Below are 122,007 nucleotides of genomic sequence, written 5' to 3'. Positions count from 1 at the left end.
TACCGTAGAATATGAAATATCCTTAAATGATGGCGCCGCTCGTCTCCTCTATTTTTACGTTTAATGCATAGCACTTTTCTTATTTTGAATTACTTAGAAGTCTTGCGATTTCAGTAGAAAATTCTGCAGTCTAGCCTTTAGCCAAGCTGTCTTTCGGAAATCGTACACTCTAGTAGAAACGAAAATGTACGAAAATACATTTAAATACTAAAATCTACAAGTTATTAATCAAATTAATGTAGTTTATATTTTTGTAAATATGTAGTTTAGGTAGGATATGTAGGTTTTTTAACCGACTTCCCAAAAAGGAGGAGGTTCTCAATTCGGCCGGTATGTTTTTTTTTTTTTTTTTTCTATGTATGTACATTGATTACTCCGAGGTTTATTGTCCGATTTACGTGATTCTTTTTTTGTTCGACGCGGAATAGCTGCCAGATGGTCCCATAGTCATCAGGTCAGGATCTGATGATGGAAACCCTGAGAAATCGAGAGCAACCTTCCAAAGTTGTAGGCAAACATAGGGTAAAAAGTTGACACTCAGATGTATGCCTGAAAGCACTATTCAACAGTGAAGGTTTATAATATTTGTATTGATGAGATCTTTGCAACAGTGAAGGTTTGGAGCTGACCTGATGATGAAGACCAGAGAAGGTCGAGGGAACTCGACAACTGAATATGTAAAATACCTCGTATTTGGGCTTAAAATATTTGTATTGATGAGAACTTTCTACTTATACGGATAGTGACAGTTATTTGTATCACTGAAAAGCTGTAAATATAAAACTTTTTTACAAAAAAAAATAACCGACTTCCCAAAACACTAAAAAGGCAAAAAATAACTAATTTTAGGTGCATCGGCCTAGAAGTCGGGGGCAAAATTAACTTTTAGGCACATCCTTGATTAGACACCGACTTCTAGGCCGATGCACCTAAAATTAGTTATTTTTTGCCTTTTTAGTGTTTTGGGAAGTCGGTTATTTTTTTTTGTAAAAAAGTTTTTTATTACTTGAATAGTTTTTAATTTTAATTGGAAAAATAATTAATGTAAAAGTGTAAATATTTAAATTAAATAAAAGATTTAGCACGATCACTTGAACAAACAAACAAAATCTACAATAGTTATTCTAACAGTTTATTTAATTTTTGATTTACTAGGATAGTTTAAATAAAACTACTTTTACGGATTTTATCGCGTTATATTAATATTATTTAATCCCGACGTTTCGGATCCTTTACAGCATCCATGGTCACGGGCAGACTAAGGTGTTGGTCGTCTTGATATATTAGTTACAAACAGCTACCCTACATTTTGTTGATTATTATTGACAATCCGATTCACGCAAAACGAGCTCACTGTATCCATAGGTCGAGCAGTTGTAGGCTTGGATTTTGATTTAATAGTTTCTATGATGGGATTCCAAGCAGGTGGTATGCACCAGCCATCTTCTCTATTAAAATTTGGATGTTTTTTAATTTCAATAGCCTCGCGAATCATCCTAGGTAGGAATCGGTTTTCTCTTGCAAGGACTTGTGGTTTATCAAATCTGATGTAATGCTGGGCCTTGTCTAGTGTGTGTTCACAAACTGCTGACTGTCTGGAACGGCGGTGTTTGACATCGGCGATGTGTTCTTTTACGCGGGTCCCTATGCAAACACCGCCGTTCCAGACAGTCAGCAGTTTGTGAACACACACTAGACAAGGCCCAGCAAATGTAGGGTAGCTGTTTGTAACTAATATATCAAGACGACCAACACCTTAGTCTGCCCGTGACCATGGATGCTGTAAAGGATCCGAAACGTCGGGATTAAATAATATTAATATAACGCGATAAAATCCGTAAAAGTAGTTTTATTTAAATGTCTAATATTCGCGTAAGTGTCAGAAATCAATTTACTAGGATAGTTTTTAATACGTATTACTAAACAAGATTTCTCTCACTCACTCACTCACTCTCAGCCATAGGACGTCCACTGCTGAACATAGGCCTCCCCCTTTGATCTCCACAGATACCTGTTGGAAGCGACCTTTATAAGATTTCTAACAACAATTTAATATTTGATTGAACACGTCATAACTAGACCAAAAAAAAAAAGATTTTTTTTAATTTTTCGTCGACAGTGTTATTATGCAACTTACTTGAATGGAATTCATCCGGCTTTTTTATTACTGTTAAATCCTAAAAATTGGGGTCAGATTTTTTAAATACGTTGTTAAAATAACTAAAATGCGGAGTTTTTTTTTTTTTTTGTAAAAAACAACGATAAGGTATTTTGTGTTTTCCGATAATGGTTGGAAAGCGTTAGTTTCATTAATAGAAAAAAACCTATCGGAAATCAGGATATGAATGAATATTTTTTCAGAAAAATAGTGCGATAAATTCAATTTTCTTTCACAGTTTAATTTTGACTTGAACAATGTTTTGTTAAATCCAATAATCACAAAATTTAATTACCTATGACCAAACAAAATAGTTTTTACCATATACCCAATAACGAGTAAAATAAAGAAATACGTAGGTATGTCTACCATCTGGTTTAAGACAATCTGAAACAAGTCCGATTTATGCAGCTTTTAAAACGTCCACGGAAAGTAAGGAGAATCGTACCAAGTACATAAAATACGAAGAAGAACGTATTCTGGCTTTGAGTGCAATTACTCAAAGCAGCTTCTAAAAAATTGCTTATCAATAGGTTTATAAAGAACACTGGTTTCCGACAGCGGGCAACCGGGTAAAATATCGTATAGCAACACTGAAATAAAATTTTGAATCGATACTGCAGTTCCTACGATTAGCGCATCCAACTCTTCAATTACAATAAAAAGTGAAAATAAAACTGTTACTACTTTTAAATAAAGAAGTTTATCGAATAAAAGCTTCAATATCATCATCATCATCATCTCAGCCATAGGACGTCCATTGCTGAACATAGGCCTCCCCCTTAGATCTCCACAAATACCTGTTGGAGGCGACCTGCATCCAGCGTCTTCCGGCGACCTTTAGAAGATCGTCTGTCCACCTTGTAGGTGGACGTCATAAAGTAAATAATATAGTCTTTGGTGGACGTCCTACGCTGCGCTTGCAATAGCTTCAATATACCTATCTTTATCCGCATTTAACACATACAAACATATGGCTTATTAAAGTTAGATTCAAAGCTCCTTCGAGAAACTTCCAAGCCAGCATTACATAAAATTCCTCCCAGTGCACTACAGGGACATTTGACTTGAACTTGATTATTAATTTCAACTGAATACCTCTGTGCAGTTTTCGAGAAAGAGGTCTTGAATTTTTGATACATGCACTAACTCTAGAAGGTTTTGTAAGAAGGTACGGTCTTGGTAAAGCGATTCAAAGTTTTCATTTTGAGTTTGTGCTCGTAGATTGATTTTAAGAATGTTTTCAAATTGAAAAACTTAAAAAGATACTAGTTTCTATCATAAAATAATGATTTATAAGCAAACTGAAACTGAAAACAAGAGCTAAAAAAACTTGGAAGTTTTAAACAAATTCTTTATTTAGGTACTTTTTAAATAGTTTTTTAGTATATGTCTCAATAGTAATATTTTAATTACAGAGTGCTAGAAACATTTTAGTGCCTTTTGCATTAAAAAATCTGACATCGTCAGCACCAAACTTTTCCTTTTAACTTCAGCTCAGAAAAGATTATTATGAAAAAAAACCGGTTGCTGAAACTCATCTTATTTATACTTTAACTTTGTTAGTCTCGCCTTGAAAGGAAGCAATAATCGTTACTTCTTTGTTAGAAGAAAGTTGAAAAAACTTGTAAGTGATTAAATAAAATAAGAAACTTCGGACTTCACTTGTAGGAAAGTTGCAAGCGCAAGTTTAAGGCTGCTTCACACAGGTGTGGTAATATTAATATTAATAGTCTCAGTTGGTTTAAAACAGCATTTACAACATTTAATCCTCACTCATTTGTACATCTTTGGCAATCATTAGCAGTAGTCATATGTCAAATAGTCTTCAATCAAGAGGTATTGGATTGGCTGCCACCTGAAACTCCGGTACTCAGCTGCATGCGAGTCTAGTAGAATTCTTCCTCAACATATATTTGGGAAAATATACATAGACGATATTTACGACATTTTGACGTCAACATTTATGTTATGTCTACCATGAGACCAATCAGTCCATAAGACATTGAAATAACAATATATCATGTTCTATACTTAGATAAATATCGCATTAAATATCTGAAATATGTCTTCACTCACATTGACTCTTTCAGAGCATAAGTAGGGTAGATGTTTAGGTAGGTATCAGAAATGCATGAAGTCCTAGATCGGAGCGGAAGCTCAAAGGAGCGCTTTTTTTGGTTATCTTTCTCTAGCTGAAAGCCGGTGTCGATGAATATCCTTGGAGATATAAACTGCTCTGAAAATTAAAATGTTCCGTATTTATTTATGTTCATATTCAAGGGTCTTCGTCCCCTCAAAAGCACATAGAAAGTGGTGAACGGTAGGCGTTTTGGGCATCATAGCATCAATTCCAATAGGACCGATAGACCACCTAATAATCGCAATAGAATTGAATCCCATGCCAAGACCTTAACTTATTCGCCAAAACTATGAAGCTTACCCAATACCAGAGCACTACCTATCAAACTTACATACATCAGCATCAGTCAAACCAAAACCCAACTTCAACAGAAAATCAAATTCCACATTCAACACAAAGCCATTACGACAATCTGTAATCCCCACTTAAAAATTAACAAGAATTCCAATTGTCTTTCAGACTTTTCGAGCAAAACCTCAACGTCTCGAGTCTCGAGCGAGTAATTGGCTAAAATACGTCTATACGAGTCACTACTTAATGCCTGTACGTAATCTCTCGTAAGGAAATGACAGACACAGGTGGCTCCGTCGCCAACTGCTAATAGCTTTTAGACAGCTAGATGGCTTAGGGTTGGGAAACGTGTCGATAGTTTTGTGGGAAATATTTCTCTTTTGGTGTGAAAAGTCTTAGGTAGTCACAGCCTTGAAACATCCACTACTGGATAAGTGACTCCCCTTACCTGAGGTTATTTCCTCATACTCACCGCTCTCAGCATGCGTGTTAGCTAGTTCTTAGGTAAGTAAGTGTTATACGTTGAGGTATATTCGTCGGATGTTTGACTGTATAAAAACGTAGTGTGGTAGAAAAGTATGTAAATAAAGCAATAATGTTGCTCCTACCTGTCAGTGGTAAAAAAGCCTATATAAAAACCTCACTAATCAATGATAACTGACAAATTTTTACCCGTACGATATATCTATGATAGCCAATCACCACAGGTCATACGCGTATTAATACACTTGTTTAACAGTTGCAAGTATTAGGTCACGTCCAGCGTAGGCTACTTCAAATATATTTGTAAATATTTTTGTCGATAAACATCAAAAAACATGTTTGCATCTTTTGTTCACGCTTCGCTTTGATGTTTGAAAGCATTATGTTGATAAGGCTTTTACTTTACTCTGTTCCTTCCTTAACAAAAAGTATTTGTCAGCATATTTTCCTGTTGATGTCAATACATTTTCCCCATCAAAACCACCTTGAAAAAAATTTTGCTTAACAAAGAAAATAAAGATTATATCGATGAATTTTATATTATCGATATTTTTATCGACATTTTCCCCTCACTAGCAGAGATGACATACAGTAATGGGCGCCTGCAACATCTGCTACCAACATTACAACGTGGTTGTCTTTATAGCAGAATTGGTACATGTGATATTTTAATTAGATCACGCGATTATGACTCCTATTCCTTAACGCGTAAGGCGTGAGTTGCGGTAAAGGTAATGCGCTTAAGTGCTCAACCTAAGTGGTGCAGGTGTACTATTTTTATAGTTTGTAGGAAGGATACATTAGTTTTTAGTAGGTTAAAAGGGCTAGATACAAGGTAGTTCCATTAAATATTGAAATTTTTAGAGTACCTTTCTTGGCTTTCGTGTTATAAGTCCATATATTTGGGGCTGGTAAGCATAATCTTATGTGGGAAAAAGTGGGAAAGAAAATGTGTGATGTTTTCATGTTTAGATGCTCTTTACTTTCAATCTATCGATATTGATATTTGATCCATGGATCGAGTTATTAAAAATTTCATGTAAGGTTCTATACGCAGGGTTAAGCTAGCTAAAATCGATGCCATGTTTATCAGACAGAGTTTCAAGTAAAAGGGTTTTGCGTTGCAGACTTTCATTTCCGGAACCCTGAAAAGTATGCATTTTGTGTTAAGTGCAGTCTAGCAATTAACGGTTTCATTTCATTCTGAAGCAGGAGTTCATTTATATTAGTTAGTGGTTTATTTTTAGGCTGAAAGTTTAATGGTGGTAAATTAAAAGACATTTAGTTACAGCTTAAATAGTTTTGCCGTTGTGAAGTTGGCTAATAGTAGCTGAGGAATGTGTGTGTGTGAAAAATATGTATATTAACAAAAGACAAAAAAATGCTGATTGTAGATCCGAATCAGGACAACATTTGATATATTGGCAATTATAATCATCGGCACCAATCTTGAGCGCTGACCTTTGCCTGCGCAGAAGTAATTTATTAGCAAAGAATCAATCCCGAGTGACGGCTATGACGCGATGCGCTGCGGGCCAATCACCGCTTTACCCCGCCCCCGCGTCTCACTTCATACCACAAAAGGGACCCAATAAATCACTTCTGCGCAGGTGAAGGTCAGCGCTCAAGATTCGTGCCGATGATTATACAACATGTAACGTAATTAACGCACACCCTCAAACACCCCAATTAGAATATTATGTTATAATCATAATACATACACTGAATTTTTAATTTAACATGTATATGCATTGTTATTTACTAAATTAGTTATACCAATTCTTGGATAACTTTTTGGTCATACTACTACGCACGCAAATATCGCGCCACGCGCCGCTCGACTCGACATAACAGAACGAAACTACGGAAAAAGCCGACAATACACGATGTCTTATTACTTTGAATTACGGTCTATTTGAATTTGTTTTGACTGTACAGGGTTAATATGACAATAATTTTCGTAGTTTTAATTATTTTTGGAAAAAAAATTACCTATATTAAAAATGTTATAAATCGATTCAGTAAACGATTCTGAACAAACTAATTTCAGGATGTGCGTTAATTAAGTTACATGTTGTATATTCCACAGTACGGTACCAAGCTCCTTTAAGCGTTCGTTTTCATGACAAAATGCTTTACACATGAGAGCTAGCAACAAAATATGATAATACCCACTTAGTGAGAGTCAGATTTAAGTAAAGACTATTGTTAGAATTTGATAAAACTTTACTAACAGTACTAAAATAGGACAGAAGGTTTAGACCAAACATTTGAAAAGTACAGCTTTCGTCAAATAACTTTTATCTGCCGTTTTATTTTGCCATTTTTGTGTACAGGCCTCTTCACATCATCATCATCATCATCTCAGGCTAGGATCTCCACAGATACCTGTTGGAGGCGACCTTCATCCAGCGTCTTCCTCTCCTCATACAAAGAAGGAATAATAATAATGTCGGGACACACGGTCGGTTAGCCCCATGGTAAGTTATTAATTAACTTGTGTTATGGGTGCTAACACAACTGATAAACTACCTAACTAATAATACTTTTTTTTAATACTAATACAATTAATACTAATACCTTATAACACCCAGACCACGGCCAACAAGCATGCTCATCACACAAATTCGAACGAACCGGGAATCGAACCCGGGGCCTCAGGCTCGGCAGTCCGGCAGGGTGACCATCGCACCATCGAGGTCATCAAAGGAATGAGCGTTAATCACCACGCTTACTCAAGGCAGATTGGCAGTTTCAGACTTTTTAAGTCTGTACCTATACATAAATACATTGATTTCACACTAAAAAAAATAAATTCAATTTTACTTTATTATACTTCTGACCATCCCTACATAGTGAACAACATACGGATCGAGAGTTATAAGATGATCTGAGCATTACCCAAGAGGGTACAAATATAGCATTGTTACAAGTACCCTCTAATACGCGTTGTTGATATGAAACCGAGTGGAAAGCGATGTGATTCCCAAACTGTATCTACTCATATGGGACCAAATACAATATTCTGTTGTTGCTGTTCATTTGTTGAAGTGATAGATAGACGGGGTTTCATTTGAACAGAGTTGGATTTATTAAATAAAGTAAATTATTTAATAATAGGATTTATTAAATAAAGTAAATTATTTAATAAATCCAGTAATAAGTCGCATTGGTTGATTCATCATAAGGTTAAGCAACGCTTGACGCGATCGGCCCGGATGGGTGACCATTTTTGTCGTGGGGTATTTTTCTGTATATCGATGCTGTGGCGAATAACAAATTGGGATAAGAACAGAAAAAATGGTGATGTTTTTATAAACATGAAACTTGAAATCTTTAATTTCATATTAGTAAAATCATAGTAGTATATTATACTATGGTTAAATGTTGCAAGAAAATTATGAATAGCTAGTGAAAGGAAAATGCATTTTACTTGTTACAGTCGGAAAACTAATCATAAGTGGTTTCCACAAAAACGATTTACTTAGCAAGTTTACTCTCATACTAATTTAAAATGATAATCGTATTAAAACCAGATTTCAGTAAAGAGCGAACGAAAATGAGTGAAGAAAACGCCTTCATGAAAATTGAAAATGAATTATTAATAAAAACTTGCCGCTTTGTTCTCAAGTTCGTGTCTGACTACCCTTTCTACATGTCTATTTGAAGCACAGAGTAAGGAAATGTAAATAGTGGAGATACCATACTGCAGGTAGGTCAGCCACTTCCTTTTAGGTCATCGGATCCGAGTGAACTTACAAGGCACTTGGGTACTTTTGACATATATGTAAAAACTTTTGGTATTACAAAAAATGGGCGGGTTACAAAGAAGGCGTATAAAGATGGAGAAAGTAACATTCCTGGTTCCATGAACACCCACATTTTGGGCTGCATACACTCTTAGAAGCTTTCTGTTATGGCATCTCCGTTAGTCATTTTGTTCTCCATGCTTTGCACGCGTTTACGCCTACTCATAATCATATACCCCACACAAATTAGTACCTACCCACACATATTCAACTACGCAATTTCCCAAACATTCTAAATTCAAATGTATTAAAACTATTGCTTCATCAAATTCAGCGAACGGGATGGAATAGGGTTGAACACCCCTTGGTTCTCCCGTCGTCCACAGTTTGCCGCGAAACTCGCTACTGGGCAGACGTGTAGCCCAGCCAGCTTAGAGAACCCGCGAACTTAACGACGACACTTTCGAAAAAAGAACACAATTTTTTTATTTCTCTGTGAAACCTTGTGCAAAATGAGTTAACGAAAATGGAACAGATTTTTTGTGTTTCGAATTTTGTAATTTGAGTTCTCTTGTTATTTTTTTAAGAACAGTGTTTTATTTCGAAAATGGATTTGAATTTTTGGAGGCGTTTTCTTTTGTCTTTTGTTGGTGAGTATTTTTTAAAATAGTTTAAAACCTTCTTGGTGTCTATAAAGCCATTTTAAGTTTATGACGGTATATGATTGGAGTATGATATTTCATTCACTGGTTTCCTTTCTGAATTTGTTCTGAAACTTTCTATCAGTTTACCGGAGCAGTGTAATTATATTATTTCCGTTGTTTCTCAGAATATCATATTTTCGGACTGGAAGGTTAGCAATATTTCGTACGAAGCGGTTTAATATTAATTAAGCGAAAATTCACGGAAACGTTTCGTGTTCGAAAGTTTTTGAAAAACTTTTTTAATATAAGAGCCCTGCGTTGTTGGTGGGAGTTATTTAATAAACTTTTATATTAAATGGGCTTTATGCCCCGACGTCATATGGATACAATTTGCTAAACTGGAGAAAATAACATCTGTCAAACTGACATTAGGATGGTGTTTCAAATATAACTGCAAGCAAAACGCATTATTTCATGGTTATAAGAAACGTGCATTTTAGTGGATTATAGATAAGTTCTGATTTCAATGCTGCTGAAAGACATCTAAGATACGCCCTAACAAACGTACTTACTAAAATAATTATACTATCCTAGTTTATCACTTAACTTCCTTGACACAGGCCACCAAGACAAAGCTCCCAATAAAACCCAATAACTTCAATCGAACCCATTACAAGAATAAATCCGTCGAACCTTTTCTAATCCTAAATTCAGCCGAAACCCTCCACAATACAAAGCAACATTCCGAAAAACAGTACTAAAAAAATACACGGAACGAAAAAACCATTTTTGTCGCATAAAACTCTTGAACAACACTTTACTATTTTTCACAAACGTTCGACGGACGTTGAAACGGAAAGTCCGATGAACTTGTGTGAATGGGAAAATACGGTTCGGTTCCGCATGTTAAAAGTTAAAAATACAGAATATGTGAATGTATGTTTTTTTATCTGACGTTCCAAAGGGTATTGGGTTGTCTAGGTGACTGGGCTGAAGAGGTCAGATAGGCAGTTGTTCCATGTTTTAATTACTGGTACTCGGCTGCATCTGGTTACACTGGAAGCCGACCTCAACATACTTGGGAATAGGCTAGCCAAATGATGGTAATGACGATGTTTTTATCAGTTGTGAGTCTTCAGTTGATAAGGTATTGGATTGTATTTTTCGTCATTTTTGCAAAGTTCAGTGTAACTTCACAATATGTTACGCTTTATAGGTGTTATAAGCCCATGTAAATACATTATTGTAGTTCAGCCATTTAGTTCCTGGGTAAGATCAGATAGTTTCAATGTACTTAGGTAAGAACACCACAGCTGAAACCGTGAGGAGATCATAGTCCTACACAGCCAATCACTTATTTACTATACCAATAAACAAGACAGAACTAACTCTGACATCCCACTTCATCTAATTACGCTCACCGATGTAGCCACGGCGCGTTTAGTGTACTTTAGCTATTTTCACTGCATCATGTCCTACGGAATTCTTATGTGGGGCAATGCTGCCGATATCGAGAATGTTTTCGTACTACAGAAGCGCGCTGTCCGTGCTATATACAAACTTGGTGCTAGAGTCTCCCTTAGGGAAAGGTTTAAGGATATTGGTATTCTGACTGTGGCGTCTCAATACATTTATGCCAATATAATATACGTAAGGCAAAACCTAGATTCATATAGTAAAAACAGCGACGTACATCATTTTAATACTAGAAATAAACACAAGTTAACCGCACCTAATTATCGTTTACATAAGGTACACGGTTCATTTGTGGGGCTTTGTGTACGCATTTATAACAGAATTCCGGTTCATCTGTTGGAATTAACGGACAGTTCTTTTAAAAATAAAATTAAAGAAATTCTTGTTAAAAAGGCATATTATAATGTTAATGATTATTTCACAGATAAACGCAGATGGCAGCTCTGAAGTGGAACAAAAGTGCTTTATTTTATTTTGTATTATTCGGTGTTTTAAATTAATAATAAATAAAATTGAATTGTATAACTGTAAAATAAATTAATAATAATTAAATTGTAATAGACAGCTGTGTTGCTGGGAAGTTTGTTCTTCACCGCTTCTTCTTTCCAGCCATAACACTAGGAAGTGGTGAAAGGGGGGCGTTTTGGGGGTGCTGTCATTCTTGTAAAATTTTGACGTTAAAAAGTGCTAATCGTATTAGCCTATTTTAATAAATGATTTTGACTTTGACTTTGAATTCACAAAGGACCCCTAAAAAATCCTTATCTAGGCCCTTGAAAAACGCAAAAAACTCACTACAAAAGTTTACTGTTATTGTGTACAATTCTCTGGTCGCTAGTAAGCGCTGAATGATACCCACGGCCCGCGGGAACGATTTGACTAAACATCGCTAAAACGTCTGTGCTGCTGAAAAATCTTTTGTTCAAAGCGATTTAAGTTGAATGGTGTGTTTTGAAGTTTTGTCGCCTGTTTTTAAGGTATTTTTGAAGTGCTTATGGCTAAATAGGTGTTGTTAATATTTGTCATCATTCATTTGATAAAGATAAACAATACTTTTTTTATCATCAAAGTGTGTAACATACAGCAGTCTAGAAGTAAAATAAGAAAAACTTTGCTACTGAAGATATAACATAAAATAAGTATAATACCTACTAAATTGAGTTGCGTCGATAGCCCATTTATTGTAGTGTGTAGTGTGTAGTATGTGCGATCGTCATCATCATCATCATCAGATATAGGCTTAATAATTTGGTACTTCATGACTAGAAGCGCAAAATCAAATCAAGAGTGCCTCATATAAGCATGCTCGGGCATTTTTTTTTAATATTCAGATGCATCTTAATCCAGTTACCCTGAAAACTCACTGACCCCACATCAAATGAGTCAAAAGTTTTACTTATTTTGCCAAACAACGGACCTTTTTGACAAAAACCGTTTTGAAACATGATGAACCATTAACATTTCCTTATTATTTTTAATCTGTGTTACTGTTTGAGATTCTACTCTTGTTTGTATATTACTTGAGGAAGCAATGGAAATTTTACATTAGGGGAAAATAGGGTAAATGGAGGGTTTTGGAAATATTTGGGAGAAAAAATATGAAATTGAGATTTTTGTAAAGCATTTGCTTTGCATTTTTTTATGGTTCGAATACTCATCATTATTATTTTATTATCCTCAGATCCACCTTTTAATAATATAAAAACGTCTATTAAAATCTGAAAAAAAGTTTTAAGTAAAAATGTCGCACCCATCCAGAAGGCTATTTGTTTTTCTAACCTTTGAGATAAGAAAATGGACAAAAAAAACAAGTACCACCCAAGGTCATTGATGTATGATAATTCTAATTGGCTCTCTGTCGACTATGACTTCCTTCTATTGTTTATTGTTTTTCTATTGTTTTTGGTTTTTGTTTAGCTGTAAGTTCTCCGTAGTGTACTATATAAATAAATAAATTGTAGTTCGAAAAAAAAAACAAAAATACAGTTTCCCTAAACAGAAATAATTTTGACAACAAAATTCATGAACACATATCAAGACGAAATTCAAACGTAAATGTTCGGAGACCCTGTTATTTGGCCTCAACACACAGTTTAGATACATTCTCTTGTAAACAGTTGTGAAGCTACATACTAACACACATAAAAATGTCACTCATCGCCACCTTTTATCGGCGCTGTCAGTACTGAGAGTCGTGCATCGAGCACATGCGTGTGTGAGTGACATTGTTACGAATGCTAATACGTAGCTTCACAACTGTTTACAAGAGTATATATTTAAACTGTGCCTCAAACGTCTAGCTTTTAAGAGTAGTGCTTCGCAGAGCACTTTTCAATGAGAAACCAAGAGATGTAACCTAGATAAGGGCATTCATAGAGGCCTTTGATACGTAAGCGCCTACCCACCTGAAGTTTGGATACAAAGAACTCTGTAAGTAGGCCGGTTTTCTCAAGAAGGCTTTAACTATATCTATACTAATATTATAAAGAGGAAAAAGGTTTGTGTTATGTGTATCTTATGGGAAGCTACACTATCCTAGGGTGTCATAGGTACACTATATTTAATCCGGTTACAGGAAGTTGTTTCTAAGGGCCGCGAGTGAAACTGCGGGATACGTATGTTTTTTTGAAGGACTGAAAGGAATATGAAAGGAAACTATTGGTGCAATGACAGGCTCTGAGCCTACAGAATTGTGCTAAAAATATTTTTTTGTTGATTCAAAAAAGCTAAAATTCCTTTGTAGGGTTCAAACACCTTCTCCAGTCCTCTTGCTAAATTATTTATTGTAACATTAATTTATCATTCGAAACCCACTGGAGTACAAAATTCTATTTTTATCATGGTCCAATTAGTTCTCTTAATTACTGAATTATCTTTGTCACTGTGACAAAGTCTTTTGAGCCCGTTTAATTTTCATTCTTCTTTAAATAAAACAATTTAGTTTTCCTTTCAAAGACTGGTCCTTTTGTGCAAGAAATTGGTCCTTGAAGACTTGTAAGTTTTATAATTGAAACTAGCTTTTAGTAATGGTTTCACCTGCGTCCCAAAGAAAATTTGCGCACCGGGATAACAGAACCTACCCTGTTCTACCTTCCTACCTTCAATGATTAATAGGCTTGTCTGCCTCGTTGGTCTAGTGGTCGCAAGCGCGGCTGCTGGGCTCGAGGTCTCGGGTTCGATTCCCGGGTCGGGCCGAAATCACTTTGTGGGTTTTCTTAAACTTTCACAAAGCAGCCCGTAGTCTGGAAGTTGGTGATTGATTCGCCCGTGCATCGGAGAGCACGAAAATGTCGGTCCTGCGCCTGATCTCTTTCCGGTCGTGTCGGATTGCCGTCCCATCGGGCTATGAGAGTGAAATAATAGGGAGTGCACCTGTGTCTGCGTAAATGCTCGTGCACTATAATATGTCCTACGGAGCTGGCTGATCTCCTTAAATGAGAACAGTCGCCGTGGCTGAAATCGGCCGTGGACGCCATTACTATTAATAGGCTAGTTTATACTGTAAGAATTTTTCAAATCGATCCAGTAGGTACTCTCTAATATTAGATGGTAAAATAACAAACTCTTTGGCATTATAACATTAAGAGTGCAAGTAGCTTGCGCATGTTGAGGCACATGGGTTGGTTACATGCATTTAAAAAACGTGCGGACCTAGCGATTCGTGCATGTACTAAAGCAAAATACTTACCCGCGTGCTCTTGTCACTTGCCCACTTGTCACCGTGTAGATAGACGCATCCTGAGTAAACAATTCAGAAAATCGTTAAAACGGGTGAAATAATATCAAAAACCGCACAGCTGGGTATTTTTTCTTTAGCCCTTTGTTAGACCATTGAGGTAATAACAGAGTAAGTATTTAGTCTATAGACATTGACAGCCGCGCCCTGGTTGTACCTAACTTTGAACCATAAATAAACCTATTATAATTTGAATAAAAACCTCTCAATGATGCCGCTCATAACTGATTATTCATGTCATTAAAACAACAAAGAGGATCAATTGAAACAGTATTTACTTCGTTGAGGGCAAACATTAATTTATTGGTATCATAATTATTTATTATACTTTTAACGGGTGAATTCGAACGGCCAATAATATTGTTTTACGTTTCAATGGGTCAATAATTGAATGTTTATGCAGTTTATATTTATTTATGTTTTACATAGTTTCTACAACTTTTTCGCATTCGAATAAAAAATAGCCTGTACTATGTTGTTGTGATTGAGTCATGCTAATCAACACTGTCATCTGATTTTCTTTGAAAAATAACACCAATGTCTTTATTTTTTTTTTTTTAAATCATTATGTATGTCGTGGTGGCCTTGTCGGTAAAGAACCAACCTTTCAAGTGCGCGGGTTCGATACCAGGTCAGGCAAGTACCATATCATCAGAATCCCTTTAGAAGGTTTTAAGTGAAATAGGAAGAAACATCCATACATACAATTGCTAAGCTAAAGGTTTAGTTTCAAAGATCTGCTAGAGCATTTTTGTTAGCCCTTGTATGTGACATATCTCAAACTTGTGAATGTAAACAGGCAAAAACAAAATAGGTAATACCAAATCATGACTAGTGACTTGTACAAATAGAAAAAGGTCCCTACACGTTCACTCTGTTTGCTTAAATAATCAAAAGACTTCCAAAAAGCTAGGTTTGGCAACATGTCAAGCCGAACCTAAAAAAAACCTTTCTACCTTACTCAATCTTAGTTTAACAGAATTCTGATTCAATCTTTTCAATCGAATCGATTGTTCAAGGAAACAAATCGATAAAAATAAAATCGAGTAAATGAACAGCTGACCTGTATGTATGTTTGTGTGCGATTATCTCACGTTAGGTTGAATTGATATTGATGCGGTTTTCAACACAGTATTTGTCAGTCTTAGGAAAAGGTTTTAGGTATGTGTATTAGCCGACAAAAAAATCTATAAATCAGAAACAGCTTTAACAAAATAATTAAATCGACATCAAAAATATATATAGGTATTTAGGTGCACCCCAGTCTAAAAGTCGGTGTCAAAATAAACATAGCTGCGTCCACTAGACACCGACTTCATGTTATATTGATTCAGTTTTTTAACGTAAACTTACCTTAATCAAAGTTAAAACTAAAAACAATCCGCTTCATTCTCTTCAATTGAATCGAGTATTCAAGGGAAACAAATCGATAGAAATAAAATCGAGTAAAGAGATAGTGCTGTATAAACAAGTACTTTGAACGATTCCGCAGCGAACTCGATATCCTGATGGTTCTCGATTTACAAAATAAACGAGTGCAGACGTTCTGCAACGTTCTAAAATGTCCCCTAAAGCATTTTGTGCTCGGTTTTTTCACTAAAATGGTTTAGTCGGGTAAAAAGCTAATGGTTTTTAGGGGCTAGCTTAAAGTTTATTTTGCGTAGTACAAAACTTAAGGGATATATGATGAAAATATATCGAAAGTCTCTGTATCAATAGATCTTTTACTCAGAACTCCTCATTATGTAATGACTCTTTACACTATTTGATGTTTTAGGAATGCCTATTTCACTTATTTACTTTATCTGGCTTCAAATTGATGTTCACATTAGTAAGGCATTCATAAATGTCAGTTTTCCTTAAACAACTGTTTATTATGATTTTTCACAAAAGTCTACCACAAAACAAAACAGCGCTACTCAATAATCTTTTGCATGGCACCTCGGATCTATAACCATTTGCCAAGATCTGTTCTCGAAACCTCACAGATCAACATGTTTAAGAGGAAAGGTAAAACATTGTTATTGTCAAAGGCGTATTATAGTGTAAGAGAATTTTTAGGAGATAAATTATAGAATTAGAATAATAATAAGAACTATATGATTTCCCTTTTTTCTGTTTTTTGTTTTGTTTAATAGTTTAATTTTGCAAGCCTTATATTGGTAGGATATGGTCAACGCTCCTTTTGTAAAATAAAATAAGATCAACATGTATGTACCCATATTCGCAAAATAAATAAATTTGAATTTGAATTCACTTCAATTTTCAAAGTAACATTTATATCAACCCTTTGCTTTACAAAGTCTCTCCAAATCCGAATTCAAATAACATATATCCGAATAAAAAGTAGACCATTCATTTGTAGTTTAACCCGCCATTTTCTTCGCGGTCAACCACGACACCGTCTGTCCGCGACAGTACTGTAACCTTAAAAAAACTGGGTTGCGAACATGGAGAACAAAATGACTAGCGGAGGTGCTATAACGGAAAATCGCCTAAGAAAGTAGCCAAGATGCAAGTATGCGGAGGACGAGGACTTCGAGAGTATTCGCCCTTACACGCCTTTATTGGAGCCGAACATCTTTTGTAATACCAAAAATCGTTGATAGATGTCTGAAAGAACCCGAACGCCTAGTTAGTTCTCTCGTAACTGATCGTTTTGGTCATGCCCACCGTACGAATTTGACGTAGAAGAAGGCGCCTGACCTACCTTCATTACGGCATCTCCATTCGTCTTTCCTTACTCCGTGGCAGCAAACCATCTGTTCCCTACCCAGTAAATTTCGAGTACATCCATCAACAAAAAACAATAAATATATTCACAATAGTTTCGTTATTAAATTCGCGAACAGCTTTTGTGCTCCACTGTACGTGATAGATGGCGCGATGACGTAATAACTGAGCTCGCATGTACCGGGTGCGGGTGACGTCATTAAAATACCGTCAATTATCATGAACCGTTGATATTGTAATGTTTGGGAATGAAATTGAACATTATGTTGAAGGATGGATATGGAATTTACGAATTTTCAGAGGTTCCCACAGTGAGCTTTTTGTGGCTACAAATCGCAATGCAAAATACCACTTTCGCGAAAGGCCTGATTTTTACTGTTGTTTAATGAGATACATGTCCCAGAAAGTCGGTAATGTCTTCAAAAAAAACTAAAAAGCTGTTTCTGCTGAGTTTCGATTATTCAATCGGCCAATCAACTATACAATAGTACAAGTATTTTCCTCATCATCAATATCAAGAGTGGTCAAGGTATGTTATACATCTTATGCTCACTCACTCGTCATCGCTTTTCCAGATTTGCTCGCCATTGTTTGTCACTCGGATAACTATCAAACTGATCGCGTAAGGGTGCGTCCACATCTGGCGAATGCGCCGCGAATGCGCAGCACGCGAGCCGATCGCGAGCTGTTCGCGAGCTGCGCGCGTGCATTTTTGTTCGTGCGCCGCTTCTCCGCCGCCCGCGCGCAGCTCGCGCGCGACCTAAGCGCCGCACGCGAGCGGCGCGCAGGCGGCGCGCGACGTCTGCCATCTTCGATAGTACTGAGCCAATATACGGAACTGTAAGGGCGAGAACTGATTGCGCGCAGATCGCGCGCCGCTCGCGCGCTCTATACGAGCCTTCCGTGAGTTGCGCTAAAGAGCTGCACCGAACTATTGCAGTGACTGCACGCGCGCAGCTCGCGGACAGCTCGCGATCGGCTCGCGTGCTGCGCATTCGCGGCGCATTCGCCAGATGTGGACGCACCCTAAGAAAAAACATCCGAATTGAGGACCTCCGCTGTTTTGAAGTCGGTTGTAAATGAAAATGGAGAGCCTCGGCTCGCCATATTTGTCACTGGGATAACTGTCAAACTGACACCAAAAAAAAAAACATCCGAATAGAAAATTCTTCTTTTGTGGAAGTCAGTAGAAAATGGAAAGCCTCGATGACAAGCACTATCGTAATAAGTAATAACTAAATCAAACTTCCATTAGCCACTCCATCCAAACTACATTACCTACAACTTATTTATATCAAGCTACCCTCCAGAGACAAAACTGAAGAACAGTAAGTTTTAAGATATATAATATTAGAGTTTTGCAACTAGTTACGATGTCTATTAGCGTCGGTTCAAGTCTGTTTCCAAGTGGATCACAATATTGTTAAAGTTTTAACGACTTCGTGTCTCGTACGCGTGGTATGAACTTTGTTACTGTTTTGCGTTCTTAAGATGTCTGTCTGCTTAGTTGATTTAAGTGGAAGGGGTTTTATTTTCTATTGTGTTCTTGGTTTTAGTTGAAGTAGATTAGCTACTTTCGATGGACGGGGTAGAAGAACACTGAACTACCCCGTGCAAGAGATAAGGCTCGAGCGAGGGCCAGCACTAGTGTGGGTTACGGAAGAATATGGATTCCCGCGGCCACACGTGCAAGGAGGACACAGAGGGGTTTTAGCCGGTAAGAGTCCGGCACGCTCCTCCGCTCCTCCCCAGACGGAGGAAGTCCATGAGGATTTCCCCAGAAAAAAAAGATTAGCTACTTATGTTATCTGTGGGTACGTAAAGCCGGTGTCCCCGAATGCTACTCAATAGCAGTCGTTATAACAATTCCACGTTAAAGGCTGTCAGGCGGATTTGAGAAAATTCTGACACTAGGGCTTGCTAGGTGATTTAACCTACAGCTAACTCGATAAGAAGTAGTTATCTTAGAGATGCGAAAGGTTAAGAAAGTTAACTCAAAGAAAAAAGAGGGGTGTCATTCATTTGAGTGGTATGTATCTCTGTTTTGTGTGTCTGTAGCACCGTCGCTCTGAAATGGATAAGTAGATTTGCATCCGGTTTTTTGAAGTTGAAAACTGGTTTATGGACTGCTCTATACCTGTTAGTGTGTCTGTGGCACCTAGCTCTTGAACGGAAGAAGTTTTTTTTTATGTTAAAATCTGATTCGTCATACTTAACTGGCAATTTAATTGTTATTAGTATAAATTTATGATTTAGTATAGCTGTGGTAATTTAGCAAAACTTATAGATTGGTAAATAAACGAGCTTTTTACGTAACTTCTCTTACATCCCAATTAATAGCGATCATTATTCCAATTACTCTTTCAACGCGCTCCAGTTTAAATTCATAACCCAGTTCAAAATTAAACTTGCAGAAACAAATCTAGAAGTTTGAAGTTTTGAGTGTTTTATTTACCGCTTTAATTCATTATATTTTGCTATTTTACTGGCAGAAATCAAAATAGGGGTTGCAAACATACAGCTATAGAATGACCTGTCGAACCAAACACATAGAAAGTAAAAGCAAATGAGAAAATATTTTTTGTATATCTTAAAGTAAACAAAACAACATTGTGGCGAGTGCATGAATCCATGGAGAAACAAAGATGAAAATTAGGTGGTAAAGTTATAAAACATTAAAATACATAGTACGTTAAAATGAAACCCTATATCCCTTGGTCACACCATCACACGTGAACGGCTTCACCAATTAAGCTGAAAATTAGAAAGGAGGTAGCTTGAACCCGTAGAAGCACATAGTATATAATAATATAGAGAGATATTGTGGTGGACACTTTACGTTACGCTGCGATTTGTTGTTGCTCCGCAAAATAATTAAGAAATCAGTGCATAAACCTACGCAAAGTGCTATTGAAAGTAATAGACTGTTAGAAGGTGATAACTGTTAAAGACAAGTGACAATAATACAGTGAATTAGTGCATAGTGTTAATAATATAGACCAAATCAACTCTCAATAATTATCCATCCTACCGTCAGTTACTATTATCCGAGCGCTGTGACCTAAACGCGTAAGCGCCCCGCATCGCACGGCGCTTGTGACGTTCTTCTCGCGAACTCAGCTCGGCCGATTTGCCTGGGCCTTTATTAGTGTGCACTTTTGTCGTAACAAAATAAATAAATTATATTTTTTGTTCGTAACTTTCGGGTGGGCCTTTATTACTCGACTGTTCTTCCTAAAACACTAAAGTAAGCGGATAGTGACACGAGGCAACATAATACAGTATTAATCAAAATAATGCCAAAAATGCTTCGCACTCCGCCAAAGGAAGGTGATTTCGGAATTCTTGTACGTGTGGAATCGGAGCCGAATATACGCGCAGCGCCTACCAGCACGCCAAATAAAAAATCTAAGACAGGCAGACCGAAACGCCCGCGCACTGACAGCTCCCCTGATACTGATTTCTACACAGATGTTCATCGATCACTCACAGACGAACAATTGCTGGTAACAATTCGCCAAGAAATACGATCAGCCATATCGTCGGAGATACCAGAGATCAGCAAAACCGACACTATTAACAACGAACTAAGGGAGATTAAGGAGTTGTGTCTTGGTTTGAAACACTCTGTTGAATTTATGAGTACTGAGTTTGACCGCATAAAGTCCGAGCTCGATGCATGCAAAAGTGACAACAAAACTCTTCAGAAGGAAAACGAAACTCTTAAGAGTACAGTAGCCGATCTGGCTCAACGGGTTAATCTTATAGAACAAAACTCCCGGCAACAAAATGTAGAAATTAACGGGATACCAGAACACAAGTCAGAAAACCTAATCAAGACAATTGTACAAATGGGGAAAGTCGTATCTAGCACGATAAAGGAAGAGGACATCTTGTCTGTTGTGCGTGTAAGGAAATCAGATCCGGAGACTAAGAATCCAAGGGCTGTTGTCGCCAAGCTACGGAGTACACTTTTGAGAGACACGCTATTAACATCTGTCTCACAGTTTAACAAAACTCACCCCAAGGAAAAACTGAACTCCCAACATTTGGGTTACGGCAACGCGGTCCAGCCGGTATTTGTTTCAGAACATTTGTCACCGTTGAATAAAAGAATCCACGCCGCTACCCGAAAAGCTGCACGTGAGAAGGGATATTTGTATGTATGGGTACGCGACGGAAAAGTTCTTGTTAGGAAAGCTGACGGCCATCAAGCTAAACACGTAAAAAGTTTGGAAGCCGTTATGTTACTCTAATTTCCCTTACCTGGTACCTATTCAAACCGTACATAAAGACTCAAATTCACTATCTATTATCAGAATTTTAGGGGCTTAAAAACCAAGACCAATTCTATTAGACTAGCCGCTCAACTATGCAATTACGATATTATAATTGGAGTGGAGACTTGGCTCGACGATAGTATAAAAGATGGGGAAATCTTCGACACCAGGTATCGAGTTTTCCGCAGAGACAGAGCCTCTACAACTCTGAGATCGAAAAGAGGTGGAGGCGTACTCATCGCCGTATTAAAATCCATTGATTCTGTGCGCATATCAAAATGGGAATCCGATGTCGAAGATCTGTGGGTTCGAGTTAAAACCACTAAAGGGAAAAGTACACATTATTTGGATATCTGCGCCGTCTACCTACCACCACCGATTCAACATGCGGTCCTAACTTCATTCTTGAACCGAGTATCTACATTGATGGAAGAAGCAGGAGAAGACATAATGATAGTGGGAGACTTCAATCTCGGTTTTATCAATTGGAAAGTAGACAATAGTCCAGATGGTTCTTCAAGTACAACTGCTTCAAATTATGCAAATAAATTAGGCTACGCCTTGGTAGATTTCATGTCAGAGAATAATTTAATGCAACTTAATGCCGTTAAAAATTGTTACAATAAGACCTTAGACTTAGTTCTTGTTAACTTTCACGGAGGAACTGTTAACGAATGCAATAGTCCAATCACAAAAGTAGATGTATATCACCCACCTCTTGATATAATAATAAAAAATATTTCACTAGCATCGCTAAAAACTAAAACCACTAAAAAATTTAATTTCAGAAGGGCTGACTACGAACTTATAAATAAAAGTATTAAGAATATAGATTGGACTAAATTGTTTTCTGAGCTGAGAGATGTAGATGACATGGTGCGGGTACTGTACACACATATTCGTAGCATTATTAATGAGTGCGTTCCACCTTCCAGGGTACCGAATAAAAGCTTTCCTGTCTGGTATTCTCGTCCTCTTATCCGACTTCTTAATGAGAAAGAAAAGTTAAGGATTCGTTTTAAAAAGTATAAAAACCCAAGAGACAACTTTGAATATAAAATCCTCGATAATCGCGCTAAAAAACTGATAAAAGAATGTTACAAAAAATATGTTATTAATATGGAAAAGGATATAGTACAAAATCCAAAACTCTTCTGGTCTTTCGTCAAAACCAAGAAAACAATATCCAGGGATATTCCTACCACCATGTTTCTTGATAACAATGTTGCAACGTCTGGCGAGGAGATCAGTGAACAATTTGCTGCATACTTTTCATCTACTTTCATGCCTTCTCAAAGCCATAATACTCCAAGTTCTAACACTGGTTTGCGTGATTACTTTCAACTCGCGTTGTGTGGGCTGAATTTTACCGAAAGAGAGGTGTTTAAAGCATTACACAAACTAGATTCGTGTAAGGGACCGGGACCTGATGGCTTACCCCCATTATTTATCAAGAAATGTGCAGCAACCTTATCTCTTCCACTAAAAATAATTTTTAATTATTCCATCAAATCTTCTAATTTCCCTACAGAATGGAAAGTAGCCAACGTAATTCCTATATTCAAGAAAGGAGAACCCAACGTCACTTCCAACTATCGTCCCATATCAATTCTTTCCATATTTGCCAAACTCTTCGAAGCCCTTGTTTGCCCTGTATTGACACGTCACATAAATTCACAGTTGGCTCCTCAACAGCATGGTTTCACAATTTCCAAATCCACTACAACGAATTTAGTTCATTACATTAACAACATTAGTAAATCTCTTGATTCGCGCACACAAGTAGACGCTATTTATACTGACTTCAGTAGTGCTTTCGATAAAGTCAGTCACAATTTACTTAAATTAAAGCTCGAACAGTTCGGGGTATGTGGCCGCCTTCTTAAGTGGTTCGAATCGTATCTATCTGAACGGCGACAAAGAGTGGTGGTTAGAGGGTACGAATCACAGTTCTATATTTCAACTTCGGGCGTACCACAGGGTTCCCACTTGGGACCGATACTCTTCCTAATTTTTGTTAATGACATTGTCTATTCAATAAAACACTGCGAGTGTTCAATGTTCGCTGATGATCTGAAACTGTACAAAGAAATTAAATCTGATTCAGATATATTACTTGTTCAGGCAGATTTGGATGCAATACATGAATGGTGTCAACTTAATTTGATGACCCTCAACGCTAATAAATGCTTCCACATCACTTTCACGCGTAACAAAAAAGTACGACCATCACTATATACCATAGATGGTGTTTGTCTGCAAAAAGTCGATACCATTCGAGACTTAGGTATCATACTGGACAGTAAACTGACGTTCATCAGTCACATCGACGCAATTGTTGCCAAGTCATCTAAAATGTTGGGTTTCGTGAAAAGAACTTGCACAGAGTTTCGGTCCTTATCGACACTTAAAATACTATATAATACTCTTGTCATGAGCATACTAGACTACGCTTCCCCAGTTTGGAACCCCTCCTACCGCGTACATGTTGATAGGATTGAACGAATACAAAGGAGCTTTACTAGATATTTACGATTCAGATGCCCTAGCTGTGCCAATGATGCAGACTATCCCGTTAGACTCAACCATTTCAATATGATCTCGCTCGAGGAACGCAGAAGATGGAACGATCAGTTGCTGTTCTACAAAGTTATCCATAATTTGGCCAACTTACCGGAGCTACTGTCAGTAATCAATATAACTGTGCCCAGACGGAGCATAATTAGATCCGCTCGTAAAACAAATACATTTACAATATTTTCCTCAAAAACTAACCTTGGACACTCTGCCCCAATGAATCGCTTAATGGATACCTATAATAAAATAAACGCTTGTGGTACCCTAGACATCTTTGCCGACACAATTTCCCAATTTCGGAGTAAACTCTTATTACTAGCTAAAAATGAAAATAACTGACTTAACTTATTACTTATACTTATAGACTTATATATTCCAAGCCAACTAATTGAAATTTTCATACCAATTACTATTGCACTCATTATCAGACCCTACCACTAAATATATATAGGTATATATTTTTTTAATAAATTAGATTAATTGTTAACTGTCCATTACCTTCAACATTCATGATTGAAAGTGTTCAAATTGTAGCTTTGTAAAATTTAGTATGTAAGTGCTGTGTACTTCTGTAAGTGACTTGTTCACCATGATGTGATGCATGTGAAACAACCTTCTATTAATTGTACAGTGGATAGGTCGTTGAAGTACCTAATTTATAAAATAAATAAATAAATAAAATAGCCTTTGTCACCATCCGGCTACGGGAAGAAGATGTCTTGGGACGCGGTTGAAACCGTGGTTGGAAGCCAGTACCTTCTTCCTCCTGCCCTGTTCCCAGTACCTATACCTAGTATATTTAATGGTTTCAATACATAAACAATAACTGCCTATCAATATAAATGCCAATATAAAAAGTATTGAACACAAACATTACCACAGTTCAGAACACACAGCATAAGTTGTTTGCACTAACAACCGCGCAGTGTAACTACAGACTTAATTGAGCAAGTTTTACCGACGGGAACGCGCGCTTGTGACGTCACGAGTATCGCGTCTTCGAGAGCCTAAGGTTTGGTGCAGAGTAGGCGTTCTTAAGTACGCTTACACTGTGAACGATAGTTTATTGTCTGGGGATAGTGTGCAGATGGCGTATGAAAAGAGAACGGTACGCTTTCATTAATTTTTGATACTGGAAATAATGGTATTGAAATAATGAAATAAATAGTAATTAATAATCTATTATCTTAGCACAATCAAGGTTTCACAACGATGTATTTTATATCCTTGTATGGCATTTTGCATATTGTTATTAATATATTAGATCACATCATGAAATCAAAATACCTAAATGACTTTGCATAGGTATAACTCCTTCTTGAAATCTTTTTTGAAACCATGTTGAGATAACATATTATTATTAGTAGTTGTCTAGCAAAAAAGCATACCATATTCGAGTAAATTGAAACGCGTAGTCTGTACCTAGCTTTACGTTTATAGTGCCGCTTAATGAAATTCTAGTTGAAAGTTAATTAGTGTTTAGGAAATAAATGTCTGGAAGAATTGATGTTGTTTACAGTAATTGAATGGCAATACTAATTGGTGGCCCAGCAAATACTCGTATTTAAGACATTTAATTAAAACACTTAAAATATCTTACCGTTTTCGACAACCGAATCTAAAATCTAGTATTCTGACAGCCATTTACTAAAGACTTCTTACGAAATGTGTTTAACACTATCCGGGCCATATTACGAAATATAGTCCAAGACATTGTATACAATGGTTCAATGCACAAACCGATAACACATGTATACATTTAATCCAGAAAATACATTTCAAAACGTAAGTAACATACTCCAACATCCTTCACTAAAAAATCACACCAATATTTGGCCAAACATTTTTTGCATTTCCCAAATAAGTCGGTAATTCCTAACTCAAGCCAATTTCCTTGTTCCAGTCGTGCTCCGCAGTACGGATGGTCTTCGATTTCCTGAAACTGAAAGGACTCGATCTAATGAAAGGTAAGAAACAATATTTCAGTTGCAAATAGACTGTGAGTAAATAGATTTTGTAAGCCTTTGGATTTAAATGTTAGATGGTTTTTGTTTGATGTCAAAGTTTATGAAGTACTAAGTATTGCAGTTTTTCTTCTAACCTACCTTGAGTGTTGTACGTCGTATGTCGATTAACTATATAATATATGTAGAGTAAATAATCTATGAATCCTTTACCAAGGTTAATGTCATCCTGAAACAAAATGTCATCGAAATCAGTAGTATCGAAGGCAAATGTACTCTGTAACTAGACCGTAGCTTTGAGTCTAGATCGTAATCGTCAAATGACGAAATGAAAAAAAAACTGTCATAATGGAATTTTACCCAAATTATTTTAATTTACCTTATTGATTTCTGACACTTACGCGAATATTAGACATTTAAATAAAACTACTTTTACGGATTTTATCGCGTTATATTAATATTATTTAATCCCGACGTTTCGGATCCTTTACAGCATCCATGGTCACGGGCAGACTAAGGTGTTGGTCGTCTTGATATATTAGTTACAAACAGCTACCCTACATTTTGTTGATTATTATTGACAATCCGATTCACGCAAAACGAGCTCACTGTATCCATAGGTCGAGCAGTTGTAGGCTTGGATTTTGATTTAATAGTTTCTATGATGGGATTCCAAGCAGGTGGTATGCACCAGCCATCTTCTCTATTGAAATTTGGATGTTTTTTAATTTCAATAGCCTCGCGAATCATCCTAGGTAGGAATCGGTTTTCTCTTGCAAGGACTTGTGGTTTATCAAATCTGATGTAATGCTGGGCCTTGTCTAGTGTGTGTTCACAAACTGCTGACTGTCTGGAACGGCGGTGTTTGACATCGGCGATGTGTTCTTTTACGCGGGTCCCTATGCTTCTTTTTGTTTGGCCTATGTAAGAGAGACCACAATCACATTCAAGCTTGTATACACCCGCATCTTGTAGAGGTATGTGACACTTGACAGGTGGTAAGAATTGACTGATCTTCTTCAGCGGCTTGAAGTAGGTTTTGATTGAAGCTCGCTTCAAGATGTAGCCAATCTTGTCTGTGACTCCTCTTATGTATGGAAGAACAGCAGGTAGACGCTCAACTGTGGCTGGTTTCACGCGGGTTCTGCGACGAGGGCGCGGTACTCGGAGCTTGTTGTCGTGCAGTACTTGCTTGACATGTTGAAGCTCAGCACCCAGGTGTTGTTCATCGCAGATCCCACGTGCTCTCTGAAACAATGATTTACCAACGGTAGATAACTGTGTTGGGTGGTGGTGGGACTCACCATGAAGGTATTTGTCTGTATGGGTTTTCTTCCGATACACAGTGTGACTCAAGGTGTTATTAGGGTTACGGATAACCAAAACATCTAAGAAAGCTAAGGAGTTGTTTGCCTCTGACTCCATAGTGAATTGAATTTTGGGGTTTATGGAGTTAAGATGATTTAAAAATGCTGTGACTTTGTCAGATGGTAGTATTGTGAAAGTATCATCTACGTACCGCTTGTAGAATTTGGGTGTTACGGGTGCAGATTGCAGGGCTCGCTCCTCAAAATCCTCCATGAAGATATCAGCAACAATGGGAGATACTGGGGAGCCCATTGCTACACCATCCACTTGCGTGTAGAAGTGATTATTCCACAGTAAATAGCCAGATGTTAGGCAATGTTTTAACAGTTCAGCATATTCAGTAGGCATGTTATTCTCTGCTAGTTTCTTAGACACAATCTTGATGCAGTCTTCAACAGGTAAGCATGTAAACAATGACTGAACATCAAAACTGACCATAGTTTCATTGTCAGCTAGTTGTAGGTGTTTTATTTCACTGACAAAATGGTACGAGTACAGAGTGTGTAGTAATGATATTAATATAACGCGATAAAATCCGTAAAAGTAGTTTTATTTAAATGTTTAATTTACCTTTTAGGAAAAACGTGATGGTTTATAACTTTATATTTTGTGTTATACCTACTTATTTTTACTACCGAAATATAGTACCCAATGCATCGAAAACTTCCGCGCTTTTTATGTCGGTCAAAAATATTCAACAGCGAAGTAATAAATAAAATAAAATGTAAAAAATGTTACTTACCCTGAAATTATCTCGAAAGTATTTCGAGTAAGTAATATAAATTTTTCGCGAACATTTTTTCCGAAGGTCTCCTCACGTCAGGTTGCAGGAAAAAATATATTTTTCCGCTTACATATTTAATTTGATTTTCTTAGAGAAGGGCGTTAGGTTACTTACTGATTCTGAGAAAAATATTATGTTGATTTTTTTTCGTGTCTGTTTTTTTGTGAGAGCAAAATACACCTAAATATATTATAGACACACGTTGTTTACAATGATAAATTGAGCTTTAATTTGCTTAATATCTACTTCGACAAATGTTGTTTCGTACTTAGAACTAAATATTTGACCAACACCGAAAATACCGTTCGTGTTTTACAGTTTTTTTTGTCAATCTACCTCATCGTTGAATTGAACGTACCTATATAAAATTCTAGGAATCTTACTAGTACCTATTATGAAAGAAACATCCAGCCATGTTTAACGTAGTGGCTTTCTAAGAAACATTACCTATTTTTTTGACAAAGTCGACTTGCCACAAACAAAATTGTCAAAATAAGAAGCGCCCAAATCTACTGAGTCCCTTTTCCCCCAATACAATTATTACGTACTTGGAATCTTCAAAAGTCCCCGAGTTGCTTTCAAATAAGCAAAAAATCTCAGCATTCCGTTACGTCACACATCAGATGGGTAATAAAGAGGATTTCTATGTGTATATGTTATGGACCAAGTGATAAATTGGGCAGTATACATAATGCCCGGTCATTATGAAAAATGCCCAATATGAGAGCGCAATTTGATAATAATTATTCAAATAATCAAATTGACCGGGCACTATACATATTGCCCGTGACCTTTTGGGCAAAGTAATACAAACATATTTAATTTCAATTTTTTTATTGTTATTGCCATTTAACTTAAAATAAACTAAATATTAAACCACTTAAATAATCAGCCTCATGATTTGGATTAATTATGAAGGACTTCTGCCTTTTTTCATCAAATGACCCCCCGCTGTGGGTTAGCAGCGGTGAGGGAGTGTCAGACTCTTACTGACTGACCGTCGTGTTCTGTCGTAGGCCTTTTATGTACCAGGGCCGCGGTCTTTCGAACAATCCCTCAGCCCCGGCAGACCTTGGCCCTGATGGGCCCCGCTGGGGTTGCTGACATCTCTTTGAGGAGCGCGTGGAACAACGCGCGCCACCGACACGGGTCTGTTGCCTAAAAATATACATGAGCGAGCCACCCGAACTCACCGCCCACAGACCCGCGCCTACGGTGGCCGGGAGTCATCTCGCGACACCCGGCGCCCGTGGTCTACCTGGTCCAGCGCGGCGGCCGGGATAAGAGGTGCGAACTCTCTGACGTTCCGCCTCCTCCTTCTCGAGCATGACCGCTTCGCAGAAGGAGGCGACGGCATCCCATTCCCTCTCGCCCCGGACCATGGCCTGAACCAGGGCCGGACGCGAGAGGTCGCCGCCGCCTAAAGCCTCGACTAGGACCCGGCGGTGCCCTTCCCACGCAGGGCACTCCTGGACTGTGTGGTCCACCGTGTCCTCGGGGCTGTCCACACAGTGTTGACTCCCGGGCGCCTCCTCACAAGGACTTCTGCCTTAAAAATCCTCAATTTTTTGCATATAAATGTTAAGGAAAGTCATATTAAAAATATAACATAAAATAAAATTAAGAATGGCTGTCTCTGATTGGTCAAAGCGTGTCACACCATGCGTACTTCCCTCCCCGCCCTCGCACCGCGTAATATATAGCTTTATTATCAAATTGCCCAACTGTCATGTAGCAATATAATAATGCCCGTGCAATGTGATAAATAATGAAGTTAAGATAGTTATTAATCATTTGGCCCGATAAAGCTAGACATTATTCATAATGCTCGGGCATTATTTATAATGCCCGAATTAATCACATGGTCCATAACATATACGTATAATATATAATGGTATATAACAAGTGGTAGGTGAGTGGGGAGCACTCTAAACATCAACGCGAAATCCCCTACTATGTGTCCCGATTGTATTTTGATTTGGTGAAATAAATCCGACGGTGGGTTTTCCTGGTGGTTTTTTGATGAAGGGTGGGCGTTTTTAGGGACGGGCTCATGTAATTATGACGTTTCGAAAGGTGCTGATTTTCAGCCTTCTTTGAATAAACACTTTTTGAATTTGTAGCACCTATAAATTTAGTTTTCATTCGATTTGATCTCACATATATAACACTATTGGGTGACCCGTCCGCGTTTGATAATCAGTGACCGAGTTTGTGTAGGAGAAAAATAGAAAGTAAGTACCTACAAAAAGTCTGACGTGAGTGGGCAGTCTAAGCTCAAGGTTTTTAATTCGAATATATTATTAATTATCTTGATAACCGCAACATGATACGTGGTTAGTGTGTGTCCGCCAAAAAAACGTTGAATTAGTATCCGTTTCAACTAGTTTATTTCATCGAAGCAATTAATAATGTAGGTATGTTAATACAAAATCCGATAAACAGTTTTTCCGAATCTTCTTTGTAACAGTTTAATAAAATTGCTTTTTCCCTGAAATCCAAATTGGTGTAGTTATTTTAAAGTGTTGTACTCAATATTTTGCTATAACACAATTTGAGTGAAAAACATCAATTTCATTAAGTACTATACATTTATTTTGCTTGTTTACAAATTGCTTGTTAATTTTTTGAAATGATTGAACTTACTTTGATTTATCATTAAAAAAAGCTGCAGTAAAACTATCATCTTATTTATATTTACTACAATAAGGTTCACATATCTACAACTTTTTTTTCTTCCGCTGTGGGTTAGCAGCGGTGAGGGAGTGTCAGACTCTTACTGACTAAAAACCGTCGTGTTCCGTCGTAGGCCTTTAAGGTTACACTAGTCGATATTTTTCCCATACAAAGTTCGGGGTGCTTTTACTCTACATTGTGACATAATACATTCAAAATTAAACTTGATATCGTTTTATATTGTTATTAAGTTTGTCTGTACGGATTTAAAAAAAAATAAAAAAATCCCATTAAAAAGTTATGAGCCAACAAAGTTCCGTTTTTCTAGACAATTTTAACGCAACTTTGAGTGTTAAAAAGTCCCATAAAAAATGTAAAATCTCCAAAACGAAGTCCGCTCCGACATAGCTCAATTACTAAAGAGTTCTATAAAATTTATTTCAAATTGATTTTCAGAAAACGCTTTTTTCTGAAGCACTCTTCGTCTTTTTTTACGTACTCGTTTTGCGATGAATTGTCGTGCATTTCACTCAATAGCATTCCCCCCGGCAGAAGCGCGGGGCGGAGCGGAGAAAGACGCTTATACACACATGCTTATTTCCACAATTTTTACGTTTTGCACGATATTTTGTCGTGCAACTGTGCAAATTTTAGTGCAACTATTTGTTTGTATTGTTTTGGGCTCAGTCTGCTGCTGCGGCCCACGTCTTTCGTATCGTATGTGTGTAGACTATTCTCCTAGCGCTTATCGTACGTAAACATTACACTGACCCCCGGCTAAAACTCTGGATTTCGATACTACCTTCTTTATCTGTTTGACTTGGCACTGAACTTTGGACTTAGTATTTGATATCACTTTGATCTAAGCCGCCTTTGTCGCATTTGCCGCAAACACCGCGGTCGGCGTTTTTGAGAATGTAAACAAACAGAAGAAAGCAACCTTATTTCTAAAGGAATAAAGTATTATTTTTTACACGCTTTTTATTAGCTTCACCTGTATGTTTGTAGGTTTGTAACCGACTTCTTTGGGCGCGATTTTGACCCACTTTAAACGGCCAGATTTCGCTCAAACTTTGTAGATTTATTGAGGACCGATGACAATACACTAATTTGATAAAATTATTCCATTTTTAACCGACTTCCCAAAAAGGAGTAGGTTACACATACACATCGATTACTCCGAGGTTTATAGACCGATTTACGTGATTCTTTTTTTGTTCGACTCGGAATAGCTGCCAGTTGGTCCCATAGTCATCAGGTCAGGATCTGATGATGGAAACCCTGAGAAATCGAGGGCAACCTTCAAAAGTTGTAGGCATACATAGGGTAAAAACTTGACACTCAGGTGTACGCCTAAAAGCACTATTCAACTGTGAAGATTTGGAGCTGACCTGATGATGGAGACCAGAGAGGGTCGAGGGAACTCGACAACTGAATATGTAAACTACCTCGTGTTTGGGCTTAAATTATTTCTATTGACCAGACCTTTGCAACAGTGAAGGTTTAGAGCTGACCTGATGATGGAGACCAGAGAAAGTCGAGGGAACTCGACAACTGAAAATGTAAACTACCTCGTTTGGACTTATATTCTTTGTATTGATGAGAACTTCCCACATGTATGGATAGTGACAACTATTCATATCACTGAAAAGCTTTAAATAAATAACCTTTTTACAAAAAAATTAAACCGACTTCCCAAAACACTAAAAAGCAAAAAAAAAAACTAATTTTAGGTGCATCGGCCTAGAAATCGGTGGCAAAATTAACTTAGTAACATCCATTAGACACCGACTTCTAGGCTTTTCAATTTGCAAAATATGATTTTTGTTAATTTATATAATTTTCATCTATAGTCGATAAGGTAAGAAAATTAATTAAAATTTTCTAGATTTTTTCTCTACAGTCGATAAGGCAGGACTCGATGTTAATTTTTATTTCCAATAATTATCTTTAGCCATTTTCTCTAATATTGACAAATTTTTGTATACTAAAAAGAATTTTAATTCTACAAAACAAATAATAGTTTTAAAACAAACTAAAAAGTAGAAAATAAATAATAGTTTAAAAAAACTAAAAAACACGCTTTTTATAGAAAAATAAACTAAAAAATAGTAAATAAATTTTAATGAATTTAAATTAAGAAAACAGTGTTAAAAATTTCAATGAATATAAATTAATAATAGTGTGAATACAAAAAAAAAAATATTAAAAAAAGCGTGGGGTGCTTTTTAAGATATTATCGAAATTAAAATCACTGTACTCATATCTGTCAATAAAATATTTATAACTATTGACACCATGCACCCCACGCTTTTTTTAAATATTTTTTTTTTGTATTCACACTATTATTAATTTATATTCATTGAAATTTTTAACACTGTTTTCTTAATTTAAATTCATTAAAATTTATTTACTATTTTTTAGTTTATTTTTCTATAAAAAGCGTGTTTTTTAGTTTTTTTTATATGTTTCTGTTCCGTTCTTTGGTAAAAGCCGCTTTGCCTATTTTATTGTTTTATCTTTCATATTCGTTACAAAAATTGTGATCGAGTTACAGGTCTCTACTGCTCTCTTCGTTCTTCGTATGTATAATGTCAACTAAAAAAAATGAGAAACGCTTTTCGACACGAAAATAACTGTGTTACTGCTTAAAAAAATCAAAATGTTCAATAAAATCAATAGAATTGATTTCTAAATACATGTAATACATATTATAGATAAATAACACCCATACAACATTTGTCCTGGGTGGGAATCGAACCCACGACCTACGGCATAGCAGTCAAGATCACTAAGTACTAGACCAACAGGCCAGTCAAACTGATTTTACATTGTGTTATCATAAAAAATGTTATTAGGTACCTACGCCTTGGGACAATTACTGAAATCCATGCGAGCATCACTAGTCGGTACCTCATAAAATAAGCAACTTCTATGAAATCTATACTAATATTATAAAGAGGAAAACTTTGTTTGTTTGGTTGTAATGGATAAACTCAAAAACTACTGGAACGATTTTAAATATTCTTTCACCATTAGAAAGCTATATTATCTGCGAGTAACATAGGCTATATTTTATCCCGGTGCGGGCAGTAGCTCCCACGGGACGCGGGTGAAACTGCGGGAAAACGGCTAGTATAAAATGATAACAGTATCTATTATTTTAGTACGAGTTAGTAAGCGCTTGCTGACTTTTCGGTAGCGAGCAGTACACAGCAGCATGTACGTATGTGTGTCTAAAGGCTGATTTACATTGAGTCAGTAACTGACGTCAGTGTAGGCGCCGAAAACTGACGCGTGCTATTTACACGAAGTCAGTGTAGTGTCAGTGTTTCGTCAGTAGTACTGTACTGACTTCAAATCAATTTACACGATGGCAGTGCCGGGTCAGCACTGACTTGTCAGTGGACTGACGTCAGTTACTGACTCAATGTAAATCAGCCATAATGTCGTTTTGATTCGTAACGGTGTTTGTATGCGTGTTTGTTTGCACGAAACGCATTGTGCAAATAGACTAGCGTCTAACTGCTCATCACTGGGGCTATCTCTGTCGCACACGATGTCAGATGAGACAGCGCGCTTTTTGGCCACGCCCCTGAGTGAGTTCGAGCCCGCGACTAGTTTAACCTTAAGGGACCAGGGCCGCGGTAACCATTCCGAACAGTCCCGCAGCCCCGGCAGGCCTTGGCCCTGCTGGGTCCCGCTGGATATATGTACAACTTAAAGATGACTTAGAAAAAATTAAGTTTAAAATACTCTAGGCTAGCTATTCTTTTTTTATTGATTAAGGTTTTCATCGTAAAATATTCGCATTAAAATTCTAATTTCCATAGTAAGAGACATAAGGAACCCGCCCGAGTTTCACAACAACAGTAAAACAACTGACGTACGTATTCATACGTACTCTCTGCTCACGAGATGAAACGAATGTTCTCACTTAGCTGTTTGTGGAAAATATCACTACAATACTAAATCATAATTTTCCAATAATTCATTTCAATATTGTCACTTTAACTTTGAACCTTTCAAAAAATTTCGTCACAGGGGTAAAGAGTCAAAAATATTTTCGAGACTGCCCGATCTTATATTATTGGCTTCAATAATGTTCACATATTTACTTTTGTCTAAAAGAAGATTTAGAGTAAGTATCCGCACACTACAAACTTTCGGTCGGCCGATAGTTTGTTTGGGTTTTTTTTTAACGATGTCAAAAATCATCAAATTTAATGACTCCTCCAACTGTGGGTTAGCACCGGTGAGGGAGTGTCAGACTCATACTGACTAAAAACCGTCGTGTTCCATCGTAGGCCTTTTATGTACCAGGGCCGCGGTAACTCTTTCTACCGTCCACATTTCTTAGACTTTTATTGTTTTATCTTACAATATTCGCATTAAAATTCTAATTTCCATAGTTAGAGATATAAGGAACCCGCCCGAGTTTTACAACAACAATAAAACAACTGACGTCCGTAGGTGCATACGTACTCTCTGCTCACGAGATAAAACTTATGTTCACACTTAGTTGTGTTGGGGTGCTTGATAAAGTAAACTCCTTTGTCGTATATGTAAACTATTTATTACAGTACAGCGTTTGTGTAGCAGAGGGTACTAAGTTATCGAGACAACTGACAAGTGACGACTGAGCTTTTTCTCAGCATTTCCCGCCTTAAATAACCTTGTCGATGACAGTTGGTATTCTGTACAAAAAAGATTTAAAGCGGGAAACGAGTAACTACCACAAAAGTGTTGCCAGTTACAAAAATATAAAAGCATATTGTGACGTTATTAATAAATCATTTTACAAGAACTATTTGTAAATTTAAAATAATATTTATAAATTTAGCCTAACAACTCGGCCATCCGACTAACATTAACGAGACCTCTCGTTATGTAAAGATATGCAATGAAAAGTAAGTAATTATAAAATAGTAATATTTGACATAACTAGATATGTCCGATAGCCAAGTTTACATCAAAGATAAGAATAAGGTTTACATAGTCTATATCGACAAGCAAATATTATAAAGTAGCTCGTGGATACATAATCAAATATGTTATGAAATAGTTACTTAGTACATTATTCACGAAATCTGATCAAACATGAATATATAGTTCCAACTTGATGTGAAATGTGATATAAACATTATTAAAGTTTACAATTGTGAATTAATAAAGTACTTCAGCCTCTTGAAAAGAGATACTATCATAATTAATTAATTTTTACATTTTTATATTAGAAATAAATATAATCATCTATAACACCGTGTTGTATAATCTACTTTTACTTATAATATTATAATTCTCTGGGAATTTAACAATCAAGCATTCACATTATGTTCCTGATCTAAAAGCTTTTGACCAACAGGGGCCATGACACTGCCACCTTTGACATGGTCGCGTGTTAATACCACATAGTACTTATAATTTGCCTTTTAATAATTGAACATGACTTTACATGATCTTCTCGTGAGAACATACAGGAGGTGACCATGACGCTATCGCTCCCTGCATGACCACACGGTGACCAAGATCTTAATAATCTCCAAGGGCGCGAGGCCGGCCATGACTTTGCCCAGGGACTGTCCATGACATTGCCAATCCCTGCCTTAGAGTGTAATAAATGATGCCTTGGTTTGATAGTATTTTAATTATCAATAGGAACCTTTTCATTTAACTTGACAAAAGGCTAGACTTGTGAGACTTACATTATTCGTTACATTGGACTTCGTCATCCTCATCGGTTGAGGACATGTCATCATAAGCACTACCGAAACTTAACCATGGAAACAGCTTGTCTAGTGCTACAATAGCTTCATAAGTTTTCCCTTTCTTTGTTAACGGGGTGTCTTCAATGACAAACCTATCGTTTGGGAGGATTTTCTTAATTCTATAGGGCCCGCGACATTTAGCTTCTAGTTTTCTGGATTGGCCATCTTGACTAGGAACATTCCTAAGAACCCTAACTAGGTCACCAACTACAAAATTATTTCCCTTTTTCCTATGTAAATCATAACGTGCCTTATCTTTGTCTTGTTGTACCTCTATCAAGGTCTTTGCAGTTTCACGTAAACTTTCTAAATTACTAACGTCGGCCCCTACATCTTCTATGATCTCGTTTAGGTTTCCTACAGAGGGGTGGGTAGCTCTATAGCCAAAGAGAAGTTCTGTAGGAGTTTTCTTTGTCGTGGAGTGTATGGTGGTATTTATTCCTAATTGAATGTCTGGTAAGTATTCGTCCCAGTTTCCCTTAGGTTTTTCGTGGGACATGGAGCCCAATGCGGCAAGGATGGTACGGTTATACCGCTCCACCTGGCCGTTAGCTCGGGGTGTAGCTACGGCATTAAATATATGTTTTATACCAAGCGATTTAACAAAGTCCTGAAATTTCTTTCCCGTAAAACTCGTACCCTGGTCAGTTATAAGTCGCGTTGGTGTACCGAAGTAGCTTATGTGTTCTTTAAGCACACGTATACTTGTCGTAGACTTCGTATTACGGACCGGTGTTATGTTAATGTATTTCGTGAAAGAGTCAATAATGACAAGTATATAGCAGTTACCTCTTTTGCTACGATTGAATGGGCCTAGATGATCCGCGTGGATAGTGTGAAACGGTATTTCAGTTTTTGGTATGGGATGAAGGAAGCCAGCTTTGCTTCCCGACGGGACTTTATGATGGGCACATTCAAGACATGCATTAACATATTTTTTTGTGAATTTACGTATTTTTGGGAACCAAAAGGTAGCCTTAATCCGTTCTAGCGTTTTTTCGAAGCCAAAGTGTCCGACTTCATCGTGATTCGCCCTGAGAATTTGCCAACGCACACCCTTTGGCACCACCCACCTAAGCACGCCTGGTTCAATGATACGATACAACTTATCATTTTTGATTTTATAATTCTTAATGATGTCTGCAGCGTTTTGGGATTGCGGATCAGTTAACACGTTTTTAATACGTTTAGTCTCATCATCGTTGTCTTGTACCGTTGCGATCCAGTCTTGGGAACCTACGTTTAGCACGTCTAACACACGCGTTTCACAGTCATTGTCGGGAATGGGACATCTACTAAGGGCATCAGCGTGTGCCATTCTTTCACCAGGTCTGTATTCAATGGAACAGTCATATTCTTGGAATTGAATCCACCATCTCGCTATTCGGGGTATTAAGTCCCGTTTCGTTAGGGTTGTACGCAAAGAGTTACAATCAGTCAAAATGGTGAATTTAATCCCAAGCAAATAGACGCGGAATTTATTTAGCGATGCTATTACAGCCAATGTTTCAAGTTCATACGAATGGAGCTTTTGCTCATCCGTGGTTGTCTGACGGCTGTAATAAGCAACTGGATGGAATACACCAGTTTCTCCCTTTTGCATTAGAATGCCGGCTATGCCTATTTTGCTGGCATCAGTATGCAGTTGGGTTTCTGCTCGAGGGTCGTACAAAGCAAGGATTGGCCTTTGGACCAAATTTTGCTTCAAGGTCTCAAAGGAATTCTGTTCAACCTCAGTCCAGCGCCATTTGGCATCCTTCTTCAGAAGTTCGGTCAATGGTCTCGCTATTGTTGCGAATCCCTTGACAAATCTCCTGAAGAAACTAGCCAAACCAATAAAACGGCGCACGTCATGTTGGTTCTGGGGTACGGAAAATTTTGAAACCGCATCAGTTTTTAAGGACCCCGGCCTAATCCCATCCGCACTGACTTCGAATCCCAAATATTCTATCTTATCGAAGCAGAATTTGCATTTCTCAAGTTTTAGAGTAAGCCCACTGCTTTTGAGAAGTAATAGAACCTCCTCAAGTAATTTTAGGCAATCTTCAAAAGAGCGTCCTGGGATCAAAACATCATCCATATATATAAGCACATGTTTGTTTCTAACCTTGGCTAACACTTTATTTATTGCCCTTTGGAATACGGAGGGAGCGTTTACCAGTCCGAACGGCATACGGTTGTATTCGTATTGGCCGTCGGGCGTAATAAAGGCAGTTCTTTCTCGGGATTCTTCAGCTATGGGAATTTGGTAATACCCTGATGCTAAATCGAGAGTAATAAACATGGTATTACCAGCCAAGAGATCCAATTGATCTTCTATGCGGGGGAGTGGAAAATGTTCCTTAACGGTCTTTCTGTTTAAAGCCCTATAATCAACACATAGGCGTTTTTCGCCAGATTTCTTTTGCACGAGGACTATAGGGCTTGCATACGGCGAAGAAGATTCCCGGATGATGCCACTCTCTAACATTTCTTGAATCATAGATTGTACTAGTTGTCTATCAGAATATGACAGGCGATAGGGCCGGTAGACCACGGGCTCAGAATCTTTTAACTTAATTTCCATCTCTACACTAGTTGTATAGCCCAGTTCATGCAAATTAGATGAGAAACATTTGCGATATTTCTCCAACAATTTCACAAGTTCAAATTTCTGCTGTTGTGTTATGTTACCGCATTTTAAAGCTTCGTCAGTTAATTGTATGTCCAAAATATTATAAGTGTTTGGTACGTCTAGAGTGCTCGCTACCCGAGCTCGTGTCACTAATGTATCTATAGGCATATTTATGTCTTTGTCACATATGTTTTGTATTATTAATGTCCCTAATCCTAGACTTAAGTCATATTCACCGGGAAGAAGAAAATATTCATAACCTGGGCGTCCTCTAATTGTCCCGTGTACGTAAATCCTGCCGCAAAAAATTGTATCTGACTTTACCTTTATAGCATTAGTGGTGTGTGGTTTTAGATTATTAGACTGAAAGGTCAGTAATATCAACTTGGAGTCATCGTGAACTTGGCAGCGCTTAACAATTATATCTGTATTAGTTTTTGTTATTTGTATCTGTGGACGTTCAGTGTACGTGTGTCCTAGTAATACCGGGTCATTAATCATATCGTCAGTCACAATCAAAATCTCAACATTTTCTTCAATTATGTCCTGTACATCTATATCAACGAACGCACGTCCTACTGGCCGGTAGGGAATATTACCTAATCCCCTCAAAATAGGCAGGGACTCAGTTTTCCATTGAATTCCTAGACTTATCGCGTCAGTCAGTCTAATAAGGGTACATTCGCTTCCAAGATCAATATGAGACAAAAGTGTTTTGCCATTAATTCTAATTGGAATTTTGTACTTAGCATTTATATTATCAGTCGAATGTACTTCCATTACAGACTGGGACTCTACATTGGCTTTATGAGCTTGGTTCGTTTTATTAGGGCAGTTATCTGCTAAATGACCTCTCAAATTGCAATTATTGCATCTAATTGTAGGTTTAGAACAACGGAAAAATGGATGACCAGTCTCGTTACAATTATAACATTTTAAACTTTGTGGCTTAGGCCTTTTATCATTATCCGATTTTTGAGCAGGTTTCTTTTCCTGTCGATCTGTATTTTTATTTTTAGGATCGTTACCAATCGGTTGATTAATTTTTACACTTTTAAAGAACTTAAGCAACTGTTCGGGTTCAGAGAATTGCGCCCCTTGAGCACCTAGGCGAACACCCCTATCGTCTATGCCGTATATTATGCAGTCGACTGCATCCTTACCATAGATTTTGCAACGGTTTAGCAGATTAATTTTAGTATAAAAATATTCCTCAAGAGATTCGCCAAACTTAGCTCTCTTATTCAACATTTGAGTAAGTGTCTCCGCATAGTTAGTTTGTGAAGGAAAAGACTCCGTTAACCTTAATTTCCATTCAGACCAGGAATGTAGCAGAGAGGGGAGACCCTGATACCAGGTTTTAGCAACGCCGCAGAGCTTGGGCATTGCATAATGGACTATTTGTTTATCAGACCATCCATAAATCTGAGCGCATTCTTCAACCTTATGTATCCAGGTCTCCACAGTCTGCTCACGGCACATTGGGTCGAAATCAGGTACAACATTTAAGACAGGGAATTTATCTACGTCAGTGGTATTTTTACTTGCTATAACGTTTAAAAGTTTTTCAACTATATCTAGATTACTTAAATTAGCACTTCTCTTCCTACGAGGCGACCTTTCCTCCGAACTTGACAGCGATGATTGACTTTGTACTCTACGTCTTTTAGATAAGCCTTTATGAGTAGTTCTTGAATTCTCTCCTACCTCGTGCACTGAAGGGCTCCGGAGCTGTCGTTGCTCACAAGATCGCTTACTCGCCCGCTTACTTCTCCTCGACCGTCGTTCACGTGACCTGCTACGACGCACGGCTGGAGTTCTGGACCTCGGCTGCGTCCTAGCATTCCTTTCCTGCTGCGAACTGTTTCTGTCCACATGCCTGGATTTTTGCCTGTGCTTCGGCATTATTCCCAATTGTATTGCCTGAAACTTACGATTGTGTGTATTAGATACTTCATAATTAACTTTACTAACTTACATCTGTAGGCGTATTTTGCATGACTTTTGGTATGTTCATGTGCGAGTATAACCTCCAGGGAGTAGCCCTGGCAAGGTTATGTGCATGTGTATGTGCGTACATGTGAGTATAACCTCCAGGGAGTAGCCCTGGCAAGGTTATGTGCATGTGTATGTGCGTACATGTGAGTATAACCTCCAGGGAGTAGCCCTGGCAAGGTTACGTGCATGTGTATGAGCGTACATGTGAGTATAACCTCCAGGGAGTAGCCCTGGCAAGGTTATGTGCATGTGTATGAGCGTACATGTGAGTATAACCTCCAGGGAGTAGCCCTGGCAAGGTTATGTGCATGTGTATGTGCGTACATGTGAGTATAACCTCCAGGGAGTAGCCCTGGCAAGGTTACGTGCATGTGTATGAGCGTACATGTGAGTATAACCTCCAGGGAGTAGCCCTGGCAAGGTTATGTGCATGTGTATGTGCGTACATGTGAGTATAACCTCCAGGGAGTAGCCCTGGCAAGGTTATGTGCATGTGTATGTGCGTACATGTGAGTATAACCTCCAGGGAGTAGCCCTGGCAAGGTTATGTGCATGTGTATGTGCGTACATGTGAGTATAACCTCCAGGGAGTAGCCCTGGCAAGGTTATGTGCATGTGTATGTGCGTACATGTGAGTATAACCTCCAGGGAGTAGCCCTGGCAAGGTTATGTGCATGTGTATGTGCGTACATGTGAGTATAACCTCCAGGGAGTAGCCCTGGCAAGGTTATGTGCATGTGTATGTGCGTACATGTAAGTCTTGATAACACTGTCGTGATAAAACGGAACGAACAAACCAATGAAACTCTGTTTACACTTGCATTTCATGAACATAAAATTATTTATAATACAACTACACTAGTTTAAACGATAATCTAGTTAGCTGTACAATGGGCAAAATCCTTCTTCACATTGCCAGTAGGTAGGCAGATTAGAAAAAAAACAAAAGTTTTACTTACGTTTTCACTTCTGTGGACGTGGTAAGTAGAACTTTTAGTTCTACTTTTATCCTGGCTTCTGATATGTTGGGGTGCTTGATAAAGTAAACTCCTTTGTCGTATATGTAAACTATTTATTACAGTACAGCGTTTGTGTAGCAGAGGGTACTAAGTTATCGAGACAACTGACAAGTGACGACTGAGCTTTTTCTCAGCATTTCCCGCCTTAAATAACCTTGTCGATGACAGTTGGTATTCTGTACAAAAAAGATTTAAAGCGGGAAACGAGTAACTACCACAAAAGTGTTGCCAGTTACAAAAATATAAAAGCATATTGTGACGTTATTAATAAATCATTTTACAAGAACTATTTGTAAATTTAAAATAATATTTATAAATTTAGCCTAACAGTTGTTTGTGCGACGGTTGTTTGAAAAACTTGTGTTTTATCTTCAGTTTAAATATACTGGATTCGTAGTTTGTTGTAGTAACTGAGGCCGCTGCCTCGAATTTTGTGGGCAGCGGGGCGGCAGCGGCGGCGGCGCGGGCGGTCACCGTTTGACTGGAGCTCACCGCTCGTTGCCCGCTCCCCGCGCCGCTGTATTCGAGGGCCGGTCCATTTGATTATACGTGTAAGATCCTGCCGCTCCCGCGCCGCCGCCGCTGCCGCCCCGCTGCCCGCAAAATTCGAGGCAGCGGCCTGACTGTGGAGGGCAAAGACCTTATTTATTTAATACCTTCCTAGTAGTTGTTTCTCGTGGTTTCACCCGTTGTCAAGTGAATAAGGTACTTCTCAAAGAAATAAAAGTTCCATTCGTGTTTTTTAGTAGGTTTTGCTTGAAAGAACCAAAAATACGTCCTCAAATACAAAACTTTTTTGGAAGATTTCATATTTTCTTATGTGGACAACCTTAAATCACCACTTATATTCAGTTTTGTAAAAAGTTTATTACTTCTATGGGCAATTTTTTTATGGTAACTTCAATATTGTCTCTAGATTTTCCTTACATGTACCTAACCGAATTGACCGACCAAGGTTCCTCAAAATACGATCCAATTAATAAATAACACAATACGTCTTTTGTTTCAATAAAAAAGACCCTTTAAAAGACGTTATTAAAAATTGGACCGAAAACAGTCCCTTGGGGCATTCCTAATAAAGTATTTTTTATGCATTTATAAGCATATTCATAACATCGCTATTATTTTTCGGAAGAAACATGAAACGATAATTTTATAAGATAAAAATGCTATTAAAATAAAAAGCCACTTACCATAAAGGGACCAAAATAGTCCCTTGTGGCTTTTTGAGAGCAAAACTCAGGAAAATAATGTGAATAATGCGAGAGTACCTAAGGTTATATAAATGGCTTAGAATAGAGAAGTAACGAGAAAATAACTTGTATGTTGTTCTGTGAAACATATTTATTGTATACAAGCTTCCGCTCGCGGCTTCGCCCGCGTGAGATGTTAATAAAAGGTAGCCTATGTGTTAATCCAAGTTATCATCTATCAACATACCGAATTTCAACTAAATCGGTGCAGCCGTTTTCGCGTGAAAGAATAACAAATTTACATCCATACATTCTCACAAAGAGAACCAAGGTCATCGACATAGCCCACCGAATCAGCAAGCTGAAGTGGCAGTGGGCTGGCCATATTAGCCGAAGAACCGATAACCGTTGGGGTAAACGAGTTCTAGAGTGGAGACCACGCCTCGGCAAACGTAGTGTAGGACGTCCTCAGGCACGGTGGAGTGATGACTTGCGCAAGACGGCTGGCAGGAGCTGGATGCGAGAAGCCGAAAATCGATCTCAGTGGCGTGCACTTGGAGAGGCCTATGTCCAGCAGTGGACTGCGATAGGCTGATGATGAATGTATATGTATATTACTACCTGTGGTTAGCATACAAATAAAAACGCTAACCACAAAATATAATTCTATAAATATCGAAAATCTACACACTTACCTTTACATTCTACTTTACCCGCACCATAGGCACTATAACCCAATAACTTAATTACACTGCTATCCCATAGCCTACCTTTACTCGCTCCAATTTACTGCACTTTAAAATGAAATTTCAAACGATGCTTTTACAGATTAAAAGCGCAGAGTTACAAAAACTAAAATCCGTAAAAGGAGAAGGGAAAACTGCGTCCCAAATGTGATTTTTTTTTCAACATTTTTGTCGAGTTATGTGGGTCAAAAGTTTTTGAGTGAGCTTGCTATGATCCGGGTGTTTCTGCTGGGATAGGATTTCACATTTGTTTCAAAACACAAGAAAACCATGCCTTCATAAATTCACACAAAAAACTATTACAAGACTTTTTAGAGAAATACAAACACAGTTATTATGTTCTTCAATTCATATCTTTCAGTTCCATCATCGGATCAGTTCGACATTACCATATTGTTGTACTGTCATCAGAACTACCTCTATAGACCAAAGAACAATGAAATATTGTATGCTGCTGCCAATTTTCATGACTCTACGATCCTTGGAAGATGGTTAAATTATTTACCTTAAATTCTAATACATAGTTTAAAACAAACATAGGTCGACCTAATAAAAGAGTGTTAATCATTTATTTTGCCATCATCGGTTAAAGTCAAGATTTATTTGTTGTACAAACACAGCTTAACTTCCCCTCAAATGCCGACAGCATCTTGTTGAATACCACAAAACTTACCGACCTCATAATAGCTAAGGATTATGAAGGTCATTGCACACGACGCTGATAATCGCAAGACCAGACCTTTCTGACCCCCCAGAACTTCAAAGGTCCACATCAAAGCCGATTAATATACGAAACAGATAGTTTGCCATACTATCCAAATATCTTGATATACACAGCCTTCTAAAATCGTCTTCAAAGACCAAGACTTCAAAGTGTATTGGATAGTAATAAGATTTTTCGACTCAGTGAGTTTCCAAATTATTTGTTAATCTTCAAAGCGAGTCAGGGCCTTATCAATGGTGTCTATAGATGTAACGATATCTGGCTTTAGTTGGCGCTTCCAGTTTGCAAGTTATCTTTGTTGAGTGACTTTGCTTGTTTTAAGGTCATGACTTGTAGATCAAAAGGGGATAGATGGAACTGTTACTTGGCGTACTAAATTATTGTAGAAAGTCGAAAAGTGCCTAAGCAAAAATATTAAGCATCCAGCTAGTTAAAAACCTGAGATTGCGAGATTCTAATCTACCTAATGGAAAAGCATTTTATTTCATTATATTATCCGTACTCCTTTTATTGACCTTGATTGTTTTTAATAAATAAATCAATAATACTTTAAAAGCATTTTAACCCGGAAAAATCAGTTTCAAGTGGATCAAAAAGCCAAATTGGAGGAAAATCAAAAATTTTAAAATGTTCGAACAAAAATAAAATAACCCAATACACCTTCGTTTATTAACAAAAATAAACCCTATTCATTAAAGCTAAAGTTTCATTTTACGGTTCATTAAAAATAATTGGTATCTTACCTTGATGTTTTTTTTTTCAGATCCGTTTACAGTATCGGAGATTATAAGATCGGAAAACAACGAGTTTTAAATAAAGGTAAGTAGGTCAAAAAGGGTCCGTTAAAAATTGTTGAAAAATGATTAAAAACACGGTGGACAAACCCATGTTAATTACCTATAAGATTTCTAATTTACTAAATTCCACCCGCGGTTTCACCAGCGTCACAACTACTTCCTGTGCATAGATAAAAATAGCCCATATAATTATTCTGATAACTAGGCTATATTACTGCCAAGTTTCATCAAAATCCGTTCAGAAGTTATTGAGTGAAAGAGGAATAAAGTATATACCATAGTATACCATATATATATACATACAATCTTTTTATATATCATAAATTTTAAATGTATTTTTTTATTTAATATTTAAAAATGTAAGAAATATGTTGAGTAAAAATGTAGGATAGCAATATATGCTAAAAACTTAATTGTGAAAACGAATAACAATTTTCATCTGTTTTCTTGCAGATTATTATGATGACCACTATCGGTACAGAAGAAGTTTACAAATGATCATATCACAGCACTTCAGTGAGACTACTGTTATGCCCGGTGTTGATGTAAGTATGTAGAAATGCTATGCTAGAGTTATGAGTTATGCTAGATAGATACCTATAGAATATTTTGAAAGTTGTCTTCAATGTGAGCTTCTATTCTGTAAGACAGGTCTGATATTATTGTCCTTACGTTTATGTTTACATAGCTGTTTTACCACGGTTTCACCCGCACCCCGTGGAAAATAATGCCATTACCGGGTTCAAATACAGCCTATGTTACTTGGGAAGAGTTAATCTTTCCAAAAGTGGAAGAATTTTTCAAATTTGTTCAGTAGTTTGGAGCCTTTACAAACAATAAAAAAGAAAATGCTATCTCTTTATTATCAGTATAGATAAGAACAAAGAACAGCCACCTAAAACCTTTTAAACATTAATTAACGGCTTATGTTTAACTGATCACCAGATATAGTAACAAATAGCAGACATAAATAGTAAATGATCACCAAAATGAAACTAGCATTTTAATGCAAAACTATAACCAAAGTTTTAACACTTTGCTATTATCCTATTTAAGTGAAATTACTCCAAAATAAATCATGCGAAAGCCAAAAATAGTAAATGATCACCAAAATTAGACCACCATTTTAAAGTAAGATTAATTTAAGCAAAATGAGTCGAAATAAATCATTGTTATCCCAAAAGTAGTAAATGATCACCAAAAAAAGTAAATGATCATCAAAATTATACCAGCGTTTTAATATAAAATGATAATCAAAGTTTTTACATCTTGCTATCCTGTTTTAGTACACTGACTCCAAAAAAATAAGTTCGGCCCTTTTCCTGCACTAGGGTGGAAAATTGTCTATTGCATGCCTCTAAACAGTACGATAAGAGTGTGTTGTCGAGGAAGTGTATTGAGAAACACATTCTTCTTCTTCTTTCTCCAGCCCTGTTCCCAATTTTACTTGGGGTCGGCGCAATATGTCATTTTCTTCCATTTTCCCCTGTCACTCGTCATACTGACACTCACGCATGCATTGCAAGCCGGACACATAACTTAATATGGCACCATAATACTTTATTTGGTAATAAGCCTACATTTTATGATGACTGTAGTGTATGCAGGTACATGTGCATCATTGTATAGGTTATGTCATTATTATGACGCCTCGTGCGCATACGTCACTCGGTTATAAATACCGGATCGAGCGGTGGGGAGTCAGTCGTTGTCAGACTGTCGACCTGTGTGGTGGTGCGTTGGCGAGTCGATTAACATAATAAAATGAGCGTACAATACATTGGCGACGAGGATAAAACCGTGAGTGTTTGGACCAACAGTTACCTATTATCTAATTTTTATAATTTTGAACTACCTATTAGTTCTGTGATCCAGAAAAATATTTGATATACAAGGTTATACTAAATAATTTGTCCTATTCATGCCTATACCAAATTAATGTATGCTAAATAAGCTTTGACAACAAGTAACCTCTGACCGATGTTAATATTCAATCATATTAAAAAGAGCAAAAGGAAAGAAGGAAGGGAAGAGAGTAGAATGACAAAGTATACATAACTTTTATGTTCATGTATGTATCACCCGAATTGCAAACAAATTTTAACCTTTTTACGTAATTCTTTGTTTAAGTTTACCTTGTTACAATTCTAATGGAAGTAGCAATATTTATTGCAGGTGTTAATATTTATCAAATGAGTAATTTATAATACAAAATCATTACTTGGTGATCAGTTTACTCATTCTTAAACCTGCATCAAAGTTTATTCAATAATAGGCATTTATTGGAAGCAATATAAAGTTGCTGGTTGTTGAATTGTCGTCAAGACGACTTTAGCAGTGGTGGGATTTCCTAGAGGATATAATACAATAACCTATTTGCCTTATAATCAATTGTGTTTAATAATTGTTGTGCTTGCATGCCAACAAGGCGGAATGTACACGGATCTTATTATGTTGTTTACAATCCTATTTTGTAAGTGCCTGCATTCTAAGCAAATAAAAACCTATTCTATTCCAAAAATCTGCTGGTCATTAAATTGACAGCTTGACGGTTAGCAGTAGTGTATATCTACTGGTCATTAGATTGACAGCTTGGCAGTTGGCAGTAGTGTGTATCTACTGGTCATTAAATTGACAGCCTGATTGTTGGCAGTAGTCTATATCTACTGGTCATTAAATTGACAGCTTGACGGTTAGCAGTAGTGTATATCTACTGGTCATTAGATTGACAGCTTGGCAGTTGGCAGTAGTGTGTATCTACTGGTCATTAAATTGACAGCCTGATTGTTGGCAGTAGTCTATATCTACTGGTCATTGAATTGACAGCTTGATGGTTGGCAGTAGTGTGTATCTACTGGTCATTAAGTTGACAGCCTGATTGTTGGCAGTAGTCTATATCTACTGGGCATTGAATTGACAGCTTGATGGTTGGCAGTAGTGTATATCTACTGGTCATTAAATTGACAGCTTGGCAGTTGGCAGTAGTCTATATCTACTGGTCATTAAATTGACAGCTTGACAGTTGGCAGTAGTCTATATCTACTGGTCATTAAATTGACAGCTTGACAGTTAACGGTAGTGAACGTCTACTGGTCATTCAATTGACTGTACACGCATAAATTATCTGGTGATAGTTGTCAACTACTGCAACAACTAAATAGTAAATCTTGATAATTTTTATATTTTCTGTGCCCGGTGATTTGGATCATAAAAAGCTTCCAAACTTAACTTCTCAGAGTCTAGTCAACAACTTATACCTGCTATATTGTTCTGGTACTTAACTAACTTAATTCAAGTGCTTGCAATATAGAGGATATTACAAGAACAAACTGGTGGGTTATATACTCAACGGTTCTACAAATGACAAACATGTGCTAGGTATCTAGTTAAACAAACAGCACATTGAGGGACCGTAGTAGGTTGGCCATGTATGTTGAAGAACTCGCCCAGCTATACTGGTATGTATTCACCTATGCACAACATCCAAGTCCATCAACACCTCTAGTGGGTTGCCTACCCATAATAGTGTTAATTATAACAGTTGCTCAGTCATCCTAGGTATAATTTCAATACTTTTACTTTATTTTGCTGTATTAAAGAGGTTGTTATACAACAGAGATATTCCAGAAGATACAGAACAGTAGAACAGCATACAAGCAGCAATACTAGCTGGAAAATGTGGATCAAAATTTTGGTATTCAATAGATAGAATCTTTGGTAAACATGCTAGCTCACAATTGTAATTTCAGTACTTTAGGTTGATATAAAACTCTTAGATCAAAAGAATATGGAACTAAGCATTGGAGCAATCTGTGATTTATTTGACAATGCTACTTTATCTACCCAACTGCCTCGTTGGTCTAGCTGTCGCAAGCGCGGCTGCTGAGCACGAGGTCTCGGGTTCGATTCCCGGGTCGGGCCTGGAAGTTGGTGATTGATACACCCGTGCATCGGAAAGCACGTAAATGTCGGTCCTGCGCCTGATCTCTTTCCGGTCGTGTCGGATTGCCGTCCCATCGGGTTATGAGAGTGAAGGAACAGTGAGTGCACCTGTGTCTGCGCAAATGCTTGTGCACTATAATATGTCCTGCGCAGTTGGCTAATCCCCTTACGTGAGTACAGCCGCCGTAGCCGATAATCGGCTAGGAGGACATCATCATCATTTACTGGGCCTTCTCATCTGTGACAAAAAATCTTTTAAGGATGATACCTGGAAGGAGTTCCAATGTAGATACTTACTCTGGGAACTGTCTAATGATGATTAGCTCATGGATGATTGTTGCAATCAAGTTCTCAAAAGTTGATGATTGCGTGTGCTTTTAAAACCTTCAAGACTCAGGCTTGAATGAATTTTAATTGGTATCTTAGCCTCTTTTTTATTGATTTACATTGGTGTTTACAAATAGTTTAACAAAGTGGCCCTCATTATAATATTGTTATTTGCAAATTATGTTTTACAGTATTGCAGTACCAATAAGCAGTATAAGTACATTGAGAGTTGTGGAAGAATATGCTTCCATAGGAGCGAATAACGTAACCATATATGAACATATATGAAATAGAATCCATTTATTGATCTCAAGTTAATAAATCATCACATTAATATATTCTTGAAGTGCACACCTACTTGTAATATAAAGTTGTGTAATTTCCTCAACCCATCCCATAAGATAAGATCCATATGGGTGGTGGGATGGATATCTATTAACAAAATAATGTCTTGTGTCCATAGCGTTAGGGTTAATAATAATTGATCTTAGAACACCAATCTTAGGTTACCGTAAGACAATTGGACTCGCATGAGAGGTAAAGAACTTTATCACTATTTACATTTATCGACATTTATTACTCTTTTGTGCTAATTAAACTACACAGTTGCGTCGACATTTGGTTAATAATAACTAAAATATTATTAAGTTCCTAAGTCCTACTGCAAAATATAATCTGAGTAAGTGTTCCTTAAAGTATAGGAAGTAAAATTGCCCTTAGTCACCAAATCGTTTAAAAATTTACTGGGGTGCTGTCCCTATAAAAGATAATAATATTTTTATATTCTGGTTGTCTAACTAAAACAACGTAGATAAAGTCAGCTGCAATAAAGGGTAAGCGCTTTTGAACGAAACTATAAACATACTTATGCAGCCAACTATACTTACATTAAAAAAAAATATATATTACGTTACCTATACGCGGTCATGAAATTGGAAAAGCGTAAAATATTAAAAATGGAAGCAGCACAAAGCTGATCATCAAATTGATGAGGTCAAGTATGACATGAGAGCAGCATAGCTGCTCATGAAATTGAGATATAGAATTAGAATCCCACATTTATCTATGTGTAGACAAATGTTTTAGAAAGTTTAGCGGTTATTTTGCAAAAGGAAAATTGCATCGACTAGAAAACTGTTTGTGAGCTGCTGTCACCTTGTTGAAAGGAAGAAGAGCATGAGTTGAGGGTCAGGGACTCTTCTATTTTATGGTGATGCAGAATGTCACAGCTTCAAAATATATAGTGCAAAGTTAGTGACACCTGTTAAAGTGCGTTCGTTACATAATATGGTTCTAATTAGTTAAAATCTGATTCGTAATGTTACTTTACACCTTCGTTATAATCAATATGTAACCATGACACTAAAAAGCTTACCATCAAAGCATAATAATTCTTTGACTACTTTAATTTTTGAAAACCACATTAATAAAAGCAAACAAACATTACAGAACGCAATGTCCGGTGATAATAGTGTTCTTGGATGCCTAACCGAAATATAAGTATTCCTATCGCACTATTATATCATCATCATCATCATCATCATCTCAGCCATAGGACGTCCACTGCTGAACATAGGCCTCCCCCTTTGATCTCCACAGATACCTTATAAAGACGACCTTATAAAGGTCACCGGAAGACGCTGGATGCAGGTCGCTTCCAACTATTATATGCAGTAAGGTATTCATATGTTGGGTGTTGAATGCTAAGAAGCTTACAGTTTCTTGACTAGATATTGGACATACATTGATGTAGGGTATTTAAAGCCTATATCAGAATTTCAGCGAGTGTACTAGCAGAAACGTGCAAAGTACTAGCGCTGATCAATAGGGTTGAAGACCAGATTGTTTGTTACATTGCTGAGATAATGATAGGCTTTGATATTCCACTCTCAAATTAAAAACTACATATTACCAAAATTAGTTGAGTTAGCATTCTCTTGCTTACAAGGCACACAAAGTACTTAACTCGTACATAGAACTACAATTTAAACCATTAAATTGGTGACAAAATATGTGGTCGCCATTAAATTGGAGACAAAGTATGTGGTCACCATTAAATGGGTGACAAAGTATGGAGTCACCATTAAATTGGAGACAAAGTATGTGGTCACCATTAAATGGGTGACAAAGTATAGAGTCACCATTAAATTGGAGACAAAGTATGTGGTCGCCATTAAATGGGTGACAAAGTATATGGTCATCATCAAATTGGAAACAGTCCATCTAGGTCACCATTCAATTGGGACGATCTTATGTGATTACTTTCCTCGTACGGCTCGTACGGTTTTGAATGAGTGAAAAGCATTGATGAGGTACCCTAATGCCGATCTTTTACCTTGGAACAATGCATTCTGTATCAGTTTTAAGTGAAGTCGAACCAAGCAAGATGAGTGCTCATTATCTGAAGGCACAGCAATATTTCAGACTTGCTTGATTTCACATGGACTGATTGGCGGGATGTCTGCCAAATGGACGGATCATCTCTAGTGTAGATATAATACAGGGCCGGAACAGCGGCTACAAAACCTGAAGTTAAACTTGCCGGCCTGATATCACTGCTACGAATTTGTCTTGTTGAGCCTGAAGCAGATGCTGGTATGTTACCGTCTGCAAAGGGACGGATTTTTATTTATGTTTATTTCACAAGGGAAGGGATGTAGTGTCCTGCAGTATCACCGATATCTGTCGTCTCCTTAAATGGAAAGGGAAATGAAATGGAAACGGAACAAAGTAAATCAGTTTGATGGCAGTGTGATCGGTGGACTGATCTGATAGCGTGGTTTTGTTGTGCTGCAGGTGTTTGATAGATCTTTAAGAAATTACCAAAATATTTATGAGTTTGATTGTTGGACTTTTTGAAACAAGGTTAAAATCAAAACAACAAGGGAGAGATGTAGTGTATGCAGGTACATGTGCATCATTGTATAGGTTATGTCATTATTATGACGCCTCGTGCGCATACGTCACTCGGTTATAAATACCGGATCGAGCGGTGGGGAGTCAGTCGTTGTCAGACTGTCGACCTGTGTGGTGGTGCGTTGGCGAGTCGATTAACATAATAAAATGAGCGTACAATACAATGACAATCACAGTGACTTATTTAGGCAAAAATAATACATTAATTTGGTCGTCAAGAGTTGGTGATCATTTACTAAATTTGGTGGTCGAATACAATTTAAAGTGAAGTCGTGACTAAAATAGCTGGTACTATTACATTTTTAGACTTTATTTTTCTGGTGTTCAGTAATTATTTCTGGTTACAAAACTAAGGGTATCAAAGCATTTTATGGTGGTCATTATATTTGTTCCCTTAATTAACACCTGGTTTTTCTACGTCAAAAATCATCTCAAAACTCCGAACAAGCATTAAAAACAACACAAACCTACTATTTCTCCTTTTTTAAACGTCGATGTAAAATACGATGTCATTTTGCCAATTCTTGGTTCGTAACAGAAAAATCCAATAACACATACTTGGGAATTCAGAAATTCTGTCTTTTTACTTCGGTGGTAACTGTCGCCTCATAAATTCAAAGTTATTTTCCTAGACTTTCATTTCATGAGTGCATTTGATTTAGACATTCGAGTTCAGAAAAGAAAATTATCTTCATATAATTCTACGGTTGGTATTTCTTGTATTTTTTAAACGGTTTTATTTTTATATATAAAACTGATTGTTCCGCGCGGTTTTACCCGTATTCCATTGGAACTACTATCCGTATCTGGATAAAGCATAGCCCATATTCAGCGCAGATGGTGTAGCTTCCTAACAGTGAAAGAATTATTCAAATCGATTCAGCAATTTCGAAGCCTTAAGGATACAAACAAACAAACAATCTTATCATACCTCTTTATACATTAGTAGGTATACATTTGTTTACCTACTCTATTAGTTATTCTCAGGTGTCACCTAATTTGAGGCCAAAGTTGATCTCAATTGATACAGTAATTATACAGTGAAAGCGTATCAAACTCACTATTTTATAAATATTCATAAGTATAGCTACATAGATGGTAAGGGTAGTACGAAACTTAATGTTCTGAAAATTCATAAGCGCGTAATTAAAACTTCTTTATTAAAATCTTTTTGAAGAGTTTATATTTAATAGCTGTAAGTTACCAAAAAGTACAGAAGTACAGATAAAGCTACAAAATGCAATAAAACATAATAAAAGTATTTTTCCTACTAATTCGCCATATATGATTTGAAACCAAAATAACCTACTTAATTCTCAGCGTCAAAGAAAAAATGTATGTAAATAAATCTACAAAATAAACAGGTGCCTACTACGTTATTATTCCGTAACTGCTGTTTCAGTAAAATAAACAAGTATATTTGCTTAATCAATTTAAAAATTACTTTATATTCCTACCCACGTTGACTGGAAATCTTAATGCTGTCTCCAGCTTAGAGCGCTTAACCAACTGGGACCGCCATCCACACAAATCTTTATCCGAAATCTGTGTTATTTACTCATACATTTTACATTTTTACATTTCATCGTTGATGTGCCATGGCGAAGTATTAGCGGCGCGGATCTTTCGACTATCCTAGGTCCACCGTACTTATTTCGGAAAACATTGTCATTTGAACATCCATGAGAGTTGTTACGGGAAGTTAAAAGTCAGAACGTATAACAACCAGTCTTACCAAGGGGTATAAGGTTACCTAGGTAACAGATAGTCAGACAGTAGAGAGAAAGATCCATGTAAAACACTGGTACACAGCTGCATCTAATGAGACATGAAGCCGACCCCAACATACTTGAGAAAAGCCCTAGGCAGATGGCAAGCATAAACTTGACACAGACATCATCTTTGTACACAAGTATGAGCGGTGCTAGCAAAGTGGAAGGAACTTCATTGGCGTCTTCAGTTAGTTAAGTGCTCTAAGATCCCGTCTCTAGGGAGCTGTAAGATTTTCCTGGGAAAAATTAGCATGTCTTCTTAGGCCCCTATAAATTTAATTATGTTGCTTTCCCTCGTTTAGACGTGATTGGGCAGCAAACAGCAGGGGTTTGCCATTTATTTGGGCTCTTATAATTTATGGATAAGTTACGGCTGAAGCTTGAAGTGCGGTTACACCTAGTTCTAGCCGGCTAGAGCTGGATTTAGCCGGGTACACTCCTTTTGTTTTCTCATTATATACTTCTCTATGTACTCCCTTATCTGTATAAGAGAGTCTACCATTCATTTCATCGTTCCTCTCCTGTCACGAAAGGGAAAATATCAAAATCTGTTGAACCATTTTTGAGGTCAATCAAAACAAATAGATCGTGTTAAAGGCATTTCTCTAAACATTACTACTAAGTGCTCGATGTTCAGTTGTAGCATTTTCACCAAATGAAAGGTTTAGCCTTTTATTATGCATCTGTACCAATAACGAGAAGTTATTTTATTAAACAATATAAAAGTCACCGGTTTCAATTGAAGTGCCATTTTAAATTCAACATTGTATTATATTCAACGGTTCTTTGTTTCTACGATTTTCAATTCTATTCTTCATACATCCAATTTTTGACTCTATATGTTAAGAGCTAAAGTTGATACTTGCTTGCAGGTTACCATATTATGTTCTGTGTACATTCAATTTTGCACTGTATGTGTTAGGAGTTAAGATTGATATTTGCTTGCAGGTTAGTCTGCAATGTACATTGAATGGGCCACATCCAGGCAGATTCGTGTGGGAAAGAGATGGGATTGTTATTTCGTCTAATACGGATTCGAGGTAAGTTTATTTTATTCATACTGCTTGTGTTGTTATTATTTTTCATATTTATAAGCTATTTCACATTATAGAGGCAAAAAACAGTCTTATACATAGTTTCTAGCATTTTCCCGTGGTTCCTCCCGAATCCCGAAAGAAGTACTTTCCGCAAATAATATAGTAGCCTAGTATTAAATAGTAGCCTTAACCCTTTCTCAGGCTTTAAGTTTCGTGTGCCTTTTACTTAAAAAATTGACAGATAAATAAAGTTACTTTTTCATTCATAATTATTTAAAAGCCATTTTTCCTTCTGCATACACTTTTGGAATACCATTTCAGTTCAAAATTGAATATGCAAGTCAGTTTGAGATACAAAATCGATAGCCTCCGCAAGTCTTTAAGTAAATCTAGGAAACGATACCGTTTCGTAATAGAATCTATTCCGGGAACGTGTGTCTGAAAATTACAAAAAAGACCAAAAAATATCACTGTAGAGACACGTGGATATGAAAACGTGTGGAACAAACAAACAGTTGATTATATCGCAAACAATGTCTGCATGTACAAATACGGATCAATTAAATGTACTTATGAAACATATTCCAGTTTTTTTGTTGCAATATCAAGTCAATTTCTTTAGTTACTGAAAGTTCTTGTTATGAGATGTTATTGTGATTGTGTATTTGTTTATAGCGTAGACATAACAATTTGGATTCGTGGTCGGATGTGCGTATGTTTGTTAACTTTTCATGTAGAATGTACTACACGACTTCTGATGAAACTTTTGAAGTAATATAGCTTATACACCACCATATGACAGGTATGGAAGCTACTAGACACTTGGGACGGTTCTTCTTCTTTTGCCTGCTCTATTCCCAATTACCTACAAGGATTTGGCATCGGCCCAATATGTTTCAGCATTCATTTGTTCTTCCATTCCTTCCCTCTTCATACTTTAACCTGCCCTTATTATCATCCTAGAGACTGTTACAAACCACTGCTCATCCAAGCACTTGAATTAATTCCCTAATTACAAAAGAACCTATTTCTAACATAAACTCTTCATTCCAGATACACCATAGGGCAGACCATGGCACCAGACAGCGGTGTGATAACGCAGCTGAACATCTCACATCTGAGAGTAGACGATGGAGGTCTGTTCTCCTGTGTGGCGCATCATGGTGATAATGTGGTGGTACACCATGACAGGGTCAATGTCTATGGTGAGTTTGAATTTCATTTGTTTTCTTTAGTGGCTACCTAGGTCAGGCCAACCCGAACCCGAGACCTTGTGCTCGGCAGCCGCGTTTACGACAGCTAGACCAGCGAGGCAGTTTTAAAAACTTTCACGAAGCAGCCCGGAGCCTGGAGTTGGTGATTGATACACCCGTGCATTGGAAAGCACGTAAATGTCGGTCCTGCGCCTGATCTCTCTCCGGTCATGTGGATTGCCGTCCCATCGGGATATGAGAGTGAAAGAATAGTGAGTGCACCTGTATCTGCGCAAATGCTTGTACACTATAATATTATGACCTACGCAGTTGGCTTATCCCCTTACATGAGAACTGCCGCTGTAGGCTATAGTCGGCTAGGAAGACATCATCATCAACCACTAGGTATATGAAATCAGTCGATATCCAAAACGATTTTATATGAATACATACAAACTATAGTTCGGCCATTCAGAGAATGCGTTCCTGACACGTCGCGATTGAACTGACGACGTAACTTTGCAATGGCGTTGCAGTTACGATAAAAATATTTTTGCTGGTTGTTTACCGTTTTAACAATTGAGGAGCATTAAAACAACATTATTATATCAATAATCAATGAATGTTATTACGTCGTCAGTTCAATCGCGACGTGTCAGGAACGCATTCTCTGAATGGCCGAACTATAGTAAGTAGTGAAGATGCATCACGTGCGGTAAGTAACAGTCGGCAGCTCGCAAACAAATAGTACGTTACTGCGTATTTCTATAACTTATCTATCCATTTTTTGCGATTAGGGGAATAGAAATCTGCTGTTATTTATATGGAGTCAGAATTCAATCTCTAATCGCAAATTAATGGAGAGAAGATCACCAAGAGATCATGTATGTTATTAACGGAGAGATGGAGTATAGAAGTCCACTAAGAGAGCACATTGTTATCTATTACGTAGTCGTCGTTGAAATTCCTCGTCATAGACCGTCAAGTGGGTTTATGAAAACTGACACTAGGCTTTGTTATGTGATCAAACCAGCAGCTCACTCGATAAGGCAACGAAGTGTGTCTCTGTTTCCATTGCTGAGGAAAATCAACTCTGTTGTCATTAATTTTTTTGACTTATAATGACCCTATATTTAAAGAGCCTCATAGAACGTAGAAGTAAATAGATCTGGACATACATCGATATGGTCATGTCTCAAACTAAAAAATCCTCATAAAAATACCTCCAATATTTATAGAAATAAAAACTTTTACTACCAAGAATTCTTTAAAATAGAAGAAAACACTTAGAAAAGCAAACAAGAAGTTTCTGGAACTCAGTATGTTGTTTGTTTCGTCAATGGAAAAGTTTCGTTTTATCGAATAGACAATCTTCGGTTCGCTTTTTACGATAACTGAGATAAGGAAATCGGGATATTTGTTTTACCACAAGAATAAACTTATTCCTCGTGCAAAATTATTTTTATTCATAAAATTAATTATTTACCTACCTTATATTACTTATCAAGGTAAAGGTGGGTATACCTGCGTTCCTATCGGATTTCAATTAATCTTTATGATTAAAAAAAATATTTCCTATGTAACCTTCAATAAGCAGTATTGATAAAAACATCCTAATTCCTGTAGTTTTATTAATTATGGCTCGTGTGTACAGGAGCTACAGCGCCACAGACAAACTTAAAGATTTAAATAAACACATTTCAATTGTACACTTTTCTTTAACTCTGAATAGTAGTTAAAAACAATTGTTATTTATTCTTTATCTAAAAAATTACAATAGAACGGTACTAGATTTTATTTTTCGAGCTTTCATTTTTATTAAAAGAAACGGTACAAAGAAAATATAGCAGCTTCTACAACTTATGTAAGAAACTTGAAGCTGAACTCTATTAAAATAAAAATAGAATAACAAACAGATAAGGGTAGTTTACAAAGTTTATCTTCTTCATAAAGTTTTCATATTGCGGGTTTGTTAGGGCGAGCACACACTTAAACTATCAAAAGTATCAGATGTTCATATACAAAAGAAAATATTAAAAATCATTAATAAGATTTCTTTTTGAGAAATATTTTTATCTCTCTGCAGATGTGGCCCAAAACTACACTTATAAGTATTTTAAGCTACCTAATACTCATGACCGTAAGTTTACTGCGTCCCATGGAGACTACTCCGTGCACTTAGATAAGAATAGCCTCTAGGCTATGGAGTCTGTAAACTTCCTTAAAATGGGCAATATAACACACAAAGAATTTTCCAATCTGGATCATTCGTTTCTGAGATTTTCGCGTTCTAACTAACAATTGCTTTCCGTCAGCTTTATAAATAGGTTGGGGGTCTTATCTAAAAACTTTCTTAACCTTTATTCGTGAATGCAATAGCTATCATCATTGCAAGTAGAAGTTTCACCTTCTTCATCTTCTTTGGTGTGGATGACATGTCTCATAGTGAGATTACACTTTGTCAGCCCAATATGCCGCCACAGCGAGAGCACTTCCGGATGCGCTCATTAGGTCCTCCCACGAGCAAGTTGAGTGATGAGGTGGGACATGGTCTGCACAGCAGCCCCGCACTCGCACCCAAGGTCCGCCCCGCCCGTGAAACTCCACCTGGACCGATTGTCTTTGCTTCGGCTGACCTGCGTTCGGAGTCTGTTTAAAGACTGCTAAACTCTTCTCGTTTCACCTTACGCTACGATAGTACGGAAATATAAGATTATTTCGGTCACATGACCCAGACTAGTTTGATGAATCAATATGAGATACGGACATTGACCCTGTGCTTGTTAGTACGAAAATTTCTATTAAACGAGCTTCTTAAGGTCCTTTTAAGTAACTTTTAGGTGTCTGTTTTCTGATAAATACACTGTCAAAAAAAAGCATCCATGAAACTATTTACCACAAAAAATATGTATATACAAGGTGTTGATTTGCATTTGTGCCATACGTCAGGAGGACTACATAAAATACGTATATATAATCGATTGGAATTACAGAAGACGGAAAATAGCTAATATACACTGCTTTTTTTGTCATTGTAATGTCGTAGTATTTCAGAAGTAATCCAATTTTATGAATGAAATTTATGAATAATCGTTGCGTATGCTTTGTGTGAGGGTACAGCACGGTTTTAAGGCCAGTAACACACGCGCCAAGTTTAAATACGGCTAGATGACAATGACAGAATTTCGAAAAAAAAAATAATAAAAAAACAAAATTACGTACCTACCAATTTTTTTGTTGATTTGGGTCGAGAATCGTAAGCATAATTACGTCCTTGAATATGGCACGGATGCAAATCAACAGCTTGTATAGCTTACTATACGAGCCTATCTTCTCTATTTCACCTACGTTTAAGGAGAATCACTTTCCGCAACAGGGTAAAAAGTAGTATGATTTGACGTGAAAGCAGACACAGTTACTGTTGCATTTAAAATATATGGATATTAAATATTGTAAAAATACATAGGTATATAAGTAAAGTGAAACAAAAGATACAAAAAAGATTTTATGAAACTCTACCTATATTTTCATTTCAATCTTTAACATTCCAGTCTTTGACATTCGTACGAGTATGTTAATCCCAAGTCAACTTAAAAAGAGGACCCAAACATTTCCCCTTCTTCCTCGTTAATTAATACAGGATTAAAACTAATTTGACTGGAAGGCTAATGGCTATACTTACGAGCCAAGGAGAACCAAATGACTAGTGGAGGTGCCATAACGGAAATCTGCTAATAATACGATTCTATTTGCGCCTTTGAAATAACAAAAGTCGTTGACAGATATCTCAAAACACCCGAACGCCTCGTTAGTTCACTGATCGTTTTGGTCATACCCACCTAGAAGACCGTACCCCTTTGACCTAGAAGAAGGCTCTTGACCTACCTGAATTATGGTATCTCCGCTCATCCCTTACTCCGTGGTGCTAGCAGACTGAAATAGCCAAATGAAGCTACCAGGCTAACGATCCAGCGGCTAATTGGGCTAAATTTGTCCCAAATAGTGCACGGCCGACGTTAAGTTAAGCAGGAAATTGAATTGAAGAGATTCCTATTTAGTGGAACGAAAATTTTAGCTGTAGGTAGGTACAATCGAATTGTCATTGTTTAGTCGTGATTTTGAATGGCTATGTGCAACTCATAGGCTGTATAACTCGATATTGCACTCTTGTACCGAGGGAACTTATTTCCGTTGCCGGACAAAATAATAATATAGCCATTACTTAGGGTTGCCTTCCGAACAGTGAAAGAATATATTTTTTAAATACGTAAAGATGTGAATAAATAAAGTACATAATAGCATACCATAGGTCTGTGCATTCTTTGTACGGAAGGTGTAAAAAAACTTTAATTGGTTAAAACCTGATTGAACTGTTTGAATTTCGAAACATACCTAACTATCGTTTTGTAGAATAACTGTCTGTGATTATCTATTTCAGTGAAGTCTTAAGAAGTAAGAAAAAAAATATATAAGTCAAGCCAGACATGATGATTTCAGTTCTTTAAACTAAAAAGCGTAAAATTAACCGTAAAAGCAAGAATATACTTTTTTCCACGTTATCTATACTTCATTTCCATCCAGTACTTGATGGTTACGAGTTTTAAAGCGAAAAGACTCAACCTATTTTCTTCAGAAGCCATAATATTTTATGTCCAATTGGAATATTTAATGCAATTCTCTTCGTACCTATAAAGCATGGTTATGTCGCTTGTGTTGTTTTAAAATCTACGAGAGAATTGGGGTTTTGAAAATTATAGGCAGATTGGCAATGCATTTTTTTAAAATTCATACATAGTAAAAAAACTAATAATATTCATTTTCATGTTTAAGAACATAAATAATAATAGCTTCTTTACATATAATGTTTAATAAACCTACCTATCGATGTTACTGCAGAATTTACTTTGAGAATAATTGATCTCACAAATAAACTCAATTTTCCGTCATTAACCTAAGACCTATAAAACGATTCCTTTACCTATTTTATTCTAAAATCAATACCTTATGCAACATAAACTTTAAAGCCAATTTCATCACCCTGTATAAAGCATTTGACACAAACTATATTGTTCTAGGTCCACCCTATATAAGAACGTTGCCGCCTTTCAAAGTGCAGAGCGGACAAAGTGTCACGCTGAAGTGCCCCTACTATGGATATCCAGTGAGGTAACGAAGATTTATTCATGTGCTTTAGGTAAAAGATAGAATAGACAAGTAAAATATTGTCCGTCGTACCACAAAAACTTATAAACGTCTGTTGATCACTTGTCTAAGAAAATGACAGATTATGACGTGGAAATAAGGTCCGTTTTGCAGCCACACTTTCTTTAGACAAGTATTCAACAGATGTTTAAGTTTTTGAAGTAAGGCTGTGTAGGTCCAGCTATTGATACAAACGTCATATTCGATCAGAACTCAGATATAAAAGTCTTTTTGCGCGCATCGAACAATGCAATTTGGAATTGGTATCTGAGACTTCTTCAGTCAAAAACGAATTATGTATTATAATTATTATTTTTCAAGGTGTGCCAAAAGTAATGAGAAGGCATATTGAGCAGCATTATTTAAACGTCAATGATATAAATTAATGTTAGGTACACATAACACAATGTGATGATGACGATGGTTCTTAAAATAGAACTGATTCAAAAAATAAATTAAGATTGAATTCTTCTTTAATAACAATTCTTAATTTTCAAAGACAAAATTAAAATCAATGAAACCCATCAAACTCAAGGTTCTTCCTTACAATGAGACCCACTGCCTTTGTCGTAACCAATATTATTTTATCTTTTGAAATAACGCTCCTTTTTATCTCAAAACCGTTACTTATAAACAATAATATTTCGGTACATTTATGAAGACCATCTTTAACATTTGATGTCTCTTTTATGACCTTGTCCCCAAGAAACTTACATCAAAAATTTTATATCAAATAAAGAGCGAACGTGTTCCAAAAAAGTCCTATATTTTTCCGATATAGTCTTTGTTTTTCGCATTTTTTTTTTGCTTTTGTTTATAAAACTAGGATATCGCTATACGGCTAATTGGGAAAAAGTTGAAAAGTTCCATCCAGTATCGGATTTTTGGAAACTTTTACGTAGTTATCCGCAACGGGGTACAAAGCTGAAATATCTGCATGCAAATCAAAACCCGATGAATAGTGTTATCTAAAAGTTGGTCTTTGGTAGAAAAACGAGTAGTTTTTCACAGTACCAAAGCTCTTTTATTTGTTCAAAAACAAATGTGAATACGATGGTTATAATTGCATCAACAGGGTTTTTTCCTTCATGTGATATTATTTCCAAAAGTAGAAGGAACTAGGAACTAGAACTATGAAAAAATAAAATACATAAGTTTGAATATTGTACATATTCTTAAAATCTGCTTATACATATTATGCATAAACAATATTATGTATTATTAATTCTAAAAGGAGCAATATAAATACAGTAATCATCATTAAAAATTCAAAACACATTTAAGGGCCCGAGCATAATATAATCTGTATCTAATGCGTCCCGTTCATAATGCTTACTTCGCAGAACCACTCAGCACATTTTCCTTCACACCAAATAATACAATATTATCCTGTATTCCAATATTTACCAAACAGCTGTTTTAACGCCTCTATTTACAGGGAAATTACTTGGGAATACAAAGGCAAAGAAATAAGCACGGATATGCCAACACAGAATAATAGGTACAAAAGAGATAGTAAGATGGGCAGTAAAGAGATATTTGGGAGGAAACCTAAGTTAAGAGAGAAGAGAGATGTCCCTTTAGTTACAAATGATGGTGTGTTGAATATACCTAAAGTCTCGAAGGCAGATAATGGAGCTTCATACTCGTGTATAGTGAGGAGTCCTTCAGGTGAGATGGCGAAGAGATCGTTTGAATTGCACGTAGTTGAGGCACCACAGTTGGAAGAAATATTGTTGCCGACGGATTTACAAGAAGGACAGATTGTGCAAATACATTGTAACCTTAAGAGCGGGGACTCGCCAGTTTATTACTCGTGGTTGAAGGATGGCAAGAAGATTCCGACGCATTTGAAGGTAATATTTGTCTTGTAGTTGAGATGTTTTGTTTTGGTGACAATGTAGGAAGATACGCTTGAATGAGTAAAGCAAGACGTTATTGTTGCGATGCAGAGTACAACTTTCTTTTGATGATTTGTAAGATTAAACTAGCATTTTTACATAGTGTTGAATATATTTGTGTAATTATGCTGACGAAGAGTAAATGTAATAATGACATTTCATTTTTCTAAATTAATATCACTTACGCTGACCGTCAAAAGTCCGAAAAACAATAGTATTTCTATCGAACTGATTTAGTTAAGTTTTTCTTTCCACTTAACTGGTTTACTTTTTCAACTTTTACATTATAATTTCTATCAAAATCTCTAACACTTTCATCTATTTTCAGATCGCAGAACGAAGCCTAGAAGTTTTCAGTGTCCTCATAATAAAGAACGTATCTTTAGATCATTGCGGCACTTATACATGTGTTGCTGCGAACCACGTTGCCAAAGTGAATCGGACTGTCAACCTCTACATTAAAGGTAATATACACAAACTATTGCATTGAAAAATGAAACTTATGTTCTAAAGAGTAGGGCCCTATTTGCAGTGGTTGATAATGGTGGTTGTTACCAATTGGTTTGCCGATGTCATTTGCTGTGCAAACCATTTTCATATAGTTTATCGTTTTTAGTAGTTCTGTACTGATGCTGAGTATCATTTCCAATGTGATATTTATGTAAAGTTCCGACTGATAAGTTTTGTTAATTGCTATTTCAAATTATATTTTAAGTAGGTATGTATAGCTATTATTATCTATATAAATATGTACGTTAAAGACAGCATATAAGATTCGAACTTTTTCCTCAACTAACGGCCAGTTTCTTCATCAAAAGTTAAAGTTAAAGTAATGTCTAAAGTAAAAGTAACGGTCAAATTCGTTTTTTCAAGGCTAAAGTGACAGCAAAACTAATAGAAAAATTTAATTTAACCGTTACTGTTACTTTAGACATTACTTTAGCCATAACTTTAACTTTAACTTTTGATGAAGAAACTGGCCGTAAATGTGAAGAAGTTATAGCTAAGTCCCATTTACCTACATATTTATTCGATTGAATGTTAATCAAAATATACTGAGAACCTCTCTTTTGATGTTTATTAACCTATTAAGTTCTTCTTTAAATAAAATTCATATCAATCTCATATTCTGATGAGTCCACTCAGCTTATATCAACTTCACATTCAAATAACTAAATTCAACGTCAGAAATATAGCCTTAATATACTTCCTCTAAAACATTTTAAGTAAACTAATATTCATATCACCTAAAACTACAATATTCAGTAGCACTAAGTTCCATTTGACCTAACCCCAACCCAGAAAAGAAAAGGCTACCTAGATACTTCATACCCAGCTTATTACGTTCTCATCTACCTACAGAATGACATCATAAAAACCTGTTAGTATGAAATAGCACAATTCTGCTTGAAAAACTCTGCAGTTTGCAATTTAATTTTTAATTGGTGTCAAGTTGTTTCCTTTCTGAAGCTTTGACTTTTATTTTTGACTTTATTATGTCAAAAAGGACGGCTTTTTCGTATAATTCTGAAATGTATATCTTTTGACTGTAATTGGTTATTTAAAGGTAGGAGCTTGACGCTAAGTAACAGTCGCACGGGTCGATTGATCATAAAGTTAAGCAACTTTTAGTTGGTCAATGGAATGACCATCTTGTCATGACGAGTTCCACTGTGTTTCGCAAATCTCTTCAGTGGCTGTCATTTCAACATTTTCGACAGTTTTTACAGGTAGATAGAAACCAAAAAGTCAAACAGCTAATCACACCAAGAGCTATTGGTTTGCCTGGATTAAACGACCAGACAGGCAGGCGTACCTTGAAATCGCTCCATGTCATTCATATAGGGACTTATCATGACACAGAAGGAACTATTCACGATCGACTTGTGTGGCTGTCACTTAGCCACGAGCCATCGTCAATCATCATCCTACGAGCCATTTTTCCAACTATGTTAGGATCGTCTTCCAGTATGTCTAACCGGATGTAGCTGAGTACCAGTGCTTTACAAGGAGCGACTGCCCTATCTGACCCCCTCAACCCAGTTACCCAGGCAACCCAATACCCCTTGGTTAGACTGGTGTCAGACTTACTTACGAGCCATCGTCAATATAATTGGAAAAAAACGGGCAGACGATTTGAGAACACCCTGCTGTTTATAAAAAGAAACACTCTGTAAAATTAATTCCATAATGAATATTTAATATCGAATTTCTCTCAGTACGGACGTGAATTGAGATTTTTATGATATTTTCCGATATTTATGATTTTACCTTTATTGAAATCGAAAGGTCTCGTAAAATATTTTATCGTCATTTTTACAATTCAAGATAATATTGAAAAGTCCTTTAAAACTGAATAATATTGTCTTTCAATATTGAAAAGATTTTCAATTTTGTTTTTGTCCTGTGTCGACTTTTATTACATTTTTACAAAGGACCAGTTTTTATCTGAATGAATTCATAACTTTTGTAGTAATGTAAAACTTAACTGAGATATAAGAAATAGTTTTAACAGTAGCAGACAGATATACATTCAGTAAGGTATATTCCACACTAAGTAATTGGCAAATATATCAGTAGTCCCGATTTTCGTTTTGAAATGCATTTAATTTTGCATGACATTGCCAGAATACGAGACATTACGTAAAAAATCGTAACAAAATACCTTTTTTACAAGAAATATTTTAACGAACGCTTTTTACAGCGAAAATCTGGCAATTATTGTATTAAAAATTCTCTTTATTCCCCAACAATAATGAGTTTCATTATTCGACGTACTAATTAAAATCTTCGCTACTGCTTTTAATAATAAACGGTTACAATATGTTTTCATTCACGATTATTTTGAGCCAAATTTTCATAAAAGTGGTATTTTCTTGATGATCTTACCTATATGTTTACATTATGACTTGATGAGAAAAGGGATGGCGTTAATTTTCTTCGAAAAGAATGCTTTTATTCTACTTATATAAACTATAAAGATTATGACATTCCACTAAAATATGTACGCACGAAGGTTGCAGTTTCGCGGACGTTTTAAAAATGTTCGCACGCAATTTGTTACTATTTGCTAGAATGAGAAGACCATCGAGAGAAGAGATTCTACCTATGTAAAATCTTGCCTTTATACTGTCAACTTGTTTTTGTTATAAGCAGGGTATAAATAAAAGAGTCAAGAAACACATTTTTTAATTAATTAAAAATACTTTTTAATTTTCCTATATTAACATGATAAAGATAAACTATATACTTAAATGGTTTATATTTCTCACAGTGGCCCCCAAATGGAGTGAAGAACCGCAGAACTCGTCCCTCCTCCTCGGCCGAGGAGGTCACATATCGTGCAGTGCTAATGGCTACCCGCAACCACAGACGCACTGGTTGAAGAAAGATAGTGAGTATTTTTAATTAATAAAAAACTACTCTAACTAAATATTTGAATTGAGAGGTAAAAAATGATGATAATGTAGAAAAATGCATGTTCTTTTTTTATTATTTTTTTATACTTAGTAGACAATTTTGTTCTTTCATTGAGTTTCGCAAGTTCTCATTTTGAATTAAAAAATAATCCACTGATGATACCCTATTGGATTATGACTACTGTTCTTCTAAATTTTTGCACCCAAGGAAGGCACAAAAATGAGTCTAGACGTCGAAAAATTACACAGTTATTTAGGCATTATCATAAACCATTGCTCAAAGACATTTGGTCTATACCAGAGACACAAGATTAAAACTAAAACTTTTCAAAAATAAAACAGAAATACCTCTTTTTAACACCACTGGTACAGTTATGGACGTACATAAAACAAAACCCAGTTTTTATTACGTCAAAATAATCTGCAAACTCGGTGAAAATACGGGATTCCCGTTGTCGCACTTCAGTCCAATATAAGTGAAAACTCAAACAAAAATCTTGAATTTTTGCCAAAAACTAGGAAAACTCTTGTATGACGGTCTCCTTTTAAAATGTTTGTTTTCCAGTACAATTCTTTTAGTTTTTCGTACTTCAGATTCTGCATGATCTGTTCAGAAAATAATGTTTATTTTAAAAGATAAAAAGCTTGTTTTGTTTTATTCGATAACTGTGAAAATGTGTGTTTGTTGTTTCGCGCCGAGATTGGTTTTAGGTTTTGTGTGACAATTGACGTTGGAAGCATTACCATATAGAAGGTGTAAGAGATGTTAATACTATTTATTACTAAGCTGACACATTCTTTGACTGAAGTTCTAACTGTAATTTTCAGAAATCATCAAAAACATATAAAAACCTCACCAGTTTCAAATGTTATTTTCTTGCATTTTTTGGCTTTTACGACATATCATCTGTTATAATGTGTGTTCAGATCAAAAACAATTTACAAACTATTCAAAAGTTTTCCTATATTATTGACCCCAAAATTGCTTGCTAAGACAAAAATAACCATATATCCGAATTGAAAACCTCATTCTATTTTTAAGTCAGTTAATGTTTGGGTCAATTATGGTAATCGTTTAAATTGTCCTAAAGTGTACAGGCCATATTTTTTTCATATTTATTTTTCTAAATATTGTTATAGTTGTATCAGACACATGGCGACCAGTACTAGAAGTGGCTGGTGGAGGGGTGCTCAGCCTATCGAACGGGTCCCTTATATTTGACTCCGTAGCATTGTCTGATGCTGGACTGTATACGTGTCACGTGGAAAATGGCGTCGGGGAAGCTCTCAGTAAGACTGTCTGGATCTCTGTTAATAGTAAGTGGAATTTTATATTACACGTGTTATTTTGTAATTAAATTTTGAAGAATGTAGGTTATTTACTTACATGAAATAATTTATTAAGCTTATTTAAGGTAATGTTACTTTAAGCCAAATTCTCTGTACCTGTAAGGTATTTTCATCATCATATTTGTAAGTTATTTCAGGTAGCAATCTACGGAAAATTACATTTTAGTGTCTGTCTATAGAATGTGGTCTTTTGATACAAACCTAAGGTATAAATAATTCCAGTTGCCGTATATTGAATTTACAATAATTGCAGTTACCGTGGTTATTATTTACATATTTTGCTAAAGGAAAAAAAAAACAAAATTCGTTACCACTTCTAAAATTACTTACTACCAAAAATTCCCTATGCAGAAGTAACAAAACCACCCAATTACCTCAAGATAAAGTTCCGATTCAAATTCATTGCTTACGTCATCCAATAGCAGCACCTCTTAATTAATTCTAACAAGTTACGAAGAAAGACGAAGTTTGTTTTTCTTCCTTTATTACTTGTAGCGAAGTGTTTCTAAGCTCTTCCTGAACTTAAGACAAATATACTTCGTAAACATGCAAATGTAAACAGTCATGTTTCCTGGTTGATACTGAGTTAAGGAATTTATGTGTCTTTGTTACTTTGTGACAAAAAGGATGATTTTAATTCGAAATCCGATTTAATATTTCTAAAGATTTATTTAACAATTATCAAATACTAGCTTTCGCCCGCGGTTTCACCCGCGTCCCGTGGCCGGATGGTGACAAAAAATATCCTAAAACCTTCTCCCGGGTCTAAGTTACCTCCCCTCTAATTTTCAGCAAAATCGGTCAAGCCGTTGTCATGTTATGTCGTGACAACGGAAAGCGGGTTTCATTTTTATATGTATATATAGATAGATATACACATTTACCTTTGCATAAATAAACAGCATCAAAAAATTGGTCCTCATTGCTGTCACTCGGTAATGTACCCAAATGTATGTAATGTTAGGATTAGATTTAGGATTATCCACAAATTCAGAATATTTTTGAATTGAAAAATAGAGTTATAATATACTTTTTTTGTTTATAGTCATCGCGTCATTGTCGTCTTTCGCTGAAAATCAGCGAAACAGATTATTAATATTAATGCTGTATTACGCTGAACAAAGGCCGTTTTGCGTGGTGAAGATGTACTTTTCAATTATTTCTTCTCTTATGTCAAATTATTGTTTTTCTATTACTTTGTTTCTATTTATATCTGTATCGATCTATATCAATTACAATTGACAGCAGTGTTTAGACTAGTGTAGTTTATATATTGTCACTAAGTGTACCTAATTGCTGTAGCTAGTTGACCTCTATATATTTTTTCCAATACGTCATTGTAATCATACCACCAGAGATTTATTGAAAGCTTGTATACTACAAAAAGTGTGCTAAGTATGAATGTGGAACGGATGAACGACGAACAGTGCATGAAGGAGAAGTATACTAATCACACTATTTATTTCAGAACCAGTAACATTCGACATTATATCAAGAAACATGACAGCGAAGCTTGGTCAGCACGTGACTATAGAGTGTCAGGCTAAGGGAGATGATCCTATAAGAATGATGTGGACGAGGAATGGGAAACCTATTAATCCTTTGACTCAGAGGTAAGATCTTTTAACATATCACTGAAATAAAATTAATTTCTGGAAATACGGGATAACTTAAAACATTTTTAGTCAGTTAATTTACAGCAATATGTAGAGCTATTTACAAGTTTTTACAAAAAAATATTATAAAAGAGCTATTTAGATACACTCAAACTAAAGAGCGTCATAAAACTTAGAACATAAAAGGGACAACATAATAAACAGTAACAGGAAGATAATGGATTCAACATTCAATTATTTTTAAGGTTCTTTATATAGGTAAGTTACTAGCTGTTTCGACCACGTCTCGGGAGAACCATTTCCTACAACAATTGTTCTCAGATTAAGGTAGCTTAAACATGTCAAACAACGAAGTGACTAGAATACTGCAGTTTCCTCTAGAAACTTTCCACTGCACTTCTCTGGATTGGCGATTTCAGAATTTAAAGTTCAGGTTTCCTCTTATTATTTTTAAGTATATCTTAGACATCACTGGCTGTGTTTCGGATGGCACGTTAAACGCTAGGTACCGGCTATCATTAAACATCCTTGGCAGTCGTTACGGGTAGTCAGAAGCTAGTAAGTCTGACACCAGTCTAACCAAGGGGTATCGGTTTGCCCGGGTAACTGGGTTGAGGAGGTCAGATAGGCAGTCGCTTCTTGTAAAGCTCTGGTACTCACCTGAATCCGGTTAGACTGGAAGCCGACCCCAACATGATTGGGAAAAAGGCTCGGAGGATGGTTTCTTCTTATTATTTTTCTTCCCGTTTAAAGGTCTAAGACAGACTTTGAAAGTACATATTATTACAAAGAAAACCTTGTATCGGACTTGCACACTCATAAATGAGAGGCAGGTGCTTTCATAAGCCACCACGACTAGATATTTAATAACCACGACTAGATATCTAATAGATAGGGAATACAGTTCATGGTAAAAACAATCTGGTAAACTCCAAATTCATGTCCGCATAACAAAATTGCACAGTAACCGATATAATAAGTATATAAGTAGGTATACACAAAACTGCAAGAAGATAATGAGTTCATTTCATTTAGTCTGTTTATTCTAGTCTCCGTACTGTATGTAGGTCAACTGTGTTTAAAGAAATTAGTGCGGAGCTCACTTCGCAAACTAAGTCTAGAAAGTTCTTTTTTCTCCTTGTTGGAAATGAACGATTGCATTTTAAAATGAGTTTATTGCTTATACGTTTTATTGTTGAGTGTATTTTTAGTTTAAATATACTTGCTTTATATACCTTGTTTCGGAGGGCATGATAAACTGTAGGTCTCGGCTGATATTTGAACATCATTGGCAGTCGTGACGGATAGTCAGAAGCCAGTAAGTCTGACACCACTCTAACCAAGGGGTATTGGGTTGCTCGGGTAACTGGTTTGAAAAGGTCAGATAGGCTGTCGCTTCTTGTAAAAAAAACTGATACTCAGCTGCATCCGGTTAGACTGGAAGCCGACCCCAACATATGTAGTTGGGAAAAGACTAGGCAAATGATGATGGAGTTGCTTTACTGGGAACTAGCTGTTTATCGAGTTTCACCCAGTTCTTAGGGGAACTTTAAATTATCTGTATAGGTTTACATACCTTTTGTTTCAATTGGTTGAGTAGTTTTAACAGAAAGACAGACAAAGTTACTTACTATATCCATATACTAATCCTAGGAAGAGGTAAGTTATTCCTCGAATAGGATAACATCAATAATGTTATTTTCATTTTCGAGATAATTGACATCTTGTTATCCCGTATCCAGAAAGTTTTACCATACTATTATAGTTTACCCTATTTTAGCATTTCTGCTGACTTAGAACTTAGATAACAAGCTATTCTAGATATTACTTGAGGAACATTTTGTAACCTTTTGAACATTTTAAGCTGTATTCAAAAAATACAAGATCTCTTAGCTACCACAAAATGTGAATGAAACTGCTGGCTAGAGCTAGTTCTTAATATTTTAAAATGTAATATAATTAAAAATACTCAAAGGGTAAAACGGGACCCTATTACTGAGACTTCGATGTCTGTCTGTCCGTCCGTACGTCTATTATCAGACAGTATCTCATCACACGATTTTTCTATATCAGCTTTAACAATAAATGGGTAGTAAAAACTGTAGTGGATTAGACTGAAGTAGTTTAGGGAGCTCCGAACAACAAACGTGATTTTTTGTACGGAACACTTCGTGCACGTCTACGACTGACATTTTACCGGTTTGTTAAATAAATAAACAATTAAAACCAGTTATTCTTCCAGAGTAAAAATATCCGAAGCGAAGACCGAAGATGGTATGACCAGCATACTGGAGTTACTTCAAACAGAAACAAGTGACGGCGCGCTATATGCTTGTCGCGCCGGCAATCCTTTCGGAGCTGATGTGTATAGTGTGCATCTTACTATACTAGGTAAGTAAGCATTGCTAACTGTTTTAAAACCATTTTTATGGCCACACATATGTATCTAAATTGAGCAGAACATAAAATGTTCCTGTTATACTAATGTTATGAAATGTTGTTTGGAAGCCCGTGTCTGAGAAACGGCTGGAGCGATTTGAAACATCTTTCAGTGTTAAATAGTTTATTTATTGAGGAATTTTAAAAGACTACTTTTTATTCTGGTAAGGAAAGTAGTTTCGCCGTTGAAATCGCTGGCAAAAGCCTTCTATGATGCCATGGGGCATGGGCAATCTTACACTGAAATATTTTTTGTCCGTCCAGTAGTCAGTTAGTGAATCAGTCCAGTAGTTCCTGAAATTACCCTTTCAAGCAAAAAAAATCTCAATTCAGATTTATAATATAAGTAATAATTTATTTATCAATACGCTTATTACTACTTAAAGATATCAGATGCAGCCTTCTCTTTTGGACGACGGATATGAATCCAATACATTAATAAAAAACAGTCACCCATCTATATTACCAACGCCGTTAACCAGCTTACTACCTAACCTATTTACCCGCACTACAATAACCCACAAGGTCCCCTCTGCTACCAAAGCTCGCCAAACCAGATAATTTAGTGCCCAAATACGTTCGAAACGTAAACAAACAAAGTCCCAGTAGAACATATTTCACGTAACATCATTAGGTACCATCCATACAGATTTATTGGACCAGTTTCTACGTAATCGGTTTGGGTTCCGCCGAAAAAGTAAAGCTGGTAATACACGAACTGGTTTAAGCAGTCATTATGGATTTCTAACTGCGACTGTTTAGTAGACTACAGTCTTTTAAGGGTGCACAAAGGTCAATAAATCGCAAAGTTAGCCGTTAAATTAATTAGCAACAATTAGCGCGAAAACCGTGGAGGCATTTAATTTTGCTATCACCTATCATACTCAAATATTGTATTCTATTCTACTAGATTTGACCCGCGTCCTGCCTGTGGGAGCCCGCCGCGTAATCGGATAAAAAGAAGCCTATAGCGTTCCTTCTAATCAGGCTCTAACACTGAAATGTGTTTTTAAATCAGTCCAATAGTTCTTGAGATTGAGATAAGCGCGTTCAAACAAATATACCTACTCTACAATATTAGTATAGATTGTGCTATAACGCAGTTGTTGTTGACTATGACTGCAAGTGCAGTATGTTGATTACTTGCTATTAAGTTTCGCAAATGGTCCATGCGTCGACCATTATGTTGAAAAAGTCGTGGTGGCCTAGTGGGTAAAGGACCAACCTCTCAAGTATGAGGGCGCGGGTTCGATCCCAGGTCAGGCAAGTACCAATGCAACTTTTCTAAGTTTGTATATACTTTCTAAGTATAACTTAGACACCATTGACCGTGTTTCGGATGGCACGTTAAACTGTAGGTCCCGGCTGTCATTGTCACATCCTTGGCAGTCGTTACAGGTAGTCAGAAGCCAGAAAGTCTGACACCAGTCTAACCAAAGGGTATTGGGTTGCCCGGGTAACTGGGTTGAGGAGGACAGATAGGCAGTCGCTTCTTGTAAAGCACTGGCAATCAGCTGACAACATGATTGGTAAAAGGCTCGGGGATGAAATGGTCCATGTGTATCCAGCCTTATTGCTATGAATATCAACATAATTATGTTTTGTCGATATCGGGTGCAATTCACGATATTATTAGAGTCGTGCATTCCTAAAGGGCTATTCTAGTAATTAATTTTGATTAGTTGGAAGTTTGATTGATTTGAGGTTTTAATTAATTTTGTGAATTAATTATTGGGCATTGTGATTTATAGGCTTTATTACTGTCAAAGTTTCATCGAAATCCATAGATTAGTTTTACCGTGAAAGCCATACGAACTCTTTATAATATTAGTAGGATTAGAGGAATTTCATATGCCTGCATTGTTATGACATCCCAACCTTTGAGATAGGTTTTAAAATGACTAAGCTGGTTCACGGTTGAAACCAATGAGGTATGCTCGTCGCAGATTGCATTAAAATTATCTTTATATTACCTTTACTGGAAAATTTAGTAACATTGCGTTTTTTTGATGAAATCTCATGTTATTTATCTACTTTCATAATCCTCGTTAAGTTCAATTTAAGTGCCTCCGTACACTGCAAACTTTTAGTCGGCCGATAATTTGTTTGAGCTCCTGTCCTGCGATTCTATAAAATTCGAACAACAACTCGCATTTCACTTCGATTCGAAATGTCATTTCATACTTTAGGGGAGGTAGGGGAGGGATGGGCACTTTTTCACATTTATTGCATAAAAAATCAGATATATATATGCGATCTCAGCCAAAGGAAGCTGTTTAACAATCCTCATGACAAACTGGCTCTGGGAGAATTGCACAGATTGAGAAACAATAAAGATTGACCTTTGTTGATCCAGGGTTATATACCATTCTAGGGTTTCATCCGCCACATCCCATTTCCAGCATTAGGTTCTCGTCAATTAGAAACATGAAGAAAACTAGTCAAGACAAATTAAACGAGCCCAAACTCGATGGGTTTACTAAAAGGCAGTTCAGGGTTACGTCTCCTATCTTCGTGTCCTAACAGCAGACCAGCTCAGTGGTTCCAGAAGACATTAGTATTTCAAATTTTAGATCCCACATATGCTTGCAAGTAAACTGAGCGTGTAACATTCCTATCACACCTAACAAACGAGCTGATGACCTTGAAGACCTGAACCGATTTCCACCAAACATAGCTAAGAACACTCCCGAATGACATTCCTTTTAAACAAAAAAAAACGCATTACAATCGGTTCATCCGTTTGGGAGCTACGATGCCACATACACACACACACACACACACAGACACGTCAAACTTATAACACCCCGTCGTTTTTGCGTCGGGGGTTAAAAAGAATGGTTTGCGACGGGAAATTCCTAAAGATTTAATATAACGAGCAATACGAGAGGTATCAAAAGGTTAAAAAATAAAATTAACAGCTGATAAATATGGACTCCCTAGATCAAGTTGGCAACGGTACCTGAAACAAGATTCTATAAAGGATTTTTAGCGCAGATTTATAACCTCACAAATTTTCACTGACGAAGAAGAACAATAAACAAATTATACATTACATGGTATGTCCAAGCCTCCCTACCATAGGGAGCATTGGACACTTTTGACTTAGTTTATAAAAAAAAAATCGGTAAAAAAACTTTTAAGTAAAACGGTTTTATCTTATGTGCACTGAAAACTAGAAAATAAAAAATAGTTACTTATCTGTCAACCTACGTAGGTGGTCCCGGTCATATTAGACTAAAATAAAAACGTGGGGCCCATAAACTATTGCTGTAGTACCTCTTCTAGAGGTATAATAGGTGTGGATTGCATCGTCTTACTATAATCGTAACTGGAGATTTTGACAATCAATCATTAATAATAGAAAATACACATACCTTTCATTAGTTTTCTCTTTATAACGATCCGAAACCGCAACAAAATATTTAAGTACTTTTACGAGTGTTTGTTCTTGACAACTCACAGAAATGACAGATAGTCTATGGATGAACACCGTTACCAGTCGGTAACGTAAACTACCCAATAAAAAAAAAACAAAACTATGATCAAATCAGAATAAAAGGGGGGTCCCTTTTATTCTGATTTGATCATGTCTCCCAACTGCCCATCTCTCCCCTACATCCCCTATAGATAGACAGATTTTGACAGATCTGTCAAAATCTCGAATTTAATTTAGTTCAACTTGTCAACACGCTCGAAAGAGTAGCGCTAGTGTAGTTTGACAATGTCAATCACGAAACTTTAAGGTAGAATTCCGTGGGTCGCGATTGTCGCAGCCGCGCGCGAAATTAGCAGCTTACGAAATTCGTCGGCCGCGCACGACTGTCACGGGCCTCGGCAACGGTGCCATACATTTTCATAGGTTGACTATTGTCGCGTCCACGGAATTCTACCTTTAGAACGAATGCGAAGTGAGAGTGATGTCGAAGTGAGTTGTGAGATTTTATAGAATCGACGTACTGAATCAGTATGGAGATAAATGGAAGTGTGCAAATTACAACGATCAGTTATTTAGACGGTATCGGACCTACTGAAAACTTTGATTGGAATCGAAATTTTCTTTAAAAAATTATTTACTACCATCGAGTCAACTATCGGTTGACTTAAAAGTGTGCAGTATGCCAGTACTCTAAAGAGTTAAAGCAAACCTTCAAACAAACTCAATATGCTGAAACCCATAAAGGTTATCAAATAATGTGTTTGAAAATACAACAATAAACGAGTTGAAGTTTATTTATAACTTTTCATAGCTTACGGCTAAAGGCACGTGTAAAAACTTGTACATTAACAATAATAAGGATTCTTTTAAAGTTCGAATCTTCTCGATATTTGTTCAATACTTCGGTACCTACATAAGTTAAGAGAGAAATAAACTATGGAAGTCTGGGTTTGATGTTATAATGAACGGGTAAAGAGTGTCTACATTAAGATACCTACCTACATGGCTAGATTTCATTAAAAAATTTCGAGGTTGTTGTCCTTTTTATCATTCAAATGAAGCGTACTTATGACGATCAAAATTGTCTGTTTCAAAATATAATTTACCCGGCTGATTAACTCTTATCGGTTTCAATCTGAATTCTCAGTCATGCGCTAAATTGATATGCAGTGATTTACCTATATCCTTCCTTCCAAACTCCGCTTCCGCGGAGCTTCCTTACAAACGCAAATTAAAGCAAAAAACATAACCGTTATAAGTTACCCCAATAAATCACAGCTTCCAGAAATAATCGCTAACCAAAGCGATTGAAATATTCGCGCAAATATAACAAACAAACAATTAATCACTAGAAGCCGATCAGCTGGCACTAGCCGAAACCAATTAACGTCCGAAACCACAATTAACGACTTTCTAAATTATACTATTACATATTAGCTTTAAATCTGAATTATGAGCTTGACCTGAAGTTTATTTTAGCTAACCAGCTAACTGAATATGATCAGGGGGTTAATTTCTCTTGATTTTGGCAAAAATATGCAGCAATGTTAACCATATACTCGTATTATATTAATGTCAAGGTATGGTTATCCAATTCGAAAGCAGGTGCTACCTTTAAGCGGCTCCTATCCAACCTGGGAGGCCCAAACGCCCCCTGCCGTAAACTCTACGCGGGAGTCTTGCGGTCCATGGCCGTTTTTGGGGCCCCGGCACTGACCTTCATATTTACACACTAGACCGGCTGTTCCGTACGTTTGAGAGCAATTTTTTTGTGCCCATTTGAAGCGCCAATATCGTCTAAGCGAGTGTCCACAGAACTAATTTTGACGTATAATTTCAAATGGCTGTGAGAGAAGTGTTTGTTCATTGGTTCACTGTAAAATAATTTTAGTACCACGGACACTCGCTACGTCTAACAGCGCCAAAATGGCGATTATCAAACGGGCACAAAAGCACGTTGACAACAGCCTGTCCAGTGGTAAATATAGAGATCAGTGGGCCCCGGTATGGGCACGAGTTACCGCGGCCCTGGTACATAAAAGGCCTACGACGGAACATGATGGATTTTTAGTCAGGAAAAGTCTGACACTCCCTCACCGCTGCTAACCCACAGGGGGAGGGAGACTATTTACTCCAGTTGGAGTATATAGTTTTCCTATATTGTGAATAATGAGTACTCCAGTTAGAATACTGTGTGCTCCAATTGGAATACTAGGAACTCCAAATAGAATACTAGGAACTCCGATAATCGCAGGGTGCGATAGTGATCGAGAGGATCCAGGATTTCTGTCAAGTGTTTTTAGCCTTTTGTGCCAAAAGACTTGTCCAGTGGTACCTACCAAGAAATACATTCCAATATTTAATAAAAATCTTCCTTTTATTGTTTGACAAAACTCAGTCTACAAACCGTTTCCAAGAATGCTAAATAAAAACGAGAAAATAAAATACAATTCTTAGTGAGAATGTAGTTGCAATCTGTTAGCTTTATGTAAACTACTAGTAGATGTTTCCAATTACAAATCAGTGACTTCAAACGACAATAAATATAAAAAAAACCTACTTAATTGAAACTGGATGCAGGTCGCCTCCAACAGGTATCTGTGGAGATCTAAGGGGGAGACCTGCGTTCAGCAGTCGATGTCATCTGGCTGAGATGATGACCTACTTAATAACTTTGAACCATTTCTTTTAGAACCACCAGCGCCACCATCAGACCTATCCGTGGACTCTATAAAGAGCAGATCAGTGAAGCTATCCTGGCGAGACATGACGAGATCTCTTGCACAGTTCTACAGCTTACAAATCAGTGGCAGTCAGAGGCTATCCTGGAATAACGCTAGAGTTATCAATATTACTAGGTAAGTTTATAAAAGATTATGGAAACCTAATGGTATGAATTGATCAAGTTCTCCAAGAGAGCCGGCTCGACCCCAAGGAAAGAGATACCGCGGCCCTGGCACATAAAAGGCCTACGACGTAACACGACGGTTTTAGTGAGTAAGAGTCTGACACTCCCTCGCCGCCGCTAACCCACAGCGGGAGGGATCATTTGATGATTTTTGACATCGTCGCAGCTGCGGAATTGTTCGAAACAGTTACAGAAGCCGTGGTGTACAAAGGGCTCCAGAAGGTACTCATACCTATAGGTTTTAGGCAGTGCAAGTCTGGCAGTCCCTCCCATTATGGATGCAGTCCATAGTAGTTTACCATCTAAAAAATTGTTGATCAGGTATTGGATTTTGATCCTAAATAAATAAGGTTCAAAATTGTTTGACTACAATGTACGTAACTCAAAATGATTAAAATGGTAGTTTTATCGTAAATCTACGTAACATTTCGGAATCTCATTAAACTTACCCCATGGGACAATTTAAAATTCCACAAAGTAAATTGACAAATAAATCTTGAAAATTGCGTTGAAGAAAATTCTTTGACGCCCACGTCAAGCGAGAGTACCCACGTAGCTTTATCCCCAGAAATTACTTTTTTATTGGTTATATCTCTTTTGCTTTGTAGGTTAGAAGAAATAAGACACAGTATAGAAGTAGAAGATCTTCTCCCAGCAACAAGTTACACCGCAAGAGTGGCTGGAGGAAACCAGGCGGATCTCAGCCATTTCTCCACTCCGGTCAGATTTACTACCACTGAAGAAGGTAATTTATATGATGTGCTAGTGATTAATTGAGTGGGTAGTTTTGGTGGCTCCCTTTAAGGTCTTCCTATGTAATAAGAGGGATTGCCAAAAAATATGTGACATTCAAGAAAAATAAAAATAAGTTTACACATATTTCTTTAGCCTATATATCTATGTTATTCGATAAGGGTGTATCTTATGGTCATGTCTTAATACTGGGTCACATAACGCGAACGCGCGTTTCGAAACTCGGCAACTTTTTAAATTTACGCCCGGACGATAGACTATAAATTATATCCCTTAGTACATATATGTATTTATTTTACACCCCCTAAAGCCAGCGCTTTCTTATCATATTCCTTATGAAATGTTTATGTTATTTGAAGTCAATATTTTGATACTTATATCTCTGCTATTAGGTCATTTGGCTCCAGTACATATTTCCCAATTTTCTCCCTAGCACCGTCATCACCCCCTCTGGGAGTACAATTGGAACAGACAGAGTCTCCCGGAGAACTGAGAGTGAGATGGCTGCCACCACCCGCAGATACCCACAACGGACTTATTATAGGATACCGGTTGAAGGCCGTTCCTCAGTTGACGGGGATTAAAGGTAAGGGTAATGTAATGTAAATGTTTTTTTTTTTTTCTGTTTGCTGTAATACTGGAAACAATAAACTTCTATTCTATTCTATTCTAAAAAGTATACTCACATTATTAAGCTGAAGAGTTTTGTCTGATTGGTAAATTGATTGAACACACATACTCAGGAAATCCCGTCGGATTTTGACAAATCTTTCAGTTATGGTTTTACAGTAAAACATTCGATGAAACTGTCCCCCAATTTTTAAAGTCAAATAGTATCGATTTTTGTAAATATATACTCATCATCATCATCAGCCTATCGCAGTCCACTGCTGGACATAGGCCTCTCCAAGTGCACGCCACTGAGATCTATTTATATACTCAAATTTGTAATTTATTGATTTTTCATTCATGGATACTTTGAAAATTCTTTAACTTCTCAAATACAAAAACTCAGAAATTGAACAATAATTATAAACTTGACATTGTAAATAAGACAGCAGATACATTGTATCGTTAATTTATTAACTTGATTTTAGAAACGGAAGAAACAAGTGATAAGACAATTAAAACTGCTTCATTATATGCCAAACAAGAAACTGTCGTTACCGGCCTACTCAAAGGAGTCAGGTAAATAATAACATTTTAATTTTAACCATCATTTTCCCGCCACGGCCGGGCTTGAAATCCATATATTAGGTACCTACGCCATTAACCATATAAAATCTTCACAAGTCAAAATAAATTAATTAAAGTAACTCATACTTACATACTTTCAATGCTTTAATTTAGTTAGTTACAACACATTTTTGTTGGAGGTATTATTTAGAAAAATGATTATTTTATATTTTAATCAGGTATGCCGTGTCAGTAGCTGCATTTAACAGTGCTGGTTCAGGACCATTTTCTGTGCCGCTATTTCAAGACACCAGGGAAGGAGGTAAGTTTTGTCGATTGCCTCTTCTTTTACTATTATTCTTCCATTAGTGGTACATGGTACTAACTGGATAGTCAACTCTTAATTGAAGAGAATCTTTCCACGAACGCACTTTTTTGACATTCGTTAGGCACATTATTTTTTAGACTTTAATAATTAGATGTCTACTTGAAAGTTTACTAGGTAGGTAGGCATACTACGGTAAACCGTCGTTTGATTCTAAGTTCCTTCAGGAGATTTTTTCTCAATCCTCCAGTTATTTCCTCATGAAATAACAGAGCGTAAATCCTCAATTAGTCGTGATCAGATAAGCTGACGTTCTCTCTTCACTTATCACATCGTTCGTTTCAAGAGGATTTTCTCTTTTATCGACTTAGAACATTGAACCAACCAGAGACACCATACGTATATAATCGCTATGCAGAAAATAATAATATAATTTACGAGCGTGGGGCGAGACAATGCAACAAATAAGTAGTAATAGCTTACTCGTGTATAATCGATAACATAGTAACGCAATACGCATGCTCTTGCACATGACAAATATGACCGTTTTTTTGGTGCAGTTGACAATTCTGTCAGTTAGTTAAAAATACTATTTTCCCTGGAAAATTGTCGGCTGTCAACTGCACAAAACATTAGGTACCACTCTGCATAGTTACGCATCAACGCATGCACACAAAAAAAAATCAAACACAAGCCTAAACTGAACGCACACAGTTACACACTCGTACAAATATGAGCGATTCCTTGGTACCTTTAGCAGAAAAGAAAGCACGGCAATGACGTCTCCGGTTGTTTCAATTATCCAAGTTTCATCGTCTATGTAAATCGGTAAAAGTTTCGAACTTCGGAACTCGTAAACCTTTATCTTGTTTATTAGCATTTTGGTAACTTTTACGTTGTTGTTGTTATAATTACTTTCTACTTCTTGCACCTTTGTTTTAAGAGGTTTTTGTTGTCATTTGTTTTTGTTTATTGTTGTGTGTTTTGTTACCGTCTGCGCGTCCTCAATATTGTTATTTAATTCTACATAACACAAGAGTGATACTTATATCTTTTTTTGGTGAGAAATCATCAGATGATACCTCCCGCTGTGGGTGCAGCATGATAAAGTATGTTGTTAAACCCACCATGTTCTTTCTTTTAAGTCCTTCATGTACCAGGACCGCGGTAATTCTTTCGAACAATCCCGCAGCCCCGGCAAGCTTTGGCCATAGTGGGTTCCACTGGAGAATGATACATCTCACTTGCCGATAATGATTTCAGATGTTCGCTTTCTTTTTGTCATTTTGCTTAGTCTTTCACGTTTACCAGCCCTGCTTTACTTAATTAACAAAAACTTAAGCTGCAAAATAAACCCTTTCAAAAATATTCCTTTTACAAACCAAAATAAAATAGCTGAAAACATCAGCCTTAGTGCTTGACAGAAAACTTCTAGAACAACTTTCTTTTTGTATAATACTTGAAAATTTCCTGCGCCCCTTTACCCAGACTTCTACTTTGTTTAAGGGGTAAAGTTCCAAACTGTTTTAGCCTACGTCTGCTCTGCTTATTCGTAAATTTGCTATTACTACCTGTTTTCCCGCGGTTTCACCCGCGTCCTTTGGGAAGTACTGGGATAAAATTAAACCTATGTTACTGGGGAAGAGTGTAGCTTTCCAACAATGAAATAATTTTTCAAATCGGTTTTGGCGTTTCGGAGCCTTTGGGGTACAAACAAACAAAATGTTTCCCCTTGATTATAAAGGTATACATAGATTTCCAGTTTTAAATGACAGCCATATTGGATTGAATTATAAATGGATATTGTGCTGTCAATATGATAACTTCCATATTTTAATATTGATAGTTCTGACTTAATTTGGGTTGCAAAAATAATTTGGATGCAATTTTATTTGGAAAATCATGAATAGATGGCATCCTATATTGACTGAAACTAAATAGAGTTGCATTCAAAATGTACCAAAACAAGTTTATAATTAACATGTAGTTCCTGTAGCTCTTTTGTCGTAGACTAGATATAAAAAAAATGGTACAAAAGTGGATGGCAAGAGAAGGAGAGGAAGACGGAACAAAATATGGATCGATTTTCGAAGACATGGCATGAATAAGAAGGGAGTGAGTAACAGTATGACGAGTGACAGAAAGGAATGGCAACGAAAAACATATTGAGCTAACCCAAAATAAAGTTGGGAACGGGGCAAGAAAAAAAAAGACATTCAACTGCTAACTAGACAACATTGCTACAGTATTTGCAGCCATTTCCAATTTAGACAAAGAGTTATTACAAACATGGAAAACAAAATGACTAGCGGAGTTGCCATAACGGAAAATCTCCTAAGAAAGAAGACCGTGGGGGACGAGGAACGTTATTTTACACGCCTTTACACGCTTCTTTTCACCCGACCATTTTCTGTAATATCAATATGACAGATGACTTAAAGAACCCAAACACCTCGTTCGTTCACTCGTACCTGATCGCTTTGGTGATGTCCACTGTACCTATTTGACCTAGAAGAAGGCGCCTGACCTACCTTATGGTATCTCCACTCATCTTTCCTTCCTCCGTGTTCACCAAACATTTGTCTTTAACTCCTTGCTTATTCCTCAAGTTTTGTCTAATTACTGCGACTGTGTTTTGTTTAACTGGCAAATAACGACTGTTGCATTATGTATGAGTTAAAGATTCGAATGTTTGTGTGTATGTGTGTTCTTAGTCTGTTCTGTTTGTTTGTTATTTATGTTTGTTTCTAGTTTCTGAATATCTGGATATTGTAATGTTAGCGGGTGGGTACTGTCTTTATTTTGGATTTGTATTGAAACTTCGCTGTGTTTTGGCATCATAGGCAGCCGAAGTTTCGTTTCGTATTGACACACGTTCAATTTTATAGATTAAACTTAACAGTGAATTGATATTGAGGATTGCCTTCCTATTTCTAGCTATAAATTAATGTGTATCGAGCATAGCAAAAATATGATAAATAATAATCATGGCGTCTATACCAATTACTATCGGTCACGATATGTCCTTTCTAAAAAGCAGCTACTTAGTACAGATGTAATGCACAAGCATCAGTGCAGACACAGGTGCACTCACTATTCCTTCACTCTCATAGCCTGATCGGACGGCAATCCGACATGATCGAAGAGAGATCAGGTTCAGGACCGACAGCGTTAACATGCTCTGCAATATACGATGTTCCAGGACCCGGCTGCTATAATATAATTAAACCCTCTTCTTTTCTCAACCAGCTCCTGAAGAAGGTCCATCGTCAGTAGAATGTGGGGGCGTAACGTCGACAGCGCTGCGCGTGAGTTGGCAGCCGATACCGCCGCACAAGCAAGCTGGCGCGCTCATTGGTTATACTGTGCTGTATGCTGCTCAGGGTGAGTGAAGCTTCTAGAATGTTCCATCGTCAGTAGAATGTGGGGGCGTGACGTCGACAGCGCTGCGCGTGAGTTGGCAGCCGATACCGCCGCACAAGCAAGCTGGCGCGCTCATTGGTTATACTGTGCTGTATGCTGCTCAGGGTGAGTGAAGCTTCTAGAATGCTTCAGAACTTTCTATGTTCCGAAAGAAATTTATAGGGGAGTTTTTTGCTAAGTAAACGAATTAAAGCTTTGAATTGATGCGATTTGTGGTCAAAGCAAAATTAGTTAATCAGTTCTTTTCTATGAATTATTATTCATATTTGTTTTGTCAGGTCTTTTTTTTGTGCAAATATTTTTTTAAAACTGTTTTATGACAAATAAATAAATAATACCTGTCGAAGATAATAACTTATATTTATAATATTTTATTGTAAAAGTACAGTGTAAAGATAAACTAGTAGTAACTATTCCATGAATTTCGATTGTATAATAAAGTTAGAAATTCGAACAAATGCCACAATAAACTTGTATAAACTAAATAATTCGGTGCAACGTCACGTGAATGTGCAGTGAGATGCGTTTAGTGTGACATGCAACATGGATTTACATATATTACATGTCCAACTGCATCTGTTTTGGCTTCTGAAGTTATTATTATTGAAATATGTACCTTTTGTGCATTTTAGAACAAAACATAATATGGCCTGGTATGGTTGGAAGATGTGTTGCAACAGTACCTATTACAAATATCGGTATTGTAGGCCGATAATTAGGTAGAGTTGTTGTCTGCCTATAACACTTTTAGAACTAAAAAAAACAATACACAAACGCCATTTTACAATTTACCCAAAAATATACAAAAAACTACTATTCTACCAATCTACCACGAGCCAGCTACAAACAAAACACCGACTCTATAAACAAAATTGCCAAAATAACACAGACCACATTGCTATTATTTCCAGTTCGTCACCTGCAAACAAAAACATAATACCTAACTCTACACAAAGCAGTCACCAGTGAACCACGCCGTCTCTATCATTATGTAAATCTACAGGTCGACAATGGATGAACTCTACCTCGCTAATAACACTATACAATAATGTGAAAACACTAAATACATAATGGTTAAGAAATGTGTTGAAAGGAAATAAAATATTTTAATATTAATAATTTTAGGACCACATTGAGAGATATGTCTCTATCATAATATTTTGGTAGCTTAAAAAAACAATTCATAAACAGCATTTCACAATTTACCAAAAAAAACTACTATCCTACCAATCTACCACGCCCCAGCTCTATAAACAAAACACCGACTCTATAAACAAAACTGCCAAAATAACACAGACCACATTGCTATTATTTCCAGTTCGTCACCCGCAAACAAAAACAGAGTACCAAACTCTACACAAAGCAATCACCAGTGAACCACGCCGTCTCTATCATTATGTAAATCTACAGGTCGACAATGGATGAACTCTACCTCACTGGTGACAGAACTACGACTACAGGGACTCTACAAATTTACTAACTACACGGTCAAAGTGGCTGGCTTCTCTAACTATGGATTGGGGCCTTTCTCGTTTCCTATTGTCTGCTCTACGTTGCAAGATGGTAAGTTTTTTAACTCTATGTAGAGTTTTTAGTAGAGTCGTTTTTTTTTTACAATTTTGAAGTTGGTTTTTTGATGAAGTGTTTTGTGGGGGCATAATTATCAGATTCTCGATGAGTAAGATCAGCCTGTAATGGATGATTATGTTATTTTATAGAAAATATTTTTTTCCTATTTACTGTTGGATATTTTTATCAATGTAATATTTACATTTGGGCTTTTATTGTTGCAAATTGGATAAACCCAAAAATATCGAATTCAAATAAAGGTGCTTCCACAAGGCAGATATTTTTCATGGAGCAACGTTTCCAAGAGTTAGTTGGTCAACAATGATATAGATAATCGCAAAAGAAGAAGAATATAATGTTCTTCAACTACCGAATTTTATCAGTATGATGCATTCGGTTGTTCCACAAAAAGTTACTGCATTGTGGATTATTATTAACATCTCAGGACCAACTACCCTGAATTCGCATTTTGCAATAACTACCTCTATACCAATAAGAAAAACAAAATTAACATCAATTTCTTTCTTAGTACCCGAAGCACCAGCAGAGATAAAACTCCTCGCACAATCTTCGACCACCCTCCTCGTGAGCTGGAAGCGGCCTCGACAGCCGAATGGCAGGCTCATGCATTATACTGTGTATTGCAAGCCTACTGCTAAGTATGCATTTTTCTTTATTTTAGGACTATCTTCTGCCCGTGGTTTAACCCAGGTCCCGTGGGAATTACTGCCTGTACCAAGATAAAATAATAATATAGCCTATGTTACTCGGGAAGTGTGTGTTTTTTTTTTTAATTGGTTCAGTAGTTTCGAAACCTTTTGGTTACAAACAAGCAAACAAAATGATCCCTTTCTAATATATCTTGTGTGCTCAGGGCTTAAACTTTGTCAAATGATGCCTAGGTTTCGTTCCGTTCAGATCAGTAGGTAATTTGAGTAATCATATCGCACTACTGGGAATTTGTAGATTTTTTATTATAAAATGTGGTAAAAATATCCAATTAAAATCTACTTTTTGTCGATAAGGCTAAGTAAAATTGAATTACTGAAAAATGAGTTAAAATTAACTTTAAATCACTTTTTGTCGTTTCGGGCAAAAAAATTAAAACTGTTTCAGAGAGCTAACTTTCGCCCACATAATTAATACTCTTCAAATTAATTACGAAGTACAGAAAGTGACTAATTTATTAAAGTTTCCAATTTTTGCTAACGTTGTACAATATTGAATTTGAATTTTGAATTTTCGACTTTAATTTCCAAAGTTGACGAGAATAAATGAAATATTTGAATCCAGTTTTTGTAACGCCTGACACATTTTTTGGGATAGGTTTCCAAGTATAGTTACGAACTGTAACGTTACGCAACTATGACGTTACGCGAGTTGGTGTTTTTTGATCTCCAGTTTCGTATTTGAAAAGTAAGTGTGAAAAAAGGCTTAGTGTAAATAAGAGAAAAAATACAAACGCGTTCGTTTCTAGTAAAACATTTGTTGGTACCATCAAAGTTACCCGAATCTACTAAACCGATGTGGAAAATTCTTTCAACGTTGGGAAACTACACTTAAGAATAAGAATAAGAATAATTTATTGTTTATAAATTACAAGCAATTGTTTTGATTCCTGAAACTTACACTAGGATTCCCTGTGTCGTAAGTTCCAGGCTCATTCGTTGTCACTTTTACAATTCATGTACAGATTTTGAGGTACTAAAGAGGAGACAGGATTTCATACTATACATTATTACACAAATCATATGCTCATCCGTTACAATAAATCACATATAAAGAAAAAACAGAAACAAAAACAGTAAGGGTTGCAGTTCGGTCTTGTAAGAATGTTGCTTATATATAGGTTAATACAAATTTTCCTCGTTGGTCTAGTTGTCGCAAGTGTGGCTGCTGAGCACGAGGTCTCGGGTTCGATTCCCGAGTCGGGCCGAAATCACTTTGTGGGTTTTAGAAGACTTTCACAAAGCAGCCCGAAGCCTGGAAGTTGGTGATTGATTCACCCGTGCATCGGAGAGCACGTAAATGTCGGTCCTGCGCCTGATCTCTTTCCGGTCGTGTCGGATTCCCGTCCCATCGGTCTATGAGAGTGAAGGAATAGGGAGTGCACCTGTGTCTGCGCAAATGCTTGTGCACTATAATATGTCCTGCGCAGTTGGCTAATCTCCTTACATGAGAACAGCCGCCGTAGCCGATAATCGGCTAGGAGGACATCATCATCATCATCAATACAAATTTTATAAATACATAAATATAGTGTAATTAATTTGTGCAATATGAATATGAATAATTGATGTATATATATCAAATAGTGTAACTATGTGCCTATAAAGTCTTCCGTCATCTATTATTCCGTCACTTATCCCGAGTGATTTAGACTATATTTTATCCGGGTGCGAAAAGTTGCTCCCACGAGATGTGGGAAACCGTTGAAAGCAGCTAGTCATAAATATTTTTTGTCATCTATTTATACTAACTTAAGACTATAATATCATTCTAATGCTAGGTCCATTCCACAAGATACAGACTATAAACGTCGTACCACAAAAAACTTAAACGTGTGTTGAACACTTGTCTAAACAAGTGTCAGATTATGACGGTGAAATAAGGTCCGTTTTGCAGCCACAAGTGTTCAACATATGTTTAAGTTTTGTAGTAAGACTGTGTCTACAAATATTGGTACGAAATTAATCTACCTTCTTTTGTCTACCAGTAACGACGGACCACAAGCCATAAGAGTAGACGTTCAAAGCACAGCAGAAGCATATGAGAAGTCTCAAACTCTAGAACTGAAAGGGTTAATCGAAGGTCGACAGTATGACGTGTGGGTGACAGCTAGCACCGCGGTGGGAGAAGGACCAGAAAGCCGAAGGGTTACGAATACCCCTTCGCAAAGAGGTATGTGGTATTGAAAGTTGGTTCTTTAGTACGTTATTGAATTTTAGCTTTGTTTTTTTTATTGATTTTGGTAGTTCGAGTTAAATGTATTATTTATTATAGGGTTGATTGCACCATTTAACTGTAACTATAACTATAACCATCTGATTGCCGCCCATTGGTCAAATACATGACTATGGAGTTTCTTGCCCGTTCTTCTCCATAGGAACATACTTTTGGATTGGGCAACTAGAATCAAGCGTATTTATATTTTGACATTCATAAGGCCAGAATGAAATACGTGACTTGACTTTGACTTTGAAATCGGCGATTTTTGTCGACGGGTTATGGTTTGGTTATCGTTATAGTTAAATGGTGTAACCCGCCCTTATTAATTATTTGCTCTGGAAATATGGTTTGTATTTATTACTACTAAACTAATATAATTAGCGGATTGCGGTCGCTTCCCAAGTGAATTCTATTTGTGGGATTCATCAGAAATCCGATTTATTATTATACTAGCTGTTGCCCGCAACTTCGTCTGCGTGGGCAATATAGAATAGTCAAAATACTACTTATCCCGTAGGTGCATTCTTTCACGTGACAGTATAATTAGGATTAGCACTTAGCAGTCGCATAGATTCATTGATCAAGGTTGTGTTGTGGATGTGACCATTTATCTAAACAAAAGAAGTAAAGTTTGTGACGTTGTGAATATCTCTGGATCTAGTCAGCCAATTTGGGAAATTATTACGTAAGGTGCGTAAGTAATTTTCACAGGAAACAGTTATAATCTATGTCTATATGCTTTGAGTCTGACAAAGCTGTCATTTGTACATTTTCTGCAGCTGCTGCGACTAATCAGAAGCCAGAAAGTCTGTCAGTCTTACCATGGATATCGTCTTGTGTAGTTGACTGGATTGAAGATAGGTAGATAGGTAGTCGCTCCAAGCAAAATATTGGTACTCAAACAGATTCGGTGACTGGAAGCTAACACCAACATAGTTGGGGAATAGCTGGATGGATGATAAAATGAGTCATTATCATCAACAGGCGCATAGGGTAGGATAGTTTCACTACTGGGGAGAAACACTTGTATGACGGGGATTTTCTGTGCACTTACTCACTATGGTAAGGCTGACCCCACATTAGGCGTGCGCGATCCTCGGGCGTGTGAGTAGCGCGGGCGTCGCGAGCGCGCTGCGTGAACGTCGCGTTTTGCTGCCCTGCGGCATGTGTGAAGAGTGCAAGCGACGCGCTCGCGGCGAGTTGCGTTCTTACCCCTTCGCCCGCTATCCCCGCCGCCCGCTAAACGCCTTAGCAGTTAAACGTCAAGGAGAGCGGCGCGTGCGCGCCGCGAGCGCGCTGCAAATGCCGCAGGGCAGCAAAACGCGACGCTCACGCAACGCGCTCGCGACGCACGCGCGGCGCCCGCGCTACTCACACGCCCGAGGATCGCTCACGCCTAATGTGGTGGCCTAAGCCGGGACTCCACCGAAATATTTGCATTAGTTCACGAATAGGCAAAATGAACGTATCTGTGCGAGTCCACTTCATGTGTTCGTACTTGAAACCTGCAGTTTTGCCAAGATTTTCAAAATGTACGCTCGCAATTTGCCATTTCTTGGTGGAGCCAGCAAATCAAAAGAAACATAAGTGTTGTATACTGTGCGTCACTACCGCACACCGGGAAAATTTCGCTATTGCGGAGGACGCTTATATACCATATTTTGTGTCACACGTAAACAGGACGACAGTAAGTATCCACCGAAACACTTTCAAACATCTGATGAACAAACAAATCAGACCTGACTTGGTCACCTGGGGCCAATCAGAGCTCTATGAAGCGATCATACGCTTTGGCTCCTACTGTTATTGTGGTTTCTGAAAATTTAATCACCTCATTCAACGATGAATGTAATTCTGATGGTACTATTAAGAACACTTGCTTAGCGCAGAAGCTGACGTTAGCAGGTCAAGTCTTTTGACTTCTCGAATAGGATACCATTGGTTTTTGTGCAATGCACACCTGCAATGCATTCTGGATTAGGATAGGATATAGGTGGATAGGATTTGTAACAGAATCAAACGTAGTTTTATATAAAAGGTGTTTTTTAGGGTTTTTAGACTTGGCTCGGGTCTTACTGAGACTGTTCGTAATCGTGAACAGTGTATTTGCGATCAGAAGTTGAAAGTTAACATGTCTCTGGTATGCGGCGCGTAATTTGTACGTTTTCAGACGCATAAAGCATTTTACGTGTGTATGGTATTAAATCGAGAAAGCTCCCATTTCTTATCTGCACTTTGTATCTGGGCTTGTTTTTAAAGCTACAGAAGCCTACATTACCTACCTCACGCTTAGCAGCGCTTGCGAGAGATAGATCCTCATTTCTTCTAGGATTAAGTTTACATATTTTGCATCAGAAAAAATAATTAAGGTCTATTTAATACTACTCACTCAAAGTAATTTGTTTTAAGGCCACCACATTAGTGGAAGATAAGCTAAACTATGTTTATGAAAAAATCCTGATATGAACTTCATCTGTAACTTTAAATGATAATTAATTGTTCCACTAAAGTCATCATTTTTGACATAATGTTCAAAAAATAATTTAGATGGCACCGTTTTAAATTTGGCCGAGAACTATTAATTTTCCTTTCATCAAGGTAATAATTATAGTTGGATTTTGATGTGGCACGGCAAACTGACAAACACTATTGAAATGTCTATCGAAAAATTACACTTCGTGTTAAAATATGGTGAATTACGGAAAATACACAACTCCATCTGTTGAAATAATAATCCTCTATAAAGAATGTATGGTAATATTGTCATTTACCACCTCGCTCCTTTGACATATTGATGATGTATTTTATTTACCACAGATGGAGCTACTTTAACCTTGGCTAAACAAAATTTTTTTTTTTTTTTCTTCCGAAGTTACTTATAAAGGTGTGATTTTCTGTGTAAAGATTAATAATAGGCCGATCAACTAATATAAGTACAACATTCAAATGTACAGTTTTGACAAATAGATTGCGTGTCGTAATATTTTACATCTTGAATTCACAAAATTAATCATATCTTTTGATAGAGTGAATCGATTTCGATGAAACAAAAACTAAGTAATACCCCAAGTTACGTAGAGTTTTTGTGTATAAGCATTGTCTGCATTTAATTCGTAGATTTTACGTGAATCGCGAACAAACAAACAGATAAACAGACAAACAGACAAAAATGACAAAAATGATGGAAATGGGTTCTCTTAGTTATCCTTTAACATGCTGGCTATTTTTTTTGTCAATTTCTTCAATGTACAAAAATTACTTTTCTACAGATTTATTATATGTATAGACGTACTTATATATTTTAGCGCTAATATCTAGCAGTAATGAAAAGAACAAAAAGCAATTTGTGTCACAAATCTTCCTGTATGCGATCCACTTTTAAAACAATTCAATTTCACAAAAGTACATTGAACAAACCCAACTTTACTCATACATTCCAACATTTACTTTCACACGAATGAAATTCTCCAACAGAACTATTCTCCAATCACGGAGAACAAAATGACTAGCGGAGATGCCATAACGGGAATTCTCCTAAGAAAGTAGCGCGCCAAAATGCGAGGGACGAGGAACGTTACTGTCTTCGCCCTTTAAGCCTTCTTCGCTCGGGTCCAAGAGCATTTCTTGTCACACCAAAATTCGCTGACAGATGTCTTAAAGAACCCAATCGCCGCGTTACTTTACTCGCAACTGATCATTTTGGTCATGTCCACCGTACGTAACTTGACCTACAAGAAAGCGTCTGACCTACCTGCATCTTCGTTCATCTTTCCTTACTCCATGCACAGAACTGTTCTCTAACATATTCTAAAACTTTGTTCCTAGTCGTGGCCGGAGTTGCTTCTCTGGGTGGAGCAATAACAGTGGCTGTGAGAAACTCCTTGCTTCTCGAATGTAGGAGTGTCGGTTCTCCACCACCAAGGACCGTTTGGTATCACAACCAGAATATTATCACGCACCATCCAAGGTTCACGAGAAATCGAGATGATAGTTTGCTGATTAAAAGTAAGTGGGATATTTTAACCTCAAGTTCTGTAGAAATTATGATGTTTTTGATGTTCTTTAAATTCTTTGTAGGTATTAAAAATATCCTTAATGTGTAATATCAGACTTGAAGATGGTTGGAGCCTCTATGTGCATCTCAGTTGATTTACGGGTAGGTTGCACTATGTAACGGCATATAACGATAACCAAACCATCACTCACAGTCGCAAATTGCCTTCAAATGTTCAAATCGGCGATTTAGCGGCTAGTTATCGATATAGTTACACGGTGCAACCCACCAAATATGAAACCAACCCACCATAAATTTAATGCTTATTGACAAAATAATACTTTTTAGTGTCTACAGCTAAAAACTAATATCCTAACATTGCATCCCTATAAATATTTTCAAATCATTTTCAATTCGAATGTTATTTTTTTTGTCTTTATTACTTGATTTTATCAGCATAATAAGCCCCTTTTTTCTTCTAGGTATAGACCAATCCCTAAGCGGGAACTACACGTGTTTAGCCAAAAACCTCTACGGTTCAGATTCAGTAGTGTTCACAGTTAAAGTCTTACCTCTACCGGACCCTCCGACGTTGAGAGCTACGCCTTATAAGGACTATATTGTGGTTGAGTGGGACGAAATACGGTCCTATGGGAATGATTCCTTCGGATTTGGTATCAGTGAGTATTTGTTTGATTTCTTGTTAATTATTGAGAGTGGTGTATTACTTGATTAAGTTATTTTGTTCTGTTATTTGTGGTAATTGAGGTGGTAAACGGTGTTTTTTGTATTGTTCACAAATTATGTAAATTATTATTGAAGAAATATATTCATATCAATTTAAGTAAACAACCACAATTAAGTATTTGTTATATCACATGACATATTTTTGTGTGCGTCGAATAAATAGGAATAAATATTTTCTGTAAGAATTGAATAAGGAAATAATGAATACCAGCTAAATAAATTGTTGAGTCAAAAGCAAAATCAGAATTACTCTCTATACTTCGTGCACATACTCGTAACTAAAGAATTTATTCCTTGCATAGGTTACAACCTCACATGGAGAGAAAACGACGGACTCTGGCAAGAAGCATGGCCGGTGTCGCGAGAGAACCGACTCCCTGGTGTACAGTCGCACACACTAGCCGGCCTCAAGTGTGGCACTAAGTACTCTATCCGAGTGACCGCCACCGACAGTGTCGGCACTTCTGCTCCGGCGCATATTGATGTCACTACATTAGGTGGAGGTAAGTTCAACAGTCACACTAGCCGGCCTCAAGTGTGGCTCTAAGTACTCTATCCGAGTGACCGCCACTGACAGCGTCGGTACTTCTGCTCCCGCGCATATTGATGTCACTACGTTGGGTGGAGGTGAGTACAAAAGTGATCTATTATAAAGACTCCCTGGAGTACAGTCGTACACACTAGCCGGCCTCAAGTGTGGCACTAGGTACTTTATCCGAGTGACCGCCACTGACAGCGTTGGCACTTCTGCTCCGGCGCATATTGATGTCACTACTTTGGGAGGAGGTTAGTAGAAATGAGCCTTTATTTTTTTTTTACATACCACATCAATGGCAATTCGGCACGTGATAGATCGGATGCAGGACCGACATTTATGTGCTTTCACGGGGGTATCACCACCAACTTCTAGACTTCGGGCTGGTTAATGAAAGTTACTTCAGATCTCAAAGTGATTTTGGCCCGATTCTGAAATCGAACCTGAAACCCCGGGCATAACAATCGTACTATGCAACTACTAGATCAACGAAGATATAACTGAATAAACCAAAATCATTGAATACATTTTAAATATTGGACCATACTGTCACATTTCCAAGTTCTCGAGCGAATTGAACCGTGAATTGAGATTATAACAAGCAAATACACAATAGAAAACCGTATTCGAAGTCTGCTCTCTAGATTTCTAAGCCCAATAAACACGACGTTACATAATGATACGTTATTATGGCACATAAACTAAAGTAAATAGCTATATAGAGGGTATCATCTTTGAGTAATATTCGTACGTGCTAATCGGCTGGTCAGAGAAATTAGGCCGGGCCTATGTACGGTCCTATATCAATATAATGTAAATACGTGATTTGGAACTGCGTGTGTGAGGACCAGTGTTTTTGGAGTTTTTTGTCAATGTGCTAGATCTGAGATTTTTTGTTTTAAAAATGAAAATCAATGTAATGCAAAATTTACTCTTTCATCGCAAAGATTTTTAGCGTCTTTTGAAATAATAATATTATAAAGCTGAAGAGTGATTGTGTGTTTGTTTCAACAACGAATCTCAGGAACTACTCGTCCGTTTAGAATAAATCTTTCACAAGCTTCTCGGTGAAAAGGGCTATAGTTTAGCCTAGCACGGAAATATTTTTTCCGGGACCTCGAGAAACAGCGACTTTTCAATATACTTGTACACAATAAATAAATAGTCGGAGTATTATTTATTCCTAAAGATACACTTCCATAACAAAGATTTTAGTGACAATAAAAAAGGCAATCATTCCTAAACAAAAGACCAACCGCGAAATTCATTCAATATGTTTTTATTAGTCACTAAATCTAATAGTAACCTTGGTATGTCTGCCAAAACATATACTCACAAAGTCCTTGACCGTACGACTATCTATCTATCTATCTAGTTTTATATATTCCTATCTCGTATGTTATCGTACCGCGGTTGATAGAAAGCCTTCCCAAAAGACTTTCAATATTGGACTTCAATATTTTATTTCCACATAAACTTTTGTTACGGCTGAACGCGGATCACAAGTTATATAAGTAGTCTATAGTAGCTTGGTCTTATTCGTTTTTGATATACTGATCAGTGTTCTTCCAAAGCAAGTTAATAATTAAGCTCTCTTGAATAAGATTTAACGCTAAAACTATTTCGCAAGTCATAGTGATTTAGTAGTTAATGCATTATATAGTCCCTCAAGTAAGAGTGTGTGGGTTCAATTCTGAGCCAGGCAAGTACCAATGAGTTTTAAATACTTTCCGAGTATATTGCCAATGACTTACCATCATCGTCATCGTTGGCAGCCTTATTAATGATCCCTTTGTAGGGCACAGGTCTCTTCTCATACGGAGAAAGAATTAACGTTAATTACGCTTGCTTTGAATGATTGGCGAATTATGACTTTTAAGTCCTTGTTTTATCTAAGATCCTCCAAGATATATTTACTTATAATGTAATTATTTAGAAAAAATACATTAGTACTTGCCTGACCTGGAACTGAACTCGCACACTGAAGATAGTGTTTTACCCACTAGGACACCAACACATACTTTACCCATTCGAAATTTATGCTTCCTTTAACATCTGGTCTTTCTCCACACAGCCCCCGTATCACCACCTTCGACGGACTGGCTATGGAGCAATGCGACTCATATCTACATACAACTCAGTGGATGGGATGACAGCGGCTGTGACGTCACCAGGTGGGAGGTCGACTATCGACTGCTGGGCTCCAATCTTTGGCAACGAGCGGAGAATAAGGCGGTGAGTTCTTTTGGGTTATGTTATCCTGGTAGCATTTTTTGGGCAACATACTTTTTACAAGTATATCTATCTACATACATATTTATTTATATTGGTCATGTAAAAACCACCAATAATTACATAGGTACATGGACTTTATTAATCCCTAATTAAAAATGTAAATTACCTTGAGATTCTGAGTTAAAAAATAATAGTTATTTTATACAAATGAAACCTGCAGTAGATTTTTTTCTTAGGCGCTAGCGGAGAACCCCTAAAAAAATGAAAACATAATGTAATATGCTTATGCTTCGAAAACTCCTATGTACTTAGCTGTCTTCAGAAAGTTATGCATATCTATGCATTTAATATGTGCAAAAAAACTCTTTATCTACTCACTTAGAATAAGCTCTGCTGATTCGTACATTTAATCTCCTTTAGAAAGAACTGCCTAATACTCTTCTTAATCGACTTCTTCTCTCCTAGCCCATGGATTTAAATCTCGGCTGGAGCTACATAGAAGGCCACTACCAGGCCCCACCACTTCGCTCCATGCCAACATCTTACGCAGTCGGATCTCTCGCTCCCGCAAACTGGTACCAGCTAAGAGTGACTGCGATCAACGATGCTGGCACTGCTTCTACTGTTTATACTTATGCCACCAAGACTTTGGATGGAGGTAAGTTCACCTTTCGTATATAATTTTTGTGCTTGAATTTTGTTACTTTTTATTATACATATTAGTGAAGGTTATCTGGCTTATAAAGTCTGACATTAGCCTTAATAAGGGGTGTCGGGTTGCCCGGGTGAATAGGTTGTGGAGATCAGATAGACAGTCACTCCATGTAAAACATTATTTCTTGGCTGCATACAGTTAGACTGGAAGCCGATCCCAACATAGGTGGAAAAAGGCTAAGCAGGTAAAGAATATTGGAGATTTAATATTTAAAAAGTATAAAGTGATAACTTTTTGTTTGACTCCATAAACCTAGATTATTTGCAATGCTCTTGGCGTTACGGGGTATACTAGGAAGCGAGGTAAAGCGAGGCAAAGTAAATAGCCCGCTCTGAGCTACATACCGCACTTCTGTAAACTAACGGACTTTAGATACAGCATTATACTACCTATACAATTGTTATGCCTGAAAGCCTAGCTCCAGCATTGTCGGGAAAAGGCTAGGCAGATGATGTTAACATGGCATACCTGGAGAAACGACAAAGTTCCAATAGCGTTCTAATCGGGACAACTCCATCATTAATCCCTCAGGACCAATAATAGCAAGTTTGCTCGTCTGCAATTAAAGACTTAGTAGTTGTGTAATCTGCGAACGCAAGCCATTCTGGTCTCCAAGCTTTAGAGTTACAAAGTCATATTACTAGAATATCGACATACAACGGTCATATTGTGCCTTCTTTGTTTGAAGTAACAAGATTTTAAGGATCAGTAATGTTTGATCCCATTAGTACGAAGTATTTGTGATGCTTGTATTTGTTTATGTAAGATGATTTTTTGTATTTGTAACATGTTGGTTTTGATAGTTTTGGATCTATAAGTTCCATCGTCATCATCATCATTCCCTGATCCTTATCCTAATTTGTTATTTGTGGTCGGCAGAGCATATCTTCTTCTTCCATATTTTCTTGTCTGCCGTCATCTCTAGTATACCAATGTCGGTAAATACGTAAGCTTACTCGTATTTAATAACTCCACACTCAAAGTTAGTTATATATATAAATGACTTTAGTAAATAAAGCCCCTAAAATAAACCAACAATATTTACTTACATATAAATATGAACTAAAATTCCACAAAACCCACGCTAGATTTAACTTATACATCAAATAGAGCTCTTTCAAAACTTGCTCCACAAAATAACTAGTCGAAAGCTCCACCTGTGTCTAGGACAAAGTTCAGTCTACCTAGACACATTAAGGTCTAAACTTAGACAACGTTGAAAGTGACTAGAACTCCATTAATATTAATTTCTAGCGAAACTAGTTCAAAGATATAACTGTGACTTTTCGAAACTGGAGCTTGGTAACGTCTGTTGCTTGAAAGGAGGCTCAAGTAGTGGTAGGTGTAGCTGTTTTCAATCTGTAGGCAACCAATCAGGGTGAGTAAAATCTTTATGTTAATAAAATCAAGAGAAAAACTGTTCCTTAAGCGGGATTAAATAGGATTAGTGATTAATTTCTTAATGGGGAAATCTAATTTCACTTTATACAAGAATCGATCGTAAAGTGATTGTCTTTGTAATCGCTAGATTACGGCCTAATTAGGTAAGATAGAAGGCAGAGTATAGAATATTCGTTTATAAGAGTATTGATTACAATAATAAATGAACGTTATAGCTTTTTGTAAATGTTTGTACCTATGTTTGTTACTGCTGCACGCATAAACTATGGAATGGATTTTCAAGGAATTTTGCAATAATGTAGATTATGTATAAAACGAATGAACAGGATACACTTTATCATGTGCGTCAAGTAGTTCCATTAGGAGGCAGGCGAAAGCGCGGACAGAAGCTGGTAATGGAATATAAGAAAGTAAAAGTTACAAAGCCACTTACGTATATGATTTAAAAGACATCAATTAGTATCGACCAGCAATTTTCTCTTACAATATCCTTGGTCCTTATAACAACAAGACAAGACCTCGTTTCGTAATATAACGAGCATGATAACATTACCAAGTTGCCTAAATGAATTATATCAAAGTTTGTAAGGAAAAGCGGTCAGCTTACATCTCGCTTATTGGCTTAATGTAAATAGTTTGTAAGCAATGATCGATCACCGGCTTATAGAACAAGGAAACTGTAGGGTTGTTACCACGGAGAAAGGAAAGATAGCGGAGATGCTATAAGGAAGGTCGGTCAGGTGCCTTCTTGTAGGTCAAGTTACTTACAGCAGACATGATTAATTGCTTCAACTCACAAGGCGTTCGGGTTCCCTATCAAATCAAATAAATCAATGATTAGTATTTGAGTTTATAATGAAAATAATGGGCCGGGTTCCAATTAAGATATGCAAGGGTGGAGCTAGTAACGTTCCTCGTCCCCCGAACACCCGCATTTTGGCACGCTACTTTCTTAGGATATTTTGCGTTATGACATCTCCGCTGGTAATTTTGTTTTCTATGGAACTGCGGAACTATAGGATTGTAACACACTGGGTGTATTGAAGCGAGTTTCTTGCTTCAAAAGTTTGTGATGTTATGAGGCTTTATTTTTGTGGGAAGTTAAATTGATGGGTAATAGTTCTCGTGTGTAAGTATTAAGTTTAAATGGTTTTATAATAACATGACGTAGTATAGGATGATATATGACAAGGCAATTTTAGTCAGCCAACTAAACAATTCCACGAACAGTGGGAGACAGGAAATTAGATCGAACTTAACATTTAATATGATGTCGTAAACATAAATGTGCTACGGTTTCGGGAAGTATTTTCAATACCAATTACCTATAATACGCTTTTCGATTAAAAAAATAAAGTAGTAATAACTTTTTTTATTCAGTGTTTTAAAAATTTCCTTAACACATCTTTTTGCTATTACACTAGCAATTTCACGTGCTCCTTTCAACTGTTTGCACGTGAAGAAGTAACGAACATAGGTACACTCACATTCACAAAATTTCGCCTATATAATATTAGTGTAATGATAATTTCGTCCTACATAAGACAAATTATCGCAAAACCTTCACAACACTCAAAAACTCTTACTCGCCATTAATCATTACCAACTTAGAAGCGTCTAAAACAATTGCGCGAAACCTCACTAACTCCTTATAGTTTGTCAAGACATAATTGTGAACAAATGACGAAAGTTTGATGTTGCCATCAAAAGTTGCCTTATCAACCGTGACAGGCTTGAGATGAAATTGTGTCATTGAACACAAATAAGGCAGAAGTTTTAGTACTAAGCGGAGCGGAAATTATTTTGTGAAGAGTAGCAGTACATATTTACCAATTTATGTAGGTATGGTTTGCGAAGACTTTGGTGTAACACAAACTATTAGCAACTAATTCCCGAATATAAGAAAGTGCGTGTAGCATATTATCACACGCCTAGCGCACCTCGCTTGTCCTGTGTATCTTAAAATAAAGTCATTAGATGGCGAGAACACCTATGGATGTTACTTGAACGTTAGTTCCTGTTATTTAAGTACCTACAGCTTTTCAGTTTTTGTAGTTTATGTAGACGTTTTATTGCCAGTTATCTAAAAATAATTTTGTTCCTCCTTAATAGAGAATTTTCACATTTTATGTTATTTTGGGTTGTGATGTTATTCCTTTAGTGTAAATTAATCAAAACTTTATTTTTCTATTATTAACAACAGTAACAAAATCGTCTAAAACAAAAAGTTATAAAACCATGTACAAATTAAAGTTTATAAATAGCAATGACAGGAATTCATGCAGGTATGGAATAGATTTTATCAACTCCAAATTAAAACAATGTCACGTTTTAATTAAACTTTGTCACATATTGTTTGCAGTATATTGTTAAAATTTTGTACCTAATTGAAATTAAAATGCGAACAGAAGCCTTATAAAATATCGTTCTTTTACTATTTGACGAGGGGTAACTTTTATCTTATATACGGTTATTAAAATTATACAGAAAATTCTCTAGCTTCCTGTGGTACTACTTACTTTCTAATTAAGTAGTCCGTATATTACTCTGATCTATAAACATATAGTTTGACTGCGAAGTTTCATCAGAGTCCGTTCCTGCTGTTGCGACTGAAGATGTAACAAACAAACACACATTTCCAGTACCTTTCATCTTTATAATATGATACCTACACCTACTTAATTACCTACACATTAGGTACGTATTTCGTTAGTGTAAAAATATATTTGAAAGGTTTTTATACCTCTAGCTTACCGAAATAGTAGATAGTAGACCTTACTCATAAATACACATGGCAACTTCATTATAAATTTTCACTTTACAATACACTAGTATTTTAGTATTGAAAATTAAAAGTTTGAAAGCTAAAATTGCACAAAGCACTTTATTTCAGACTGAAAACTGAAAATCAATGCTGAAACATTGACCCTTATATTCGACGTAACCTAGTTTTTCCCTTCGATATGTTACCGTAGTAAAACATAATTTACACCGCATGATTGTAACTGTTTTTTTAATAACGTATGACAGCCGGTAACGATATTTTTAACGCTGTATTTTTTCAGTGTGAAATTGTTGATTTTTATTCATATGATGCTGTGAAGTTGGTTTATTTTTTATATCATTTTGTTTTGTGTATTCATAGTATGATTTTTGTCACCACTAATTTGCAAATACATTTATTGGCGTTACATGGATTTAAAATTACTTTTTCTTTTGTTTTTAATTTGTAAATGTGTGGTTATTGCGTTTTGTTTTTAATAATTGTTTTTATGTGAAAAAATTGGTACCAAAAATATAAGATACAGTTGGACAAATAATAACCAGATCACAAATCGCAAAGGAGTAAATAGCAAATTCATAAACACGAAAGCAAGCTGATTGTATTTTTGTGGTCCTTAAAGGCAGACCGATATAGGTTACTTTTAATACGTACGTAAAAAATACTTTTTTCATTGCTACGGAAAGACGTAGTTTATTTAAAAACCGCCAATCGACCTTCCTAAACTCAAGCCTTTACTCAAGGCACTCCCGTTTACTTCGCAAAATGTTTTGACGCTCCAACCACAAATTATTTCGTCAAAATTTGCTCGTAAAGCTGATTACTGTGGGCCCGTTTAGGCCTGTACTTGGAGTGTTGAATCAATTGGATACGATATTGCCATGCCTTCCTACTGTCAAAAATATGATGCCGTATAACATGTATGACCCATTTTGTCTTAAAGACTACTTCCTTTACAATACATGCCGAATTTCGACCTTATTGTATACCAAAACTTGCGATTAGGAGGATTGTTCGCGCGAGTTACCGCGACCTTAGTACATAAAGGGCTTAAGAAGGAACATGTTGGGATCTGACACTGCCTCGCGGGTGCTGTGTGCAGCGTGAAGCATCATTTGATGATTTCCTATAAAAAAAGAAGGTCATACTTGTCCTTGTTCATAATACATGTGTGTGTCAAGCTTATGCTTATAATTTTATCATTTTTTTCGTGTGCATAACGATGTGATCAAAATGCATAAGTGAGCTATCACTATTGGTTGCGTTGCCTCGATCCCCGTGCGTAAATTGGCAGAATTTTTCACATAGAGATTTGCGCCCATGGCAGCTCCGGTTGGTTTAACGCTCTTAGAGCCTGTGATGTCAATTTCTATTGGAGTATATTTTAGGAAGGTTTTATGGGTCTTCGCTGTGCTTTTATTATAAAAGCTTTGGTTCTCTATTGTGGTTTATAAAGCTTTGTTGTATAAGCTATTTTATAGGTTTATTGAAGTATTTTGCTTTTGTTTATTTTTAACGTAGTTTTTGAATGTTTGGAGTTAATAAAGTCGTTATATTTTTGAATTGACTGAATAAGATAAGAGAAAAATTACTTTTGAGAAATTGCAGATTTATGAGATCTGTTTGGCTAAAGCCAGTATTTTACGTAAACCCATTAGTTTGGATAAAGAATTTTCCAATTAGACAATGAGATCGAAAATCGAAAAATCTGAAATATATTTACTTACATTGACTCTTAATATCTACCTATCTACTTGGCATATCATTCTGAATATCTACCACTTCATATCACATTTTCACTCGCATAAGACAGAAGCTAGCTTCATCAACTCGTTTTCAACCATATACTTACTTGTCTTGCTCAGAGTACAAATTACAGCACAAATTAGGATTCCATATACTGCAACACCAACATACATCTCAAAGATACTTAAACATCATTGATATACCGCTCCTTAGAGCATCTAACCAACAGTAAACGCGATTGCCGTCCATGCCTTAATATTCCTCTCATCCAAAGGTTCGAGAGTTATTGCATACTAACATGTAGGTATGCTTCAAGCGTGTGCTTGTGTTTGTAAATTTTAATCATGTGATCGAAAATGCTTGATATAGTTACCTATCACTATTTGCTTCGTTCCCTTTGTGAGTTGGCAAACGTTTTTCCTCGCTTTTTGTGAGCAACAATCTCACTCCCAGCGGTTCCAGTTGGTTAACGATTCTAAAAAGGCTACCAATCTTGCAGAATGTTATCCTCTATGAATTGATGGTTTCAATATATTGTATCTCCGTGTTTCTGGTTCTCCTATATTCCTAAGTTTCAGGTATATTCACAGTGTAAGCCATTGAGTAGGTATATCCTGCGTGCCTATGTATTTCATGAAACTGAATTAAGCATTGCGGAGAAGCAAAGTCTTTTGTGTGTGTGTAGGATATTGAATTCATGTAATGTGTTTGTTTAAAATATTGTAGCTTTATCGTTGTCAGTATTTAATAAGAATAAGCTGGACACACATTAATACGCAACACTATACAAAAATAAATATTCTATCGGTTTGACATAACAGCTATGTTTTAAAACACGAAAGCGGTTGAATCATAGTTCTATACACAATGAAAACTTATAATATAAAACAAAGTCCCCGCCGCGTTTGTCTCCCTGTTTGCGATAAATTCAAAAACTAATGCACCGATTTTCACGAGGATCTCGCAGATTCGATAGCATAATTCTCAAAAAAAGTTTTAGTACCTGTATAGTTTGCGGGCGACCGTTTGTATGTGTATAAATGTACAATTAGGTACATTTTTTTTTAAACGTAAGATGAAAAGCGTGCAGAAAAGACCTTACATAAAAAAACTGTTTCAATAGCCAATCTAGTTACGCGACAGTTAGTTGAGGTCATAAAAAAGTAATGCAAATAAACCAGCCTCATACTCCTCATACACGCAAAACCCGAAGCCCCAAAACTACATATGAACCTAGAAATTATTCTGCGAAACTTGATACCACCCAGTCTCGACGGATGTGGCTAACTAGAGCCATCCTACTATGGAGAATAAAATGACTATCGGAGGTGCCATAACGGAAAGTCTCTTAAGAAAGTAGCGCGCCAAAATACGGGTGAGCGGGGGACGAGGAACGTTACTGTCTTCGCCCTTACACGCCTTTTTTGGACCTGATAATTTTTTGTAATACCGAAAATTTGATGTCTTATAGAACCCTCGTTAGTTCACTCGTAATTGATCGTTTTGGTCATGCCCATCTTACCTATTTAACCTACACACCTTTTTTGGACCCGATTTTTTTTTGTAATACCAATAATCTTTGACAGATGTCTCAAAAAACCCGAACGCATCTTTAGTCCACTCTTTTTGGTCATGCCACCGTAGGTATTTGACCTAGAAGAAAGCGCCTGACCTACCTGCATTATGGCATCTCCACTCTTCCTTACTCCGCGGGTTCAACTCGGGCACCCAATAACCTAGTTTTAGGAAGCCTGAAATTTGTACGAACCGGGTAATCAGGTTTAACCTATGTGTACGAACATTAGCTACTGATTTGAAATCTATGTTCCCTTTGACGGTGATTAATTGATGGTTGATAAAGGTTAGGTTTATGTTTGTGGAGTGAGGCAGTGTACTAGATACCTATCTTTGGACATTACTGAAAGGCTGTTAGAAATTACATTTATGTGCATACCTTAGTTTTATGTTTTTTTCAACCACAGCTATCATTAATGGATTTTAACCTTAGTGATATATGTGAGTCGTGGTGGCCTAGTGGGCAAAGAACCGACCTCTCGAGTATGAGGGCGCGGGTTCGATTCCAGGTCAGGCAAGTACCAATGCAACTTTTCTAAGTTTGTATGTACTTTCTAAGTATATCTTAGACACCAATGACTGTGTTTCGGATGGCACGTTAAACTGTAGGTCCCGGCTGTCATTGAACATCCTTGGCAGTCGTTACGGGTAGTCAGAAGCCAGTAAGTCTGACACCAGTCTAACCAAGGGGCATCGGGTTGCCCGGGTAACTGGGTTGAGGAGGTCAGATAGGCAGTCGCTTCTTGTAAAGCACTGGTACTCAGCTGAATCCGGTTAGACTGGAAGCCGACCCCAACATAGTTTGGGAAAAGGCTCGGAGGATTCCATCATCCTCCGAACCTTAGTGAAATATTTTAATATTGTATTATTCTCTTGTTATTTTAAATTTTTATTCTGAAGGGTCGTTAATTTTTAAGATTTGTAGTCCAATCAATTTGTTTCAACATGTTCATCTTCTACCTAGCCTTTTTCTCCAACTATATTGGAGGTCGGCTTCCAGTCAAAACCAATACAGCTGAGTACCAGTATTTTACATGGAGCGACTGCCTACCTGACTTCATCAACCCAGTTACCTACCAGAGGAAACATAAATATCTGCAATTATATATGTAAGTAATTACAAAAATATTTTTGTTGCAGAGGAAATCGGTCCACCATCAGAGTTGTTCGATCTGAACATGTTGGTCATCGTTTGCAGCTCTATTCTACTGGTCATATGTCTTATGGCCTTCTTCTGTATACTATTTAGAAGACACAGGTGAGTTATGACTTTAAGAGTTTGAAATCTTTTTGCAGTCAGAACCGTCTTTAATATGTTAACTTTTGGTCATTTGCACTGCGTTTCTTTACCCACCCATATACATTTTTTATCATTTTATGTATGAAGACAGGTGGTCGATTTTATATAAAAAAATTCCAAGTGCGAGTCGGAATCGCACACGAAGGATTCCGTAAAATTACTTAGAAAATGAGACGGACAGACGGAAAGAGGAGCGAAAACAATAGGGTCCCGTTTTATCCTTTGGGTACGGAACCCTAAAAACCGAGAACACAAATCGTGCGCAGTAGCATAAAGAAGGTGGAGAGTTCGGTCTTCTAAACCACGTTCTTAGAAACCAATTTTACAATATTCACAACTTTAATTCTGTTTAAGTTAGTGGTATTGCAAAATAAACAAAGCCACAAACCCAACAAATATTACATTCAATAATTACTATCAAACAATCCAATTTGTGTTTGCTTCGTAGTTGAAACAACAGTTATTAATAATGTGTCTATTATCTGACCCGACATAACCCGTTGTGTCCTGTCATTCGATTGCAGACCAAATGAAAATACTTAATGAGAATATTTTGATGATACAATATTCAGGGCTGGTTGAATCGTCATCAAAACTAAGTTTAAAGGAATTATTAAATTAAGGGTTTTTCTTTTGATATCGATAGTTCGTAACACGTGCAAAAATTACGCTCCCTTTCTGTTATGTCTTCCTTTTAAGCGTTCCTTTAACTAAGTTATGGTTGATTAATCCCGATTGATGTGATTGAGGAAACCAGCAATTATCTTATTTGATGAAATTGCGATACAGTCAAATTATAAGTGGACAATCAAAAATATATTATGCGCCATTTTGTTTATGCCTTCACCTCAATTGAACTTAGAAAAAACTTGCCAGTATCAAAACTACTGCTTCGTTTAATTTTATTATATATTTTAAATTTTAAGGCTGGAAACAGCACGACGCTGTTATGCTGCTATATCTGTGCAAGTCTATGAACGCGCACACAGCTACGCTGAAGGTAAGCGCGTGATTTAGTATGTGACAAGTTCTTCAAGACATACACTGACCGTCGGCCGAGCACTGTTTCCAGCCTAAAACTGTCATGTAATATAGTCACAGTAGCTCTCGAAAAAACAATTCAAATAATTATGGTTCTGTATCTAACAGACAAAACTACACATCTCAATACCGCCACTCCATTGCCGATGAAGTGAAATCCCGTAACGAAAGCGTAGCCTCCCAGTCGGAACATAAGGAACGGTACGCGCATGCGCCGAGGATATACACCTCGCCGGTACACAATAGGAAGGCTGGGAAGAATGGTAAGATTGTCATCATCATTATTTATCTGTAGGTCAGCGGTAACTAGAACCCTTTAAAACCATGGAGACCAAAAAAATAAAAACAACATCCAAATTGAGATCCTCCTTATGTTTTGGGGAAATAGATATAATATGGTCCCTACTCTCTCAGAGTAGGGGCGTGTGCAGTTTACAATATAGCTGCAGTTCATACAATGTATCATGCAAGATATACCCTTCTTAGAACTCATGAATAACGACCAAAATAAACAGAACCATTAACAACTTAAACATAGCAATACTTTTTAAAATAATATTAAGAAACACAAAACTTTGTGTACGTTTAAAAATTACTTATAAAATGATTCTTCTCTTCGAATAAGTCTCATAAAAGTAACCACTTTTGTTCCAACAGAAATGTTCGAGATAAGTCCTTACGCGGAATTTGCACTGGGCTTCAGAACGTTTGATCACGTCGAGAATCAGGATCTACCGAGCAGACTGCCGAGTAGACCGAGGTTTGACACTGGTAAGTGACTATAATAAAACAATTATTTAATTTTGTAGTTTAGTTACGTTAGTACTAAAGAACTTTTATGATTTTCTTTGGAATCGTAAGCGGCATACCTCAGGGAACTATTATTGGACCGATTCATTTTACTTGCGAAACCATATTACATCAAAAAAAAAATAATGCCAACACCAATAAATTATATTTAGGTACTATTAGCAGTATTTAAGGCATTTATGTTTTGGTTATCTGGTTCAATTAAATTTTGACATAATGCATGCCGAAGCTATCAAAAACGAGTACATGTCAATAATGTATTACAAAATAAATGATCAACTTTCCTACTTACTATTAATCGGATTAAATCATAAACCAAAAGCGTACAAACGCACACTATTCATGCATTACAAATTCATAATATGTGCATAATTAGGCTTTTCAATAATATGATTCCCGTCCGTCCTAAATACATTACTATCATTCTACCTATGTTTACTAAATATACAAACATTTTCAAATAATTCAGGAATTTCAATGCAAAAGCTTTGTACATGCGAATTGGTTACTGGGCCTGATAATTATAATTAGTTTTATTTAAATATATGTTCGCATTGGACGCTTTGTGTTTTGGTAACTCAATAATATTGTAATGAACGGTTTGTTTGACCGCATTTGTGTGAAATAGAAAGAGAATTTACATTTCAGAGTTAGTATCGTCAATGTGGGCATACATATGTACTAGTAATCATAGTAATTTTCTCCTTTTAGTCTTCCTCCCTGTTAAAAAAAAATCTGTGAACGATAAAAACTGTGTTTCAAATTGTTATTCTTGTAATCAAACTATGAAATCGAATAAAAACTTACCTTCATGCATTCATGCATTTATAGCGATGATGTCAAAGAAGGCATACAAAGCAGTATTTCAATGCAGAAAATATCTATACCTACTGAAACATAAGTATCGTTCTCAACTCAAACGAGAAGTTACCTATAGCCTTTACAATTCACTTCAATGCAATAAGTACCCTCTCTTAAACCTTTTCCGAGAATATCAATCAAAACGCAATCAATATTATTGATGTCTTTGATATTATACCATCAAAGGTATAAGCAGTCTCGTGTACTGCTAATAAAATTAACATGAAATCAAGGAAATTGATATTGGTTTTCTATCAAATTTTAGCGAGTCACAAAATGAAAATAAGATCGCTTTTGAAAATTGACGTGGAAAGAAATTATCTGGAGTCTATATTTAGATCAAACATGGTACCTGTATCCGTGGCTAGATTACCTACAACATGTAGTTAATTAAACATGCCTGCTGTAAAATTAATAGTAACAAAATCATATTCTTAGTATATCAAATACATGTAAATCAAAATTTTTGCTTGTTTGTTGTTGGCATATTAAATTTATATAAATTGCCTGAGTTCGTCACAAAATCTAAAAGTTATCTCGAACCAAACTACGTTCGCCAGCCGGTCTACCTACCCGAATATGTAAAATTTTTACCAATCGAATTTTATCCGGAATTTTTTTCAACCTTATCTTATATATAGTGAATAGAGGAATCTATTCACTATTGTGATAAGGTTGAAAATCGATTGACAGAAACTTGACAGACAGAAAAAAAATTACTCTGTCGTCTATACAAATAGAAATTATGAACATCATTTATATTACAAAACGATTGGGTCCAAGCTACCAACGGTCATTTTGTTGCAACAATCCCCAAAGATTTCCCCATTGGTCCTTATTCCCAAAACACCATCAAGTTATTAACTCCCAATTCAAGATGGGTTGCCCAACCTGAAAATATTAATTAAATACAAACAATAAGATTTGGATAGACAACATAAATCTGTTTGGTACTGTGTTCAATATTCAGGATTAGGTAAGAGGCAATTTACCAATTGAAACGTACCTTGCTATCGTTTGAGCACATTGTTTCACAGATAATATAATTTTATGTTTTCTAGATGTGCTATGTTTTCAAGTTTTTTTAAGTAATTATCGTAGAAAGACGATGATCGGTTTGAACCTTTGGTTTTTTGTTTTTCTGTTTATTTATTTGCACCTTCCTTATGTATATCTCTATCTCCGTATTAGTAGGGCCTTATATAATGTACATATTTTAAAATGTTTATTCTGTGAACTATTTTGTAGAAAACTGATGGAGGTACAACCAATATGCATGAGAAAATGATACAATTTAGCTTCGGCTATGTATATAGTATAGGCATACATATTATAATACAATTATGTACCTATCCATTACTTATGTACCTAAACATTCACAGGGTTATTAAAAAATACATACACAAAGCTAACTAAGTACTAAAATAATAAAAATGTTAATTAGACTTCTACACTTTCGTTCAATGCACAATTTATTCAACGATTGGTCTCGTTAAACGTTCTGAGAACTCCCACAAGTTTGAAAATTGCTCCAACCTCAAGATATTGGTATTCGCCAGTAATTAAATGACGGAGTCACTACGGATTATTCAAATAGCAGTCCTTCTATAAAATTATGATATTCAACCGCTCTTGGTTAACATTTAAATCAGTCACAACTTAGTCGAAAGGGAAAATTGTGTTAAAAATTTTGCTCATGAAGTTACCATACCTGTACAAAGAGCGTGGTCAAAAACATAATAAGAACAGTCAATTGAATATAAAATATAGGAAAATAGGTAAAACCTAGTGGAAAAAACTGCCACTGGGTACGTTGTACATAATACGATACTTTTTCATTGTATGTGCGATAACGACTAAATCAGTGACGAAACGTAGGTATTAAATTAGATCTTAATTTCGCTTTTTTACACAAGAGAAAAAAATCTAAAAAAACAGTGAAGACCGCTGGCACATCTAGGCACTCTACAAATCGCTTCTAGTTATCACGTTTCGTTTGAATTATGAGACAGTCCCTGTCGTATATTTCAGTCTGACATTTCAAATGAATTCTATTCAAATTCTAGACGCTGTTATCATTAATTGAATTCCCTTCAAAGCCTCCCTTAAATTATTATTTAGTTATTCCAAGGCCGGTTTTCGAGTTGATTTTTAAGATTATTTTGTGTTGTATCAAATATTTTTTTGGGACTGGAAGTTATTGTGTTAATTTTAAGGATTATGAAGTAAAATGAAAAATAATACTCATACTCATTGTATACTGCTGAAGAATTTGTTTATCTGAGTTACCTTACTAAGGAACAATTGTAAAGATTTGAAAAAATACTTCATTGTTAGATAGCCCATTGTTAGATTAATGAAGGGTACCTAAACTGATAGATCCATAATCATGCTTGAATAAAAAATGTATTTTATAGTTTCTTCTTCATATTCTAGGCTTCGTATTCGTCGTTGCCATTAAAAAATCATTTTGTTGTCACTTCAAATAACTTTGAAAGTCGAGAAAATGTTCGTTGAAGACAATTTTTGACGTTTATGCTAATCAATTTTCATTGTTCGAGTTTTATGAATCTTTTTTTAATTACACCACGAGCCAAAGTTAGATTGCTTTCTAAGATTATTAATCAAAGTTTATGTCAAGTGTTTTCTTTCTTTTAAGTTTTTTGTGACTCAAAATTTTTGAACTCAAGTGTAGGCAAAGTCGAGTTGGTTTGGCTGATGAAGCGTTCAAAATAACTTTATAAATAAAATACTTGCTGATAGGATCGGTCTTGATGTTATCAAATCAAATCAAAATACGTTTATTATCAGGCTGCATTGGCCCATAGATATATACCTTACAAACTAACATACATTTAATATTATACAAAATTGTTGGTATATAAACAATATCCATTATTAATAACATCTAAGATATACCTTCCTTTGCCTCAGGCGACTGTACAGGTAAAAGAGAATTGGAGCGAGCACGCAGCCCTGGTCCACACCGCAGCTCATTTTAAAGAACTCCGAGTCTTCGCCCTGCACACTGACAAAACAGCGCATGTCATAATACAGGCGACGTATCATTCTTATAAACTTATCCGTGCATTTATAAGGAAGCACATAAGAGTGTTCATAAGGAAGTACATAAGAGTGTTCATAAGTACATAAGGGTGTACATAAGGAAGTACATAAGAGTGTTCATAAGAGTGTTCATAAGGAAGTACATAAGGGTGTTCATAAGAAAGTACATAAGGGTGTTCATAAGGAAGTACATAAGGGTGTACCTAAGGAAGTACATAAGGGTGTACATAAGGAATTACATAAGTGTTATAAGGAAGTACATAAGAGTGTTCATAAGGAAGTACATAAGAGTGTTCATAAGGAAGTACATAAGAGTGTACATAGGGAAGTGCATAAGAGTGTTCATGAGGAAATATATAAGTGTACATAAGGCAGTACATAAGGGTGTACATAAGGAAGAACATAAGAGTGTTCATAAGGAAGTACATAAGGGTGTACATAAGAGTGTACATAGGGAAGTACATAAGGGTGTACATAAGGAAGTACATAAGAGTGTTCATAAGGAAGTACATAAGAGTGTTATAAGGAAGTACATAATAGTGTTCATAAGGAAGTATATAAGAGTGTACATAAGGAAGTACATAAGGGTGTACATAAGGAATTACATAAGTGTTCATAAGGAAGTACATAAGAGTGTTCATAAGGAAGTACATAAGAGTGTTCATAAGGAAGTACATAATAATGTCGGGACACCTTTTTCACCCTCGGTCGGTTAGCCCCATGGTAAGTTATTTATTAACTTGTGTTATGGGTGCTAACACAACTGATAAACTACATATAGCTACATATATACATATTTATAAATACATATCATAACACCCAGACCACGGCCAACAAGCATACTCATCACACAAATGTCGACCGAACCGGGAATCGAACCCGGGACCTCAGGTTCGGCGGTCCGGCATGATGACCATTGCGCCATCGAGGTCGTCACAAGAGTGTACATAAGAGTGTTCATAAGGAAGTACATAAGGGTGTACATAAGGAATTACATAAGAGTGTACATAGGGAAGTACATAAGGGTGTTCATAAGAAAGTACATAAGGGTGTTCATAAGGAAGTACATAAGGGTGTACATAAGGAAGAACATAAGGGTGTACATAAGGAAGTACATAAGAGTGTACATAGGGAAGTGCATAAGAGTGTTCATAAGGAAATATATAAGAGTGTACATAAGGAAGTACATAAGAGTGTTCATAAGGAAGTACATAAGGGTGTGCATAAGGAATTACATAAGAGTGTACATAGGGAAGTACATAAGGGTGTTCATAAGAAAGTACAAAAGGGTGTTCATAAGGGAGTACATAAGGGTGTACATAAGGAAGTACATAAGAGTGTACATAGGGAAGTACATAAGGTTGTACATAAGGAAGTACATAAGGAATTACATAAGTGTTATAAGGAAGTACATAACAGTGTTCATAAGGGTGTACATAATAAATTACATAAGAGTATACATAGGGAAGTACATGAGGGTGTACATAAGGAAGTACATAAGAGTGTTCATAAGGAAGAACATAAGGGTGTACATAAGAAGTACATAAGGAATTACATAAGTGTTATAAGGAAGTACATAACAGTGTTCATAAGGGTGTACATAATAAATTACATAAGAGTGTACATAGGGAAGTACATGAGGGTGTACATAAGGAAGTACATAAGAGTGTTCATAAGGAAGTACATAAGGTTGTACATAAGGAAGTACATAAGTGTTATAAGGAAGTACATAAGAGTGTACATTGGGAAGTACATAAGGTTGTACATAAGGAAGTAAATAAGGAATTACATAAGGGTATACATAAGGAAGTACATAAGGGTGTACATAAGGAAGTACATAAGAGTGTACATAAGGAATTACATAAGAGTGTACATAGGGAAGTACATAAGGGTGTTCATAAGAAAGTACATAAGGGTGTTCATAAGGAAGTACATAAGGGTGTACATAAGGAAGAACATAAGGGTGTACATAAGGAAGTACATAAGGAATTACATAAGTGTTATAAGGAAGTACATAAGAGTGTACATAGGGAAGTACATAAGGTTGTACATAAGGAAGTAAATAAGGAATTACATAAGGGTGTACATAAGGAAGTACATAAGGAAGTACATAAGGAATTACATAAGTGTTATAAGGAAGTACATAAGAGTGTTCATAAGGAAGTACATAAGAGTGTTCATAAGGAAGTACATAAGAGTGTACATAAGGAAGTACATAAGGGTGTACATAAGGAAGTACATAAGAGTGTTCATAAGGAAGTACATAAGGGTGTACATAAGGAATTGCATAAGAGTGTACTTAGGGAAGTACATGAGGGTGTTCATAAGGAAGTACATAAGGAATTACATAAATGTTATAAGGAAGTACATAAGAGTGTTCATAAGGAAGAACATAAGAGTGTTCATAAGGAAGTACATAAGAGTGTACATAAGGAAGTACATAAGGGTGTACATAAGGAAGTACATAAGAGTGTACATAGGGAAGTGCATAAGAGTGTTCATAAGGAAGTACATAAGTGTTATAAGGAAGTACATAAGAGTGTTCATAAGGAAGTACATAAGAGTGTTCATAAGGAAGTACATAAGAGTGTTCATAAGGAAGTACATAAGAGTGTTCATAAGGAAGTACATAAGAGTGTACATAAGGAAGTACATAAGGGTGTACATAAGGAAGCACATAAGAGTGTTCATAAGGAAGTACATAAGGGTGTACATAAGGAATTACATAAGAGTGTACATAAGGAAGTACATAAGGGTGTACATAAGGAAGTACATAAGGGTGTACATAAGGAAGTACATAATGGTGTACATAAGGAAGTACATAAGAGTGTCCATAAGGAAGTACATAAGGTTGTACATAAGGAATTACATAAGAGTGTACATAGGGAAGTACATAAGGGTGTACATAAGGAAGTACATAATGGTGCTCGTAAGATAGTACATAAGAGTGTTCATAAGGAAGTACATAAGAGTGTACATAAGGAAGTACATAAGAGTGTACATTATGAAGTAGACGATAACCTTATAGCTACGCCTAGATTATTTATCCATGTGCGTGGTGTTGGTCCCACGGGACACGTTTAACTCCTGGCAGAAGCTATATACATTGAGATTTCAAACAAAACATTATATAAAAGCAACGTTCACAAGTAAATAAACGATGCAATTAGCAACATTGTATCTCCCACATTTTTCTTCCAGTTATTTCGGGAACAGTTTTATTAAGGGAAAGCGGCGAAAGCATTTATTTCCTAATTTAATTAGTTTATATATTACTCTTCTTGTCTCTGCAGTGTGCAGCTAGGAAAACGGCTATTTTTCACTGTATTTCACTAAAATGGTGGGGGGACTAAAGTTCGACCAAATCGTTTTTGCAATTTTGAAGTTCATCATTAGACTCTTTGCGCATTTGTTCATATCTTAGATCTTGTCAAGAAGCTATGCTTTTCCGAAGTTGGATCTAGCAGTGAGAAAACCATGTGAATATGTAATTTATTGACTCGGTACCTAGGTCGGATAGGTATAGTTTATTAGGTTGATAAAATATTCTCAATCATAATTTGGAATATGCAATTTGCAAAATACAAACGTGGTCATAAAATCTATGTTCACACATCTGTTCAGGGAATATAGTACAAGTGTTATCATTCTTATGTTGCATCTTACAAATTAATTATTTAACTCCCTCTGAGCCTAACAGATAATTGCTTAAAATGACCACCAAATACATAAAAAATTCTCCCCACAAAACAAATCAACGCGTCCATTGCAAATTGATCCTTATTTACAACAAAGTTAGGCACATTTTGTGTTGACGCGAAGTTTTTTTCAGCTGAAAGTCACTCTGTCTATAAAGTCCTTATCGCTAACTTTGCAGCCCCTTAAGCATCGTCCCGTTTGACCATTAATCTTGATCTAATTTAATAAAATTGATGACTCCCGCCTTACGTTTAGTTTCGACATTCCGTTTGGGACTTTCAAATAAAGACTGATAAATAGAGGGGAAGGTATACAAACTTGTTGTAGAGATAATTAAGTACTGTTTAAAATTGAACTTCGTTGCTGTACTAAGTGTATAAAGCTGTTAAAAACAGTGGTATACCTTTAGTATTATCCCACCCAATACAAAAATGTGAAAGACTGCCAAGTTCGATAATATGGGAATGCTTCGCCTATAAAAGAAGTGAGATCTGAATAAGTACCAAGTTCCATACACATACCTCAGTTAAAAATAGTTACTTTTTAATGATGTTACTTGGCACTTGGCGCCGACAGAAGCTAGATGTATAATTTAATAACATTAAAGTCTTTAAAATAAATATCAAAAAAAGGGCAATCGATACCTGTACATTTTATTATTATTGTATCAATATTTATCTTGTCGTTAGTAAAGGATAAGCGTAAAAGAAGATTATTAACCACTACAAAGACAGTTGAAACCATCTCCCTATCTTCGTATTTAAACGATCTCGCTTAGAAACAATTGTACTCGTATTTCTATTTAATTGATCTGTCACAATGGTCCAATGTAAAGGCGACGTTCTACCGTTGTGGGACACTGTGACGGACACAAATGTTTCTTCTGGTCTACGCGGTCTAGCAAATAGTAACAAACAGCGAAGGATGTCTAAAATGCCAGCGATCTTTGTACGCGAACACATACAACATTTGAGTAGGCACGTAACTAAAAACCCACCCAAAACAAAAATGTGAAAGGTTGCCAAGTTCGATAATATGGGAATGCTTCGCCTATAAAAGAAGTGAGATCTGAATAAGTACCAAGTTCCATACAAATACCTCAGTTAAAAATAGTTACTTTTTAATGATGCTTCTTGGCAAGTTTTCACACACCTTGTTATAAACCTACTAAACGCAATGAATCAAGTATATCTATTTTCTATTAAAACTTTGTCTATTAAATTTGATATGCGTAAATAAAATAGATTTTGAGTTATAGGGGGGTAGAATTTGGCCCGAAATGGTTCGTGTAATATAACCCACGGCCGGTGTGTCGCTTTTTTTTGCTCGAACTTGGCGGACACACTGCCGTGTGTCTAGATAAACAATCCTTACACGATTACTCTTTATTTGAAATCTCAGTAAAAAAATAAAATGTTTCTAAAATCAATGTAAATACAATAATATCTATACCTTAATCAATTAAATCATGATTTTAATATTTATGAAAAAGTCCTATCGAAATTATTTACCTTTTAATTATTATCTAATTACTTATATTTGAAATATTTATATTATTATTTTTTTATTAATTTAATTAAAGGTTAAATGCCTACTCAAATAGATTATGCACGTAGCTCGCGTTGACGCGAACACGTTTCATGTTCGCGAACAAATGTGCGCGAACAATTTTAGTGGAATCTCGCCATAAGGAAAGCCTTTATCTCGACTCAATTGTTTTACTTCGCCTTTATTGCATGGTTTTACGACTCCGATGCTAAAATGTTGTACTTATTGCTTCAGCCTTATCTGCGTGTAATTTTAGGCGAATTTAGGGAAGGTGTATTGCAGTGATTATTTTTAAAATTTAGACAATATTAATATGTAGAAACTCGTGACTATATAAGTAACAGCCACTTTGTCATAAGGAAGCAACTCTTTGCACGGTTGATCCATGAATGACCATCGATTGTCTTGACGAGTTCATCCGTGTTTTAGAAGGTACGTTAAATTGGTAGGTGCCACTGTAATATGAACATGTTTGGCAGTCGAGTAAGATTCGAAGTCAACCGCAACATAGTTTGGGAAAAGGCTGGGCAGATGATGGTGCCCTATCAATTACTCAAGGAAAGTTTCAAAAGATATTGATAATTGAAAGTCCTAACTACTATATTTTGTTCACAGAAACCAGTTTCCAGACTCGTTCGGAGTCTGATGACAGCGACAGCACATCTAAAGCTACCGTCACTGCTGTACCACGGCGTAAGTGTAATTTGTCACTTCTAGAACCTTCGTTATAGTACCTTGCTAAGGGACGAATACTGAAACGGCAAACTATGTGAAATGCTGCTTAAACATCATTTTACCACTGTCACATTTACGTATATGGCTGCGACATAAACACTTTTAGGTAAGACTTAACTTGAAGTTCTACCACAGATTCTACTCTCTAAGTTTTCAGTACTTCTGGGTATGTATAGTATACATGGTGGTATAGTATACATACCCTACATACATGGTTGTATTTAATTTTGTATAGAAGTTATTACAATGATAATAATAATATTTGTGCAAGAAAAGAAATAAAATATAGAGAAACAAATAAAATATCTTGACTTAGCGCACGAGGTTGTCACCATGTGGGATGTCGACACGGCTGTTATTGTGCCGATTGTCATTACGGCCAATGGTCTAATAGCCAAGAGCCTCGACGAACACCTCAGGAGGCTCTCGTTGGGCGGCTGGATCAAGGGACTGATTCAGAAGGCAGTACTCCTTGATACGGCACGTATTGTGAGGAGGTTTCTGTCTCTGGGACCCTAACCACCGGTACCTTAGACCCTGTGCCCGATATCGGTGGCCATCTATTTTTTATATTTTTAAATGTTTTTTTTATTTTTTTATAATCTAATATTTAAAAATATAAATGATATGTTGAAAGATAAATAAATAACTAACATATTTGTGCAAATAAGAAGTGCAGTATTATGGTGGTATATATGTGTTTTCTACTTAGTCAAAGGCGACTTAAAGACCTTTCACCTGCTCACTACGAAATGATGAAAAAATTGCATCCAATTACATAGATAGGAAAACGCCCATGTATATGTATAGCTAAGTATCACATACGGAAATCCAAATACAGAATCCACCTCGTCACAGCAATATTTCATGACAAATCAAGTTATAATTACTTCCGAAGCACGATAATGAGCTGCCAAACGGACTAATAAATCATTTTACACTTAATTAGAGATACTAATAGTACAGTGGAACTAATAGTTGGTAGTTACTCTTTAATTAATTTTAGGAGGCCTGTCATTATCAGTGTTTAGTTTTGGTTGTTAGGTCTTTGTGAAATTAGGCGAGTTTTGTATAATATAGCTTAGTATGAACACCAGCGTCCACGGATACCATAATATCCAAAAAAAAAACTGTCATCCTCCGAGCCTTTTTTCCCAACTATGTTGGGGTCGGCTTCCAGTCTAACCGGATGTAGCTGAGTACCAGTGCTTTACAAGAAGCGACTGCCCTATCTGACCCCCTCAACCCAGTTACCCGAGCAACCCAATACCCCTTGGTTAGACTCGTATCCAAAAAAAACTGGTCATCCGTATATGGTTACAATAGAGATATTATCATTATATGATTACAATAGTATCCAAACCGACGAGTTGATTTCGTTGAACTCAAAATTGGTGTACTTTTTGGTGAGTATCCAACGTAAATTAGTTGTGAAGGTGCAGACATTAGCTCCATGTAAAATATTGGTCAGCTACTGAGCTGCATCCGGATAGACTGGAAGCCGACTCTAACGTAAAAAAGGCTGTGCAAAAGGCTAGGCATATGATGCTTACATCATCATATAGTGTTAACTATATTATGTTATAAAGAAATGGGTAATTTATTTATTTTTTACTTTTGTGATCATCTTTTGAAATTATTTATTTAATACGTTTACTTTTGTTACAGGTCATTGTCGCACCCCACATCACAGATAACAACAAAAATAGAAAATAGCTATACATAATACATATTATTAACAAAAGAAAAAAAATATTTAGGTAAATGTAATTTTTAATTTAAGCATATCAAGTTGTATCCATAAAATTAAAAGTAAATGTAAAAAATAATTAGTAATTACTTATTGTTTGTATTTATAACTTGATGTCAATGAATTGGTTCTCTCAATTCGCCCAGAAATATGACAGAATTTGGTCAGGTCGGTACTAATGTTGCCAAAGATTTTATCATGTATCAAATAATTAGAAAATCAAAGGAACTTGTTCTGCGAACAATTTATCAATGTGAAAAATGTTTTTGAGGTCTAGAAGACAATATCAATATATAGAAATTAAAGGGGAGGTGAGAATAAGAAAAGAGGAGGAATTAAGGTGAGTATACACAAAAACAATGCAATCTATTTTACAGCTAAGCTTGGTTCACATCTTGATGACAGACACGAGAAATAATTTTTAAAAATGTGCAAACCTTACTGAAATTTTTAGAATGGAAAAGTCTCTGAGACTAATCTTGCTATTAACAGTATTGAATTGTAGGTACAATAGTGAAAATTATACCAAAATATTGCTTAAAACCAAAAAGAAAAAGGTACATACCGAAAAACGGTTTCCGTTTACCTAATATTTTAGAAAAATAGCTTAAAAAATAACCGTAATCTGTGTGTCTCATGCTCTATATGTCATTTACAAAATATTTTGATTTTATATTTTGTAGTTTTCAAAAAGAAAATACTGACTACAGCTTTTCTACTGCCATTCGCTTCACTTGAAGCAACTGAATTGTAAAACATATTTAAATAAAAATAATTAAGAACAAAAAAATATTCATCTCGAAGTATCTTTATTAAAAGACTGATGTTTTAAAATATTTAAAATAAGTTTTAAATGTTCGTGTCAAACTATGTATATGAAAATGTTATGATGTGCTTTGGTAAAATTATGTGCGTGTATAATTTAATTCATTTATTTATTCCAATTTATTTACATAATATTAATTAACATATTGGTAACAGTTTTAGATAAATGTTTAATGTTTTTTAAATATACTATCGAACATTAAATATCGGTACGTATTTTGCTATTAATTACCTACGTGTATTCTTATATTTATTCTTGTTGTGAATTAATTAATTTATCCTCAATACTTAAGATTAGCTACGTAGCTAACTTTATAAATGTTGGTAAGGTATTTTTTTTAACTGTCTTAGTAATGAAATCTGACCATAAAGTTTAATTACAAAAATTATGGTTTCACGATAACATATTATTAATTTTACCAACGCACACCACTATCAGTAGTTCGTAACTGCCAAATTAATTTTAATTGAACTTGTAGAAACTACCTTCGACTTACGAATTGTTTTAACGATTCGTAATCCGTAACTTAAACGACAGTTATCGTGACTTAGAGAGTAAGCCTTTTGTTGATTCTAGTCATTGAATTGTGAAAATAAATGTTTGAAGTACTTATCAGTTTTTGTTTATTTCTTACCTATTCATTTTTTAAAGAAGAGGACCTTATAAAGGTTGCCGGAAGACGCTGGTTGCTGGTCGCCTCCAACAGGTATCTGTGGAGATCTAAGGGGGAGGGCTATGTTCAGCAGTGGACGTCCTATGGCTGAGATAATGATGATGATGATTCATTTTTATACCTGACTCTTCTACAGAATCGATTTTACCAGAATCTTCCGAACGAATCCGTGGTTTCCAATCTTGGTAAGTCTGACTCTGAAAGTTATGGGTACTTCCAGCGGCAGCGTGGATTTTAGGTATTTTCTGACATTTTCAATCAAAACATCATAAGAAAACCAGAGATGTAAGGCCTGATTATTGTCAATCTCACCATTGAAAAATATTATACACAGTAGCATTCTGAAAGAATTGATGCTTTGAATATTGAAAAAGTAGGTAGGTAAAAAGTA

General features: G+C 36.4%; 2 protein-coding genes across 2 annotated transcripts; one reads left to right on the top strand and one right to left on the bottom strand.

Annotated features, from left to right (window-relative positions):
• Positions 1–27,430: 27,430 nt before the first annotated feature.
• Positions 27,431–28,090, bottom strand: LOC124642305 (the record flags this gene model as incomplete). Its single annotated transcript, XM_047180669.1, has 2 exons — positions 27,754–28,090; positions 27,431–27,482 (listed from the first exon to the last, which is right to left on the bottom strand). Coding segments are annotated over exons 1-2 (339 nt in total), but the record flags the coding sequence as incomplete, so codon positions are not given.
• Positions 28,091–45,449: 17,359 nt separating this feature from the next.
• LOC124642177 (Down syndrome cell adhesion molecule-like protein Dscam2) lies at positions 45,450–121,544 on the top strand. The gene is made up of 31 exons (XM_047180489.1): positions 45,450–45,493; positions 45,888–45,943; positions 46,375–46,466; positions 55,827–55,918; positions 56,969–57,120; positions 62,184–62,274; positions 63,749–64,166; positions 64,540–64,675; positions 67,486–67,605; positions 68,771–68,947; positions 70,449–70,593; positions 72,839–72,987; positions 79,167–79,332; positions 79,991–80,127; positions 80,569–80,721; positions 81,233–81,323; positions 81,551–81,633; positions 84,886–85,020; positions 86,470–86,622; positions 87,158–87,287; positions 89,345–89,529; positions 93,403–93,582; positions 94,054–94,251; positions 94,621–94,821; positions 96,928–97,088; positions 97,554–97,746; positions 106,448–106,565; positions 107,757–107,911; positions 108,306–108,419; positions 118,248–118,325; positions 120,036–121,544. Exons 1-31 carry the CDS (start codon positions 45,450–45,452, stop codon positions 120,062–120,064), a joined length of 4,332 nt encoding a protein of 1,443 aa, XP_047036445.1. The 3' UTR covers positions 120,065–121,544.
• Positions 121,545–122,007: the final 463 nt, after the last annotated feature.

Source organism: Helicoverpa zea, chromosome 24 (assembly GCF_022581195.2).
Source record: "Helicoverpa zea isolate HzStark_Cry1AcR chromosome 24, ilHelZeax1.1, whole genome shotgun sequence".
NCBI lineage: Eukaryota > Metazoa > Arthropoda > Insecta > Lepidoptera > Noctuidae > Helicoverpa > Helicoverpa zea.
The sequence above is the reverse complement of the archived record's forward strand: the minus strand, read 5'-3'. Positions and strand labels throughout refer to the sequence as shown.

Excerpts from the sequence above, each read along its gene's own strand:
- LOC124642177 (XM_047180489.1), top strand. The coding sequence starts at position 45,450 with ATGACTTGTAGATCAAAAGGGGATAGATGGAACTGTTACTTGGC. Across the intron at positions 55,919-56,968 it reads TCGTCTAATACGGATTCGAG|ATACACCATAGGGCAGACCA; the intron begins GTAAGTTTATTT and ends TCTTCATTCCAG. Across the intron at positions 79,333-79,990 it reads AGAGTTATCAATATTACTAG|GTTAGAAGAAATAAGACACA; the intron begins GTAAGTTTATAA and ends TTTGCTTTGTAG.